Raw genomic sequence first — 144179 nt, 5'->3', positions numbered from 1 at the left:
ATTATAGTACTTATTTCACGAGCGTAACTATTCACTCGTATATATAGTATATTTTTTGTATAGATATTAGTACTCCGTCTTTATGTGCTTTCATTTCTTATACATTATTTATTTTATACAACAAGCTGAGTTGCATTAAACTATACTGCCTCAGGTCCACAATCCCCATCGGTTCATTTATTTGCACCTTCTGTTGTCTTGCCGATACATAGGTTCCCAATCTCCTTATTTTCGTGAACATATTTACGGTTTTGGGGAAATTTTCGGTTTTCCCCAATATTTCCCCAGAATTTTATAATACTTAGGGGTTTCTCCCCAAAGTTTGGGGAAAACTACCAAACATTTCACGACTTTGTGGAAAATCCCAAAATTTACCTAAAATTCCCCAAAGTTTTGCCAATATAGGGAAACTAGGTTTCCATGAAATATAATCTTACTGTTACATTTCGTGCTTTATATTTGAAATCAACGATCTAAGTGAGACTAATTGAAGTATCATACACAAAATTAAATAGAGGATCAGTATGCTTTATTAAGAATTGAGGTGCCACCCCACTCTTCTTATTGTGGGGAAATTTTGAGGATTTTTTTTAGTAAATTTTGTTGTTTTCCCCAGAGTTTATTGAATCCCAACAGGGTTTTTTAAATCTATTGTTATGACAATATATTATTGTGAGTAATTTCCTAGAGTCAAACGATCCTGATCCCAAAATCAGACACGCACATGATTTGAAGAAACTCGGAGAGCACATCCGTAGCATATTACCAGATAACTCTAAAGGGGTTCAGGTCAAAAAATTGATTAGGTTAAGTAAGAGGACCGACGATAGTGTTGAACCCCGACCATATAGACTCCTTAAGGTAATACTACGGTCGGAGAAGCAAAGTGATCTTCTGTTAAGTAGTGCCCGTGGTCACGACAATACCGACATTCGAATAAGACCTGATATGTCTGTTAAAGATAGAATAAAGAGGAAGACGGCACTAGCTGAACTAGAAACCCGTCGACAAAACGGTGAGGAAAATCTCTGATCAGTGGGTTTTCGAACAGTCAGGCCTTGGAAGCGAATGCCACCAGGGACTGTGTGGATAGGCCGCTCTCCCTAGGATTTTTATATGCAAACGCTCATAGTCTAAGAAATTAATCCTAAGAACCAGTAGCATTAGTGGAAAAATTAAGGTCATTCATCGTAGCTTTGATTGAAGCTTGGTTAGTCCATGACTTCGACATTACTCCAGAATCATCCGGATATCACTACCTAAGAAGTGATAGACATAGATGTAGGAAAGTAGGTGGCGTTATTCTCTACATAGCCAATAATATAAATATCCGCTCCTCTGTTTGCGAATCCCATGAAAGTGGAACGTGTGAAGTCATTAGCTGTGAGCTCACTATCGGAGGTTGTACATCTATACTTACTGTCATCTATCGCAGCCCAATCTACTTTGCTGATGACTTTATTTTAGAGCAGATTCAGCTATGGAGTGCAAATGACAAATGACTGATAATAGGAAACTTTAATACACCTGATATTAGTTGGACTGAGATGACCACGGAAGGATCTATAAACCCCTTTGATAGTAGGTTCCTGATAACAATAATGGAGCATGCATTAGTGCAGCATGTATCCAAACCCACACGTTTTGGTGCAAACAAAGGCTTTTCTCTGTTGGACTTGGTAATCACTCATGGTACCTGGTACCACGTAGACCAAATAACAGTCCACCACGGATAACTAAACAAGTCAAAACACTTCTCAGACGTAAGAAAAATCACTGGAATACGTTCATCTCTACTGACTTAGAACAGTACAGATCCAGTTATTGTAAGATTATGAATGCCTGTAAAGCGTTAATAAGTAAGACTAGACGATAATATGAAAAACAATTGGTTAAGGATTGTAAATATAGTCCGAAACGGTTGTTCTTGTATATAAAAAGGTGAACTCAGAGAAGTGATGGGATTCTCTCACTTTTGGCACAAGAAAATCATATATTAGAAGGAAGCAATACCGAAAAGGCTGAAGCTTTGTAGGAATATTTCAGCAAAGTGTTTTCTATCAATAAGGAGGAACGACCAACGATTCATTATGATTGTGGCGGCTTGTTGATGGGCCATGTAGTTATTAAGAAAGGTACTGTCTTAAGACTACCTCAGTGTCTCATACCTGATAAGTCGAGTGGACCTGATGATATTCATCCTAGGATTATGAAAGCCATATCAGATGTAGTTGCTGAACCTTTAGCGATACTATTTGATATATCTTTGTGGCGGTCCAGACTGCCCTGAGACTGGAAAGACACTATAATTGGTCCAGTGTATAAGGCTGAGAGTTGGGATTTAGTTAGTAATTATAGACCCGTTAGCTTAACTAGTGCAGTTGTAAAACTGATGGGAAAAATCATTCGGATAGTTGTAATAAACTATGTGGAAATGCACAGTCTTTTATCCGGGGAATAATACGGTTTTCGGAAGGGCTTATCACGTTTGACAATTTTCTTCACTTCAAGAGAAGATTGGGCTGCTGCAAAATATCAAAATATTCCTGTAGATGTGATTTTCATGGATCTAAGTAAGGCGTTCGATATGGTCTCCCATTCTGGTCTTAAATTCAAACTGGAAAGTTTTGGAGTTCATCATACGGTCATAGACTGGATAAGAGACATTTTCCATATAGAAGGCAGAGGATAAGGGTAAATGAAGCTCTTTCATCGTGGGTACCTGTAAAAAGTGGAGTTCCTCAAGGCACGATCCTTGGTTATCTTCTCTTTTTACTTTATGTAAGTAAATTACCAACTGTAGCTAAATCATCCGTTCTACTCTTCGTCGATGACATAAAGATTTAGAGATCCATACACAGCATGTCAAATAGAATGGTATTACAGAACGATCTCAACTCATTGGTGGCATGGTTGGACAGGTGGTCACTAGAAGTAAATCATAATAATAGTGTGGTGATGCAATTAAATAACTATGATGAATCGTATCACTACACAATATCTGGATTCGTGCTACCCAAAGTAAGAAACTATAAAGATTTAGGAGTCATATTAAGCAGTGATCTCAGAACCACTAGTCACTGTAAGGCTGCTGCTGCGAAAGACTATGAGGTATTATGGTCAATTCGTAGGTCTTTCCAGTATTTAGATGATGAAACCCAGGCTCCCAACTTTGGGGAAATGAGAAAAAAACCCAAAATTTCCCCAAAGCTGGCAGCTTGTGAATGTTTAGATTACTATACCCGATTTAGGTGCGACCACATTTAGAATACGGGATTCAAGCAGCGTGTCCTTGTTTCAAATATGAAGCAGATATGCTAGAAAGAGTCCAACGACGAGCTACTAAGATGGTACAAGGTCTATCTGGCCTATCCTATGAAAACAGACTGAGACACCTCAACTTATTTCCGTTATCTTACCATAGAATACGGGGTTATCTAATATTGGCTTATCGTATACTGAACGATGACCTTGGTATTAACATGCTTTATCTTTTACTTCCTTCTAGGACTGATCATTTGAGAGGAGATTCGAAGAAAGTTCAAAAACCGAGATCAACTCGTTTACGTCTGAATTTTTTTCTCGCACCGAGTAGTGAATTACTGGAATTCTCTACCGGAACAAGTATATTCAGCACCATCTGTTGATATATTCATAAACGAGATTGGACTACGACAGTATTACAAAAGAGGGGGAGTAGCTCTATTCATTAGGACTGCTATCCCATTTACCATTATCGATAGTGTATCCCATGAGAGTGGGACGTGTGAATTAGTTAGTCTTCGCTTAAAATGCAAGGGACAAGAGCTGCTGATTGGTTTGGTCTATCGCAGTCCAAGCTGTGAGGCAAATGAGATCCTGTTAAGCAGTCTCAATACTTGGTCCCAAAGTGGTCGATGTCTAATCCTAGGGGACTTTAATGCACCTATGGTAGACTGGGAAAATCTGCGAACTAAATCGTCGGAGAATTCTTTCGAGCAGGAACTAGTTGATGGTGTTATCACATGTGCTCTAGTTCAACATGTGAAAGAAGCGACAAGGTACGATCCGGACACTGAATCATCCTTATTAGATCTTATACTGACTCACTATGAGGATGATGTTGCGAACCTCCATTATATGCCACCCTTAGGTAAAAGTGACCACGCAGTTTTAACTTTCGACTTCCATATAACTGCCAGTCATGAGGACGCGTCAGTCCAGTCCAGACCCAACGTCTGGAAAGCAAACATACCAGACATCATGCACTCAGCATCGTTAATAGATTGGACAATAGACCCAGAGTCCTCCATTGAAACGGCCTGGGACGCATTTCGAAATTCATACTTAAAAGTTACCACACTTCACATCCCTTGGACTATACCAAAGGGGCCGAAAAACTCACCACCATGGTTCAGTAGGGAGGTCCGTATCCTTCTCCGTAAGAAAAGGAAAACGTGGGATATATTTAGGTTACTGGGGACTGATGAGTCAAAATCTCAGTATCGAAAGGCTCGGAACACTTGTGCCTCGACCCTCCGTAAGTCTAGAAAATTGTACGAAGAAAAACTTGTTAAGGAATCCATAGAATGTCCTAAACGCTTGTATTCCTATATAAACCAAAGGACAAGGAGAAAAGGAAATATTCCTGCTCTATGGGGAGACAGTACTGCTTCATCATTAGTGGAGGACGACTTTGGTAAGGCTCAAGCGTTCTCGAACTACTTTAGCAACGTGTATACCATAGAAGCGCCCTTCTCGTCAGCGTATACAGATCCCCCCCATACATACACTGGATAGCGTGACCATTAAAGAACTCGATGTCTTTGGTCTGCTAAATAAGCTTGACATAGGTAAATCCACGGGGCCCGATGAATTACATCCTAGGCTACTGAAGGAATTATCTAACTTCGTTGCAAGCCCTCTAAGTACATGCTTTAACCTATCCGTTACGCAGGGTCGCTTACCGAAAGATTGGAAAAATGCCATAGTAAGTCCTGTCTTCAAAACAGGCACGAAACACAAACCTGAGAACTACCGCCCTGTTAGCCTAACTAGTGTGGTTGTTAAAATATTAGAAAAGATTATTCGGAAGGAGCTGTTTAAGTATCTCGATAAAAACCGGATCCTCTCGGAGAAGCAGCACGGCTTCAGAATAGGTTATTCTTGTCTCACTAACTTATTAGTGGCTCGTGAAAGCTGGTGTGCTCTTAAGGACCAAAAGCTACCTGTAGACGTCGCCTTCATTGATTTCAGCAAAGCTTTTGATAAAGTTCCGCACAACCGGCTGTTATATAAGCTAAGAAAAGTCGGGATTGGAGGCAATTTATTGATGTGGATAAAAGACTTCTTAGTTGGGCGTCAACAAAGAGTTCGGGTGAACTCAAAGTTATCTAGCTGGGAAACTGTGCTTAGTGAAGTGCCCCAGGGTACAGTTTTGGGGCCAGTGCTATTCCTCTTGTATGTAAATGACCTTCCTTGTATCCTATCATCATCGGTCTTGCTATATGCTCACGATGTCAAGATATGGAGAACGATACGATGTGAGGGTGATAGCTTAGAACTTCAAAATGACCTGAAGAAGTTATCTGAATGGTCTCAAACATGGCAGTTGCCGATAAATACTTCCAAGTGTGTTGTGATGCATATCGGTCATCAAGGCACAGATACATACACGATGAATAACACTGAGCTACCTGTCGTCCAGACATATAATGACTTAGGAGTTATCGTTAGTCAAGACTTAAAGACTACTGCACACTGCCGTGCAATAGCCGCCAAAAGTTTTAGAACGTTATGGTCAATACGTAGGGCTTTTAGTCACGTCGACGCTAAGACGTTTTTGACTTTGTATACAGTGTTCGTTCGTCCTAAACTTGAGTACTGCATACAAGCGTCTAGCCCCTGCTTAAAAAAAGACAGTGAGCTTCTGGAAAAGGTTCAGAGAACGGCGACTAAGCTGGTTCCCGGAATAGCGAAGCTTCCGTATGAATCTCGACTGGCCAAGCTGAACCTTTTCCCGTTGTCATATCGCAGAACTAGAGGCGACTTGATTACAGTCTACAAATTGCTTAGTGATAAATTTGCACCTAACATGCCCTCATTTTTCTTGTCTTCCAAAACAGAGAATTTACGAGGACACTCCAAAAAAGTTCACAAGCCGAGAACAAATTACTTGTCAGCTGACTATCGACTTTCCCATCGGATCATCAACGAGTGGAATTCACTACCTCAGCACGTGGTTGAGGCTCCATCCGTCGACTCTTTCAAAAGAAAGTTGGATCAACTGAGAGACCACCATTGCCAGGACTAACATAGGCCATCGAGCCTCCTGTCCTTCCCAAACTGAAACTGAAACTGAAACTTCAAGGATTAATATAGGTCGACAGACCTCCTATAGGAGATGATAAGTAAATGTAAGTCTGCAGATAATCACACATGTCACTCTTCACACTCTCAAAACACGTAATGTACACAACGTACATTATGTACATTAAGGTATGTACATTAAAATTGGGCGCAAACTCAAGTTAAGCTTCTCTTGGATCAGCTAATCTACTCACTGAGTCAAGTTGTTACCCCGAACAATTGATAACATGTAAATATACTATTTGAGTGTATAATATATTAGAATTTACAGAGAAAACGACAAAACTACATACATTTACTTTCAAATGCCCTCCGTTTCGTTACTATGTCAAACCAGTAACTCAAACTTTATCTGGAACAATCAACAAACAACTTCAAATGGTTCAAATGGTTCAAATGGTTGTGGACGGAATAGAAGAAGCTTTCGCTTAACAGGCTTCCGTGTCTAGTAGCAGGGGATCACCAAATCCTCCAGGCAGGAACCTAGGTATGTTAACAATAAAAAAGGAAAAGAAATTGGTAAATCATAATGTGATGCTGTCCTTGGTCCTTAAGAATAGGTCAAGTTGCCTCTTGAAGGACTCCTGAGAAGTCGCTTGGACTAGCTCGGCCGGCAGCGAATTCCAGCTTTTGACAACTCTTAAGGAGTAGAAGTTGTGTCTACATCCCGTCTTGCTATGTTGTGTCTCCAGTTTCTGGGTGTTACCCCTTAGGTTATTATTCGAACTAAGCTTAAGTAGGTGTTTAAGAGGATGTCCAGAAGTGTTAAGGATGCTATGAGCTATCAGAAGATCACCTCTAAGACGCCTATACTCTAATGGGTAGAGGTCTAGCGAATGGAGGCGCTCTTCCTAAGGTTTAGATTTGAGTCCTCGAACTGATTTCGTGGCTCGCCGCTGGATACGCTCCAAAGTGACCTTGTCCTTTTGGAGTGAGGGTGGAGTACTATGTTTCCGTACTCTAAATGGGGACGGATGAAACTATTGAAGATTGTATGGAAAGTTCGTCCGTCAAACTGTCCAAAAATGCGCTTCAACGTTACCAGTGCAAGGTTTGCTCGGAAGGCATTTTTGTCACAGTTAGCGTAAGACCTTAAATCATGAGGCACCAGCACTCCCAAATCTTTTTCGACTTGGGATACTACTAGAGAAGAGTTTCCTACGTTGTAACTGCAGTTTGCGACATGTTGCAGATGTTGTGGAAGTTCATTTATGTAGATCAAGAAGAAAAGAGGTTCTAGTACTGAGCCCTGGGGGACCTCACTAGGACATTCCATAGCCTGAGATAAAGTGAAATTAACCCTAACCTTAAAGTGTCGATTCTTTGGGTATGAAGTAAGCCAATCGATTAGAGGTGGTTTGATACCTAGTCGTTTGAGCTTATTCGTAAGACACAAGTGGTTAACCTTATCAAAAGCTTTTGAGAAATCAAAATAAATGATATCAACCTTTCCCTTGCGATCGAGGATGTTTGTCCATCTGTCCACCGCAGTCAGCAGGTTGGTTATACAAGAGTAACCCTTCTTGAAACCATGCTATTGGGGTGAGAAGAAATTCAAGGACAGTAGATAGTCGTTTAAACCGTCGCATATCAGGGACTCCATGAGTTTTGAAGGTAGTGACAGAAGAGCCATCGGCCGATAACTAGAAGGTTCATTGCGTCGACCACCTTTGAAAATTGGTGTGATGTGAGCCAACTTCCAATTTTCCGGTAATTTGCCTCGGCTTGGCGAGTGTGAGAACATCACGCTAAGCGGCGTTGCCAGGATTGAGGCTGCCTCCCTCAGCATGGCAGGATGAACCATATCCGGGCCAGAAGAAGTATATAGTCTTAAGTGCTGCAATTTCCGGAACACCAAGTCAGCGCTTAGGTCCACTTCGGAAATTCCTGTGGAATTGCAGATGAAACTGTCGTCAGTAAAGTTGATGTCGGCCGGTTGAAATGTCTGAGAGTAATGTGCCGCCAGAAGGTTAGCGGCGTCGCCATCGTTGTTGGTCGGGCCGTTAAGACCTACCAGTTGAGAAACTCCTGTTTTGGCTTGACGAAGAGAGGCTGCATAACGGAATAGGCTTCTAGGGTTACAGGCAAATTTTTCCATAAGCTTTGTCTGGTACTGAAGCCTGTCTTCTCTTACGGCCTTCGTGCATATGTTCCTTATATGTTTATATTGCCTATACGCTCCGTCGTTATCAGTTTGTTTGTATTCCGCCCAACAGTGACTTTTGCGGCTTAGCAGGCGAAGGGTACGGTTCTTGATTACTGTAGGTGGCTTGCAGCTTTTGGGAACCGTTTGAGGAACTGAATGGTTTGTAGCACATAAGAGCGTTTGCAGTAAGAAGTCTTAATGACCGTCCACATCGATTTGAGGGTGAACATCCCAAACCACCTGTTGTAGATAGTCGTGTAGAGCTGGCACATTCAACCGTTTAAAATTCCAACGCGAATTATTGGTGCTGACAAAACTGAAGGCTATGACTGCATGATCGCTTTTTCCCAGAGGAGCCAGGATTGAGAGAGTGTCAACTAGGAATTCTTCGTTTGTGAATACACAGTCTAAGCGCGATGGCGTCTGACTGTTTCTCCGACGAGTTGGTTATTGAGACCTTCTCAATGGAAGAAGAATTTTCTTCACAATGGGAGGGTATCATTGCGTTATGTAGCTGTGATATATGAAGACTTACAAATCGCCCTCTAAATATTAAACTAATTTTCAAAGAGGTAAGTTCCAGAAACTAGGGTACTGGGTAGGTCGTCAGTAAACCGAATTGAAAGTCTTTCAAGCATGGGATTCTGATTTCGTGTATAATCCTCAATCTACAATAGCTTCATATTGTTTACTGGTGAATGCACAAATGCAGTTTTAACAGTAGTAAATTTTTGTTGATTGTTTGAATTATGAACCGCTGTGTATACTCTTTAATTGTCGGTTTCCTTGTATTCTTTATTCTTACGGGAGCACGAAACACAATCCCTGACTGGAAAACGTGACAACTTTCTGTTCTTGAGGATTCTATACTGTTGGTTTATCGTTAGCCAGCTAAATATATCGAGGCGTTGAATAAATCCCAAAATAAATAGCTCTGTAAGTCTTCGACATTGGATGCTGACCACATTAGTTTTAATCGACTCACCTAGCTGAAGACGCTCGGTCATGCATCCGCATCAGATCACAAGTGGGAACGTCGTGCTCAACATCCTCTTCGGTCGCTAGTTAGTTTAGATCAGTCTATCCTCGATATATTGATAGCCTATCAAATATATCTTCGGACCTACTAGCTTCTGTCTTTTGATTTCACTCGGTGCGTACGATTCTTAGTAGAAGGCGTTACTAGTTAAGGCGTTGTCAAACTCCGAATACCTGTGGCATCTTCAATATAAATGTTGTGAAGGATTATATGCTGTGTATCAACCCTCAAAATAATTCGCATCTTAGTTCTCTGATATTGATTCCGTCTTTATCAGTTCTACTCTACACACCCTTAGCTAACGACATACAGTCAAGCATCCTCATGTTTAAAGAAGCTGTGATTCTCAGCTCTTACTAGTCGTTAGTTTTTTTATTATATACACACTGATCATTAATCTAATGTAACTTCTTACACTCCCCCTCTTAACTTCCTTGTTTGATTGGCTTTGGGATCATTGGATAAAAATGAATTTAAGATCATATTGTTGACAAAGCTACCTATGACACTTTCAGAATATTGTATTAAATTCGGAAACGAATCTAGTCTGTATCCATCCAACGATAACCTCTCTATCAGTCACCCACAATCTTCATTTTCCGACAAGGATCTGAATGGTGAATCCTACCAAACGCTGTAGAGAAATCTAGAAGTCAAGTTTTGGGATGGATGATTGTGTTTTTGTGGGAGCCAAGCTATTCCGGGTAGTCCACTTGACTGTAGCACAAAGTTTACTGAATGGATTAACCAAGTAAGTCTGTTGAAAATTGTTTTCAAGACTGCATACAACAAGCAAGTATCCACTTCCTAACTTTTTTCATGTTTGTACAACTACTTTTTTTCAGTCGAACAGTAATAGTTGTCATTCGCGTAGATTCTCAAGAGTGAAAATAAAACAAACTCAGGTTAATACTTAAGTTGTATCATACTCACGTAACGCGTTGATTTCTAAACAGTGTATCGTACACGGCATTTAATCTGGTACAGGTATACCAAAATGTAACTTGCAGAATTTCATGACTATCGATTATGTAATTAAAGTCTGACAATTTTGTTCTTTACATCCTGATCAATTAAAACCAATAAAAAATTCCAGGACGGTCGCCACTTTGCTTTTCACTGGATGGACGCCTTTAGCATCACTAATATGTTGTACAAAATCCCGACGGTCGGTTCTAATATAAAATTTCTAGATGTTTACGGTGATACCGCGTTTCTGGATGCATTTGAAAACAAGGTCTAGATGCTGAATATGCGCATCTTTATCAGAAATACGATCAACCTATCTTCAGCGAACGTATGCATGACATTCAAACCACTGAATGTGTCATAGGCCAGTCTTTGCAGGTTGTGTACCATTTCACAAACGGAAAGACGCGGGCAAAGACCCATGAAGTTCGTAAGAAATGATGAAAGCTGCTTAAGGAATGTTACCTTAAGTAATAAAACTTTTTATATTCTCTGAAGTGATGGACTTTTAAAAAAAGCAGCTTCCCTTCCTGGGGTATCTGTAGGCTCGTGGATATCTAACAAAAAGAGCTATAGGGATTAGTAATAGGTCACCTACAGTTACCAGTCGGATGCCATTCATTGCAGTCAGATTGAAGGACCATGTCCAAGGCAAATGCCGATGAGCCTTAAAGTTTCTAGATAATTCCTAGGTTCATCATGTCCACAAGTTTGCTTTTGGCCAGCACACACTTTTGCAGTTGGCCGATGCCTTTTTGGTAGTGCAGGTGTTCCTGTTGCCACGATTCGTCGTGCTATAGGATTATCATCCAATCCGACATTAGTTAACTTATCCATTCTGCTATAACATCAGACCTACTTAATCTAAATGACGTAAGTGGATGGCACAACATTGTTTGTGCTGGCTTGTACTATCATGATAATCAAGAACATGGCGTCCAACACTTCCAAAGAACACATTTGACACAATGAGCATGACATTTTCATTGATTGCCGCGTCTATCATAATTACTAACATTCACTTTGCGTTAGGTGTGAATCTTCACAACTGTCTCAACTTGGCGGACCACTTTAACCCAAGGCGATAACCCAGTTAAATAATAAGTCGGAGATAAATGAGTCCGAAAATACATTTAGGTCACCAGAAAGTTGAGAAGAATCGTATTTAAAGGGACTAGTAGATGCAAGGTATGTGTAACATGCCGTTACGACTCGTAATCTAATGCGGATATGTGGCCGAGCGCCTCCAAGTAGTGTCAAGTAAAATTAATGAATTCAGCACAAAATATTTTGTAAATTTACGCATCGCCACATGCCCTCCTCTTTCATTTTGATGCTTTTAAAGTTTGGGTAGGTTCAGAATCGACAAAGCCATACACGCTGAATCCTTGATTCTCGAGATAATGACCAATGTTTACACCCAATATGACATTTGAGGCGTTTAGAACTGGTAAAACATTGATTTTCTTGTTCAGTGTAACTATTCAGACAGCTTATTTTATTATTAATAACGAACTCCTGTTGGTCAACATTTACCACTTTCTCAACATGGATTTCCGATACATCTGAAGCTTATGCAACCATTACATACTGATAACTAACAAGCTCTACAATTGTTCACAGTTCACCAAAGAAACATAACTACTTCGTTCAACTCAGCATATATTATGCCGTAGTAAGTTATTACATATAATCTTTGATGGCTGACAAATTATAAGCAACAGTCTTATTCCATTTGATAGAACACAAGGATTCCTGGGACTCGAAGTGACCAAACTTTTGAGCAATCGCTAATCAGTCATATAGAGCAGCCTTTATGCCATCTTGGATTCGAAAAATACACACTACGCCGGGACTACTTACTAAGCATCGGCTGAACTTAGTATTTGGACAACAAACTGTAAGCTGAACGCGAATGCACCAAGTACTTCGACTAGCTTGAAAATATCGATATTTGATGTGTTAAGCTAACCACTTTCCAAACCATCGATTTCAACTGGTAATGCGAATTAGATTGTGAGACTGATGTTCCGAACGAGACCATTTTTCTGACTGAATAATCACTTATTTGTAATTAACCCTCACCGCGAAACCACATTGCTAAGGACAGATTTGATGATGTCTTTACATGTAACTAAGAGCAAAATGAGGCGACGCCCTCCATGTTGAAAACTGCCAAATGGAAACCAAGAAATATCGACTCCAGCGTAAATCGCTTGCGTTCATGGTTGGAATGACTCCTGTGTAGTCAACTAGTTGAAAATTTTTTCAACGGAAGACTGACGATATTGAGAGAAATAGCGATGTGACAACAGCACTAATGCGGGGATTTACACAACTTGCATCAAGGTAATTTTGTAGAACCCCTCAACTAGGACCTAAATTTCAGCTTCCTTACACACATGAACTAAAGCTTTCCAGAATGTGAGCTTGATGGCTATAAATATTGCTTCTATTGTTTCAGAAAAATGAAGTAATTGACAAGTATTCATCCTCAAGAAGTAATCCTCACTTCCAAATTCGAAAGTGCTTCAACTGGTTAAATTTGATCTTAACGTTGGGACAGTAGTTTATCATTTCGAGACGGAACTGGTATGCTTGCGAGTCAACAACCCGGAAGAACCCCCCCAAAATGATTAATAATACTTCGAAATCTAGAAAAAATATGGGAGCACAATGAGTCTATATTTATGAACAAGCATGTTGTTACGGAAACACAAACAGCCTTACATATCGGAGAAATGAGGACTCTTGACTACACACTAGAAAAGAAGTGACAAAACGAATGACCGCTCAAATAATGAACTTTGATTAAAACACTGTGCTACTTGCTTAACTTAGCACCTCTATACATATAGCCACCAATTTTGTTCGATCTCAAGCGACTGACTCGAAATTTGCATTTATCGGCGAAGAAATCCGTCTATTGCGCAATTATCATATATTAGGTTTGTATGTTAATAGTTGGTGGAATAGATATGTGAAACAATATTGAATGATCTAAATGACTCACAAATCATAAAAAGAAATAACCAGTTGAAGAAAGTCCGGGGTTATTGCACATTTGTATAAAAACAGGTAAGAAAGTACTACAGTTACTACGATACGTGAACAACATTATGTAGAAATTTATGTCCACTGTCACAAGTTACTAAGTTTCCAAGAACAATATAATGAGCGAAACATGTGTGTAACAACTGACCATTTACAAGAGGAAAACAAATTTTAGGAGTATTCATAGTAAGTCAAATTTTGAATTTTAAAGTTGACTATGGTTAACTAAGCTTGAAAGGAAGCACAATTGAAAATAATCACGAAATTAGAAGTATCAACTTTGTTAAGTATAGAAATGTAAGTGAAATATGATGTATAGATTGTTCACAGAATGAACGAATCGGAAGATTTTGATACAAATATAAAGTGCTTACTAAACATTAGATAAATCAACATCCGACCAGCCACTGGGCATCAGGAGCCATACGAATTTCTGTGTCAAATTATCAAGATTTAAGTAGTCAACTAAAGTGACTTATAGGATTTGAGTTATAAACAGTCATTTATTAACTATCTAAGCAGCAGAAACAACTTCACAAATATATCTGCAAATCATATACGCAGCAAACAGAACAAAATCAAAATTTAAACAGACGAACGAAAGTGTAAGGACTTGAACCAATGCATTCGTCAACTAATCAACCATAAAAAGGGACCAGGCAATCCAGTCAGTTCAATGACTAAGTTAGCAGTCATTATCAGTAACCGTAACTTACTTCTTCAATCACTAAGTATCTACTCCATAACTTTTTGATTTATGGCAACCCACTATTTGTTACCCTTAATGATTATCGTTGGAAGTTAGAGATATTACTCTTAGACAGTATTTACAAAAATACTATTACCTACACAGGAAGTTTTCAGGATTACCTCCGTCTTATTGAGTGAACTCTGATAGCCTGTTTTAGAAACACCAAAATGTACCAACATATTTTCTGATGCTTTCATTACACAGCACAGCTTTCTGAAACGTGGCAGCACCAGAATTCACATGTCAAACAGTCTGATCACTCATATCTCAACATTATGTACCATAACTTTCATACAGAGTACACGAATAACATCGCACGATTGACACCAATATGCAAAGAAACACGCAAGCTTTTGACTCACTACTAACAGTCGTACAATAGAAGTACATCTACCCTGGAGTAATCACTGATTTACAACACACTGACCCAAACAAATACACAGTTGCTTGAATAATGAAAAACCAATTCTTTTACCAACAAATTGACATAACCCATTTAGTTGGGGCAAGTGATACAAAACAAAGACTCAATGGAGCCAAAATTAAGGAGGAAGTAAGAAATGCAGGAGTTGAGTATTGAATACCTTGAATCCATTCATCGTGTTAAAGTGCCTAAAAAGAAATCCAAACAGGAAATACAGGTTGTCAGAAAAGAATAAATGTGGAATACTCATGAAGTAAAAGTTAGATACTTCATTGAGTGTGATAGCATTCACTTAATGATTAATCATGATTTATTTCAGACATAATTTGTAACTCTCGATTTAATAAAAAAACAGACATGATAATCAGAGGCGAGCGACAATGAAAAGAAACATATTATCCAATCAGCATCAGTGGAGGTTTTTTAAAAAGCATTACCAATCGTAATGTGTTTAGATGGGTTCCAGAACTTTCCAGCAGCTCAAAGTTATCTAACATTCTATAGATACCCTAGATTTTCTGTACATAAACTAAACTTGGAATAAAGCGTTCTTTCCATATTTCATGACTTTTGTCTTATGTTCAAGTTGACGTGTCGATCTACCCTAGGGGTTACTAGAAGAGCCTAGGGAACATTAGAAGATTTATCAGTAATATTTGCTGGATCAACTTGATTTAGCAGTAAATAGAGCTTAAAATTTCTAGACACTGAAATTCCATTCGGTGACGATCTGAGAACGCGGATTTTGGGAGGGATCGATTAAGATCCGAACATAAGTCTGCACAACTCTGCCTGTAGCTGTTATAAGACTACTGACGGTCTCGAGTCTGCGTAGAGCAGGACGGCGAATTATGAGGGGGGGGACATTTGCTTATTTGAACGCATAAATATTGGTACAAAGGGGTACCAAATATGTGTGGGGCCAACATCCCTATCCTGTAGGAAACAACCCTTCTAAAAAACGCCAACCAGAACAAATTAAATTCTGCCCTGTGAGTTGAAAAAAATGATGAAAACTGAAATTCTTTGGAAGTCACGAGGCCGATGCTCCTTCTCGGTCTGGTCCCTAGATGGTTGCTAGACATTTGTGTCAGTTTATTATATGATTAGCTACTTAATGTTTAGTAGATAGGCAAAACCCAACGTTACAAAACAGTTATAAGTTTATTCTTTTTACAATGTACTTATCGATGCTGCTACTTTCCTGATTAGTGAGATTTAGCATAAAATATGATTACATCAATGTACACTATTCCCTGCTAGGAGATCAAACGAGTATTTTACAATAAAAGCGATGGGCCGGCAAACCCTTGAAAAATTCAAGACGTTTCACAATCGCTCTTCATTACATTTCGAAATGATAATAAGGAGTAAACTAAATAAAAGTGTACTAATTAGGAACCACGTGAATAGCTAACTATAAATATGAGGCCCATTAAAATTAAAACCATTATAATGAGTTACACAGTTTGATGTACGGCAATACAAGAAGAACTGAGTCGATACTTGGTTAATAAATGTTTTTGCAATTTGTAGGAATTAATATTAAGAGGAAATTTTAGGTTGAGTAAATTTGCAAACTTTCTTCAAAAAAAGACATCAACTGAGTGATTAAAGCGCTTTATTCTTAATTTCGGGTCAGTGGGGTTAGAATTCATCTACTTGGGTCTAAATACTTAAACAGTATCATATCAGCATTACAGAAACGTGAAAATGAGAAATCAACCTAATTTAATATGGATTTTAATATTTGGAAATATATACGGTGGCAAAATGATGAGACCACAAAAAGCGAGGCCTTTATATTAATGAAAGATATGGACTAAATGTGGTAATTGGAGGGTGTGAAGTAAAAACAAACTTTCGAAAAAACTAATGTTACAATTTAACGATTAGTAAAATCTGAATTCTAATTAGATTTTTCTGCACACGCAGGTTTAATCTGTTGATATTTTTTTCTTTTCAGATACTATTAATACAAATGTCCCCGTCTATGAGCACTAGAGTACTTAGGACTAAAAAACTTCAGTAACTTGAATGTTCTGGTATTTTATTTATTTTACAAAAATCTGCGTACTTAATTTTCACCTACTTATACGATAATCTGTGTTACAATTAGTAATGATTATTATGTTAAATTTAAGTATTCATTTGCTGAAAACAGAAAAGAATGAGGAAACTTCATATTACACCTACTGTATGATGAACAAACGAATACTGATGGTAAGTAAAATCTGTTTTATGAATGAATGATTTTCAAAAGCGTAGGTCTATGGCCAAAAACGATTTCCTCAAATGGTAGCTGAGTAATGACTTACGGTTTTAGTACTCAGCTTTCGACCAACAGGTTTCAGCTTAAGACTTTGGTTTAGTATCATCAGTACACACATACAAAGTGTAATTTAAAGCTAATTACCTAAAATTCAGCTTGGTAACTGAGTCACATCTCTGATTAAAACAGAAAAAAGATATTATCGCCTAAGTAAAATTTTAACAATGTGAAATGTACTTGCATGAGAATTATGCAGTCCAATATTGGCGAAAGTATATCTAGGTTGGTGTGTTGTCAATTTGTTAGAATGATCTGCAAACAAACTTACACCAGAATTGCCAAGCATAGAAGTATTGCCAGCTCCAGTGGCAGCGCTAACAATGGCGGCTACTACATTCGGATTACTTAAGATATTCATCGTAGCAAGTGCAGCAGAATTTGAAGAATCCACAGATACTCCATTGTATTCTGGTTGCCCATTTGCTGGGGTACCTGAGTTTCGAGTCTATATGGAGATTAGGTATGCAAAAAGTATATATATAAGATATAGTATATTTGATTGAAATATAAATCTTACAGCCAATGTGTTTAATTCACTAGGTAACTCAACAAAATCTATATTAAAATCAACAATAAAAATGCCCAACCTAAAACAGAGCGTATGAAACAAACTCAGAACTGACTTGGTGACAGTGATGAAACAATAGATTCTCCAAAGACAATAACAGTGTCTATTATCTGTACATAACAAAATATAAGTGAATGTAGTGCTTAGCAATTACATTAGGATGTCATAACCTTCAACTCCATAATATGTCATTAAAATAGGATCATTGACTAACTACAAGTTTTCTTATTATGGACTGACCGATAACTTTCTCTAAACAATAACACAATCAACCTTTATCCTCAATAGTCAGCCAGAAGACAACACAAGCCGATATACCTTCCGTTCTTCAGACTCAAAACTTCATAGGATTGCATAATTATACAACCACAAATAAGAAATCATAATTGGTGTACACCGAAGTCACACGTGATACAAACTGGGCATTAGGTATATAACTGATCAACAATAATTCCGGGACAGTAAAACAACATTGACAGTAAGTTAAGTGGAAGCTTATAATTATGACAATAAGAAAATACACGATAACTACACAATAGCAATAGATATAATTCACCACATAGGAGTTTTACGTCTGCTAAATATTTTTTTGACAGAATAAACAGGAGATATGAACTAGGCACACAACAAGGACATAAACATAATTTGTGCAGTATTTAAAAGTATGTTTCACAATCAAACTATCGCTGGATAGATTTGGTCTGAAAATTTTGAAAACTGAGATCAGTTTTTGGATACGTAAATAAAGATTGCTGCTATCCAACAAGAGCCTCCGAAGTCGGACCAAGCCCTATCAGTGAGCAAAGATCACTCACTATAACTACCACGGTGACGCTTTAGTTGTATTTAAGATATTTGTTGTTAGAAAATAATCTTAATATTTGTCAAACTGTTGACTTCCATTCACCCGGCCGTGATTACAAGGAAGCATGGAATTCTACTATTATTTCGTTGCATACAAAAAGATACTTGAATCACTCACTTCGTATGGTCATATGTACTAATTGTGCAACAAATGTGTTACTTAGAGATAAACCGGCTTTTAAGACTTAAAAGACTTATATACCTAGATCACACAGTCAAGTGCAAAGTTTTACACAGTAGTAAATTCTAATACTGAAAGTACTCACATGATGGACACGAGTATATTCTGCTGCTAAAACAGCAGCAGCTGCTGCAGCTGCTGGATTCATTCCCCCCATTGATCCGTTTCGACTTCCACCTTTACCGGAAGAATGTTGCCCTCCATATCGGTTATTTTGAACCATACCTCCATAAGCTGGTGGCCAAGCTATAAAGTAAAAGTGAGTAATTTACAAATGAATTTAACAAATAGTAACTGATTACAAACGCTGAGTGATGATCAACACACAAATTAATAATTACATGTGTGATAAAGTTTATTGGTAAAGTTTTGTCATTAAGTACTAGTGTACATAAAAATCAGAAAATCTACCAACTGACGTATAGAAAGATAGAACCACTCCATGTGATTACTGGCAACTGATTTTAATCATGCATACCATAAGGCTAACGTCCCACATTTTAGAGTTCGGACATCATATCAAAGCCCAACTGATAACAGTAAAGCTAAACAATAATACTGCAAATCCTTTATCGAAAATAGCTTCATACGTGATAGCTAGTTAAGCTACCCGTCTGATCAAAGCAAAGCACATGAAACTAGGTTTGGATCTAAGATAAAATAGCTGAAATTCGAGTGACTCAACCACAAAGCTACTGTTAATCTGGGCTTATTAAGTGAGATACAAGACACACTTTGATAAATACTTGTCTAATTTTTGGGGTGTTGTAAAATTAAGCAGAGAAACATCACATGAAAAAAGCAAATGTTTCACAAACTCCGTAACACATGAATACTGGCTACGTTTCCTACAGAAATTTATAAGGTGATAAACGAAATCTGAAAAAACAGTAAATGCTTACCACCCCATTGTTGAGTTCCCATCATTGTTGACTGAAGAGCAGCTTGCATCGAGGTAACTGGAATTCGTTGATTATTAGTGTTACTTTGACGGGCAGAGGGAGGGAGTTTGGGGACTGCAGAACCAACGCTTATACGAATACCTTGAATTTCTTGGTCCTTGCCTAACAAAGAAGCTGCAACCTCAGGATCATCGAACGTAATGAAGGCGAACGATCGAAAGGGTTTGGGTATGAAGACATCAGAAACCTAAAATAAATTTTTTAGAAAGATTCGTATATTACGTCAAAACGCAAACAATTTATACTAGTGTAAGATAGACGGCGACAATGTTTAGACCAACTACTTTTGGTGTGGCAACTCGAACTGATGTACGTACGTACGAAGTTCTACGTTGTTACTGATGACTTGACATCACAACTACTCTCCTAAGTAGTGAGCCAAGACACAAGGTTTAACTCGGCCAGATACCCTTCACTGTCAGCTGAATTATGGAGTTTAGAGAAATAAGTATACTTGTGTAAAGTTCTAGGTTTTTGCATTTAACAGATGGAACCAGATATATATATATATATATATATATATATATATATATATATATATATATATATATATCAGTCACAATCTTCAATACGAACGTCAAGACAGTTCTACTGTACGGAGCTGGAACTTCGAGAACTACTACAACCCCATCAAGAAGGTACAATTATTTATAAATTGTTGTCTACGCACGATACGCAACATCCATTGGCCGGATACCATCAGCAACAGCCTTCTCTGGGAGAGAACAAACCAGCTTCCAGCTGAAGAAGAAATTAGGAAAAGACGATGGAAATGGATAGGACATACATTACGCAAATCATTAAACTGCATCACGAGGCAAGCTCTAACTTGGAATGCTGGAGGGAGTCGGAATACAGGAAGAACAAGGAACACACTGAGTTGGGAACTGGAAGCAGACATCAAAAGAATGAATATATATATATATATATATATATATATATATATATATATATACGTACATCAGTTCGAGTTGCCATACCACATTAGCACAGAGATGCAGTTGTCGATTCAAATCCCGTAGAGCTAGATGTAGTAAAATTATAAGCTGTAATCAGAAAAATTAGGGTTTGAAGATGTTATTCAAGGAGTATAATCCAGTGAAATAAATTTGGAAAGAGAAAAAAGAAAGGGACATGAAGAATTCAGATCAGAATTTGGGAGAACACAAAGAGTGGATCGTTTTAGGAAAATAACTGGAACAATCAATAATACTTTATGTTCATGAAACGAAAAGTTAGGAAGATTTTTCGGAAATATGTACTTACTCTTCCATATTGGGAGAAATGCTGGCGCAGCGTTTCGGGACTAATATCTTCTGTTAATCTTCCAATGTGAACTTTTCGGGAAACTTCTTGACGGTCACCCTCCATCTAAATCACCATTAAGAAAGCATTGATCTTTTATTAAATTATATGTCAAATTAATGAAAAACATCACAACCCACTACATTATACAACCAATCTATGGAAAATAAGATATAACTGAAACCTAGTCAGGAAATTATCAAGATTGTATGGTTTAAGTGTTGGCAGATCAAACACCAGGCAAAAATTAAGGCACGACAATTAGGCTTGATGGGTTAAGATCATCAAGAAACACATTTGGTTAATCAACAAAAAAAATGACTAAGAATAGTAAACTAAAATGAAGAACAGATATACAAAAAGACACCGGTAACAATTATTTTCAGTCAGCTACAACGTAGGACCAGGCACATATGTGCATCGGTCCAGGTTGCCATACCGCATCAGCACAACAAGATGAACACCGGATTCATAGCAGTGGTTAGGTCAAAGGTAGTAATATGTAAGAGAAAGATTACATATAGAGATATAGTACAAGAAGAAAGAATTGGTTCGTAGAAAGAAAGATATGAAGCGATTTTAATCTCTTAGTTTAAGGGAAGACAGGGAGTGTATACACCGACGCCATTGTGATCGATTCTGAGCCATGTCACCAAGAGTCTCCAACCATTGGTTACGATAGTCACGCGGACCCCAACCAAGTAGTCTGCATCTACCAACATGGCTCAGACTAGAAGTTAGTGACTTTGTGGACTGATGCCACGTTTTAGTTTGGCCGCCCCTAACTTTCTTCCAACCATCTCCAACACCGGTTAGCCTTGCACGTCGTGGTAATCGGTATTCAGGCATACGTAACACGTGGCCCAACTATCTCAGTCGATGAAGATTCACAACCTCATCAACTGGTTTGCCATCATTCCCTAATACCATGCGTCTAACCTCACTATTACTTACCCGGTGATCCCAGCAGACGCCAGCAATATTTCTAAGGCATCTGTGGTCAAATACTAATAGCTTACAAGTGTCTTCTACTCTTAATGGCCATGTTTCGCTGCCGTAAATTAAAACAGAACGGACTGCCGCGCGGTATACTCGTCCTTTTATTGATAGACGGATATCTCGCCTTCGCCATAGGTGGCGCAAGTTGGCAAAAGCCAATCGAGCTTTTCGAATCCGTGCTGAGATTTCGTCCGATACCAACCCATTAGGGCTGATCAGACTTCCAAGATAAGTGAAGTTGTCAACGCGTTCGACTACTTCACTCCCTATCCTTAGTTCAGGTGTTAACGCAGACCAGTCCTGAAGCAACAACTTGCATTTAGAGGGAGAGAAGCGCATTCCAAACATCCTGGCATTGTTGCTCAGTGCTACCAGAAGACTCTGCATTTTGTCAGCGTCTTCACCAAACAGGACTATGTCATCTGCGTATTCTAAGTCGATAAGTGGACCTCCTGGTAGGAGATCAATACCCGAGAACTCAGTCGACGAGAAAGTTATTTCCATCAGTAGATCTATAATGAAGTTAAACAAAAATGGGGAAAGTGAACAGCCTTGACGGACACCACTTGAGGTTGCAAAAGTAGATGACAGTTCGCCATAAGCTCTGACTCGACTAGTAGTGTTCGAGTAAAGAGCCTTTACAAGGTTTATGTACTTCTGGGGTACGCCTTTCAATGACAGACACTGCCACAGAATCTCGCGGTCTACCGAGTCAAATGCTGCTTTTAAGTCGAGAAAGACCACCATTGTCGGACGCCGATAAGTATGCCTGTGTTCTAGAATCTGACGAATGGTGAATATGTGGTCGATGCAGCCACGACCAGGTCTAAAGCCAGCTTGGTTCTCTCGTGTTTGCAGTTCACGAGTCTTAGTTAGGCGTCTGATAATTATCGAGGCTAGTATTTTAGATATTATATTAGTTAGACTAATCCCTCTGTGGTTGTCACAGGATGATTTTGACCCTTTCTTATATATTGGGACGATAAGTGATTGTGACCAGTTAGATGGAATAACGTCTAACTCCCAGATTTTAGCTAAAATATTAGTCAACCTAATCGCTAAAATTGGACCACCATCCTTAAAGACCTCTGGAACCAATCCATCTGGACCAGCTGCCCTTCCTCGTTTCAGATTAACTATAGCCTTCTCAACTTCAGCAAGAGTTGGGGGACCTACTTCAATGTTCCATTCACACTGTCTGGGAATGGAGGGTAGTTGTAGAGTAGCTGAAGGCCAGCTGAATTGTTCTCTGAAATGTTCCGCCCATCGTTCTAAACGCCTGGACTGGGAGCAGATGAGTGTATCGTCTTTTTCCGATATAATCTCACTTACACTTGACTTATTAATTCCAGTTTCTTTTATTAGTCTGTAAAGCTGTCTTGTGTTCCCTATAGTAGCCGCCTTTTCCATCTCTTTTGCTTTCGTTGCCCACCACTGCTCACGGTCGTTTCTTAGACTTTTTCTTAACCTAGATCTGATTTGTTGTCGCTCTTCCTCATGTTCGGAACCTGATGGGACGAGTTTGCGAGAATCCATCAGTGCAATAGACTTTGAAGAAATCCACTGGTTCTTTGAAACTCTGTGGTTTAAGTCGCTAATAGATGTCACTGCTGCTTCCACAGCTGCTTGTATATCTTTCCAAGCAACATCTGGGTCAGCCTCGTCTTCAGAACTACCTAATCGTGACCTCAGTTGTTCCTGGAACCTACTTTTGGTTTTCTCGCTACTCAATCCAGTTCTAATGAGTCTTTTTACTGAGGCCTTTTTGCGTCCAGTGAGACGCAAGCAGATGCGTGACCGTATTAGGGCATGGTTGGAGTCCAAGTAGGTACTCTAGAGTGAATGACAATCTTCTATTGACCCTCTCCAACGATGACTGATGGCAATATGGTCTATTTGAGTCCATCGTTGGTTTGGTGCAGGCGGTCGCCACGTTAGACGATGTCTCTCCTTATGCTTAAAATTTGTGTTTGCTAAAAATAAGCGATTGTCTGAGCACAGTTGCAGCAGACGGTCACCATTATCTGTTCGCTGTGCCGGAATGCTAAAATATCCACCTAAATGCCTTTCTGTCTGGTTTAAGCTGCCTATCTGAGCATTAAAGTCACCCCCTACGAGTACTATGTCTGAGCGTTTAGCCTTCTGAAGAAGTTCGGACAGCTTTCTGTAAAATTCATCTTTCACATCATCTGAGCTGCAGTCAGTGGGAGCGTAGGCAGAAACGACGAAAAGGGAACGACGTGTGTCCCTATCCTTCCGAGTTTTTACGGAGCCGTTTAGCCGAACAGCACATAGGCGACTGTTGACGGGGATCCACTCTAGCAGTGCTTGTTCCGCCCTCATGCTTAGTGCTATGCCTACACTTGCCAGTCCACGAGAACTGGCCATCGGGTCACCAGATACACGTTGGGTGTATCTCGTTGGCTCTCCGTTTTGCCGAGGTGAGGTCAAGTGAATGACCACACTGGAATCCTGTATGCGTGTTTCGGAGACACAGCATACATCAATGGAAAGAGACTCTAGGGTTTTAGCCAAGGAAGCCTGCTGACCGATTTGACATAGAGTGCGTACGTTGAAAGCTCCAATGTGTAGTTTGGAGCGAGGTTTCAGTAGACCTGGGACAGAGTTTTGAGCACTAGAATCGTTGGCTATGGTGACACTTGAGGAGGAAGCCGGAGGAAGTTTAGGGTTGAAAGTCGATGTAGGAGGAATAATAGGAATTGAAGAGGAAGGTTGATTATGAATACAGTGGTCTTGGGTGCTGTTAGAGGTATGAGGGCGGTTATCACTTCCCGGTTGCCCACACCGTGGAAGGGTTCTTCTGGAGGTACCTGAAAAGGGAATTGGATTAGAGGCGGTCTCAGTGACCTGAGAGCGTGACCGCAGTGCCCAAGGGACAACTGCTTGAGGCCGGTCGCGCACGGCCTTTTTGTGGAAGGTTTTTGACGTGTTAGCTCCGTTCTTCAAAGGGCCTTACCGCCGGAGACGGAAATCCGTGAGGTAAGGTGAGGTGCGCATTTTTAGGGTCGACCTTTTCTAACCCCACCCCTCCTTGTGGGAAGGCAGCATCGCTGTTATGCTGGTTGTCCGAGGGAAACACCTTACTGCTGTCACACCTCTGTACAGTCAGCAGTACGACTTCGCCTTCGGACCTTGGGTTTGTTGCTTTTAGTCTTACCGCTCTTCAACCGACCTGTCTGACATGGTAGGACCTTGAGGAACGGTTGTTCCAGCCAGTATAACTCGGTTGCTTCATCACGATAGGCAAGCCCGACCACCACGTCAAGGTAGCAACAACGGTAACAATTATTTTAAAAACCAGTGTCTATAGTGACAATACTGATGCGAAAAGTGATGTCTTTACTACGTTTAGATACCAGGATAAAACAGTTCACATCTTCCCTGACCACAGTTACTTCGAAACACATCTTGTGAGGAAAAATTATTTGCTAGAGGTCAAGGAAGACTAACCGACATTCGAACTTATTCAATTACATACCGATTACATTTAATGATTATAAACAAGAGAATATTAAACCAAACGAATGCCACATGAACGAAAAATCACACTGATTTAATTGATACAATTAAAGTGCACTAAAAGTCAACTGGACGAAAATCACCTCAAATCAATCTGAATTTTTATTGTGTTAGGATATTAAATGCCCGAACACAACATATTAAGTTAATGAGTGAATTCCGTGCGCTCAGTGGACACCAAGTAAATAAAAGTACAAGTAAAAAAGCCTGGTGATTGTAGGAATTAGCTTTCATTCCCAGGCGTTTTAACAACTTATAGCATCAAATGTGCACATGAAAACAAATCATTGTTCCATGAAAGCCCGAGGTACTTGATTTTAAAGAAACATTTTTCTATTGAAGTCGTAACTTATTACAAGTTCATGTACCTGGATTTGGGTCACGATTTGTGTAGAAAGTAGTGGGAACACCAAGGTCTCCAAACCGTAATAGGCAACCACTTAGCCACCGACCTACTTTTCTACACTAAATATCACAATTCAAAAAAGCTTTGAGGGATGAAAAAATCGTTACCTTTGATATAGGAATGCGAACATCGCATTGTCGATTTTCAATGGTATGTCGTTCAGCTAAACACATAACTTGTGCTGTATAATCAGCGAAGCGGATAAACCCATATCCTTTGCTTTGTTGGGTTACGGGGTCTCGCTTGATCTGTAAAAAATAATAAAGTTTATGGTGCACATGAAAGCCTACAAAAATAATAAATAATCGTCCCATCAATGACTAACATTTCTTAAACATTGACCAGTGAATGTTCTTTGGTTAGAACAGTCTTTCAATTCGTAGCTTCTAATTTTAAAGCAACTAAGAAATATGAAAGATGTCGTCTATACTCAGCTCTACTACGAATTTTACTGCCTTTTGTCGTTAGACGACAAGTGGAGGTGGGCAATGTTGTAATGGATAACAGCTGAATTTAGGACCTTAAATCGCAACTTACTGCTAGTCGTTAGTCTCAGTGTTAATACCTCATGTTACAGGCTACCGAAATTGTAACTGTCCAAGATTAGAGAACAGAACTTGGTGGAACCAAAACTTTTAAGGAAGAAAAGTCTCACTCGACTTTCAAAAAATATGGTCATTAGCAAAAAGGCGGAATTTATTTGGTTCATGCGGTTATATGACATCACCAAGTTTGTGGTCAAGTTACATGTGCCATTAATTTTTCCTTATCTGCACGTCCTCCTCGTCTATAAGTCAAATACGGAACTAATCACGAAAACGTGATTGTACCAATGAAACGCAAAGTTATCTGACGCTGGGGTTGTATGAGTAGTAGAAAAAGAAGAATCAAATACCACAAAGATGGTAAAATTATCATACAAGGGAAAATCAAATCACTGTCAACCATATCACAGTGACAAACAACTTTCAGTAGGGAATCACCACAACGTAATAGTACAATTTGATAAGTACACAGACTGAGAGTGCGTCTACTCTTTCTTGTTCTTCCAAATTCTAATCTTCCGAATTTTTCATGTCCCTTCTCTTCCTAAATTTATTTCACTAAATTATACTCTTTGAATAACATCTTCAAACCCTAATCTTTCTGATTACTACTTATACTTTTACTACATCTACCACTATGAGATTTTAATCAACGATTGTATCTCTGAGCTAATGCGGTATGGCAACTCGAACTGATATATGTACGTACGAAGTTCTACGTTGTTGATGACTGACTAACCCAGACTGAAGGTGCAGGGGGGTTCTAACATGCGATTTAGTTGTTAATTCTTAAGCACTATCAAAGTAACGGTACATACAGAAACCACTTCTAAACAGTTTAACTCATGAGACAAAATGGCACACGAAATTGATACATTTCCTAACTTGGTAGGTTGGTGCTTGTGTATGTTTGATTATGATACGCAGACCAACAAACTACAAGTTGAAGAGACAATATGCAGCGTACCAATACAGAAATATCGATACCCAACATCTTTAATTCATAATTCTCGAGGGTTTTGATGCTTTTGTAATTTCAAGTGAAGAAATGGTACGCTTTTAGAACTAAGCATTACATTAAAATTAAATTTGGCACCATAAGTGTAATTTTCGCTGAACTGACTCAGATGCTCAGGATGATATTATTAGGGATGCACTACTTAACTAGCTGCTTACATTTTTGGTCAGGGCTAATAACGTTCTGTTAGCTCTAAACGTTGTTAAGAGCTACAGTAACTTTAACATTAAAAGCTTCATGTTTCTGAGCCTGTTTGTGGGTTTAAGCTTTAACCAACACTTTAGGAATGCAATTTAAGAAGAAACTTAAAACCCACCTGGATCATCACAAGGTCACCATACTGGCTAAAGTAGTCACGTAAAGTCTCTTCATCGGCCCGCCAAGGCAAGTTTAACACTATCAAGTCCGTACATGTTTTTTTATCAAAACGTTTTTGCTTCATTTTGGAATCTAATGAATCTTCATCTGCTTTTCTCTTAGAACCTTGAAAAAAAAAGCATTGGGAATCACGTACAATGTTATTGCACCTCCAGAAACAAAATAATTTAACATAAATAGGTTTTCTTATTTATGCCGATTGAAGTCCCAACGTTGGTCTTAAGGCTCTTGTACCATTATTATATGCACATATTGATAACCAAATGACCAGTCCTGAAGTTTGCTTTACACATTTAGTCGAAAAGGCCAGATCACTTGTGTTGAAGGCACAAAAGATACCAAATAAAGAAACGTTAGCGATATCTATTTCTGCAATGAAATTATTTTAGACCATTTAGGACATTAATGAACATTACGAACAAATGAATAACAGAATTATATCGAGGTTATCTAACACCTCCATAAGTTCAGACTTTAAACAATTATTTAAGAGTATCTGAAATTTACCGCATTGTTTTTAATGAATAAAACCAACCCTGCCAACTACCAGTTAGTATAATCACTACTTATATTTTCACTTGGACCTCCCATAACAGTATATGGACTAATCGGTATCCAGGGTAACGCTTTAACTGACGACAAAACTGTCGAACAAACGTGGTGTATAGCAGTTTCATATTACTCTAGCAGCTTCACTGTAGCATGAGACCAATACAAATCACTTAAAAGACTAAAGCAGTACTTCAATTATTTAATGATTTATTTGTAAGAATCTTTAAAATCTTTCCAGGAATAACAGACGTACGTTAATGAATAAATATTAGAGGTTCTCGCCGTTAGATCTTAAAGAAAACGGAAACGCAGTACAGTAGTACCTGACACGTACTACGTCAGAAGGCTAGTGCTTTATATGAAACATCCAAGATATTTAAATGAACGATGAGTCGAGTTTGGCAAGCCCATCACGATAAGCTGAGTTAAACGGAATATTTTGAGGTTTTCGACATATTCGGTTCTTAATAATTTTTAGATAAAGACGTGAGGATGTGTGGTTCTGATGGATACTCCCGGGTTTCAGAGTACAAGAAACTGTGTAAACGGTTGACAATTCTCTTTCACAGCATCTTAACAACAATGTCGGCTGGAAGTGTCCACGAAATCCAGACCACTCGTAAGACGCTAAAGGAAGGGACTTCAACACATTATCAACCAAATGTCAGCGGAGATACACAGCAAACAGGAAAGCAACAGGACCACGACTTACTATCTAGGATGTCAAATAGAGGTTTCTACACGGAATTCGACGACAATAGAGAGCATTCAAGGTATCTCCCGGCCAGTAGCTCTTGGAGAACAACCGTTAGACGGATTGCCTTACTTAGTGTTGTAATAATCAAAAACCACACGATGTATGAGAGCGTTCTTAATATCTTTGATCATAAGGAGCCTACGGAAGGAATAAGACAAAGATGCCGGTAACTTGGTATGCCAGTTTAAAACCCAGTCATTTTTCCAAACCAAGTCCCATTGTTTGCCAGATATCGAGAGCTTGAACAACAGAGGTTTGAGAATACATAGGACATTTCGCCACGAACTATAAAACTTGCAGTAAGTACAATTTAGTTGACGTACATAGCTTAACCTATGTGAGCAACGAGAGAGCTGATTGTTATGTTATCTTAAACAGCGCATCCAGTGACTTGAAGAAGGTAAACTAACACAATAGCTCGAACCAACTGATGCAATCCCTAGACCACACCCAATCTCCGGGCTATGGGGAAATTGTGATTTCGTGGTATTCCAAAAAATCGAACAAGAACCCGTAGTCTTACCCAAAGCATAGGGAAATTTAGGGGAAAAACCACAGACCAATCGGAATGTAGGTGATCCCCTCATAACCACTGGGAAATCAAGGAAAGATATATTTCCCCACAATAATTTGAGACTTAAGGGTTTTTTCTCATTTTAACAAACATTTAAGTGCAGCCTCCTCAAAAATTTTCCCCAGAATGAGGAGGTTGGTGACCTATAGTGGTTATGTCAGTGATAAGTAGCCTCACACTGGGATTCATGGTAAACTATTATTAAAGCAACTTACATTTTGGAAAGACACAACAAAAAGTGTTTTCATGCCATTGTCCATCAGCGGGAGGAAATAAACGGTCATCCAAAAGACGAACACCACGATAGCATCCTGAGTCGCCAGACCTGTACTTTAGTCCCGTGCAGTCTGGGAACTGAGCGGTTAATGTTGATAGTAAAAGAGTATCATCATCTTCCAGAGGCACTTCGATTGGTTGGTCATCCTCGGTTTCACAAATCTTAACATATCTTGTTAGCTGCATCCTCACCGTAACCGAAACTGAAACGCGCGTAGAACGATAGAACGACGGGATATCCAATGATCAATATCTTGTTGGTGAATTTTATAAACCGGTTGATTTTTTGCTTGCCTCTTTGGTAATGAAACAGCAAAGTTCATTTGATAATCAGTTTTGTCTTTCATCTTTGTTAACTAATGTTCCGTACTCAACACCGCTTAGAGCGATCTTCTTACATTCGCTAAGCCAAGGTAGACCACCATACAACTAGAAATCGGGTCATATTGTGCCAGTTTTCGAAGGAGGTCAACGCAGTCAAACTTCAAGCTACGAGCCGGTAGAACTTCTCTCAATATCCTCAAAAATTATGGAGTTCCTGATATACGAAGTTGTGAGCGACTACGTACCTTCTATTTATTTCTTTTCAACCCAACAGCACGGTTTCAGAAAAGGTCACTCTTGTATAACCAACCTGCTGACGGCGGTGGGCAGATACACAACCATTCTTGATCGCAAGAGGAAGGTCGATGTCATATACCTTGACTTCTCAAAATCTTTTGATAGGGTCAATCATGTATAGAGCAATCAGTCCTTTTGATAAGTTTCGATGGCGTAATAAGAAGACAAAGATTATCAATACATTTCGAACAATCCGATCACAGATATGCTTGGTAAGAACATATATATAAAAATAAAAGGTCAACTAGACTAGAAATGTAGGGTAAGAGGAGACGAGGATAATAAAGAAATAATGAGAAAACAATTTGAAACCTCATCATCTTGGATAATAGGCTCATATTACCGAGTAATGTTTAAGGTGAGCACAAACTGTTTTTGAATACACAGAAGAGCTTTGAATTTTCGTATGGATAAGGCTTCAATAAACCTTAGTATATGTTCTTTTACACTTTTGTACAAAGCCACAAAAGCCGAAATAAGATCAATCTTATTGCCCGTTTTAATTATGTGTTTGGCAATAGGAGATAATGGATGTTTATCCCCTACCTTTATTGGGTTGATGATGTCACAGGTATTCAGTGTTTGACAACGCTTCTACCAGTAACACCTTCTAATATGATTTGTACCTACCGAGGGAAATCAAAAGACAGAGTCGAGATCGTAAGAGTGTATTTGGTGATAACCAAAATATCGGAATTCTCTGATCTAATCTGGCTAGCGATTGCGGTTGATGTTGAGCACGGCGTTACCACACGTGATCTGGTGCGGATGCATAACCGAGTGCCTTCAGCTAGATGAGTCCACTAAAACATATGGTCAGCATCCAATGTCGAAAACTTAGAGCTATTTATTTAAGGGATTTATTTACCGCTACAGATCACTCCCTCCTAGTGGGGCAGTGACGACCCTATGACGTGGCCAGCCAGAAGTTTAAACCCAACGAGTCTGTCGTTGGTAAACACTCTTCTGATAGCTTACTAAGTTTAGCAGCGTCTGGTCGTCTTTCCTTACTATATGGGACCGAGGTACAACATAGTAAAAAAAGAAAAAGTTACAACGAAAATTTTGACTCCTCGTAAACTGCATCGTTCTTTTCCAGCCATCCTGGAAAAGAAAAACGAAAATGTAGGTGAATGTCGCAATACACTCGTATGTGCGTAAAAAACACAACGTCGGCGAAAAAATGGAAAATAAACTCAAGCACATGTAATAGCGTTCAAAAAAAATTTTTGTTTTTTGTTCGTTTTTTTAAATAAAAATAAAAATATATAAGCATAGTAAAATTTTTTTTTTAAAATATTATACATCGTAGAAAGAAAGATCGAGATAATATAAAATATCGAGTAGTGCCTTACGTGCAGTAGTCGTTTAAATGTTCTGGAAATCTTACTCTTCTTCCAGAACGCGTCGTTTTAGGTTTACTTTCAGATACATTCGGAGTATCATCGCTAGTGTTGGTTGTCGGTTGAGGAATTATGAGTGTAGGAGTCGTGTTGTGCGATTGTACCGAAGAAAAGTCGACGTGAATAGGATTTCCTTCTAAATACGCTGCTTCTAAGCGATCGATGCTGATGCTATCGTTTGTTCCGTTCTTATCGACTATATAGTACTTAGATTCACGTTGAAGAACTTTGAAAGGTCCTTCGTACGCTGATTCGAATGGTCGTCGATGCGAGTCTCGACAAACGAAAACGTGTGTACAATATCGTAAGTCAGGTTGAACGAAAACATCGGTTGATTGTGGTCGAGTGGAAACAGGTTTAACTGAACGCATTGCGTTTGTAAACCTGTTCGTGTAGGAGGTTAGATCCATGTTGATTGAAGAGGATGAAGGATCCACGAATTCTCCTGGAAGTCGAAGTGTTGTTCCATAAACGAGTTGAGCTGCAGTGTATCCAATGTCAGCTTTTACTGCATTGCGGATACCTAGTAAGACGAGTGGAAGAGCGTCGGTCCACTGTGAAACGTTTGCAGCTGATAGTGAAGCTTTTAGTTGTCGGTGAAAACGTTCTACCAACCCGTTTGCTTGTGGATGGTAGACGGTCGTTCGGAAGCGAGTGATTCCTAAAAGTGTGGTCAGACGACGGAAAAGTTCAGATTCAAACTGACGTCCGCGGTCTGTGGTGATGGTTGAAGGGCAACCGAAGTTTGCTACCCATCGTTCGACGAAGGTGCGGGCCACTGTTTCAGCAGTGATGTCCTTGATAGGTACTGCTTCTGGCCATCGAGTGAAACGGTCTACGCAGGTTAAGAGGTAAGAGTATCCATTTGAATCTGGTAGTGATCCTACCAGATCCAGATGAACATGTTCGAAGCGAGCATCGGGAGTTTTAAATGAGCCTAAGGGACATTTATTGTGTCTGATAACCTTAGATTTTTGGCAGCTTACACAGGAGCGGCCCACTCCCTCACGTCTTTATTCATGCCAGGCCAGCAAAAACGTTCTGCTATAAGCTTGATGGTTGCACGAACACCTGGATGAGAAAGCTTGTGCAATGTGTTGAAGACATTGCGTCGATAATGTTTCGGCACGATTGGGCGATCCCTACCTGTAGATGTGTCACAAAGTAAGGTTTCCTTACCTGTTCCCATCTGTTTGATGCGTAGTTTAAAGGTTGTAGACGATAACTCGTGCTGAAGATCACTGTCTTCTTTTTGAAGCTCGGCGAGTTTAAGAAGGTCGATTCCTTGGGAACTGTTCAAGGAAGTTATGCGAGATAAGGCGTCTGCAACTACATTGTTTTCTCCAGAAATATGTTGAATATCTGAAGTAAACTGCGAAATGTAGTCCAGTTGTCGAGACTCACGGGGAGAGTACTTGTCTGAAGGAGAGCTTAGAGAGAAGTTGAGGGGTTTATGGTCCGTGAAAAGAGTGAATTCACGGCCTTCGATGTAGTGTTGAAAATGTCATACAGCACAATGCATAGCTAGGAGTTCCCTATCGAATGTGCCGTACCTCGATTCGGTGTCTAGCAACCGTCTAGAGAAAAATGCTAACGGTTTCCAGGAGTTGTTAACCCATTGTTGTAAGACTCCTCCGATTGCTGAGTCGGATGCGTCTACTGCGATACTAATGGGTGCTCGGGTGTCCTGATGTGCAAGCATTGTTGCATTAGCGATGAGTTCCTTAATTGTGGAGAATGCTTTACGTGCGGTGTCGTCCAAATTAATGGATTTCGCGTTTCCACGAAGTTGATCGGTAAGAGGCTTCATAAGTAAAGCGCATTTCGGTATGAAGCGTCTATGAAAACTTACCAGGCCGTTAAACGTGCGTAATTGCTTGACGGTGGTCGGTTCTGGGTAATCCAGAATGGCCGCCACTTTGGTCCTAAGGAGTAGAATGCCTTGAGCATCTATAGTGTGTCCCAGAAAGTCTAACGAGTCGGTTCCGAATTGGCATTTCTGAACGTTTACAGTAATGCCATGTTTTTGTAGTCGTTCGAAAACAAGATCCAGATGCTTGAGATGTGTTTCTCTGTCCGGACTTGCGATTAGACAGTCGTCAACACACGCGTGTACGAAGTTGAGACCTCGAAAAACGTCGTCTATGAATCTTTGGAATGTTTGAGCAGCGTTCCTTAGACCGAAAGGCATTCGCAAAAATTCATAGAGTCCGAAGGGAGTTATGATAGCTGTTTTCTGTATGTCGTCAGTAGCCATAGGTATTTGGTTATACGCTTTAACCAAGTCGATTTTCGAAAAGACAGTTGTACCTTTCAAGGTAGCTGTCAAATCGTGAATGTGAGGAAACGGGTAACGATCGGGAATGGTTTTTGCATTCAATCGCCGATAGTCACCAGTTGGACGCCAATCATTTCTGTCCTTTTTAGGGACCATGTGCAACGGAGATGCATATGGGCTATTTGACGGTCGTATGATCCCTAAGTCTATCATGTGATCGAATTCGTTTTTCGCTAACCTTAGTTTTTCAGGAGCTAGTCGTCCTGTTTTAGAGAATACAGGTGGTCCTGTAGTCGTGATGTGATGTGTAACATTGCTGGTTACACACGGTAGTTTCGGTTGAGTTTGTTGTATCCCAGGGTACTTGTCGAGTAGTGGTTGATAGAGTGGGTCTATCATATGCTTAATTGTGACTGGAGATAATCTGCAAACAGTAAAAGAAGTTACGCAAACGGACAAATTAGTGTTTCCGTCTACTAGCCTCCGTTTGCGCGTGTCGATGATCAGATTATGGTGTTGTAGAAGATCCATACCAATGATTGGCATAGAAACATCTGCAACAACGAAGATCCAGTGAATGGGTTTGTGTAAACCCACGTTAAGGTAAACGTACCTTTTGCCATACGTAGCGATCGGTTTTCCGTTTGCCGCCTGTACGTTTAGAGCCGATTCGTTGGGATTCGCTGGGAGAACGCTAACTTCTGCGCCAGTGTCCACGAGGTAGCGAACTCTCGTTGTAACATCTGTGACGAATAACAGACGGCTAAGTTCGCCGGCTACGGTTGCCGTTAACGCGTGCCGGCTTGGAAGTTTCCTGAGTTGTTTTTCGAGTCAGTTGGTTTCGTGTTGGGAAAATTGCAGGGTTTTCTGCAATTTCTGGAAGACTTTCCATACTGGTTATGATACCGGCACCAGTCGGGGTTATCTGTCTCTCGTGGTCTAGAGACGGATCGCTTACGTGAAATGCTTCTACGTGGAGTGCGCGACATAACTCGGTTATGTCATTCTGAGTCGTTTGAGGCTTTTCTTTGACTGAAAATACCTTGGTAGTAGATTTCGTAATTTCTAAAATGCGGTCAGCAGATGCAGCTAGCTCGTCTAAGGCATTGTTCTGAAACGAGACCAGAACTGCTTGCACCTGTTGGGGAAGTTTTGACAAGAAGAGTTGTTTGAATAGACCTTCGTCGAAAGTTCTTGGGCCTATAACCTCTCTCATCCGTTGCAACATGTCCGTCGCAGAACCGTGTTGCAGGTCGATGTTATTGAAGAGTTGATCTAACCTTTGTCGATCGGTTAGGTCTCCTCGTTTAAGAATCAAACGTTTCAAGATTTCGTAAGGTTCGGAAACATCACTAGTAAACATACTAGGTGTTACGTACCTGTTGACTTCCCGCGGTAGTGCCTTGACTACTGCGAGGAATTGTGCACGTGTGTCGATCATGCCGTGCTCGTGGAAGTCAGCTTCTGCGTAGCAGAACCAGGCTTCGATGTTGTCGGGCCAGAAAGGCATCAGTTGAAACGAAGGCGGGGACAAAGTCTTAAGCTTGAGTACTTTGGGTGTCTGTTCAGTTATGATGAAATATGAAGTACGATAATGAACGAGGGGAAAATATATATATATCCAAGAAAAAACACGAAAAAAATCACAATGTTTAAAAAATAAAAAATAAGGCAATGATATATAAAAATCCCAAAAGGGAACAGACTCACATTTGCAATTAGGTGTACCAGATCACGTCGGTCTCATCAATGATGATGTCACAGGTATTCAGTGTTTGACAACGCTTCTACCAGTAACACCTTCTAATATGATTTGTACCTACCGAGGGAAATCAAAAGACAGAGTCGAGATCGTAAGAGTGTATTTGGTGATAACCAAAATATCGGAATTCTCTGATCTAATCTGGCTAGCGATTGCGGTTGATGTTGAGCACGGCGTTACCACACGTGATCTGGTGCGGATGCATAACCGAGTGCCTTCAGCTAGATGAGTCCACTAAAACATATGGTCAGCATCCAATGTCGAAAACTTAGAGCTATTTATTTAAGGGATTTATTTACCGCTACAGGGTAATTTGAAGAAGATATATAACGAAAAAAGAAAAGATCAAAAATAAAAATAATAACTTATTATTGCGGTGAGATCTGAAGGTAGGATAAGTTTCTGCGCAGTAATAGTTCAGAGTGATGCTATGAAAGTCACAAATAATTCCAGGGTATAATCGTATATCGATTTTTGTGTTTTGTGTATATGTAGTGAAGGTAAAATTAATCTGAAAAGTTCATTTTAGTGTAACGTAAGACAATTTGTTTTTATTTATAGACTTTGGATGTTTAGAAATATAATATTTTTAGGAAGAAAAGCAGGGATGAAAAGAATATATAACGTATCGAGGAACCAATAATAATAATAATAACAATAATAGTCATGATTATGAACATAAGTGGACTTTAAATATTAAGATTAACAGAAAGAAAGCAAAATAAAATCAACGAGGAACGTTTCCAAGGTTCTACTTTGCTTTTCAGTCAAGTAGATAGATGATGGACTTTGTTTGTATAAGTCATTAATAAACACATTGATGTTCAGTAGATGACACAATCCACTCTATTAAAAAAATCATCAAGGAAACTTCTAAGCCGGGTTGTGGTGTCACTGCAATGGAGGATTGTAGAATTATGGTCTGCTTCGTTATGAGTACTGCTCTAATAATAGACCTAATCCTAAAATTGCAGATTTTTCATGATATGACTGCCTAATCTATAATATCTTACGTGGAAGTCATATCATCGTCTACACCAATTTATTGCATCGTAACAATCGCCAATACATAATGGAGAACAAGTTTAGGCTAGAGATAAGACAATATATTTATTATGAGTAAAAGGTATAAGGTAACATTCAACAGGGACCACGCCCACGAGCCATGCCGTCCGATCAACTCGACTTAATTCATTGTTCCCGCCTTTCCCATCGTTAGGTATTTCTCAGCGTTAAATATTGAATATCTATTTTCGCAGTTGTCCCGTGTTCAGCCTTGAGGATCGTGTGGTTATGGCCCAATGCCACTACAGGTTCACTGGTAGTCTGTCCCACATGGTTGAGTAGCGAATAACGAAATAATTCTGGCGTAGGTTTGTGTAGGTTGTGCGATATCATGGCCTACAAAGGGGTGGATGCCGCAGAATAAGAAATAACGTTTATAAGCCGGTAGATAAAGACACGGTTTAATTTGATACGCCTGATCCAGAGAGGTTCTAACTTGAGTTTTTGACATCTTTGTTGATAATTCTTGTTGTTGGAATACATCAAACAGCTTTAGTGAACCTCCTTTGAACAAATTCAGTTTTAATCAGTTCACTATGCCTGCAATTACCGTAAACCAAAATACAATATTCAAGAGTGGTTAGTAGACATTTTTTATATAGTAATAATCTCGATTCGATATTATTGAAGTTTATCATTATGATTCCAATGAGCTTTCTAGCTTTAGATACTTGACGTGCAATGTGCTCAGAAGAGTTTAGACTGTTACTACATCTCGAACCCAAGTAACGAGCAATGTTGAGAGGTTCCAGTATATGTTTGTGTGTAGCCAGATTTAGGTTAGGGCATCGGCGGATGTGAATAAATTCACTTATGTCAACATTCAGTGACAGATTCCATGAAAGTCCGTTCCTACAACTTATTATTTCTTCTTGAATTACTGCTGAAATATAACTTATTTTGGTGGGCGAAGAAAATGAATAGACCACTTTCGGGTCATCGGCAAAAATGAAAGGTTTACGGTATCAAAAGAGGGAACCTACGTCATTTATGAAAAGGAGAAAGAGAAATGGGTCAATCACACATCCTTGCATAACCCCATTGGTTACATTCACAGGGTTAGAGTAACAGGATCCAAAGCAGACGATTTGGCTACGTTCTGCTAAAAGTGATTTGAGCCAAGATGGGATTCCGTATGTTAACTGAAGAAAGTTTTAGAAAAAGAAGTCTGTGTGAGTACAGACTTATCACTGACTGACCAATATCTCTTCTCCGGGTAATTTGATCAAAAAATTTCGGGTGCGATGTGAAGAGTTAGCGTTTATCGTAAACCCGTTTTGGGATGGGTCAATCAGACTAGCCGAAAGTAAAAATGATAGTAGCTGTTTGTGGATGAATTTTTCCGTAGTTCTTAATAGCATGGATGTTAAATTGATGGATCCATAGTTAGCGACATTACTAAGTGATCTAGGGGTAATAAGAGATATTTTCCATGCAGATGGATAAGTCCGATGTTCCACAGATAGGTTGAAAAGTTTTAAACGAAACAACGGAAATTCTCTGCTACCATATTTCAAAAATGATGAAGGGATCCCGTCAGGTCCACTGTCATAAGACTTTTTCAGGGCAGCTGTGGCCTGCCTGAGGTTGGAGGGTATGAAATCAATTTTGGACAGGTGTCTGGATGTCAACATTGGAAACGCATTGATGGAGGTTTCGGCTCCAGTGTTGTAGCATTGTGAGAAATGCTAGCCGAATTGTTCACAAATAGTATCAGGGTCGTCGACAATGCTTCTGCTAACTATGAAGAATTTGGTTGTGCGAAGAGAATTTGATTTCACACGGGATTTGAAAAGCCGAAGATTTTATAACTCTGGGCTTTTACTACCTGGGGCTTTATTCTCCATGGTCATCAGATACTTGCTTCTAGATCAATCATTTTCGTCGATCAAGTTAAGTATGCTACAAAGTGCATACACGTAATAATGCTCGTGGTAGCGGTGTTTCAATTTTCTCATTTTTCTCCTAAAGGTTTCAAAAGTATTCTTGCCCCTATTAGCGTCATAAGTTACATGGCCGATAATCGGAGTAGTGCAATCAAGGTAATATATCAGGTTGTGGTATAAGTTGGAAAACACAGTGTCAATATTATTTGTGGTGGAATAAGATCCCTATAGTGAGCAGCGAATAAGACTTTCAGTGAACTTCCAGGTTTGTTAATCAAACTGCCTGCTCTGGTACATCGTTGCAGCTTTAGGGTTCAATTTTATGATGTTTAAATAATGAAGAATTCGACTCTATGATCACTCATAAAAATCTAATGACTGACGTGCACTGAGATAAAGTATATGGTGATTGTATATAATAAGCCAAGTATATTATTCCTTCCAGTTGGTTTTCGGACCTGGTGCATCCATCCACAAAGTTCTAAAGTTTCAACTAACTTCTTATATAGGCCTGGTACCCAAACCGAACTTCATGTAATGTTTGGCTGATTAAAATCATCGGAGATGATTTTAAAAGAATGTGGTCGGCTCGAGGCAATGAAAAATATGTTTGTTGGTAATTAATCAAAGTTAGTATTCGCAAACAAACACATTATTTTTATTACTTGCAGAAAAAGGAACTTGACTTTTCGAAGCTTGTACAACTGAAATTATCCCGAAGTCTTCCCATATGACTGAGAGGTTTCCGAACATCGTGTGTTATTAGGTCTACGCGATGTTAGGCGTGGCACATATGAAGACTTACCTGAGTTAAGTATGCCTTTGAATGTAGATGATGCTTCTCCATTTCGCGATCAATTTTTAACTGACTAGTCTATTGGTACAGAGGATTGCTTAGTGGGGAATATATTTGCTAATCAAATATATGGGAAAGGTCGAACTTGATCAGAGGTTGTCACAAGCTCGGAACCCGAATGATAAAACAGAAAAATCATTAACAGCAAACGGAGAGAATATCTAGACTGTCAGTGTCTTTACTTTCATGAGAGAATAATGAACCTAATGAAGATGATATTGGTTTGAATCGAAACGTAGGGATTCGGATACACTCTTAACTAGAGAATGTTCTACAGTTGCAAAAGACCTACTACTCTACGAACAAAACCCCTTTTAGACTTTTACTAAGCTCGTTGAAGCCTATTGTATCATGGACTCGTTACTTTTATTCCATAACTTGATGCTATCTGAAGTGAAATTATCAAGTGAACAAACTGAATCACGGCAGATGACACTAAGTATGTATCTAAAACATTTAAAAGTGAGTTCTTAGCTGATGAATATACAAGTCTCACTTTCCTGATACTCATGAACATCGGAATACATGCACATATCATTATGAATTTATAAAAGAACCTCAATTTCTTTTGGTATCCGTTCCTATTGATTGGTTAGATGTATACCAGTTCTTCTAAAGCAGCATTGTAGTGATGGACTGATTAGGTTCCATCGGAATGAGTGTATTTAGCTTGTCATCCTACAACTCTAGTCCATGAACTTTGTATTGATCGATGGCGAGCGTTCGTGTATAAGGCCCCCAGGAAAAATGATTTATCCGTACAGGTCTTGATAGCATTCTCCTTCAAGACCTACATAGCCAAAACCAGATGAAGTTTTTTCCTCTTATATCGTAAAATGCTAACCGGTTTAGATAGAAACCTCACTCTTCTGATTCCATCTTCTCATGGCATATCAGGTTCTTCTCTGATATCGATGTTATCTTGCTTCTGAGTGCAAGCTGACGAGATGTCTCTTTGTGCCTTCGACCCTGGAATCATATTAAGGACCCTACGTGGAAAAAATTCAACGTTTCCTTTAGTCCTCTTGCCTTTTTCCCCCAATGTTCTTGACATGAACCTCTGTTGAGTATGGTTCTTCTACACTCGCACTGTTTCAACAATAAATTATTGATACTCAGCACTATTGTTAATAGTCCGGAAATTATGTATCCGAATGGTTGGAAATGATATGGTGATCAACCGATAAATTTATTTAAGTACTGGTGACGTTTAAAACTGATATTTTTACCAGTCGTCTGTGACATGTAATCATATCAATGAAAGGAATAATTATACAACTTATTCAACTTGTATTTGTCAGTTATAGATGCTTAATTGTACGATATGGTAAATATATGTTTAATGTGACCAACTAATCTATAAGATCATGCGCGAAAGTCACGCCACTATGAAACGTAATAATATGATGAATTTCTACCAGAGCAGGTAAATGACATTTTTACAGGCATGATCTACAATTTACAACATTGGTTTACTTACAGTATGCTTTTCATATAGGGTCGTTAAACGAATGAAATCAATAAAAATAAAAGACAGTACATTCGTGCAGATATTACAGAGCGTCAACGGATAGGTTTATGTTTTAGCACTGAACTGTGTTTAGTTTTTAAAATATTTTTCTATGTCTACGTTGTACACCAGGTTCAAACTCGGCATTATTGTATCAGAATTCTGGTCGTGCTAAGTATTTATGCAATACGACATTTTAAATTCATAGTTGTTATAAAGTAAATTTATAGAGCGTGTGACATTAGCCGTGACCCTGAGAAACCGCGTACGTCGAGTTTGTTCCATAGCTGTGCCTTGAGAGCTTTATGCTGAAAAATAGAAACAAGGCACTTGGACATAGACACTAGACAATGCTCAATATTTTGTAATGGAACAGACATAGACATATAATACAGGATAAATGTTTACTAAAGTGGGCGAGAAAGTGTAGGAATATAATAGTTATAGATAAGGCGATGGGTACTGAAATAAAACTAATGGTAAGTCAACATTGTATACGTGAGAGTAAAATGCTGTTGAAAAATAGACGTAAATGAAACTCGGGTTAACTTGGTGAGGATGGGATTTTGTGCTATCCTAACCAGTCGATGGGTTACAGGCTCCACAGATGCAAGACCACTGGTAGTAGGTAGGAAATTGTGAGGGCTAATTGGGAAAAAAGCAATTTGTTTCCAGGCATTTTTAACCAGTTGGTTAAGGGTACCGCCTACTGCATTATCTGAAGGATCCACCATGAAAACAAGTGGGAAAAGAGAATTCAGCTACATCAACGTAGTTGCATGATCCAGTTTGTCTTTAAGCTGTTTAATATCTTCGACAGCGTCAGAAGACATTTTGAATTCTTTTGGTTTTCCTTTAAGTGAATCTGTCAAATGTTGCATTGATTGTGCGCAACTGAGTGTGAATCTGCGATAAAAGCCAATTAGACCTAGAAAACTTCTCAGTTGTGTTAGAGGACTAGGTATGGGGTATTGTTTGATGGTGTCCACTTCTTCGTTGATAGGTGTAGTCCCCTCTGGGCTTATTGTGTGACCGAGAAATTCTACAGTTCGAACACCGAAAACACACTTACTTTGATGTATGTTCGTTCCGTGTTCATCCAGTATTTTTAACATTGCTCGTACATGCTGTTCGTGTGATTGTAAATCCGGGCTGGCAATTAACAAGTCGACTACATACCCTTGTGCAAATGGTATATCTCGAAGTAGGTTATCCATGAATCTTTGAAATGCTTGTGCCGCATTTCTCGGACCGAATGGCATGCGTGCAAACTTGAACAAGCCAAAAGGTGCAGTAATAACTGTCTTGAGGATATCTTCATCAGCCACCGGGATATTGTGACATGCCCTGACTAAGTCAATTTGAGTAAATATGTTCATACCCTGTAAGCCGTTTGTGAGATCTTGGATATGCGATACTGGGTACGGTTTGACGGTTGAGGGCTCTGTAATCCCCTCACGGCCGTCAATCGCGTTCATTCTTCTTTGGGACCATATGCAAAGGGGATGCCCATCGACTACTAGAGGGACGGATAATACCCAGTTGTAGTATATAGTCAAATTCGGCCCTGGCGATTTTGAGCTTATCTGGTGCTAGTCTCCTGGGCTTTGCAAAAACAGGTGCAACTTCGGTTTTGATAGTATGATTTACTTTTAGCTTGTCTTTGGAAGGCTGTGGGTTTGGTCTAGTTAAGTTTGAAAATTCCGCGAATATATCTTGGAATTTCGCTGTTGTTACTGGAGGAGTTTGAATGAAGTTAAGAGATGTGATGTAACTTTCTTTGCCGTTTGTGTAATTCGAGGTTTCTTTCAGTGTTAAGCGTCGTTTCTTAGTGTCAACTAAAAATTCGTATCTCTCCAGAAAGTACATCCCCAGTATTGCTAGATCTAAATCGGCTACAGTGAAAACCCAGGGGAATTGCCTCCTGAACCCCAAATCCAGTGTTAAGGCTTTCTGCCCAAATTTCGCGATTTTAGTTTTATTGGCAACTTGAAGTGTAATTGGGGATGTTTCTCGACTCAGCTCAGTTTTATTTTGAGGGATGATACTAAGAGCAAAGCCGACATCTATCAAGAAATTCAAGCCAGAGTTTCTGTCTCTAACATAAAACAAGCGACTGTTTAGCCGCCCCTCCTCAGTCGTCGCGACGACTGAGGAGGGGTTGCTCGTTTCCCGCTTTCTTGGAATTATGCTTAGGCCGGGCGCATGGTTGCATGCACTTGGTTGAGTTGACACCAAACTTCCAGTGGTACCAACAAAACTGCACAGATTGTCTGGCAATTTGTGACCTGTTTTGTGACTCGGTCGCTGTGGTGACCTGCTCCTGCTTCTATGACCCATCTTCATTCTGGCGACAGCATCAGTGAGACTTCTAACACTCGCAACGAGTCCTTCTATGACTGGTTCTTTTGCTGGTTCTTCTTTTTGTGTGTGATTTATCGTGCGTGATCCAGTTGGAGGACCTCTTCCCATTATTCTACCGGCTATATGCGCTAAATGAGATAATGAGGTTTCAGGATCTTGTGCATCCAAACAGTGTTGGGCGTAGCATGGGAGAGCTTGTATCCATCCTTGTTTTAGGACTACTTCACCCACCGTGTCATCACCCACTAAGACTTGAAGGTGACGTAGAAACTGTGACGACGACCTATCACCCAGTGTTTCTCCTTGGATTCCTTGACTGTCTTAAGATGGTGTATGGTTGTGGTGATGGTGGATCTAAAATCAAGTCACAGACTTCTTTGGCGACTGAAGGAGGAAGGATAGAACACAAATCTCTATGGCGAAGTCCTCCAGATTTGATAATGTGTCTCGTGAAATAATGCTCTAGTTAAGCAAACCACAACGCAGGATCACTACGATCAAATTCTGAAAGTCGGGATTTTGTAGTCATGACATTGTCTATCTCCACTGATGACAAATCCTCCAGGTTTTGAGTTTGTATTGAGTCTGACATGAGGTATGTGACCAATATAGTAACGAAATTAGCAAGAAAAATGGTTACTACAACACGAATACCTCAAGATAAAAAATAAATTATGTATATACCGAATTTAGTTTAAGGATAATCAGAAGGTCTGCTTTTACGACCAAGTAAAAAGAAATAATATAAATAACAAAAATGAGGTTAAATTTGTGTTCAATAGGGCTCACCAGTTTCGTGCCTCTTGGTAACCCCCGTGCTATTGATAGAAGGAACCAGACAAGTAGTGAATAGGTCTTTATTTCGATCTTCGCGTGGTAACAGTGGAGCGTTGGATTATTTGTTCAGATAAACAAAGCCGCTCAACATTCAACGTAAGACAATAGGAAATATAACGCCTATACATAATAAGAAAGTGAATGAATACTTGAACTGTACTGTTTTGATATATGCTTAGTTTTTTGAGGTGAACTCTTAACCAACCATCCTAAGCTGTAACACCCTCAAGTACAGAGTACATTTGGTTGAGGTCACTGAATTATTTTGATATATAATACATCCTTTTTTATTTTTCTCAACCTAGACCTAATCTTGTGGTTGATATAAAGAAGAATTGTCTTAAAAAGTAATTTTAAAGGAGATAGTAGTATCTAGTGAGGATTTAGTGATATTACTGACTGTTTCCAACGTTTTTAAGTTTATCACTGGTAAAAACTGCCCTAGTTAGAGTACTTTATTAGAAATCGAAAGTTCCCCCAGTTAGCGTGTGCATAGTCTCTATACTGAAAATGTGTATTTACCGTCTTGGATTTGTTGCACTTGGGAAGAATCGATTGAGTGCAGATGACTATTTAATGATCGCTGTTGTGAAACTTTTCACCAACCGCCACAAATTTCGGTGTGACGTGACAGAATACCAAGCCGAGAATGTTGTGAATTAGTGTAGGCAGGTGTATATGTTGCTGCCAACCATACATGTATAAGGAACTAGGTATGCTTTCGAAGTACAGCGGGCCAGAGCGTAGCTTCCAATTGGTGGTGGGAAGGTTGAAATCACCACAAGCAACTTCGCAGGTGAAATCAAGGAATGCAGTCTTAGCAAATAACCCTCCTATAACACTGTCAGTTGAGCTATGAATGCTAGGAGCTCGATATATACACCCACTTAGTATTTTACATTCATGAGCTTGTAAAGTAAATCATAACGAATCATGCAGTTTCCTGAGGACAGCTATATATTTCAGCTTCCATATTTTTAGATGCATATACAAGACAACCATCACCCTTCTTAGTGACTCGATTACAGAGGAAAAGCTCATAAAAGTTTATTTGAAGGTATGAGTCCGTGACATCAAATGACAAGTAACTGTCCGTTATCGAAACAAGTGAAGCATTGTTTGAAAGTAACAGGGTGTTCAGGTGAATCATCTTATTTTACACAGATTGAGCACTGATTTGCGTTAGTGTCAGGTACAGTGGTATTTTTCTAGTATAAGGGTGCGATATAAACTTAGTGAGTTATTTGATTTGTCCTGAGGAGAAGAGAAAGACGTAGGGTTACTGGCTCCATATTCCTGTTTGTTCGCTTGTTTGTCAATACGACTAATGGGAGAAAGGTAGTCGGAGGGTAGCTTGGCGAAAGAAGTATGTTTAAGAATGACAGGTAGGGTAGAGCGGGCTGAGTGGATAAGTAATGTAATTGAGGAGTCGTCAGAAGGTTCAGTGAAGGAACTTTTGAGACTAGAGAAAGTTATTGGCTGAGAGAAAGATGTGCCACTCCTCACTAGGTCGGAGTACATTTAACATGGTCCCAAAATAGTGAGGTGATTGCCTTCAGCATTTGGAGACCCCATAACAGCACTGTCAAGGGAGGAGAGATAAAAATTATGAGGTAGTGTATACGTCAAATTAGGGGGGATCAAACAGTTGTGTAGGGTAGCTTAATTTTGATAGTATCTAGAATCACTAGGTGGGTGTCCATGCAGGCCAACGTTAAGGCTTCCTTGTGTGAGGTGGCAATTTTATTCCTGTTATGAGCAGTTGCGGACGTTGTATGTTTCGGGTTAGAAATGGGGAATCGCCTGAGATTATTGCCAGAAAAGGTGTCTGTGTTGTGTATGGTTGTGTACTAGTTCCTAGAACTTTTAATGTTCACTCTAAAAAGCTTACCGGTGTGGTCTTAGGCAGGTGTAGCCTTACGTCAGGATGAATAGATTCTGTCATTCTACTGTGTTTGTTTTGGGGTCCTCTATTTCTGTGGGCAGGTGCATTTTGTGGGCTAAGGGTTCTGGAGTGTTTGTAAGTTTCTGCAGAGGGCTTAGCATCACTTCATATTTTGGTGACTGAGCGGCTATAGCTTTCAGAGAGGTTATCAGGAGTAACATTTTTAAGCATCATTGGGATTTTATCGGAGCCCCTAGGGCAATACTGGGGTACTATAGAGGTATAAGTGTTTTGGGATTCGGGAGTAGTTTAGCCTTTAGGCTTAGGATAAATGACTGCTACTGATTTATATGCAGTCTTGATATTCAGACATATAGCAGCAAGCGACGTGCCTTCATTTTTGAGAGAGTTATTGAACGGGGTTTTAGGGTTTGTTAATTGGTTGTATCTGTTGCTAGTACTTAGACAGGGTCGATTGATTTGTAGTTCGTTGAAGGTAAGATATCGAGTATTAGTCCTGTCATAGATAACTCTAGTCTTGTCTGAATTCTAGCCTGTTCGTTTGCAAGCTCATCTACGGGTTAGGCGTGCCGAAATACATGTACCAGATTTTTCAGTGATAAGAGAGAGCAACCATGCGTCGCTCCAGTTTGGGAATTATCCAGATCATTTTGCATTATACGGCTGACATATGAACAGGGACGTGGGCGGAATAAGTATGATATTTTAAGTCCATCAGCAAATAGAAAGGTTCTCCAAGTGAAAAGCAACTGCGTATATCGTTAACATACATCATGAACAATAGGCGTCCAATGATTGAGCCCTGGAGGACAGCACTGGTAATGTTTTGTGGGTCGAAGAAGTGTTGTCCGATTTTCACTACCTGGGTTCTATCCTTTAACAAGGATGAAATCTAACTATGCATTTTACTTCCTATACCGAAAGTCTTTGATTTAAATGGGAGAGGAGTGCCGTACCTTAACAAACCATATAGTAAAGTCACTGAATAACAACTAAACTCCCCTCATCCCTACTGTTCATCATATAATCAAAGTGTTCTAACTGACGGGTTACGCGTAACGTTTTGGAAATAAATCCATCCTGTGAACATATCGATTTTTGTTTATCTAGATGACTTCCATTTGCCTTCTCAATAATCTTCTCCATAGTTCTAGGTAAGATTTAGTTGTAGTTAATCGAGCGACAACTGTCTATATCCAATCTAGATCACTTTTTAAAGTAAAGGGTGATATATGTAGTTTTCCACTGGTGAGGGAAAGTTCCCGAATCGAAGGATAGGTTAAATATTTTACTAAGCAGTATATGAATTTCAGAATCCTAAAAGCTAATTGCATTAGAAGGTATTCCATCATAACCACTCCCGAGAGAAGGTCTTGGTGGTCTTATTGCATCCCTTACAATACTTAGAGTGAAGTCCAGGTCTGTCAATATGTATGAGTGGAAAATGCTGGCTATGAGTTCAGCCTGACTACATTTAGTGAGTGCCTCAGAAAATGTGTTGCTCACCAGCTGAAATAGATCTACTGAGTATTTTAGAAGTACTTCATTGACTTTTAGGACAGTGGGAATATTAAATTAAATGCAACGTTTCTTCATTAGAGGAGCTGTTAATAAGCCATGTGTGTTTGATAAATTGGAAGGCCGTCGTTCAGCTTCAAATTCTTATGTTTGTCGAAAGATTTTATATTGCTAAATACTGACTGGATGTTGCGAATAGCTGAAAAGTCATGTCAAACAAATAACATTTCTTATGTACCAATCATGATACTCATAATGAATCATGTGTAAAGATGAGACCATTGTGTTATCGAATTGGCAATTGATACATACCTAAATCACGTGTTCTAATTTCGCATAGGGGATCTTTCGCCATTCGGGTGGCATATCACGAACAAGTCGAATCGCCATAGCTTTCCCGTTGTTTGTGTAACGCTTCTCATATTGCGCTTGATAATTTAGCAGTTATTATAACTGTGTAGTACATTCGTGAAAACAGTTGTCTAGTGGTGGCAGCAAATTAACTGTTTTTAATAACTGATAACCAAATCAAACAATACAGCTGTCATCGAGAACGGTCACACTATGTTTGAAAAATGGAAAAATATAATTGACGGGACAATCACTCTGATGTGAGAAACTCATAAAATGCCTTATTTCTTAAACAAAATGAGTATGCAAGTATCAACGAAGAGTCCGCTTACAAGAGTGAACTCAAACCCAAATGCATACGATAACTAAAAGTTACTCGATATAGCTAAACACACACAAGCGATTCCAGTAAGGCATCTTCCTTGAAACTTAGGCACTGGCTTTTGGTATTCGAAGTCAGAATATTCCGAATACTTACTTACTTACTTATGCCTGTTGCTCCTAATGAAACATAGGCCGCCGACCAGCATTCTCCAACCCACTCTGTCCTACGCCTTCTTTTCTAATTCCATCCAATTCTTGTTCATTTTTCTCATGTCTATCTCCATTTCTCAGCGTAATGTGTTCTTTGGTCTTCCTCTTTTCCTTTCACATTGAGGATTCCATGTGAGGGCTTGTCTTGTGTCACAGTTGGGTGCTTTCCTCAATGTGTGTACCATCCACTTCCAGCGCTTCTTCCTGATTTCTTCCTCCACTGGGATCTGGTTTGTTCTCTCCCACAGTAGGTTGTTGCTGATAGTGTCCGGCCAACGGATCCGAAGTATTTTGCGTAGACAACTGTTAATAAACACCTGTATTTTCTGGATGATGGGTTTTGTAATTCTCCAGGTTTCCGCCCAATGCAATAGAACTGTCTTGACATCTGTATTGAAAATCCTCACTTTGATGCTAGTTGACAGTTGCTTTGAGTTCCAGATGTTCCTCAGTCGAAAATATGCTGCTCTTGCTTTCCCGATCCGCGCCTTCGCATCTGCACCAGATCCACCCTGTTCATCAATGATGCTGCCCAGATATGTAACGGTTTTTACATCTTCCAAATCTTCTCCGTCAATTTTGATTGGATTGGTGCATGCTGTGTTGTATCGGAGAACCTTGCTTTTTCTTTTGTGTATATTGAGACCTACTGCTGCTGAGGCTGCTGCCACACTCTTCGTCTTCTCCTGCATCTGTTGTTGCGTTTGCGATAGAAGAGCCAGGTCATCTGCGAAGTCTAGATCGTCCAACTACATTCTAGATGTCCATTGTATCCCGCGCTTCCCTTCAGACGTTGACGTCTTCATGATCCATTCGATCGCCAGGAGAAAGAGAAAGGGTGAGAGTAAGCAACCTTGCCTAACACCGGTCTTCACTTTGAACGACTTTGTCAACTGTCCTCTATGCACGATTTTGCAGTGTAATCCATCATATGAACTCTGTATGATATTGACTATCTTCTGAGGCACGCCGTAGTGTTGAAGAAGCTTCCATAATGTTGTTCTGTCCACGCTATCAAATGCTTTCTCATAGTCAATGAAGTTGATGTAGAGTGATGAATTCCATTCAATTGATTGTTCCACAATGATCCGTAGAGTTGCGATTTGGTCTGTACACGATCTATCCTCACGGAATCCTGCCTGTTGGTCACGAAGTTGGACGTCTACGCAGTCCTTCATTCTGTTTAACAATACCCTGTTGAAGACTTTTCCCGGTATTGAGAGAAGAGTGATGCCCCTGTAGTTATCACACTTGCTGAGATCGCCTTTCTTCGGTATTTTGATCAGAAGTCCTTCTTTCCAGTCTGTTGGTACTTGTTCCTCATCCCAAATCTTATTGAAGAGAATGTAGAGTATCCTTGCAGTTGCCGCCACGTCTGCTTTTAGTGCCTCTGCTGGGATGTTGTCCGGTCCTGCTGCTTTGCCACTCTTGATTTGTCTGATGGCCATGCTGATTTCTTCAATTGTTGGTGGGCCAACATTGATTGGGAGGTCTGTGAGTGCTGCTTCGATGTCGGGTGGGTTCAGTGGAGCTGGTCGATTCAAGAGTTCTTTGAATTGTTCTACACACCTGTTTTGTTGCTCTTCAATGTTGGTGATTACCTCGCCTTCCTTGCTTTCCACTGGTCGTTATGGTTTGCGGCGATTTCCAGAGAGTTTCTTTGTCGTGTCATACAATTGTCTCACATTTCCTTCTCTTGCAGCCTTTTCCGCCGTCGTTGCTAAATCTTCCACATATTTACGTTTGTCGGTTCTGATACTCGTCTTTATTTGTTTGTTTACTTCTGTGTATTCAACTTGTGCCTTGGCTTTCTCTGCTCTTGTTCGACTGGTATTGATTGCTGCCTTCCTGTTCCTCCTTTCTTGAATCTTATACAGTATATCAACAGTGATCCATTCCTTGTGGTGGTGCTTCTTGTGACCCAGGACCTCATGACATGTTGAAGTGTTTGCCTCTTTGATCCCCTTCCAGTTGCTTTCCACAGTAGTTCCTTCCCCACTGAGTGGATCATGAAAGGTCTGAAACTTATTGCTGAGGACTATCTTGAATTTGCTGAGTTTGTTAGTATCCTGGAGAAAGGCCGTATTGAACTTTTGTGATACTGTCTGCCCCGTTGTCCAGTGCTTCTTGAGTTTCAATTTCATCTTGGCGACCAGTAAGTGATGATCTGATGCTATATCAGCTCCTCTCTTGGTTCTCACGTCCTCTATAGTCCTCCTGAACGTTTTGTTGATGCAAATATGGTCGATTTGGTTTTGTGTAGAGTGATCCAGTGAAGTCCATGTGGTTTTGTGTATGCGTTTATGTGGGAATATGGTGCCGCCTATGACCAGCTTATTGAAGGCACATAGATTTGCAAATCTCTCACCATTTTCGTTTCTTTCTCCCAGTCCGTGTCGTCCCATGATGTCTTCATATCCAGTGTTGTCCGTTCCAACCTTGGCATTGAAATCTCCCATCAGAATGGTCAGGTTCTTTGTTGGGCACTTCTCGACTATTGACTGCAGCCTATTGTAGAATTGATCTTTAGCGTCTTCATTGTAGTCGTTGGTAGGCGCATAGCATTGGATGATGTTCATTGAAATGCCCTCTTTCTTTGTTTTAAACGAGGCTTTGATGATCCTTGGTCCATGAGATTCCCATCCTATAAGCGCATTTTGCGCTTGTTTGGACAGCATCAATGCAACTCCTTGTGTATGTGGAGCATTTTCTTCTTCATGACCGGGGTATAACAGGAGTTCTCCTGAAGTTAGTCGTTGTTGTCCAACTTGTGTCCAATGTGTTTCACTGATCCCAAGTACCTCTAGTTTGTATCTTCTCATTTCTGCAGCAATCTGGAAGGCTCTTCCGGTGTCCCACATTGTACGAACATTCCATGTACCTAAATAAATGGTCGCTCTGGTTGTCAGAAGGGGCATCGGCCTCGTAACTTCCGAAGGGATTCGGCTTTCATCATGAGGCGTCATAATTCTTCTAAATGAAGATCTTCTGACTCCCAGGGCAGAGTTTAAAAGTTTTGGATAATCTTTTCTGGTTAGCGTTTTTTAGCGAGCTAGTTTTCTACGGGATGGGGACGCTAACACCATGCCCAACCCCCCTCCTTTATCCGGGCTTGGGACCGGCAGTAGCCCCCGGAGGGACTCCAGGCGGAGTTAATATTCCGAATAACCTATGAGGAAAGCAATGCAGTGTGCCATACATGGATACTGGATATCGTAGACTTAAAAGACAAAACAAAGGGTGAGGTCTCTGAGATATTACCGGAGCAACTCTAAATGATTAGTTGCATTTATGGGTACATATGTAATGTTGAACTGATTATTACCGTGGTTTACCTCCATTATTTTGTTATCTATGAATGCTAGATCATCAAGAGAGACGGTCACCTCAGACACATAAGATATTTTGACATATTATATTGTGGAGATTTTAGTCACATTTGCGTATAGACTTCATCCATTTTAAATGTCCCCATTAATTACTTCATATACCTAAGTAGTTACAAATCTTTTCCACCATCTCATTTATTACGGTCCTGTAGCACTCAGGTATCAATCAACTAATAACTGTTTTGATCTCGTATTCCATATCGGAATACTCTGAAGCACCGCTGTTTTTAGTTTTTCATGAACTGTCACTTTAAACATTCGGTTTACGAGGTCTTAGTGGCATTGGTTCCTAAACATATGGTCCTTAAAACGTTAGATACAATAACTGAGATGAACTACATTGAGAGTTGAACACTTCGATAAGGTCAGAAGATCTGAAAGAAGGAACACTTAAAAATGATGGGATGTCTCGGAGATGGAAGAATGGTCATCCTTTGTGACTTCTTCCTTTTTATTACAAATATTTTATTTTGTCCCTGACCAAAATGTGTTCTTCAAAGGTTCATAAATAGTATGCTATTGACTACAGTGATAGAAAGATCCAGTATAGACAATGATGTGACTTCTGAGTAAGATCTTCTAGATAGGTTTTCATATCACGAGAAGTTCGCAGCATTATATTAGGCCTATCATTCTAGTAGTATGGATAAATATATCGATAGTGACCTAGACCTAAATCCAACAAGGTTCATGATCTCAACAGCTCTGTAACAAGTGAACCAACTTTGTGATCGTAACATATAGTTTGAGAAGATATTTTGAATACAAGGAAATGTTTTTTAACCTGAGAAGGCATATCGCCGAGTTAGTAAGCACCCAATTACCCAGCGTGAACCCTGGAATCCCGTTTACCGCAATTATTGTTCGGTCGTTACATGGATGTAGGTTAGGGGGGAGTCGTCTTGAACTGTGTTAAATATCCTAAGCTAACGGAAGCATTTGATAAAAGGCTGATAATAAAAACAAAAATGCATGCATATGTACTAAAAATTAAAAATCTGTAGTTTTATAGCCATAACAAAACCTTTCAACTTATATTAGCAGAGAGAAAAGGTAGATCTATCGAAAAATTATGATAGACTCAAAATCAATGACACAAAAGATATGCAGGCTTTTGTGAAAAGGTATTTGTAGACAGACTAAGAACAATTTCACAAATCTTCTTTTGCGAGTATCTTCCTGCTGAGTGTTTACAATGATCCATGATTAAGCATAGTTAATGTTTGAAAGATAATCCATGCCAAAGGTGTATCTGTATATGCTGACAATTGAATAAATATTAGTGTAGAAAAATGTTCCAAATGACAACTGTAATTTTATATTAGCAGGTGCGTCAGAAGCTAGAAAAATGAAAGAATATATTACGAGGAACCCAAAGTACAATAAGTAGCTTGCGTACATGATGAGCAAAAATCCATCTAAATCGAAATGTACTAGGAAATTTAGGCAACGACGTTAGGAATATTTATAATCAATGAAGATAGTTACACAAATTAAGTGGAACAATACGATGTGTTTCCCTATTTTTCAGATTCCTTAGGAAAACAGAAGGTGATTCATTCCTGTTGGTAACCATGATGCCCGACTTGCAACCCACAGAAAAATCTCAAACAACAAATGGTGATATATTACTTCAAAGCAAGTTCTGTTTATATCTGGAGATATTAATTGATCATAATATATTCCAAAATAGCCAATCTTTTCACAACTTTCATTCCGTAAAAATACAGAAGTCTCAAGGTTTGTCTGCAGAGTTAGTTATTGTGAAGTGAACATTGACCCTGAGAACGGTGACAATTTCGAACGAAGCGTCGTCATGTAGTTATGGCAATTTCTACGGAAGACTCTCAGTACCACTCTTCTGAATTGATAAAAGACCTGAGAACATATAGACCAAAATACCCTATACCCAAAGAGCTGATAGATGTTCGTACCGAAGAGACATTTTGTGCATATTGTGGTGTCAGTTATCTTATACTGAACGAAATAAAGTTTCTTGAAGATAAATCCGAAAATTTGAGAAAAGAATTGGAACTTGTCAGACACGAACAAAGCTCCCATTCATCGACTCCTGGGGGCAATGTTGGCTTGCCATCAAATGGTGAACGACAAGTATCTGAAGAGTGAGTTAAACTGTTACCAAATTTGGATTTTAAGACCTATTTTATATGAATTGTAAAGTTATTTTACATTGTTACCTTAAACTTCTGACAGTAGTTTAATTGCGATCGTTCTAATGTTTGGTGGTTGAATTATGAATAATTACTGTTAGTATTTGTAAATAGAGATATTTTTAGCAAGACTGGAATTTGTGGACAAACCGAACGGATTTTATTCAGTAGGTCTTGGATTTTGGCGCAAAACTCACTCATCTGTGTGGTTAAATAGCATTTCTAGATTATAACTGGTGACAGTTCATGGTAAAAATTTTACTCTTATTTCTAGCCATAATGTCTAACTCTAAATCTTAATACTAATTCATCACATCAATTTAAAACCCTCCTTTGATTCTAGTAAGTATGCGAAAAATTTCAGATTTACTTAGGCCTCTCTCAAAAGTCATTCATAAATTATAGTCTCACCGAAATTTTGAACAAACTACAAAGACCATTATACATTATGAGTTCTTTTGCTTTATCTTTGTAAAATTTACACAAACCTTTCAGATAGCTTCATTCAAAATTCAACTAATTTAGTCACTTCCTACTCAAAGTTGAGTGTTTGAGAGTTTTTTCTACAGACTACACGTTGATCTTCAAACATATTCAAGTGCATTTGATGTTTATACATTTTTGTATGGTTCTGCTGGTTTTCAATCTAGCAAATTAAATAACTGCTCAGAAACCTATTCAGACCTCAGTCTCTTTGCAAATTTAATGAGGAAGTTTGTACCCGATCAGCTTGAAGATGCCACAGGTATTCGGAGTTTGACAACGCCTTAACTAGTAACGCCTTCTACTAAGAATCGTACGCACCGAGTGAAATCAAAAGACAGAAGCTAGTAGGTCCGAAGATATATTTGATAGGCTATCAATATATCGAGGATAGACTGATCTAAACTAACTAGCGACCGAAGAGGATGTTGAGCACGACGTTCCCATTTGTGATCTGATGCGGATGCATGACCGAGCGTCTTCAGCTAGGTGAGTCGATTAAAACTAATGTGGTCAGCATCCAATGTCGAAGACTTACAGAGCTATTTATTTCGGGGATCTTTTTAGCGCTAAAAGCTTTATTATTATTTGTTAAGAAACTAAAACTGAATTGATTTAATTAAACTGGACGTTAGTGATACCAATCAATTGTAAACGTTGTATTTAAAAGAATCACTTTGATTCCATGGTTAATAACTTAGAAAATGTCTAGTAAAATGATTTTCTTTGATCTTACAGAATTGTAGACATACATAAAACTATTAAGATGACCATTACGAAGGAAGGAAAAGAGAATTATATAGGTGGTGATGAAAAGCGGCTGATATGCCTGATTATCCAAGCGCAAGTAGTTGAATCAGTTAAAGTTAGTAAGATCAGTATCGTCATCTGATACCTATAAGGTCATTTATTCTAGATTATTATCTACCACTACACAACCAGAATATAGGATACTACACAATCTAAAACGTTTGTAGCAGATAAAAATACTAGTATTACTTCAAAAAACATTATTCTGAAAAGTTGAATAGTTCTATGAAAATGTAGTCTTTGTTGATGGGAAGTGTGTTGGTTACTAATTAATAACGTTATAGTTTTGTAAGAGGTTTTATGTGACCATGTCTATCATTTTAGTTGTGAATAAATCCCAAAACGTCCATAAATATGATTGAAAAGTGTTTATAAGCCCAGAGACATAAATGAGCAATGTAATTGATTTTATAGAAACATCAACCATAACGAGGTAAAAACATATAGATAAACGCATTTTCAAGCTCTTAAATACATGATACTACTTTGTCCTTTTTCTGGTGGTAAATTTCTCATAATAGTAAAACTGAAATGATTGTCCATCAATAACGAAGAGATCTGAAATTCAACTAGAATAAAAGAATGTGTAACTATAAAAAAATTTGTAAATTCATAAAAGTTCCTCTTTGAATTTGAAAAAATGTTTTAATAAGTAGTTAGGCACTAAAATAAATCTTTGTTAAACGCGGTGTAATCTTGGAATCACTAAGCAGCACTAATCAAATAATGGATGGATAATGCTGTATCTGGTCAAAAGATTTTGGTATATCAATTTGGAATGGTTAAACAAGGTTTATTATCATTATATATAGATAGATGAGTTGACAAGGATGGATAAAGAGAATATAAGTTGTTTCCCAAGGTTCAAGTGTAAATGTAAACTAAAGTGTGCGAAAGCAATTTAAGGACTAATCAACTCACCAAATAGTGAAATTATATGACGCCAAACACTACTTATTCAGTATTCTGTAGTAAAAATGTTAAATCACTTTCATAAATAACCAGATAAAACTGTAAAGTATAGTTGACTAAAGTTGTTTTCCCCTATGCTTCCCGCTATTTGTAATCATTTTTGTTAAGATATCATGTTTTTTGACGTAAAATTGAAGTGATAGGAGCTAAAGGTTAACAAATCTAAGATTTGAAACTAATCGATATATTCATTTACTGTTGGTACAACTAATGTAAGATGATGGCGTTCATTCCGTGAAAAAAACAAGATGAAATATATTCACCGATTATTCAGTTTTATGAGTTAAATATGCTAAGAAATTAGTATTTTTTATTTACTTGTCGTCTTTTTTGTTCTTTGTCTAAAGTGCTTTTTATCGATCCTGTTTTATTTAATAATGTTAAATTAGTAATTTATATTAAATATGATAACTTGAACCAACATTTTACTGAATAAGACATTAAGTTACTATGGTCTCAACAGAATCACATCAACACGGACTGCCTGATGACATATTAACAACGTAGATGAATAACGGCTATATTATAAAATTCCAACAGTTATCATTTTATAAATGTTCATCATGATTCCATTTAGATGAATGGAATTCCTTTCATCAGATTAGTAATATTGAAGCATGAAATATACGTCCAGTCAATATTTGAAGTCAAGTACTTGAATATTTTTAAAAAATGAGATCATGAATCAATTGTTTTTAGACCACCATTAAACCTGGAAGCACTAGGAGGCCGTTTCGTCTTATTGTGGGACTCCTCAGCAGTGCGCATCCACGATCTCTCTCTCTCTCGGGATTCGAACCCAGGGTCTCCAGTCTCACGCGCGAACGCTTAACCTAATGGACTATTGAGTCGGTATCCAATGGTGTTCATGTTTAACTTCAACTAATCCACGAAATTGCGCAACCACCTTCCACTGTACTGAGGTAGATACCTTTCTCGTGGATTGGTCGAGTTTCTGGGTTCGAATCCCACGAGCGAGATCGTGGATGCGCGCTTCTGAGGAGACCCGCAATAAACGAAACGGCCGTCCAATGCTTCCAGATTTTCGATGGTGGTCTAACATCAGTCAGTTCATGATCTCAACTAAACAAAGCTTAATAATCTCGAGAACCCTTATACTGATACTTGGATATTTATCTGAATTCTGACAGTTAACATATTTTGTGATGTTTCAATGAGAAGAAAACTGTATTTTTGACATTTCATAACTTAATGTAAGCCACTTCTGAAGAAGTCATCAAACGTTCGAAATATAATTTTCTACTCATTGAGATATCCTAAAATATATTTATTGTTAACTTCCTACCCAATGGTTTATTTATTTTAAACTAAATTTTGATGTTTTTGTAGTTTTCTTGGTCTGGTTTTACTGATTACACTGTTTTTGGTAATATTTTCTACATAATTCATCTGATAATCCCTGTTCCTGTTACTATTATCGCTATTATTAATATTACAGTATTGAACGTCTATTAAATGAAAAAGCTGAAATCATCCAACAATTAGATGATGCGAATACAAAATTAATTTGTTACGAAGCTACTGAAAAACAATTTATCAAAGAACTTGCCAGAAGTCAGTAAGTCAGTTTGATTTATAGTAATATCAAACAATTTAACTGTTTGTTATTTGAAAAGTGATGACATATATTGTATGAAGGCATAAATTTAGACAAACGATAAAAAGTCCCGAGCTTGTCGAAATATCTCTGTTTGAAGGCGTTTTGTACTTACTCACTTATTCACGCCTGTTACTCCTCGTGAAGGAGCGTAGGCCGCTCACCAGCATTCTTCATCCAACCCTGTTCTGGGTAATCCTTTCCAGTCGGTATTCATTCTTTTTCATATCTGCTTCTATTTCCCGACGTAATATGTTCTTTGGCCTTCCTCTTTTCCACTTCCCTTCAGGATTCCAAGTTAGGGCTTGCCTCATAATGCAGTTTGATGATTTACGTAATGTATGTCCTATCCAATTCCATTGTCATTTCCTAATTTCCTCTTCAGCAAAGGTGTTTTGTACTGATCGAATATTGACTGATATATTACGATCGACTGAGCATATTTCTAGAGATAATAAATTCATTTACTCGAAATGTTTCTAAAATGAAACTTGTAATAGAAGGTAATTAAGACTATATTGTTTGTTTGTTTTTCATAAGCATAGCAGGATAAACGCCATACATTCCCATGATAATTATTCTACATAAATTTGTCGTTATTCATTTTTAAATTACTATGAAGCAATTAATCATTAACAAAATTTCTGGAACGTGATATTTGGTTACAAAACTGAATTGATGTTTTTAAAATTGTGCGATAATCATCTCATGCGTTTGTTGTGCCCTTTTACACTTTGGACTTAGATGGATACCTCAGAAATTCCATTCCAAACTTAGTTATCCGAATTTAATTGATATTGTTCCAAATCGGTTGATGTGTCACTAACTCTTTCCTATTTTATATCACTTTAATTCTCTAAAAAAATGTTATATCCTAAATCTTTTATTTCTGGATTTATTATATCTTTTATCTCTTCATTATCGTTGATGTCATTTCGGTTTTGTCGATTAATTTCCCTTCCTTTTGTTGATGTTTTATTATCCTAACACAGTTATCAAAGGTTTTATGTTGTCAAAAAATACAAATATGACATTAAGGACCAATCCTTCAAAAATGTAGAATTAACAATTGTTAGATATACTAACAAACTGAACTGTGAATATTTACTCGATTTCCGGCAATTCTTTCACGTATACCTTTTCATCCTACCTTTCCAAATCATATTCTCTATGTTTAGTCTTTCTCATTACTATTGTTGTTATATGATTTTGGTTCACTTGCTATTGATCTTTCCTAAACTTATATCTTTGTGTTATCTGTGTTATAACAACTTGGGCCGATGCATATGTGTGTCAAGATCCACTCTGACTATGACTTGATATTGAAGTTTAAACTATTTAATTTGATAATCTATTTTTGGGATGATCTACTATCAGATAGAGTTTTTATATCGAAAGCATTTTTTTAAAATATAGAGCTGAGGTTTCATATACTCAAGAACAACTGATCGAGCTGTTTGATTATTCAAAGAGAGTACGAAATAAATTAAAAGAGAAACTATGCACTGACAGTCTACTTCGTCCAATATTTGATAGAATCAACAGTTTAAGAGATCATATTTCTACACTTAATCAGTTATGTAAGTCGTCAATCTTTTGTGTTGCTTATCTCTTACAAAGTAAAAGATTTACGATTTAATAACTGTGATTTTGAACGATAAACTAAAGAGTTTAACTCATATTTCAGCAATTTCCGTTAAACGTCGTAGTCAAAACAGTCCCCAGGAGTTAAAAAGTTTGGATGCATACAACAACCCAGAAATTTGATTGGTATTATGTTAGATTGTGTGTTGGAGTGCTACAGAGAGCGTCACTTCCATCAAGATTGCATCTACGCCTTGTTAGTAAATGGTAATACGTACAAAACATATATCTAAGGCTTCCTTCAAACTTATGACTTATATCCAAACATTAGTGAATATGATGGTAAATTACTTATTACTTATTATTCAATTCCACACCCCAATTGACAGAGTTCAATTCACACTATGAACTAAACAACCACAATACTGGTACATGTATATAAATTTTAGTAAACAAAAGTAATTATTTATCTAAACAGTGTTTAACAAAACTATTAATTTTATGAGTGATTTTTTAAATAATAAATGAACAGTCATTCGTAGAAAAAGTCTAAACAACCAATGATCCTTCATCATTCCCTATTGTGATATACATCACTATGTATGGGGTTACATTTAAATATAATTGCTCCATTACGAAGTTTCTTTCAAATTTGTTTATTATTTACATTAAAAACACGAAGGGATCTCTTCTCAACAAATTTATGATCAAGCTGTACAATCGTATATATATGAAAATGTTTTTTTTTCGCACTAATTCTTTGAGGAAATGTGATCACGAATAACTAAGATGACGTAATTATTTATTATTTATTTATTTGAACACATAAATATTGGTATAACAGGGCACCAAATATGTATGCGCCACACAAAGATCGAAGCGAGAATAGAGTTTTCAGTAAATACTATCACTTTCATTATCATTATATTTGTGTGTGGGCTGTGATACTGCCCGGGTGCCCAAACCGAAGCAGGTGGTTTCCTTAGGGGGCCACACCCCGAGCCCTTGACCTAAAGGTCTGACCCACAAGGTAGTGGAGCATCGTGAGGAGATGCAGTCCGATGGTAGCCGGTGACCAACGATTGATTCGTACGCCATTTGTTCTCTCAAGATAGTGGAGCCCATGTGCACCATTGGTTTGAGATCCGGTTAAAGCACCGGACATTCGCTTTGTCCTCTCATTTTCGTAGACAATACCCCCGCCACGAGAAGGCAGTGGGTAGGACTTCCCTGGCAGAGGCTGTATAGGCGTGGCCGTGTGAGAGCATTTCGAGAGAGAGAGAGCGGACTCTCCCAACTCTCGGCCGTACCAGGGCATTTGGGGGGCGTAATAGAAAGATTATAATACTAGATTACGTAATACGAATAATAACAATAGATTTAGTGAATGTAATAAGATGATTAAAAATACTAGGACGAAACGGCCAGCTGTCCAGTGCTTCCAGGTTTTTCATGGTGATCTAGCTTCAATTGACTCATGATTTCAACCATTGAAAGTACTATAATATCCACAAAACTCCTGATAAAATGTTTTTGTTCTAATAATTAAAGGTCATATAGGTGTAAAAATAAATAAGGTGATACGATGAGTATTCATGAGTAAAATAATGAGAATATAAGACATAAGTAGAGGGGAGTGCAGTAATAATAATAATTATTATTATAATAAAGGCCAAGGTAACGATAAAGATAAGACAATTTTGTACGCATAGTTCTGGTTTGAGCTCATGGATGGTAAGAGCTTCGGCTATTTTTAGGAGTTGGATACGAAGAAATCTAGGTAGATTTGAACGGATCATATAAACAACCGTAAAATCAAACTGTGGATGATTAGGTATTTAAGTACAGATCTTCTAACTACTTTCCTCTCACCCTTGTAGAATCAAACTGGGACATGTTCTCGTATCCGAGTTCAAATATTCAAATATTGAAAATCGCACCAAATGGTACAAGCGATCTTAACGAACACGAGTGACTTAAAGTGATAAATTTATGGGGGGGGGAATTGGAATAAACAAATTAAATTAATTCTGTTTGAATGTTTATTATACTAATAATACATATCTATTTTAGATAATACTTCGCTTACACAATTGAATAGTCAATATAACGAGATAACTAATAAACTTGATTTAGTTACCTTGGAAAAAGATTCAGCGATTAATAAGTTCAATGAATTAGAGTTAAAGTATAAAGAAGAACGTAATAATTGGTCAGAAAAACAAGGGGAACAATTGGGTGATATATTAGGTAATATTTTTTTAAAAAATATTTTCATTAAAACAGGTCTGTGATTGGGCAGTGATTATAGATAGAGATATTCACTTACACTGACGTATATTGTAAGGTATATTTGATTTTGATTTCACTTATTGACTTCTTTGTAATTGTTCCTTTCTAATGTAAGCGTCAATTACTCGGTAGAATAATTGAATGACTATGTTTATCACGTAAGTGTCATGATCGAGTATCTAATGCTAATAACAAAGTTAACGATCGATGTCATTTAGTTGAAATCTAGTTATAACAGAAGCACTCATTAAAGTCTGATTAGAATTGGTATGATAGTTAAATTAATTACACTGAGTTTATGAAGAGCTCATCAGTACCAGTTGGCCATCTGATTTGGTGTTTTAATCTTTGCAACTTCTGTAGTCTCATCCTACACTAACAGAACCTTTCATTACTGTAATAAATTCGAAAAATCTATTATCTAAACAATTTTTAAACCAAAACATATCAAACAATCTAATACCGCATATGTCCCCAACATTCAATAATACTATCTAAATAAAGCTAATCATACCTGTGAACTGAAATGAATTCTGTAGTTATTATTTTCAGAATATATGAATATTATTATCTTTTCTTGCTGTAGATCAATGAGTGATATTTATGGAGTGAATGCTTAGGGATTTTACTATTTCAATTCTATATTTAATGCATAAATATTATCATAAGCTTGAGATGTAAATTGTATTATCAAAATCTTACAACAAACGTGTTATTGAGTGCTGAATTGATGTTCAATGCTAGACATTTCTAAGCGTTTCATAGCTCGTTTTTCCGATGTGATTAAAAAATATTTTCATTTAATAGTTGAGTTCATGAGCCAATTAAAGCTAGACCACCATGGAAAACCTGGAAGAACTGGACAGCCATCTCGTTCGACTATGGGACTCTTCAGCAGCTTTAATTGAACCATGAACTCAATGACTAAATTACTACAATCTCCACAAAAAGTAATTTTTGATAATAATCATCACGTGCTCACTAGTGACTGGAGTTCTAGTAAGAAGCCGTGGTCAGTGGAGTTCAACCGCTTCTGTTGTGAGATTGTAACTCACTGAAGACAATGGTAGATGGTGGCGGAATTTCGTGGATTGATTGAAGTTAGATAATAACACCGTTGGATGCCGGTTGGCTCAGTGGTCTAGAGGTTAAGCGCTCGCGCGCCAGACCGTAGGTTTTAATCCCGAGAGCGGGATTGTGAATGTACTCTGCCGAAGAGTCTCGTGCTGGGATGAAATAACCGTCCAGTGCTTCCAGGTCTTCCATGACGGTCTAACTTTCATTGACCATGAACTCGATGATTAAATTACAACAGTCTCCACAAAAACCTCTTTCTGGAAATATTTATTATTATTGGGTTCATTAGCTTGAATATTAATTTACAAAAATTTAGTTAAGGATCATTATTAGATATTTGATCATTTATTTCATTGGTGATCCTACTCGTTATTGATTGATTTACTCTCAAAAATAGTTGGGAAAGTGAAAGTATATACTCCGCAATGAATTTTAGATCGATTAAAACTTATGAACGAAACTTCTTATTTGGTTTTCTCTATTCGTGGTTCACCTGAAATTTGTATATGTGTATGTAATAACATTTATTCAGAGTGCTCTCAATTCTGCTAGACAACTACAGAGGGTATTTTCAACTCAATCTTTCTTCATTTCTGAATATTAATTATAAACGTAGAAACTGGGACATATGTCCATTTGTTAAAGTTGGCTCATCATATCAGTTCAGCGATTTGAAACCTTCAAGGTGAATTCCAGAACAGTTTAAGTAGTGACAGTGTCAGTGGTACTAAAAAATATTGAGCATAGATAATATGAGTCAGGAAAAAAATATTGATTGCACGGCATTAAATGTACACTATAATTTTTAGACTCAACATCCCAGAAGAAATGAAGCGCAAATGCTTAATTTGCAACCGTATTCTCACTGTAAGACTTCAGATTTTGATCTATATTACTACGTGGTTTGATAGTTTTGATACTCGGTCATCCTTCTATTTGTTGAACAGAGTTACAGTCTGAGGTTATCTGTTGATGAGAAGTGTATCTGAGAAGTTTATTAATATCTTGAAGGCCCCATATACAAACATCTCGGGTAGAGTGAGGGCATAAACCATCTCTCTATTGTTTCATTTAAGCAGTGGGTTAGGCAGGGTTGCCCAATCTCACCATTCCTATTCAACTTAGCCATTGATGACTCTCTTAAAACAGCTCCGATGAAAGTAGGTGATGGTGTTGTGGATCTGCTACCTGGAGAAATGCTTCTCAACCTTAAGCATGTGGATGATATTTTCTTACTGTAGAATAATACTCATATTATGCAATCCGCACTTAGTCACTTGACAACCAGTGTCCGTTGGTACAGCATATGTTTTGCGCTTCCTAAGTACAAAGTACTTTTACAAGACTGGCAGAACCCTGAACTTGCACTCACCCTGGGTAGTGAGCAGATAGGAGAATTTGAAAAGTTCTTTTATCTGGGTAGCTGCGTAAGTGCTGGCGGTTGCATGAGAGATGAAACCAATTCACTTATAGTGAAAGCCAGAGCAGCTTATGTCAATTTGGACCATCTTTAGCGCTTTCATGACGTTAATCTGGCTGCAAAGTTCGGGTTCACAACGCGTTAGTGAACACAGTTTTGTCCCATTCTTGTGGAACCTGACCTCTGAGTTAAGGATGTTAGACAACTCACTGTGTTTGATCACCGTTGTCTCCGAATGATTGATGACATCTAGTGGCGTCATCATTTTACTAATGTAGAAGTTTAGCAACGTGTTTTCTTATGTGACTCCTCAGCAGTGCACATCCACAATTCTGCACATGGGACTCGGACCCAGGACCTTCGGTCTCACTTATATCGACTCGTGAATTCAACTGCGAAAATACTACAGCCTCTACAAATCCCCATACAAATATTTTTGTGTTTAAGTAAATAAAATAAATGAAATTAGACCAATCCCCATTGTCGTTATTAAATTGGGTGGATTATAGAGAGTAGTTCAATGCAATGATGGTTTTGTCACAAGCTGATATTGTTTTAGCACCATTGTATTTCTTGAAACGTGTATAATATGTTTATCTTTTTTCATAATCCATTTAGACGATATGATCATATTCATTTGTATCTTCATGTTAATGTTTTAGTCGCTTTAGTAATTATGGTCCTAAGCCATTTCTTAGATTGCATCAACTTTAGATGATTTAGGAAGCTATAAGACATTTCCGAATTCATTTTCAAGTTAATTTCTGTGTTTATCTGTCCTTATTTTGGATGAATTGATTGAAGGCATAGACATTGTTTATTTCAATAGAAAGTTCCGAAGATTTAAAACTTATTAAAGGAAAATATACTCTGTGAAAATATAATTCATTTGTGCCTATGAAACTGTCCTGATGTTCACCACCAATTTTTCTAATCTACCTGGAACAATGAAAGAATGCTTCACATTCACAATTAGACTTGCTGATTGCACAGTAGAAAAATTGATTCCGGAAGCTTATGTGCTAAGATCTCATTTGTCATTAAAATAAGTTTCTTGAGAGTTTTTTTCCTATCATAGTTCTCATTAATACAGTGTAAAGATTGGTTAACAAGTTCTTTACTTACTCTGACAAAAGCTTTGTGTAACTCTCATACTGTTCTAAAATCTTTAACGTCGTTGAATGTCAGTGAATTAGGATACTGAAGTCACAATTCATCATAAAATTATTTGCCATTTTGAAAAGTAACCAAGGTGAGATATATTTCATAAACTTTGAAGTTATTATCACTTGCTTATCTGATTTTCACAAACTTTTAAGCATCTTTTAGACCAGTGAAACAGTATTTGGATCAGTTTAAAGGCTATGCCCATCTTGTCTTATGTATGAAGTCATCGAATAATTAAGCATAGAGCTATTAATGATTTTCAATACCTCATCGACATGTCAAATAGATTGTTATGGATTTGGTAATCGTCCATCTGGTAAACCGCTTTATACTTGTTCCTAAAATGAATTTTCAGATTTGATCATTACTCTTTTTTACACTGATAAACAAAGTAATCATTAATTCACTTGAACGAATTCTTGATGATCTTCATACTCTATAGTCTAAACATCGTTCGAACATGAGACATTTTAATCTGATCTCAAAAGATGATTAATTAAAGAATTTAATATCAGATTGGGTTTTTGTGGATATTATAGTAATTTCAATAGTTGAAATTATGAGTCAGTGAAAGCTAGAACACCATGGAAAACCTGGAAGCACTGGACGGCCGTTTCGTTCTATTACTGGACTCCTCAGCAGTGCGCATCCACGATCCCGACTCATGAGATTCGAACCATAGGACTTGTCGGTCTCGCGCGCGAGCTCTTAACCTCTAGACCACTGAGCCATCCGGCATCCAACGGTGTTCATGTTTAACTTCACCTGATCCACGAAATTGAGCGACACATCCATCATTGTTTTCAATGAATGACTGCCTCACAACAGACCCGGTTGAACTCCACTGGTTACGGCTTGTCACTAGAATGAAAGAATTCTCTAGAATGTCTTGAAATTTTTCTTTTTCTTCCAGTAATCGTTATTCTTATTTTTTCTTAAAACATTTCAGTATTAAAAACAAAATTAAAAGAAGAAACTAAACGTTTGGATACTTTACATGATGAGAAAAGACAATTAATATTGAATTTTGAGTGAGTGTTTCAAAACAATCTATGAATGTTACCTTTTTCACATTGATTTCTTATATTTATCAGTTGAAAATTGATTATGCCTTGGTGAACTAAATAATTATTGATTAAATTACTTATTGAATATTTTTGTATTCACAATACTGATAGAAACTATCTACTAAATTTACTACTGGTCTGTATTAGTGCACAAAATCTCTTTTGAAATTAAATCAATATTTTTATAAGCAAAGATGGATGGTGGTTAGCAATGAAATCCAGGGTGCGCGTTTCGTCCTATTTGAGACTCGTCATCTAGATGTACCTGAATCGCACAGTTGATGTTCACTCCTGGACTCAAACCTAGTACCGTCCTGGATTCCACTGTTAGCCACTATCCATCTTTGCTTAAAAAGCTTGTGACTTCAGGCAATATTGAGGCAGTTCGCACAGGATACACATATGCTAACAAGAGGCTGATCAATTGTAATCCTAAATGACGATGGGAGGATGCAAGTAAGCAACACCAGATGAATAAATCAATACCTGATTATATGCAAACTACCTAATTCTTTGATGTTTCATAGACTACTTATTCTACTCAGTAGTATATATTATGCTTCATGAATATTTTTAAACAGACAAAGAATAAATTATCTAAAAGAAGAAAATCAATCATATGCTCATGAAAATATAAGTTTAAAAGAAAAAATTTCAAGGTAAGTGTTTTGAAAAAACCGATTGGGTTTTTGATTTTTTTTTTGGTTACCGGTTATATTTCTATTCTGTGCTAGAACTAGATTTAAACCAAGGATAAGATATTCATTTTTCAAAAAAACAATGTTTTGTATTGATGACTAAATCTTGAGTAACATTAACCAAGAATAGTAAAACTTGGAGTGCCGTGTGGATTGATTACTTGGTATTAAAAAGGAAGATAATATCGAGTCAATTTATTCTTTATTTTCCACTTTGGTTCAGCTTTTACAAAGTATTTATTAACAGTTTAGGGAAACTATGGTGAAACTGTACGACACTTCCAAGTTGTGGCTGCTTCGAAAATTACCTTGAAATTTTTTTTACTTTTGAGCACCGAAATTATTCATATTTAAGATTTAATCAATCCTAAACAAATTTGGGCCTAAATTCACAGTCCAAAAATGGAAGACCGATAAGGACTAGTAAATCACTGTCTAAGCATACAACTACTATACGCAGTTCGACAGTTAGTGACTTCATGTATATGTGCAAAACATTAATCTAATAACCGATGTCTTCTACTATTCCGCTCATACCTCAATCACTGTGAAATAATGAAACAAATAAAAGTCACGTTGTTTTCCATCTAATGACTCATTTTTTTTAATGTTACTATACTTCTAACACCACATTCTTTTTCACTTGGTGATCTCATCATATGTGAACAACATTTCAGAGGTATGTACATCATCATGTCATCTTTATATCAGTAGTCAGCTGATTTACAGCAGATTTAAGTTGGTGAAAGTTAAATGGGATCAAATTCATTTGAACCCAAATTTGCAAACCACTTTATATCTAATAATTATCTAAATATTAATTCCTAATTGAATATGCTTAAAGTCCAATGATGTTAACAAAGTAAAAAATCTGACTATTCGAAATCGCTGATTGTACTGTTTGGTACAATAAATTGATCATTTATGTCGTTCAGTTTTAAAGAAATATTCTCATGAACGAGAACACAATTGGGGATAATCGAATGTATTTAAATGCATCATAGTAAAATCTGAGAACCATACAGTAAATAGTTAATTTGCAAAATATTAGTCAATTGTCTCAAACTTGCAAATGTCAATCAATCGTCTCAAACTTCATTGTTCTCATTCTCTCTTCTTCAATCTTCTTAACTTTCTGCTGCCAGTTATTTCAATTGATGCCACATACTACTTATATCTATTGACACCAGTAGTATACACCACAATATCATCAAACGGGGAAAATCGTATTAGATTAAACTGTAACTATTGTGAATCGCGAGGTGGCTACTCTAAATTCTACCGATTGACCAGCTTCAGATATCCCAGTACGACCCCATTACTGTACCCAATCTCCAATATATCAGAACACAAACCGTAGATGAGAAATTGTTTATGGGGTCAGGAGCAGAATAATGATTTACAAACAAATGCATATTTATACAGTTAGGATTACTATAAATATTAACCAACCGAAAAATGACACGTGAAATAGTATTGACCAATGGGAAAATGACACGCGGAATAAATATTGATCAGTAGGGGAACGACCAATAGGAAAATGACACCATTTAACGTTCAAGGGTAGCATTAGACTTAACCGGATAATTGTTTTTGGGATATTTTTCTGAATATCCCAACAGTAACATGGAGTGATCTACATAGTTTTCAAGCCTACCGTTTATCAATTGTTTTAATATTGTTTTATATTTATGATATATAATTTCAAATTACAGTTTAGCTGAACAATTAGATAATCAGTTACAAAAACATGATCTTACTGAAAGAAACTATAAAGAAAGAGAACAATGTTTACTAAACAAGATGACCAATATTTCTGAAGAATTAACTAGGATCAAAAGTAAATCATTTATAATAAAATGAATTTATAATATAATTCAGTGGCAAGATTATAATTTATGAACGAACCAATCAGGCATAAGATAACAGGTCTTGGGTTTTGGCGCGAAATTCATTCATTCATTTGGTTAAATAGAGTTTTGACATTATAACTGATGTCAGTTCATGATAAAAACCATAAATTTAATTTCTAACCCTAACCATCAACTGTAAATCATAATGATAGTTCCTCACATAGGTTTATAATCCACATTTGGCTTTAGTTATTAAGTGGACACTCCCAAGGTCAGTCTAGCATTGCTCAAAGATCGTCCATAAATTATAGTCTCACCAATTCAGTTACTTGGTAAAGTTACACTTGATTGTAAGTGATGGAGTTTGAGTCAACATTCCGTTGGTCGTATGTTGAATATCTAATATATTAAGTCAATTGCATTAGAAAAATTGATTACACATGATAAACAGTTTAAAAGGTTAAATAAACTTGTTTAGTTTGTTAAATATCTTCATCATAACCGTAAATCAATTTAAAATAATTTTTGAGAAATCACTTAGAAACGGAGAGTTTCTTTAAGCACTATTTAATGGACGACATTTGAGAGAAACTAAAGGAACCTCAAGGGTGTATTTCTAATTACTAGGGCTAAATGACAGTTATAAATCAGTGTGAGCAATTCGAATTACGATTTACAGTTGGTGGTTAAAGTTAGGAATTAGATTTAATGTTTTCATCACGAACTGGTATAAGCTATAAGGCCAGAACTCTACATATCCAAATGGATGAATATATTTCGCGCCAAAATTCAAGACCTGTTTTCGTATACCTGGTCGGTTCGTCCATGAATTATAATCCAGCCGACTTTCTAGTTTTTGGCAGTTCTTTGGTTGATGTGCGTTTGAAAGCATACCACTTTGCTAGAAAGAACTTATTGAGCCTATTTCTGTTTAGCTTCTGTGGACGCGCACTGCTGAGGAGTCCCATACTAGGACGAAACGGCCGTCCAATGCTTCCAGGTTTTCCATGGTGGTCTAGCTTCATTCGGCTCACGATTTCAACTAGTGAAGTTTATAAAATCTCCACAAAACCCTTTCTCATAATAATCATCTGCTCACTAGTGACTAACCTCAAGAGACACTCCTGGAGTTTTAGTGTGGAGCCATGACCAGTGGAGTTCAACCAGGTCTGCTGTGAGATATCAGCTCACTGAGGACAGTGGTGAATTTGCTGCTCAATTTCGTGGATTAGTTGAAGTTAGACATTAACACCGTTGGATGCCGGCCGGATCAGTGATCTAGTGGTTAAGTGCTCGCGCGCGAGACTGACAGTTTCTGGGTTCGAACCCCATGAAGCGGGACCCTGGATGCTCATTGCTGAGGAGTCACACAATAGGACGAAATGGCCATCCAGGTTTTCCATGGTGGTCTAGCTTCATTCGGCTCACGATTTCAACTGGTGAATTTTATTTGTCTATATGCATGATAGACGTAATACAACAGTGTATGAACATGCACCTAGTTTACTCTTAATTTTAATTGTGTATTATTTGAATAATGCTTAACGTTTGAATTTTATCTAGAAATGAATGATCAGTTGAATTCAGCATTGGAGACTAGTAAACAAGAGATATTTGAGTTGAAGACCATCAAGTAAGTTACTCTATTTTTTGCAACAAGGATTTTCAATTTTTTTTACAATTAATTATTATACTTTTTAAAGTTGACTTTTACCCAAAACTAATATCAGCTGACAAAACACCATGAAGAATTAGATCAACATTTCGCCTTTGTTTAGTACTGAAGAGTGTGCACTTATATATGTACATGGAGCTGAAATCAGCTCTAAACTTTCAGTCTTACAGTAACTGAAAAAACGGAGACGTTTATGACTAACTCAAAAGTAGATATATGTAAACTGTTTTAACTTCAAGTTTACTAGCTGATAATTCCTCAATATTTACGGTTTGTTTCTACAATTAAACGAACTTTGTTGATGATACTCATCACAGGAAAGTTATGACAAGTTCAACTTTCTGTATGTCGTCATAGTGTAACTTAAACAATATTTCGATTGTTCTATTGTGATACACTGCCACCAAACTCTGATCAAAACATCATCTACTTTTACTTACTGCTCTTACCCCTTGTGGAGGGGCATAGGTCGCCCACCAATACTCTGCATCCAACCCTGTTCTGGGCTGTACTTTCCAGTTGCTATTTATGCTTTTCATATCTGCTTCTATTTCCCGACATAATGTGTTCCTTGGTCTTCCTCTTTTTCATTTCCCTTCACGATTCCAAGTTAGCGCCTGCTTCGTGATGCAGTTTGATTATTTCCGTAATGTATATTTTACCAACCTCCAACAAATTTTCCTAATTTCCTCAGCTGGAAGCTGATTTATTCTCTCCCACGGTAGGTTGTTGCTGATGGCATCCGGTCAACGGAAATTGAGTATTTTACGTATACAACTGTTTATAAATCCTTTTTTTCTTTTTTGATGTTGGTTGTAGTATTTCTCCAAGTTTCATCTCCATACAGTAGAACTGTCTATACATTCTTATTGAAGATTGTGACTTCGATATTGTTTGACAGTTGCTTTGAATTCCAGTTGTTCTTCCAATCCTTACCTTTACATCTGCATCAGATCCTCTTTGTTCATCGATGATGCGGCTGACCAGGTACGTGAAAGTTTCCACCTCTTCCAGAGTTTCTCAATCAAGTGTGACCGGGATGGTGTTCTCTGTGTTGTATTTAGGGATGTACATGTTGAAGCCTACTGACGCAGAGTCTGCTGTTGCTACACTAGTTGTCTTCATCTGCATTTAATCGTGTGTATGGGATAGAGAGAACAGGTCATCTGTGAAGTCCGAATCGTCTAGTTATCGTCTACCTGTCCGCTGTATTCCGAGCTTGCTGTCAAATGTCAGAGTTTTTATCATCCAGTCAACCACCAGAAGAAAATGAAAGGGAGAGAGTAAACAGCCTTGTTTGACTCCGGTCTTCACTTGGAATGCATCTGTTAACTGTCCTATATTCACAACTTTACAGTCTATTCCGTCGTATGAATTCCATATGATATTGACGATTTTCTCAGGTACACCATAGTTTCTAAAACGGTTCCATAAGGTTCTCTTATCCACATTATCAAACACCTCATTATCAAGGAAGTCGATGTATAGTGACGAATTCTATTCAACTGCTTGTTCAACAGTGATCCATAGTGTTATGATTTGGTCAGTGCACGACCGGTACATACGGAATCTGACCTGTCAACTATCCAAATTTACACAAGTAATATTCTAGAAAGAAAGTGTTTGCAAAATGACATCTGTTCACAGGAATTTCAAACAGTTAGTGGAAAATTCAATTTCACTAGATTAACCAAGTTTGTCCACATGAAATCTGTTTTTATTTACTTTGTTTATTAATATGATGATCAGTTCAACACTTAATACTTTGTAAGTTAAAACTTTTAATTAGAGGTTAAGTCTGTCATTTTGTTGAAAATAGAAATTAGTCAGAGCCTTAAATGTTCAATTTCAATTTCTTAGGGTTACTAAGTTATAATTTTAAATTTCCCAGCGAAATATTGATTCTCTTAAAATAGTGCAACAAAATGGGTATGTATAAGACTTTCTGCTAATCACCTTCAATTATCTAACTCTAAACAGTTATTTTATTCATGTTATTTATTTGAACACATAAATACTGGTACACGGGGGCACCAGATACATATTTGGTTTGTGTGAGGGCTGTGATATTGCCCGGGTGCCCAAACCGAAGCAGGTGGTTTTCTTAGGAGGCCACACTCGGAGCCTTCGACCTACAGGTCTGATCCACAAGACAGTGGAGCATCGTAAGGAGATGCAGTCTCATGGTAGCCGGTGACCAACGACTGATTCATACACCATTTATTCCCTCAGGATACTGGAGCCCATGTGCACCATTGGTTTGAAATCAGGCTTTTTCAACTCTCCTAGGTGAACTTTCCATGTCCACCAACCCGGTTAAGGCGTCAGATATTCGTTTTTCATCCTCTCAATTTTGTAAACAACACCCTCGCCACGAGAAGGCAGTGAGTAGGACTTCCCTGACAGAGGCTATATACGCGTGGCCATGTGAGAGCATTTTGAAAAACAGTGAGCGGACTCTCTCCACTTACGGTCGTACAAGGGCATTTTTCTGTATAATATGATTCCATATAATTTTATCAAAGCACTCTGTTTGTTTTGTGTTTGAGGATATAGTCGCTAACATTCAATCTTTGAAAATCAACTATTCAGATTCATATTTATAAATAACCTAATGATTAAGAATCAGTTGTGACTCTCTTTTGATTCTAATTTCAATCTCACAATCACCTAGATGAATATGTATTTTTGTCAATTTCTTTGTTATTTATAATTCAATTAAACAGTTATTTCTCCTACAAAATAATAACGTTTTCTTTTTTACAGATTTTAATGATAATTATTCCTTGTCTTTTTTTGTATTTTGTACATCAAGAGATTCACAGAATGAAATACACCGGCAATTGGAAATTAAACTTCAAGAAATGGAAAAAGAACTCAATGCTCAACAGTATAATAGAGTAAACTAATATATTTATTAGTATAGTGAGATTTATAGAAGTTGTAGTCTCTCTCTAGCCTAAATAGCGAACTGATCATTGTCGGACTATCATTGGAAACCAAGAACTACTGGAAAGCTGATTCATTCCAGTATGAGACTCTTCAACATCGGGATCTATGATCCCACTACAAAGGATCGAATATATGATCTCCGTTATTGGCTGCGAATGTTTAACCTTTAGGCCACTGAACCGGCATATGTTTGCTTATATAATTTTATTTTAATATTCAGTATTGACTTAATATTTATCCTTATATTTGAGGTTTACCAGTACGAGAAAAGCAGTGTGATGATACTGATAAGTCTTGCTAATTGAACGCTATATTCGTTTCCTAAGCTATTCTGTAACCCCCAAGCTAGAACTATACAGCGACCTGAACACGAAAGAAAAGGACCAAAATATGCGAGAAGTACTTTACTCCAGGGTCCATTTTAACACAGAAAATATAGGGTTTTTATAACATTTTTAAAAGTCCTTGGGTTGCTTGTAGACTCTGGTATGCTACTAAACATAGTAGCAGTATAGCAATCAGCCAATCAGAGCCTCTACACGTGATGTTTCACTTTGATATTTTTGGCTAAAACTTCAAGCGAGCGCTGATTGGATGAAACACCTCTTAGTGTTTCCTGATCCTTGCTTGTCTTTTGCAAGAAATTTTCTGGATCACTCCAACAGATACTTATAAAATTTGAGTAGAACATAGCTATTTTATTTATATTTTAGCGAATTCATAAATAGTTATCCTTTGAGAAAAAATATAAGTGACGTGTGTGCAATAGATTTCAAGGCGTTTGTTGAGATTTGTTAAACGCATCTTAATAATATTGACTTTGATTACTTCTAATTTTTCGAAGATCCAACTATAGACTTGAAGTAGGTGAAGCAAAACTCCATTCTGATAATACTTAAAATCTTCTGGAAATCTCAAATACAAACAAGAAACTTTGAGACTTACTTATTATCTGGCAAATACAGGTTAAATTTTTCGGAACCAACCTATTTTGATATTCACTTTAATGAATAGTTGTCAATGTAGTTAACTGTATTGACCAATTAGTTTGTTTAAATAACTCCTGGCACTATTTTAGGCAACGAAACATCAGCAAAGATACAAACAACCTCGATCTGTATTTGTCATCTCATACCGTCTATAGTAGGGGTTAGAAATTCAAATCAAATATCGATTATACCACCGAATAGTTTGTTGTATTCGGTTGCACGACTGAACATCGTATGTTTGCTTTTGAATTATGCTCATCTGCAATAAAACTATCTAGACATGAAGTTCCTCAGTAAATAATTAAGTCCTTTGACAAATTTATAAACACGGGTCAAATAACGAAGTGACCTAGATATTTACACTTCGTAATCTCTTTAGGCCGTTGGGTTGAAATTTCCCCAGTTTTCACTTCCTAGTTCCTTGTGATAAAACGCAATCCAATGTTTGACATAATCGTTTAGTCATTCTCATGTTTCCTATTTGGTTGATATCACTGGTAACGATTTTTTACTGGAAATATATCTGGGAGATAATCGCTGTTTGATGCATTGGGTGGTGTCTAGTGTTTCATTTAATTTATAATTCTGATAATGGAATGAGAAGATGGAGTTTATCAAGTTACGATGACTGACCATGTGCCAAAATAGCTTCAAAAAACAAATGAGGTTAAAAGACCCAATAAGAGCAGTTAAAAAATAACCATTTTCAATTATCAATCCCAGTTAAAAGCAGTAATTGGAGTGATCTAAATCCCACCAGTGATTTTATCTATCGATAGGTAGAATTCGATCAGTAGCTTGAATAACCCAATGGTACATATAACTTCAGACTTTGAAACTAGGTGACTTAAGTTTGTATCCACAAGGGACAACCCATTTCCACAAAATTACGTCTACGCCATGCTGACAAGTTCTAACTACCAAGAAATTTATGTCAAGAAGATTTTCTGATGAGTTCCTTCAGCTACTTAACATCAATCCAAACGTTTTAGAAAGATTATCCAACTGAATTGTTTCTTTGTTTTGGAATTGTTATAGGAGTTGACATTAGAGAAAGAATTCAAATTATCATTGGAGAAAAAAGAACTGGAATTGCAACAAATTAAAAGTCAAACAAATCGAAAAATTGAACAACTGACATCAGAACTTAAACAAAAAGGTTGGTGGTTTTATTTAATTTTTTGAACAATATTTGCAGTTTAATGAGTTACAATAAAACGGTTATTTTCAGAGAGATATAATTCCTAATTATAAATTTTCATGTTTGCAATAGTATGACCAACATTTTGCCAGTTATATTCAATCCAACAAAAGATCGAGTTCGTATGGATCACTTTATACTTGTTTTGATAATAATTATGTGTTAAGATTTATAACTGAGGTGGATGCGTTTCATTGTATTGAGAATGTAGTTTGAGCTAAGTAGTTTAACTACAAAGTATTCATTATCATTCTTCTGCATGATGATGTCGTTCAGAATAAAATAGAAGCTTCTTAATTAAACTAACGAACTCAGGCAACACAATACAGTCAATGATGATATGTATTTTGTAGTGGACAACTGTCTATTTAAACACATAAATTTAGGTAAAAATGAAGACCAAAATAAGTATACGCCAAACAAAAAAGAAAATGAGATTATGAAGAAATAGAGAAAGGAGAAGAGGCATTATCAAGTAAATAAATGAGTAGAAATAAGTGAACGAGAATATATTATAATCCTAAACAAATACAACCAGGAATTCTTTTAGCTAAAGAACTTCGTTTCACTTTTATAATGAATATAAATACAGACTACAACAGGATTCTCATTGGTTTCTATAATGAGCCATGTCTGATAATATTTAGTCGTAAATAATAACTTCTACTATTTATGAAACTATGATTTCCACATAACTTTCAATAGTGTTGCGAATTAACTTTGTCGTATAGGTGCTAAATGATTGTAAAGGCCTAAAGTAGAAGAGGAACAGTATTATTCTAGTGTTTAGATTGTTTCGGATCAAGTCGTGTTTAAATTCACAAGAAAACCATAGCCAAACAAGGGGTTGACAACTTTGAACCTCACTCTACCTATTTCAATCTGAACAATATCTCTAGCCGTTGCACAGTAAAATTGACTCTATTGATTCGCTACAAATTTCTTTTAGGTAGTTTGAACAAATAGTAATGGTATATTTACGTATATAAATCATTAGCAACCTAAAATTCCGGTAATCATCTAACAGACTGTCATTTGTTAATACGATTAAAAAAAGTATTTCTGGATGTTCCTAAATTTTCAAAACTACTTTGTGTTTGAGATTGATTATATCAAGGAATATACAGAATTGATGATAACCTAGTTTTTATATGATGTAGGCAGAGTAAAAGCCATCTTGAGATTATTCCATGTTTAAAAGATTGGGTTTATTACTGAACACTGAAAAATAGAAAGCTATGTATCGTTGCTTATTGCTAACTAAAAAACTCTTCAACAATTAATATTGTGTAAACTAGATATTTATAACCATCAAAGTGTGAAACACAAATAGGCGTGATTATAATTTATGCATAGGTCTTGGATTTTGGCGCGAAATTCATCCATCTTTTTGGTTAATTAGGACTTTGGCATTTTAGCTGATGCGAACCTTAAATCTAATTCCTAATCTTAACCATCAACAGTAAATCATAATCCTAATTCCTCACATTGGTTTATAACTCTCATTTAGTCCTAGTAAGTAAGTGTACATCCCCAAGTTCATTTTAGCATCACTCGAAGGTAGTCCATAAATTGGTCTGATCCAAAAATCTAACTAGTTTCAAGTTATGTATGGCCAATCATGCTGTAATTAGGAATGAATTGCTTTGCTTTTTAGTGAACATTCGTAGGGTCAGTTCCAGTCCACAGTGAGATCTTATTAGTTGACAATTCAAACGCTTAACTTTACGCAGGAAATATTTGCTTGTTTCAAATAACTACTCTTATTGCTACTAAGAATACTAATAGTAATAACACGTACGAGTGTTTTTCCCTTATCAAAATTCATTTTATTTTTTTTAATCCTTAAGAAAGAGAAAACATTGTTTTGCAAGAAGAACATCGCCGTATTATGGAAACGATGAAAGAGGAAATTAACCAATTGACTAATAGCGTGAACAATTCGGATTCCGTTCGAGGAGAACTTGAAAATCAAATCCAAAAATATCAACAAGAAGTTAGGAACCTCGTCTTTAGTGTTTTTTTATTAATTAAGATAATCGCAGGTGAAGTTTCACAGTCAGGAATTTATTCTAAAGGTTGTTTCGTACCGCATATTATTTAAGAACTAAAACGAAAAATTAGTAAGTGGATCTAATTTGATTTCCGGACATAGTCAGCAGGAATCTCTGAAGCTAGATTTTACGCTAGATAGCAGTCATTAACAAGATGTAATTGAAATCTTGACGAAACTTAGGTTGGTCGCTGCACAAATATATCAGTAGTAACGTCTCAAACGGTGAAGCTGGGTAGTGTAGATCTGAATCCTATAGGGAAAACCACTTCTATTAGCACTGCATACAACGACTGTTGACGAGTCCAAAGCAGCACGAAGCCTACTCCTAAAGTTTCCCACCGACCTAATATATTAACAAGGAGCATGCGAATTTCAACAACCAACCAGTGGACACACTGTAGCTTGATCGATAACATTTGCTCAGCATTAAAAGACTAGGAAAACATTTTATTGGTCACCACTGTGATTATAAATGCTTGAAGTTTATCCTCAGATTCCTCACTATAAACAACGAACGAGTTATGGGTGAATGATTCTGAAGAGTACTACAGTCAAAAGATAAACTATCTTATTTTAAGTATGAATAAATGTCCTTTGTGTAGTTTACGATTCTTCCATTGTTAGAGAAATATTACTCAAAGAATTATTTATTTTTATGTACATTTGACATAAAACATCGTAGTTTGCAGACACTTGGTAATTCACATGAGAATAGTCAGTCTCATCAACTAGTTTCAGTTACACCATTTAATCAGTCTCACTGAATATCACTCAAAATTGACTGTTGTGAAATGTAATCAAGACACATACAGCATTGATCATGTAGTCTCACTAATGTCTTTTTCATCTTCATTTAATTAAAACAAAAAATAATCTCCAAAATTTACACTTGATTCGAATTACTTTCAGCGTTTGATTGTCTAAGGAGTTAGCTAGGATATTAGACTCATATGTTCTTCAGAACCTATCTAATCTTTGTTATCGTGTTGAATTATAAGGTCTAGTACATCTGAATGTGATACTGAGGGTATGTTGGAACTAGAGTTTGATGAGTAATAGTGTACGTTGCCAATGTCGTCTCGTTCCACCACAATAATTGATTTTATTGACAATTTATAATATTAGGACTAGCAAGCAAGATGATTTAGTTTAACAGTGCACTGCGAAGTGTAAAACCTTAGTAAGGAAGTTTGAAGACTTTCGCCAAGCCCTCAGTCCAATTCTTCTTAGTGAACAAGTACAGATCCGTGTATACGACCTACGTTACACACTAAAGTAGTGTGATAAAACCCAGCTGGGCGGGCCGGAGTTAGTTGAATGAGTATCCCATTTAAAAACCAGTGTTTAGAGCTTAGGTCTTTCCGACATCAGTCAAATATACTCTGACACCAACGTGTATTACTCAGCTTGACGGCTATGCTGGATAAATTCTCGTCAGTAGAGTTATATCAATTGTGGCTATTTTGATTATCTAGACATTTATCAGTTAGACTATCTGTAGAATGTTAATAACTGATCACCGTGTTTCTAGGTTAAACAACTTTACGCTACAGTTGAAAAAGAATGTTGGGAGAGAGATGAATTAAACTCTGTATTGGCTGAAACAAGGGATCAGTTAATGAAACTAAGTAATTCCTCAAAGGAATCTGAATCAGATCAGAGACAATCTAATTTGCATGAAAACCAAGAAGATAGCCATTTATTACCACCAATATCTTCATCGTCGGTAAAGTCTGAACAGTTTACCAAACGTACTCTTCCAAAAAGTTCGAAGACTTCTAATTCTAATAATGGTATTGCAAGGCGTTCTTTCCAAAACTTTAAGTAAGAATTTACAGACGAAATTACTCAGTAACAATTTATATTGGACAGACTGTTGGATGAATCACATAAAAACTGCTCTTTGTATCTGTAAACCATGGGTTACTCATTTATCGTCAATATCAAAACCATATGCTCTACTTAGTTAATACTGGTTATAATTTGAATCATGAACAAATATCATATCAATACTTAGCTTGAGACTTTGGTAGTATACTCTACAGTTGGTATATGTGTGTGTGAGTTCGAATTCTCCCTGTAAGATAAACGGATCGTTATCAAGAAAGATGGTTCATCTAAGGTTATTAGTTTGTTAGATAATTTACACTATAGATTTTTACTCATGGGTCGCTACAATTGTTTTACTTCAAAAATCATAACATGGGAATGGTAGTTTAGTATTTTTGTAGCGTTAAATCAATAGGCAGCAAACTGTTTCACATGTCCTATTTTGAACGAATGTGCAGTACCACAAATCGACTGAAATCGTAACATCAAGAATATTTATGTGGCACGTTAGCAAACAGTTCATCGAGAGTATTAGCTTCTCTGTATTTGACTATAAATACATACAAGAATGAAGGATTGGTGCTTCGTGAAGGATTTTCTTTTAGATGTACCAGGCTTGAAATTATTATGACTAACGATACTACCAAACTACGCAAGATAAAACATTAAAGGTTATACTCAGACAGAAGTCATTAATTTTCTCATCTTTTACTGTGAATTTAAGATTAACATTCTACTTCACAGACCACAGCAAAAATCCCAGAAAATCTAACTTGGAGCTGGGCCCTAGTAAGAGTAAGATCACTGATGAGTTAGATAGTTTAATATGAACTAAAGTGCATATTACTAAACTTTCAAACATCCTCTAATTATAAATTCCTCTTCAAATGGTATCAATTTATATTTTAATTGATCGCCTATAATCAGTTTGAGAAACGTATTATCTAGATATTTCGTTTGTTGTATCTGTATTTAAAAGGAATATAAAAGATACTTCTGGATTGGCTGCTACACGAAGACAAATTGCTGCCATTATCTCCGCAACAAAGTTCCGAAGTCAATGACTAAAAAGTAAACTAAGCTGTAGATGAGATTTTTAAAATAGCGTTATTACTTACATATTTTTTTCTTTTAATCTAAAAGTTTAATGTACTCCTAGTCTTCACTACAATGACATCTTACATAAATAGGTGGTTACAAGCAAGGTAGGGAATTTTCAAATAAATGAAGTTGCTTTAAGACATTCCACACTTCGTCGAAAACCGATTGTAGTTCAAGTATGTGTCTTATGGAGGTGTCAACGTAGGGTAGATACAGTGAAAATACGTGGTTGTTAGTTGGAGCCAAATAAAGGACATGTGACTTAATCACTGTGATTACATTTGTTCGATATTAAGACCAAAGATTTATATTTACATTACAAATGTACTTAATAAGTTGCTGATAAAAAGGGGTGACTAAACAAAACGATAACTTACTAAGATCAAATGTACTGTTTGAACAGGGTGTACTTTGACAATAATTGTCCAACCTGTATTCTAGCAAAGGAACCATTTCCACGCTGCTGTACGGGGATGTAACTCACATGCATTGTCAGAAATATTGATACATGACTGACACAAACACTTAGTGACGCTAGTTTTGGACCAATGACCTAGTGGTTTGATGTGTTGCGAAAAATACATTTCCCATCGGGACCACGAAGCGATTCAACATAGAGATGCTCTACTATCGAGTGCTGTATATAACCTCATCAGTCGTGTGCTTCACAGTGCTTATTTTATTTAAATAGCATTACTACTGGTAGATTGAAGGCGACCACGGAGCTAACCGATGAGTCACACACTTAGGCTAAAGCAAGAGCGAACATTCCTGAGATTCACAACCGCGTGTTATCCACGAATAGATGGAATCGCTAGTACAATAGCTATCCGTTTTCAAAATCAAAACAGTCTGAAATTACACTGGGATATTTGAACAAGCTTCTGTTTCCTGTAGGATTTGATTACAACTGTATGGACGTTCAAAGATTCGACGTGATCACATGCTGCAGATAGACGACCGTGAACATCTGAAGTTCAAGTAACGGATTTACTAGGATCCTATCGGAAGTATTTTAAGGAAAAAAGAATTCCTGTAGCGAGGAATGTGACTCAGACGTCCCATGCTGTGGAGAGTTGTAATTTGACACACTTGATTCTAAATCGAGTTTTACCGTCTTTAATTTCTAACTAGTGACGTACCATATTAATACAACACTTTCAAGTATATCTAATGATTAGCAAGATCGGAAACTATGTACGATCACCTTGATCTAAAGCCGTAGCTAAAATGTTTATCACAGCATTATTTTTGTATCGTATGACATGTGATTGGCACGGGTCCAAAAATGACCATTTGAGACACATCTATTCAAGGGTAGGTAGAATGTTACACAAGGGCCAATGTTTCATTACTCCGTGAAATCGAACAGATGCATTTCATAGGAAAAAGTGGACATTCATGTGCTTCCCTATCGAATTCGTTTCTAAGAGAAAAAACTTTTTCTTTTAACGCTTTGTCATCATCGCGTACTTCGCTCTCAATAAATTTTAAGCAATCACCGCTTTGTTCTGGTGTTGAAAAAGCAACTCTTGGCATTATGCTTAAAACACCATTATCCCCAACAAACTTTCAGTTAACTATGTACATTAATATATGGTTAGGATTGCGACGAACTCGTGCTACGCAATTTAGTGAACAGTTAATAAATAAACCCATTAGGTGAAGCTGAAAAGCCTTTCATACCACATGATTATTTTATTTTATTCCTTGTCGGATTTTGAAGTAATTGTGCGGGTACCACGAATACGTCCAGTTCGTCTAGCAGCTATTAGACCAACCTTGCGACCATGTGATGCATCACGGCGAATCGTAGATGGTTTACCTATATGTTGATGATTACCACCACCGTGAGGATGCTCGACAGGCTGTCAACAGTAAGAAAGTGCAGATATTTGACACACTTGTATAACAAACTGAGATTATGAAAATGTTAAACACGTGGAAGTACACATGAAAGATTCATAGCAAAATTGAGTATGATCAATTTGCCAATGTATTTAACACCTTGTTCACCTAAACGAGTCGACTGATGATTGCGTGTCACTTAAAAACAGCCTTCCAATAGTTGTAAAAATAATAGATCATTGCATTTTAACACGTTAGATTCGCATATGACAAGTAGGGCATGACAGTACGTTAGTATTATTTACGTATCAGTCAGCTAGATATCGAGTATTTCGAAAATGAAGGCTGAGCTAATTGGGATATTTTAGTAATATTTTAACCCCTACTTGTTACACTTTAAATTTTTGTACATAAATGGTATGCTAGCTACTTGCCGCTGCCATATCTTCTTATTATGTTGACGGCAAAATCTTAGATCACGCTTTTTATACAAAACCAAATGAAAACGTCTGCAGTAAAATGAGTGAGATATTTTATGAAGTGACGTGAATAACAACGATGTATTAGCAGTTATTAACTGTTCATGACCATATTAAAGGTTCTGAGTTCGTTGAGACTTTAAACAAGATTACTTACAATAGGCTACCTAAAACTTCGGAACTCAGTTACTCGAAGTTAATGGGGACTTATGTCGTTACTTAGATCTTGCAAGCTTTTCACAAACAAATCTTGAGATTTACTAATGTTTCTAATGCGATTACAGAAAACTGCTCCTTGGATGATGAAATGTTATGGATTGTATTCTTAATTTACGTAGGATAGCTCAGTCACTCACGTAGAACCTAATAAATTTGCACTAGAGTTAAGGTTGTTACACCCAATTAACATGAAAATGTTAGGCCAAACCTCAGACTATTAGAGGTAGTGACAGTATCAGTGATGATAAGAAAGATTTGGGGTCAGAAATTCAAATATATAGAAACACCAAAGTGGGATAATTGTACGTAGATATCAAGATTATTGACTAGTGTCCGAGTTTGTCCACAAGTTTATCAAACAGAATAATTCATCGGCATGCACCAACACTAATTAGAGGCACAATATAGACGCTCAGTTTCTACTGTTAAACAAAGTTGTGGAAAAAGCTAACCAAGCGAGAATTGACATTTATGGCGACTGTACTTTAAGCATGTCGATCTTAATTGCCCGGACTTGAAATCTGACGTCAATGTAGCGTCACAAAATCTAGGAGCAAAACCTGAGGATGTTTCGAGCATAAACACAATTATCAAGGTTGCGATATTACTAAAGAAACTTACGTTCATGGCAACACCTCTGACTGTGGGCCAACAATGCCTTTTAGCTTTATACTTATGATAGGCTCGACCTGCTTTTAAAATGGGCTTGTCTACCCGACCACCGCCAGCAACAAGACCTACCATGGCACGGCAAGTCGATGGCAAAACTTTTTTTGCACCTGATGGTAGTTTGACACGAGTTCGTTTAGTGTCGGGATTGTGAGCGACAACAGTGGCATAATTCCCACTTGCACGAGCTAACCTCCCACGATCACCACACTTCTCCTCCAGATTGCAAACCACGGTTCCTTCAGGCATTGCACCTATTGGGAGGATGTTGCCAATCTGATGTTAATAGTAAAATACAACAACCCTACCTGAAGTTTGGCTTTTTTACCACAGTACACGAACTGTCCAGTATGCAAGCCTTCCGCCGCGATAAATGTTTGCTTGATCAACTTGTATGAATATACATCTCTGAAGGACACTTTGGCTAACGGAGCGCCACGACCCGGATCATGAATTATTTCTTTAACGACACCGCGAATATAACCATGTCGTTCAGCGAAATCATTTGGACGCAACCTAGCAGCTCCTTTACGATGTTTGGTATGCGCTTTGAAAACACCTCCGGCACCCTTACGCTGGCTTCGAATAACCCTACCCATCTAGAGCGTTCAGTAACTTACAAGGACAGAGAACCTACCTCCACGCCAAAATCAAACTAACCGCGTACAGAAGTACGCAAAGCTAACAATGCTATTAATTGTGTCCAATATCAAGCTAAACAGAGTTCGAGCTATTCATACAGTAGTCATACATGATATATAGACTAGACATTTCTTTCTTAGAATCGGTTTTGTTCTTAAAGGAAGACAATTGCAACAGTAATGAGACCAATGGTAAACTGGCTCTCCCAAGAACATCAATTCGTATGTCATAATAATATTCGTGAATGATACGAGTTTTTCAGTACTTCCCTGCGGTAGAAACTAGTTTCAGAAATGATGTAATGTGTTACTTGATGGTGTTAACGTTGGACAAATATCATAATGTTTGTAGTGTACTTTTTTGAGCTTCATCTTTGACCGGTAGTTCCAGCCAAATGATTTTACTTTGGTGTATGATGCTGAAATAAGTGAGGTAATTCACAGAAATTGAGTCTTTTGTTTGATCATTCAAATACAGGGAAAAAGAAGGCGTCCAGATATGCTCCTCCATGTTTTTTCAATAAAAGTCTAAGTTGAGGCTTCCTAATAACATTCAAGTGGACTATTTAGTGGTAACTAAAATGAGTGGCTATTTGATTCACTCACCATAGCTCGAGGTTGCATCATCAGCGTACTCTAGTTAATCATGCAAGCAAATTTATCAGTAATTTTATGCTTGAGTTGGTACACAGTCACTTAACAAGTAAACTGTGTCTCAGGATGAGTTGGTTTCTTGCTATGTAAGAAGGAATAACAACACAGTCTAAATGTTTTTCCCACTGTCCCTAAAGTCAGAGTCACTCTCAGATTGGTGTAATTCAAAGTTCTTATAGGAAATCTCTCATTAACCTTATAAAATACTGGCAAGTTATCTGCATTTCATACAGCATGTGTCTAGACATACTAAAGTTATGTATGTAGCGATAAGTAAACCTCAAAAAAAATCCCATAAGTCTTGGGGATTAATCCTGAGCTTATTATTTTTGCTAAGTACATCCTGTCTGATGGTGTCCTTACCAAATCACTATCATGTACGTTGTTCCAATCATCTCATACAACAAATTAAAGTGATTGTTAAAATTGACTTAATTTGTAACTAGTTTTTGCTATTATTTACATTTTTCATTAATTCTCATAACTTGTAGTTCAACATCTACTTACTAACAGTCTCATCTTGACCTTCTAGCATGGGTTTCTTGGGCCCAGATTATGCCATACATACCTAGTAGACTACCTGGATGATATAACCCTGAAACGGAACAATGAACTCTCTGTATAAGTCCTATCCTTAGACTTTAAGAAAGCCTTTGATTACGTCATACACGAAAGGCTTCTCGTTCGAATAAAGTCCTACTATAATCATGATTTGCTCCGTTCTTAACAGAACTTAAACAAATGGTAAAGATAACTGTTTCTCATCAACCAAACCAATAATCAGAGGTCATCCATGGAAGTATATTAGGTCTACTCTTGTTTCTTATGTATATAAGCGATATATGTAAACTATATATGTAACACGATAACATTTTGGAAACCATACGTATACGCTGATGATCTCAAAATATTATACAGCTTTAAGCCTAGGGCTCTAAGTGGAAGTGTATCCCAGATTCTAAGTGGCCTCAATAACTAAACTATCTGGGGCGAAAAATGGTAATTGCCACTTTACCTCAACAAGTGTAGGGTCGCGTATTTTTGAAGACACTCCCCTGATTTAAAATTTACTTAAATAAAAGTAGAGTTCAAACAGTCGAATCAGTGCACGATCTACACATAAAGCTCAAACTTTGACGAACATGCCTCCTCTATTATTTCTATATATAGATGGATGATTGGTTTCATCATAAAGGCGTTCTTTAGAACAGAGGCTAAGCTTACTCTTGACGAAATGTGTGTACGACCCCCCCCCTTGAATACTGCTCTTTTATCTTCCCAGATACGAATACCACATACAAGATAAGAGTAGATGTTCAAAGACGCTTCGCACTCCAACTGCTAGGATGTGTCTCCACTCTCGATTACACAGATATATGTAAGCACCTCACTTTAGGACCTTTATGACACCGTAGGCTAAGGAACAATCTAATATTTCCCTACAAAGCAATATATGGACTCACATTATTAACCTCCTACCCAACCATGATCCATGACCCAGTCTACATACTCAGAAACAACTCATATACACCGCTTACAGTAAAACACCGGAAATCTTGCGTTGTAAGTTCTTTACAGTACGGTATAGTTTTTATGGAATAGATTGCTAATACCTATCCGTAACTGTGACACTACCACCAAGTTCAAAAGACAAATAACACTATTACTTGACACTAAAGAGCTTCATCAACAATTTCCTGAACTTCCACCAGCTAACGAGGCACCTGATTATGAACCGCCTAATATCTAAGACGATCATGAACAAAACGGCCTCCAATTGTCATCAATGTAAATATGACTAAAATGATAGAACACATGGCTTGCCCCTTCCCATTATTAATTGATTATTCGTTATGCCCTTCTATTCTCACCCCTCACTTTCAGATTCCAAATCTCTCCAATGGTTAAAATTAAATTATACTTCCTAAGTGTCATGTCCTTTTTTCTGCTACAAGTAAACATATAACTCACTAATCTCATGGATGATGATCACCTATGGCTAATCATAAGGAGCTCATAATGTCCTAAATACTTGTGAGTCGCTCAATGTTTGTTTTATTACTCCAACATTTCTACAATTCTAGACTCCTATATATTCTTTGACTTGCTATCTATCCTTATCATCTGTAAAAAACATATTATCTGACCTGTGTTTTCTTAACTTTTGCCATTTTTTATTTTCATAGCAGTGTATATGTAGTGGCCCAAACCACACAATCCTTAAAGCTGAACACGAGACAACTGGGAAATAGATATTAAATATTTAACGCGGTGAAAAACACAATGATGGGGAACGCGGGACGAAGGAATGGTGTGAATTCGAAATGATCGTACGGCATGGCTCGGCGTTGCATGCATGGTCAACTTTAAGTGTTGTAACGTAATCTTTTATTCATATTAAATATATTGTTCTATCTCTAGCCCAAGTACTTTCTAAACCATATATTGGTGATTGTTACGATGCAGTGCGTTGGTGTAGACGATGATATGACTTCCACGTAAGATCTTATAGATTAGGCATTTATATCATGACAGATCCACAAGTTTAGGATTAGGTCTATTATCAGGGCAGTCCTAACATCATAGTAGACTATAATTCCACATATATACTAACTGGATATCTAACCCGTAAAACAAAAGCTTCAGCTATCTGATTTGCTTGTGCAACGGAACTAGTAGAAATAGTTTATTCCAATAAGGTGCGCAACATGGTGCTTAGATCGAAGTAATATTCATGCATACCACAAACGTAAGACAGCTTAACATCACAAGAGGAGGGAATGGGGCGTTACCGACCACCAAACATGATAATCGGGAGATAACTTCAATTTATCCATGTTTGTGGGACAGGACATTTCTTTTAATTACGCTCCTTATGGTCTAGCGGGATGTAACTAAACGATGGTAATGATGCTAATTTATTATGCAAAATACCTTTTAGATACATGTTCGTAACCTTGAAGTAGTTTTACTTCCTACCGAGGAATCTCATTACACATGAAGCTACACAAATGAAGTTCACTCATGACCCTACCAAATTTACAATAAGGAACATGAACAGAAATATCGTCGATGAGAGAAAACAGAAAGAAAAACAAGGGGAGAGAGAATTGTTTGCGTATCGGAATACTGCTTTAAGTACTATATTTCAAAACTGCACAAAATCCTATACTTTGGGTTCATTTTCGAACCACCTCCATTTATACAGTTCTTGTCCATTCATAACATATCTATGCTTGTTTTCTTTAACCTACTAGGATGCTCTTGCTTAAAAATTACCTTGATAAATAAAAATTAGATTAAGTAGCCATTTCAACACAAATGATTTAATTTCAATATGCATGAATATTGTCTGCTTTACTTCTTGCCCTTTTTCCTATTCTATTTTTCAGCCCTTTCAAGATTTGCCATCGACAACGCAAATGGAGCTGGTGACTTCGTCATCATTAGTGCCTCAGATGTTCCAGAGGAATATAAGGTCATGGTTTATAGGCCGATTGCTTCGAGTAGCCTATTTGCTGTAGGTAATTGTCTTTCTCTGTGGACAGTTACCGCTCGAGGTTGTTGATAGCAGAATAACCTCATGCACACTGCTTAGTTTCCTATGGCTACAGTAATTGAAGAATAAGCTTATAGACAAGTACTGAGAAACTAGTAATTTGCCATCCATATATCATTCACAGTAGCTGTTATCATCACTTTTAATTTTGTCTCATGTGTTTGTTGACATATTTCGTAGGATAATAATTTTTTGAGGAAGGTTAAGATATTACTCGACCCATCTTAAATGTTGTCATCCGAAAGTCATTTTACCGTGATGGGCGACGAATTTCACAGGGGGTCTTTCATACTAAACTTGTAAAGAACTGCAGAAACGAGTATACTAGCCACTCCCAGATTTTTTGAAATTATTTATTTTCGAATTGTCATTTGTTCTTTTCGTTGTTCAGGCATGCAGAAATGAAGCGAAATAAATAATTGTTGCCTTGTATACATACTTCTACTAGTCATGTCTTAAGTGATTATATTCATATACGCTCTTGGATGTTTTACGTGCTCCCATGCATGTTTATAGCTTATTTTGTCGATTATGTTCTTAAATGTTATATTCGAGGCCAGATAAAATACGCATGGAGAGTTGATGTGTTAGAAACTATATAGCATAATCCGTTTAGCTTATTATGTCGTATTGTGTTGGCTTTCCACAGTCACGCTTCTGTAAACGGGATATTCGGAAAAGAATTATGGAATTGGACACAGGATATATATGTACATCATTTGTGTTAGATGCCGTAAGTCCCACACTACCAGTTATATAATCCTCACCATTTGTTTATGTCCGGGAGACTGAACAACACTTCGAGAATAAATTATTGCCCGTGACAAACATTCCACTAAAAAGGAAGAGCTAACCAAAGTCGCTACATAACAGTATGTGCAGAAAAAATCTAAATTGCTTCGAAAAGTTCCGATAAATGGGCTTCCGTCGAAGTTGATTAGTTCGGGACTCTCTGTTTAAGCGATTTGAACAATTTCCAGCTGGCCACGGATAAAACTTACAAAAAGTTCTAAAATTTTTTACAGGAAACCAGCACTTGATGGAGTACCGCAGACTTTATACTAGGTTAATTGTCGTTAATTCTATATGCACTGCACTTCAGTTTAGTATGAAATACCATGTGATTTTACACTGACGAGTATCCTAACAGATGACCCTTCTGACAACCAGAGAAACCATTTATTTAGGTACATGGAATGTTCGTGCAATATGGGACACAGGAAGAGCCTTCCAAATTGCTGCAGAAATGAAAAGATACAACCTAGAGGTGCTTGGGATCAGTGAAACACATTGCACACAAGTTGGACAACAACGACTAACTTCAGGAGAACTCCTGTTATACTCCGGCCATAGTGAAGATAATGCAGCACATACACAAGGAGTTGCATTAATTCTGTCAAAACGAGCACGAAACGCACTTATAGGATGAGAATCTCATAGACCAAGGATCATCAAAACCACCTTCAAAACAAAGAAAGAGGGAATTTCAATGAGCATCATCCAATGCTATGCGCCTAACAACGACTACAATGAAGACGCTAAAGATCAGTTCTACGATGCGGACAATATCACAGAAGTTCAATACGGCCTTTCTTCAGGATACTAACAAACTCAACAAATTCAAGATAGTCCTCAGCGACAAGTTCCAGGCCTTTCATGATCTACTCAATGGAGAAGGAACTACTGTGGAGAGCAACTGGAAGGGGATCAAAGAGGCAATCACTTCAACATGTCATGAGGTCCTGGGTCACAAGAAGCACCACCACAAGGAATGGATCACTGTTGGTACACTGGATAAGATTCAAGAAAGGAGGAACAAGAAAGCAGCAATCAATACCAGTCGAACAAGAGCGGAAAAAGCCAAGGCACAAGTTGAATACACAGAAGTAAACAAACAAGTGAAGAGGAGCATCAGAACTGACGAACGTGAATATGTAGAAGATTTAGCAACGACGGCGGAAAAGGCTGCAAGAGAAGGAAACATGAGACAATTGTATGACACGACAAAGAAACTCTCTGGAAATCGCCGCAAACCAGAACGACCAGTGAAAAGCAAGGAAGGCGAGGTAATCACCAACATTGAAGAGCAACAAAACAGGTGTGTAGAACACTTCAAAGAACTCTTGAATCGACCAGCTCCACTGAACCCACCCAACATCGAAGCAGCACTCACAAACCTCCCAATCAATGTTGGCCCACCAACAATTGAAGAAATCAGCATGGCCATCAGACAAATCAGGAGTGGCAAAGCAGCAGGACCGGACAACATCCCAGCAGAGGCACTAAAAGCAGACGTGGCGGCAACTGCAAGGATACTCTACATTCTCTTCAATAAGATTTGGGATGAGGAACAAGTACCAACAGACTGGAAAGAAGGACTTCTGATCAAAATACCGAAGAAAGGCGATCTCAGCAAGTGTGATAACTACAGGGGCATCACTCTTCTCTCAATACCGGGAAAAGTCTTCAACAGGGTATTGTTAAACAGAATGAAGGACTGCGTAGACGTCCAACTTCGTGACCAACAGGCAGGATTCCGTGAGGATAGATCGTGTACAGACCGAATCGCAACTCTACGGATCATTGTGGAACAATCAATTGAATGGAATTCATCACTCTACATCAACTTCATTGACTATGAGAAAGCATTTGATAGCGTGGACAGAACAACATTATGGAAGCTTCTTCAACACTACGGCGTGCCTCAGAAGATAGTCAATATCATACAGAGTTCATATGATGGATTACACTGCAAAATCGTGCATGGAGGACAGTTGACAAAGTCGTTCAAAGTGAAGACCGGTGTTAGGCAAGGTTGCTTACTCTCACCCTTTCTCTTTCTCCTGGCGATCGAATGGATCATGAAGACGTCAACGTCTGAAGGGAAGCGCGGGATACAATGGACATCTAGAATGTAGTTGGACGATCTAGACTTCGCAGATGACCTGGCTCTTCTATCGCAAACGCAACAACAAATGCAGGAGAAGACGAAGAGTGTGGCAGCAGCCTCAGCAGCAGTAGGTCTCAATATACACAAAAGAAAAAGCAAGGTTCTCCGATACAACACAGCATGCACCAATCCAATCAAAATTGACGGAGAAGATTTGGAAGATGTAAAAACCGTTACATATCTGGGCAGCATCATTGATGAACAGGGTGGATCTGGTGCAGATGCGAAGGCGCGGATCGGGAAAGCAAGAGCAGCATATTTTCAACTGAGGAACATCTGGAACTCAAAGCAACTGTCAACTAGCATCAAAGTGAGGATTTTCAATACAGATGTCAAGACAGTTCTATTGCATTGGGCGGAAACCTGGAGAATTACAAAACCCATCATCCAGAAAATACAGGTGTTTATTACAGTTGTCTACGCAAAATACTTCGGATCCGTTGGCCGGACACTATCAGCAACAACCTACTGTGGGAGAGAACAAACCAGATCCCAGTGGAGGAAGAAATCAGGAAGAAGCGCTGGAAGTGGATGGTACACACATTGAGGAAAGCACCCAACTGTGACACAAGACAAGCCCTCACATGGAATCCTCAATGTGAAAGGAAAAGAGGAAGACCAAAGAACACATTACGCTGAGAAATGGAGATAGACATGAGAAAAATGAACAAGAATTGGATGGAACTAGAAAAGAAGGCGTAGGACAGAGTGGGTTGGAGAATGCCGGTCGGCGGCCTATGCTCCATTAGGAGTAGCAGGCGTAAGTATGGTATCCCACATAGTTTATTTATATAGACATGCCTTATTTGTAGCTTCATACGCGAATGAAACTCTGAAGATCAGATGATCATTTTCACTAATAGTCTTGTAGATCACCAACGTAGATGATCTATGTCGAAATGATTGGAGGCCTACTCGCGTTAGACGTGAATGGTGTGACGAACCAACTAACGTCGAAGTCACACCTCGTCGTCAGCACCTTACGTGGACTACCCCCATTGACGTAACAAGGTACTATAGATGCTTTGAAGACTGTACAACACAAAGGACGTTATTACAGAAATATATTAGTTTAAGTAGATACAAGCAAAAGTAAGACCACTGCCGCATGGGCCAGTCCATGGCATACCATTAACTAATGCGCGTTGGTTGTACATGACCTTGGCAGGGAGCGACGATCTGTTCGACATTCATTGATCCAACTGCCGGATGATTTCGCTAGGGCTCAGTGACATTTCACTGGCCCTACAGTCTTAAAGATGTAAAGTCTGGAATTTGAGGAAGTATAACATACTTATGCTGCTGATATTTTTAGTAACTCTCTCCGGATTTCAAACAGAACACGAAGAGCTCATTGTTTAATATTCTTTCGAGAAAACACGGTGAAACAGATAAGACAGTACTATCAGAAATTAGTAAGCATAAAATATACCCAACAGACCAAAATAATAATTTTTCAAACTATGACCGACAAGAGTATTTTTTTAAAGTGCAATGACAGGTTAGTTCAATCCATTCCAAAAGTGAGCAATCAACTGTAGTATAAAAATTATCCAAGACATTCATGAAAAATTTAATTAGTCATGGGTCATCAGCGCCGAAGTTTCCTAAAAAACAAAGGAAGTAATTTAATATATATTTGTAATATCCCAATGAGTAGATAATTTGTTCCCTGAAGACGTGGCCTACACTAAGTCACGAAACGTCAGAAAATCTAATTTTTCTACTTATTGTGATATTAAAAATATATTGTTTGTTTGCAACAATCTACTCAATGCTCAATTTATTCGAAATTATCAAGTCAAACCTTGGTACCTACAAAAAATAAGGGAATTGTTTTGGCATCAGTTAGATAAAACAAAACAAATCAATGTAGTCAGAAACGTCTAATGTAGAGTAATCCAATGCAATGGTAAGTAAAATGGCCAAAAAAATTCTAAGAACTCAACATAGCGGACATAATTAATTTTAGAATCCATAGCATTATGCTTCAGACAAATGGAAAATATGAACGTGATGTAATTACAAGGAGAAATAGAAAAGGCAATAAACTTTACAAGAAACGAAGAAACGATGCTGTATGGACTGGGTACATGGGATATTTTCGTATATATTTAAGCACATCTATACAAGAAAACACTTGTACTATAAAATTTTGGTGAAACTGAGTCTCTGCCTTATGATCAATACTGATGATAGTTCTGTAGTGGCCGAACATTTTAGAAGAGTTTTGGGATCTAGATGAACATACCTTTTGGAACAAGTGCAAAATGCACTTTAGATCACCAATGCAGGTTATGTGTCGACGATCGGAGGCCTACTTGAGTTAGATGGGAATGGTGTAACCAACCAGTTAACGTCGAAATCCAACCTTGGATTAATACTGACATGGTCTACACTTTCGTCGTATCCAAGTACCGTGGCTACTTTGTTGGCTTTATAGTACGAACAGCGCTATCACACAAATGTATTGGTAAGAAAAGTACAGGAACACGAGTGCGTCCACTGCTGTATATACCTGTCCATAGTGTACAGTTGATTGTTGCGCTCAAATCACAAATGACCTTGGAAAGGATCGGTTGACTGCTTGATATTCAGTGATCTGGCTGCCAAACGGTTTGACTACAATACAATGATATATTTCTGCAAGCAGTAGGGTCTCGATCAAACTTATCTAGATAACCCTTCGTTAGTTTAGAGAGTAAGAGAGGGAATTTGTTCCCACTCATTACCTGAGAACTAATCCCAATATCTTATACGTATCATGAAATTCAGAGTTTGGTTAGATTGAGTCAAATCTGAAGGTATTTTGTGTGCCGGGGAAGTGAAAAGAATAATGTTTGCGAGAGAAAACAGAAAACGAAGGGAAATGAGACGTCCGCTAACTAATCACATAGAATTCACTTTCATGAAATAAAGAAAGCACTATACGACAATCCATTTCGGGATAAGCATAGCATCAAGACAGTCTGGTAGTCAAACTAGAAGTTGATAAAGCAAGATTTCGAATATTCTACAATAGTTATCAAGGTCATAAATGATGAACCAGATACCGGTCATTTGAAACTGACCAATCGTAATGAGCCGTAAGTTTCAACACATACTCAACGTTATCATTTAAAGCTCATTCGGATGATGATGATTTTCCTGCTAAAGAAGAGGATGAAGTGTCCATTCCTCGCGCTTCGCTTAATAAGTTTGTCAAGGAGGTACTACCAGATGCACGGTTAACTACAGAAACACGTGATCTTCTCCTAAATTGCTGTCATTGTTTTATTCACAAATTGGCTACGGAAGCTAATATCGCATGTTCTAAAGCTAATAAAAAGACTATAAGTCCACAGCATATACTTGAGGGTGAGGGATATGTAACCAGACTTCATCGTACATTTCAGGTCTGGATGCCATGAACTTATCTTCCTATAAAGAACATGCTGAAGTGGCTTGTCAGGAAGCTAAAGAAGAAATCAAAGGTCGAAAAATGCTTAGTGCTAGTTATCGGTTTAAACACCAAGACAGCGAAGAGTTGGAAAGACTAGCTAAAGAACAACAAGAAATTTTCGAACAGGTATGGGATTCTGGTGTCTTGTTTTTTTCGTTCACAAATATTGTTTAGTAAAAAGTCTGGTCAAAATGTTTGTCTTGTACTTAATGTGATATTTTCTGTTTGACACAACAATATTGTCAAGTTTTTAGGATCACTAGTATATTCTATTGCTTTTTGTCACACAACAGAACCTGACAAAAATATGCGTCAGCTTAGCTTTCTACCAAACTAGTACTGTAGTTCATACCTCCACAAAACAGTTCTCGTACAAGAGTTGATGAATTTAACTCAAGACAGGTCGTATTTGTCGAGTCCATGTTTTTTACTAATTTACTTTAATGTTATCAAGCTTTGAAAAATAGGACGTTCAAACCAAGAGGATCTCAAGTTATTTCTTGGTCCTCTTATCTTCTTTTCACACTTTCTCAACCTAAGCGTAAGAAAAAAAGGCGGATATTATCAGGTCTAGATTCGCATCCTAGTTACCTGGGTCTTAAGGTATTTGAGTCGTCCACACATCGCATCCATTCTAGTCTTTATACACTCTGTAAATATAGTAGAATGGCTTTTTTAAGCTTGATAAATTCCAGTTTACCATCGACACTATTCCAAAATCTTAAGACACAATCAGATAAAAGTAAGCCTTGATCTTCATACTGTGACGTTTATGTCCTTTTCACAGAAAACTGACGGCGGAAATGTCTTGAGAAATCGCACTTATACCATTTATGCGTCCGATATACGTGGGGATATATTTGGTTGCATTAGACACTTGATATTGTCTGGTATTTCGTTCACATAGAGAACAAATGAATTTACTCTGATATTTGAATCAACAGTTAGGCTGGGGATCTTTTAATCTACATCAGTTTATATCAAAATGGAAATCGCACACAGTAATTGTCCTTAAGTCATTTAGCCTTGTTAATTGCACATATCTTTGATTGTTCTTATACGGAACTTATGTTCCACGACATTCGATACCTGACATGGCATAGATTTGTAGCTCAAGTGGATGATCATATGTGAAAAATGTCGAACACTTCACTTTTACCTGAAGTTTATGCTGATGGTGTTCAGAAAAACGATGAAATCTCCACGACCAAACCATCCAGCTCAGAGGGCAAAATAATACCTTTAAAAGGGATATTAGAGTCTACTTAACCAAATAATATGAAATCAACGGAAAAGCAGATGACAATTTGGTACAAAGTAGTAGGAAGTTAACTATTCTTTTAGCCTACATCACCTAACAAGTCTTTCGCTTGAGAGGAGTATTTTTATATCAAGACCATTCATTTGTGCGGTCTGTCAGGTTCCCTTTTATAAAACTAGATCATGGGATAAGTGTTCTCAAGTGTTATTTAGGGGCCAGGTTCCAATTAAATTAAGGATCTCAGAAAGTGTCACTCAAAATGATCTCTTTTTGATTGCCACAGAAAGATTGTGGTCTCCATAAACTGAAGTAATTGAGACTAATCAGACGGAATCATGATGGATTAGTGAATTTTTTAATATATCTGTCACTGACTAACCAATCCAGATCAGCAGTACATATATTCGTTAGGATTTATTGGTAATACTAGTGGAACCTCCAACCAACTGTGCTGGATCATTAAAATTATTTGCATATTCGCATTTCGACAGATTTGGGAATGCTCTTATTTTTGGAGTTTGGATGCTACGTTAGATACCAAGTTACTGATGAATCTGCAGGACTTGATAGCCAATTTAATTTCCACTTAAAAATTAGTTCGTTGTATCCGGTAACTGATCATAACTCATGGTTGTCCATTTGCATGTTTAACGATTAATTTTTACTTCTTTTAAAGGCTAGGGCTGATTTCATTGGGGAACGGTTAGACAGAGAAGACTTGTTGGCAGCTTCAAATTGTGCTGCATCAGACCTTAGTAACTACATGATCGGACATGGATTATCACAGTCTTGTAATTATCCAAATGTTAACTCTGGAGATATTAATTCAGCAACCGAGTCATCTACTTTACCTACAGCTACTGGATCCGGACGAATTTTAGGCTCTTCAGTCATTGGAGATGATGATAATTATGACGAGTAACTATCCTACTGATATGTTTTCACCGTGTCTGTAAATTAAAGTGATAACATTACTTAATGTATAGATTACTGTTATAACATATTTTGTTTTATGCGAATTGGAATGCTGGTTAAGTTGTCAACTTGTATTAAACAGGGTTAAAAACCGACTTCATAGATCAGTGTACTGATATTTTTATAAACATACGAAATTAAACTACTTGACTCAGTTACAGATTTAATTTCGAGGCAACCAACTCCGCCTGTTACTCTTCTACGACTGCTGTTGGTCACAAGCTCACAAAAAGGAGCAGGGTTTGGCGTGGCGTCAGCTTACCTAACCCGTAGAAAACAACCTTGCTAAACAAACGCTAACCAAAACAAACAAATTAAACCATTTAAAGTCTGCCCTGGGAGTTGAAGGAAAAATGATGAATACCGAAATTCTTCGGAAGTAACGAAGCTGATGCCCCTTCTAACAACCAGAGCAACAACTTATATGGGTACATGAAATGTTCGGACAATGTGGGAGATCGGGAAGACAAACCAAATAACTGCGGAAATAATGAGATACAACTTGACAATGTTCGGAATCAGTGAAACTCATTGAACCCAATCTGGACAGAATAGGATATATTCGGGAGAGATATTGCTGTACTCTGATCACGAAGAAGAGAATGCTCCACACAACTAGAGAGTCGCTCTGATGCTGTCCGAAGAACCACGGAAAGTCCATATAGGATGGGAATGTCATGGACCCAGGATAATCAAAGCATCTTTCAAAACAAAAAAGGGAATCACAATGAATGTTATCCAATGTTATGCGCCCACCAATGACAGCAACGAAGATGATAAAGATCAGTATTATGAGAGGTTGCAGTCATCATAGAGAAGTGCTAAGGAAAGCAATTGACCATCATGATGAAAGAACTAACCGGCCGTTGGAATGGGCAACAAACGGTATGAAGATATCATGGGACGATATGGACTGACTAGGAGAAAGGAACGAGAATGGTGAGAGATTTGCAAATCTATGTGCATTCTTGAAATAGTTATAGGCAGCACAGTATTCCCACACAAACGCATACAACAAACTATATGGGTCTCACCGGATCATAATACACAGAACCAGATAGATCATATTTGTGTCAATAAATAATTCAGGAGGTCAATGGAAGACTTGAGAACCAGGAAAGGAGCTGACGTTGCTTCAGAACACCACTAGCTAGTGATTGCCAAGGTGAAATCGAAGCTGAAAAAAATACTGGGCATCTGGGGAGACGGCAGTACAAAGGTTCAACAAAGCCTTTCTTCGACATGTTGACAAACTCAACCAATTCAAGATAGCTCTCAACAACAGGTCCCAGCACTACAAAATCTCACAAAGGAAGAAACTATGATGGAAGACAAGTAGAAAGGGATCAAAGAAGCACTACCTTCAGCGTATCGGGAGGTGCTGGACCACAACAAGCATCATCGTAAGGAAGGGATTTCAATAGAAGCACAGGACAAGATTCAAGAAAGGAATAACAAGAAGACAGCAATTAACAGCAGTCAAAAAGGGACACAGAAAGAGATAGTCAGGGCACAAGCTGAATACACAGAAACAAACAAACAAGTAAAGAAGAGCGTTAGAGCTGAGAAGCAGAAGTACGTGGAAGAGCTAGCAGCGACAGCGGAAAAAGCTGCAGGACAAGGAAATGTGAGACAACTATATGACACAACGAAAAAAATGGAAAGGAAATATTGTAGGCCAGAGTGAGCGGTCAAGGACAAAGAAGACAAGCCAGTCACTGAGATTCAAGAACAGAGGAAGGATGGGTAGAACATTTCAAGGAACTCTTGAATAGTCCAGCTCCACTGAGTCAAACGGACATCGAAGCAACACACACACACACACACCTTACTATAGATGTCACTCCACCAACGACGGGAGAAATCAGGATGGCTATCAGACAAGTCAAGAGTGGGAAAGCGGTAGGATCTGACAATACAACAGCCGAAGCACTGAAGTCACATATAGAAACAACTGCAAACATGCTTCATATGCTATTCAGGAAGATTTTGAACTAGGAACAATGCCACCGACAGACTGGAAAGAAAAGTAACTCATCGAGATACCAAAGAAAGATCTGAGGAAGTGTGAGAATTACAAAGACCTCACACTACTGTCGGTACCAGAAGAAGTTTCAACGGTGCTGCTGAGTCGGATGAAAGATTTAATAAACGTCCAGCTTCGAGATCAACAGATTGGATTCCGTAAGGATCGGTCGTACACAGACCAAATCACCATACTACGGATCGTCGTTGAACAATTAACTGAATGGAACTCGTCACTATACATCAATTTCCTTGGTTATGAGGTGTTTGACAGCGTGAATAGGAGGATCTTACGAAACCTTCTTCGACACTATGGTGTACCTGAGATCTATATATATCATACGGGATTCATACGACGGACTACACTGCGAAGTTGTGGATGGAGGACAGCTGACAGACGTATTCCAAGTGAGAACTGGGATAAGAAACGACTAATTACTCTCTCCCTTTCTGTTTCTTCTGGTAGTTGACGGAATTATAAGGACCTCGAGATCTGAGTGGAAGCACGGAATACAATGAACAGCTTGGAATCAATCAGAAGATTTGACCTTTCTATCACATACACACACACAAATGCATACACAACACGGAGAACACCAACCCAGTCAAACTTGTTGGAGAAACTCTGGAAGTGGTGGGAACTTTCACGTACCTTGACAGCATTACCGATAAACAAGGAGGATCAGATGCAGACGTAAATGCAAGGATTGGCGAAGTTAGGGCAGCATTCCTACAATTGAAGAACATATGAAACTCAACTGTTAACGAATATCAAATTCAGAATCTTCAATACGAACGTCGAGACAGTTCTACTGTATGAAGCTGGAACTTGGAGAACCACTACAACCATAATCAAACATGTATAAGTATTTATAAAAAAATTTCTACGTTAGACACTCAATGTCCGTTGGTCGGATACCACCAACAACAACCTATTGTGGCAGAGAACAAGCCAGATTTCAGCTGGAGGAAATTAGGGAAAGACGCTGGAGGTGGACAATACTTGCAATGAGGAAATCATCAAACTGCATCACGAAGCAGGCGCCAACTCGGAATCCTGAAAGGAAATGGAAAGGAGGAAGACCAAAGACCACACTGCGTCAGGAATCAGACGCAGACATCATAGGGATGAATATCAACTGGGATGGATTACCCAGGACAGAGTTGGATGGAAAATGTTAGCGAGCAGCCTATGCTCCTTCACGAGGGGTAACAGGTGTAGATAAGTAATCAGGTAACTGTTCCTTCTGAAACTGCTATCCCCTCCAATGAAAAAATAGTTCGTCCCTCAGATTTTCGAGTTAATTCTCAATGTGATCCATTTTTTAATTTGTAAGTACCGTAGAATAGGGATAAATATGGCTAAAAGCTTGTTCTAAGCTGTTGCTATGATCATGAGAAAATACCTTATTTCTAATCAGGGTTTGAGACTTAAAATATAGGGGAGGACCAGTCATTCGCATTACTATTGGATCATGGGAAGTAAACTAGCGTACAACCGTGTTCGCAAAGTCGATCCATACTTCGGTTACCATCAGAAAATATTTTCTCCCAACCTTTTAAATAAAGTATGCCTGTTAGCCTTAACACATATTAGTTCTACTATAGTGAACGAAAACACCAGTGGGAATAACCGGAAGTATTTGTACACAAAATTACAGAATCTCTTAGTAAAATTTGAGAACCATACAATAAATACTTCATTTGCAAAATGTCTATCAATCGTCCCAGACTTCGTTGTTCTTTCGTTTCCACACCAATCATTCTCTGTTCTCGTTCTCTTTCCTTCGATCTTCTCAATCTTTTGCCGCCAGGCATTTCACTTTCGATTGATGATACATACTACTTATATCTGTCGATGTCAGTGGCACACACACCAGACTAACAGGTATATATGACGAATAACTTGGAGTATTTGAATTTAACTGGCTAGTCTTCGTAATTTCGAACCAGTCATTTATTTAAGTCCGGATATCTCACTGTTAACTCTAATTCGGACACGTGCAATATTTATGAAACCCTAATAGTCTATTTGAACCGGAAAGCGGTTTATAATCTTGAATAATAACTTGAGACTAACTACTTATGGGCATCTATTTCATGATAATACTCATTCGGTTAGTAAATCTACATGATAAGCCCGAAACTTTTAGTAAGTTTCACAAAATATTATACCCATTTAAAAGGTTAATTTAAAAAAATGTTTAGACGTCTAAAACAAACGTAAGTTTTACTGTTGGAAGTGATAATCAGATTTGCGCCTAATATATGATGAATTATTCTCAATCTGTCGTCGTGTTTTGAGGTTAATAAATATTCACTTATACCAGTTTTTGTGTTTTTACTTTCGCGTCGTGGGAATTTCGGAGGTCCCTCGTTCCAAGTGTAAGTGATAAGCGTTTTCGACACAACAATCAGCGACGACCACATATAACAAGTAGCATTCAAACAAGTTATAACACTTCTAACCCAATTTAGCGGGTTAGTTATCTCGCCAAACTTCAAATGTATGTTAATCGAGTTGTCTGTTCTACATAGATTTTATACGGTGATTAATAAGTTATTATAAAAAGCGCCTCATTATTTAGGTAGTTGGTTTTCCTACATTTGTATGGTTTTCTCCACAGGAACGTCTCTATCTGGAGAAGTATTACGCATGTCTTGTACTGTCACATTCACATACGAAATCAAACTCCAGAGCTTCAGACTACATAACAAGCAAGATATTATTGACCCACTAAATCGAAATCTATTGCTTTATTTAGTATGTAATACATCAAAACTATCATTCAGCGTTAGATTTGGACATTTATTCTTATCTAGGATATGACTGACTTTTCGCGAGTTACGAGAGTTGTAATAAATCTCTGTGAAATTCACCTTCAGGCTATTAGTGGACAGTGTGCAGTTTTTAAAATTTGCCTAAAATAGTATCTAAATATCTTGAAATTTACTTTATAGACCATACCTCTATTTTATGATTTGTGTACGTACGTAAACAGGCTACACAAATCACATGACACAACTAATGTTCTATAATTCTTTCTGTAATAGAACAAAAACACTTGAGTTGCGTTTATCTCAATGGAATTACTAGTCACAACATTTATTACCACCTAAATAAGCCTTTCGTCTTGGCTGTCGTCGCTTATACTCACTCATGAGTTATATGTATACCTTTATCTGAAAAACAGTTTTACATTCACAATCCCAATTAATTCTTTTTTACAAATTTCAACAAGATGTGAAATAAATCTCATTATTCTAAAAAATACAGTACAAAATAACAAAACAGGAAACAAGCAATTCTATCTTAACTTATTACAATATACAGTTTAGTATTTAATTGTTTTCTAAAACGACAAAACATACGAATCAACAAACTTATACAATGGCATTGAACTAGTTTTTTTTTGAGAATAGTGCAGAATAATAATATCTCAGGATTGTTGATGTTGAAGACATTCCAAATAAATTCATTGGAATTTTCTGTTCCTCTTACTACCACTACTATTTCTTTTTCTTCAATAAGATCTTGGTGTTAATGTTGTCATTGTCATTTACTTAATTTTCTCTTCTTAATTCATGGAATTAATTTAAAACCATTGAGGCCGTTGTTGAATATGCTGTTCATGAAGATGCTGTAGTACAACTGGGTTTACATCAGATGATGATAATAAACAAATAAGGTCTGTGGGTGCTTCCGATTCTTTACGTGCTAAAGGAGCAGGTTTATCAAGTGGCAGTAGGGATGAGCTTAACTAAAACAGTTGAAAAAAATCGAAAAAAAAAAGATTTCAGTAGTTTATATTTGATATGCACAGACTACTACTACTACTACAAAGGAGAATAGTTTGAAAACACTTGTTTATACATTGTTTTCTGATAAAGGGGAGCGAAAGTTATCCCTTTCCGCCCCTCTCCCCCCCTAGATTACGTCTCATGATGAAGGTTTACCGCATAACTATGGTTACCACATACCACTGTGCTAAAGAACCTCGTACTAGGAGATTGCAGTATGAGTCCAGAGTAAAACTGGGTAAAATGGATGTGAATTTCTACTATACCAGATGAAAACCCAATATTTAGAACATATCATAGCATACAGATCAAGAAATTGAATGTTGCCACTAAACTGACTGAAAAAACAGTATCTATTAACGGAGGGAAATCTTAGCGATTGAATTTTAAGTAAATCCATTTCGTCTGACAATCTGGTTCGAGCTTTTTTAAGGAAATATAATCATTGCTACTAATTTATAATAATTGAAGGTAATCCGGAAGCGATTTAAACCGGAACTTCTGGTAATCATCAACTACTTCGTTGAAGTCAATGGGTGGGGAAATATAATCACAACCCAGCTCACATCTTCATAGAACCACTGTCGTTAGTTTGAAAAGCAGGTACTAGAATGCTAACCAATATCATATTGTCTGGTCAAAAGTATTGATCGACTCTAATGATAAAATTGTAGCAAATCTATATTTAGAAATTTCTGTCAACTGTCTAGGTTCATCTAACACCAACCAGAAGTGTAGCATGTTTTTGAGAGGTAAAATTCTTGAATTCAACACTTGGCTATCACAGTTTTAAATCTCACAGAGTCGCCTCAAAACTGTTAACGTATCCTGTTGGTGAGCACTGACCGATAGAAAACATAGATTTAGTGTATCCTTTGTTAATTGTCTCAAACTGCCTATTACTAATTCATCAAGTGATATTTACAGTTATTTTATGTACACAAAACGATACCTCTTTCTGCGTTTGGTGACCGTATCGACTTTTTAAAGCCTCTTTTTCTTGTAATTCTTTTGCTTGTAATAATTTAGCATATCTTGGTGGCAGATTTCGTTTGAATGTTGCGCTTAAGCTTAGTCTTGATAAAGATGTTTCTACTCCTCCTACTCCTGGCATAGGTAAATTTCCTCTTAGAGAACCAACATCTGAATTTCCACAAACAGTAGTGGGTATGGATGCTCCGGTGGAATCCAGTTGTTGCTGGTCGTCATTAATAATGGAATTAGTAGGCATATTGAATCGTTGTTGTCTAGCTGCAACCTACAATATAATGTTAGGTGAAAATTAACACACGACGTTATTCAACATTATTTGATTTTACGTAAAATGATTCAGTCTGAAAAAACGTACACTTGGTCAAAATCTCTGATTTTCATGTGGAATAATTATGAATTTGAAGAGAATTATCAATGGGAGGAATATAAGCATGAATCACGTTCGGTAGATGAAGATTTACGGTTGTATCAACCGGTTTGCTATACTTCTCTAATACCCTTACCCTCCTAACGTTAACACATTGTTTCCGAAATACGCGAGAAATGTTTTTGAAGACACTTATAATCAAAAACTAGTAATCTACGTATGGTATGTAGCTTTAAGGACTACGTTTTACTGCTACTGTAAAATAAATCAAAGAGAACTGATGCTAGGTATACCCACCCCTTTAGTTGGGAGACAGATATGTTTGCTATACCAAGTATGATGCAAGTTGGCAAAAGCTAGGCGAGCTTTTTGAATCCACGCTGAGATTCGTAATAAGTGGTCAGTAATCGAAAAAATGTATACATTATTTTACAGAAGACACATTTGATTTCTGATTGTTAAGAAGCATGGTAACTGTTACTTGGGATGTAGGGTGTTGATTATAATCTGTTCAAGTAGGGTCAACTGCTTAAAACCCATCTTTTTTCAAAATCTCAACAACTACAGAAAAATATATTTCTTACTGTTCAGGCTCAATATAAAGTACAAAATCATGTTCTGTTTAGCAGATAATCCTGCTTTCATATTTCTTGATTTAATTCGCATATCAGTGTCTGGAGTCTACTGCAAATACATTTAAGTATTATTCCTACTACCAAACATCGATAGGTTTTCGGAGACAAGCTTTCATGTATTATATTTTCTAGTAATTGGACATTTTTCACTCAAGTCAATTGATCAATTTGTATACCCTAGTATTCTATGTTTTCGTTATGTGAAAACGAAGCTTTTTGACTAAGATGCACACAATTCCATGGTGATAGAAGTAAATAAATATAAAGGATTGGTAAATAAAATAAACACAAAAGCTTGGAATATAGATTCAATCAGTGTCGTAAATCTGATATATTACAGTCATCAAAACACTCCAAAAGGTGCTGTGTAGATAGCTCTAGATAAGCATATCTCTGCAACCTTTTATACATGGTAACATTTAGTTAAATTTAGTGTAGGAAAAACAAACATACACACCTGGCTGGCTTGTTCTTGAATAAATTTAGCTAACTCTGCATTCATGATAAGTCCACCAGAGGTCCCAACATGAGATAGTAATGAGGAAGGTAGTGATGATGCAGTTGACGATACTACAAAATCGTTTGATGTAGTTACTTCGGGAGATGATGATTCTGTGGTTTGATTACTTATTGAATTAGTTCTTATTGTTTTATGATGGATAGTTACAGGGATATTAGATAATTGTTCATTGCCGTTACCACAAGGAGGAGCCGATTCAGGCAAATTAGGCTTCATATTTATTAAAAAAAAGAGAAATGGCAAATAATTAATATCAGATTCAGTTTTTTTACTTCTCATTAAAATATGAACACAGTAGTGAAATGTAATTTCTAGAAATGCTTATAAATATTTGAAGGTTTGATAAGACTAAACAATGTTAGACAATAAGAGTATCCGGTATATACTTGATATAGAACGGTATTGCTGTTAAGCGAAAAAACACATGAAGTGCATACATTGAACAGTCTATTAAAAAAATGAGTTGCGCTAAATGAACAAACTATCTAATTCTACCTATGGTGAAAAAATCTTTATGTCATCGGTGAAAAATTCAGGGAATTATTCCAAGTAATAAAGGTTGATAACCTTAAAGTTGAACTTTTAATTAACATTGTCCTAGTAATTGGTATATTTCGTATGTGGCTGGCATCGGGTGTTCACAATGAGCTTTTCATTTTATTTGGGACTAGTCAGCTAAGTGAACCTTAATCTCAGTGTCGATGTTTACATTGAGACTCAGACGTAGTAATGTTCACTTCGAACAGTCAAAATATTATCTACTGCGGAGGTATATTCACCTAACAAGTTCTAAATAGAATGGAATGTATCTTTTTTGTTCTGCATATCAAATATATTGAGATTTAAAAAATGACGACATATTGATGTAATCCATTTAGAATGCATATATGACAGCAGAGACCGATCGATTACAGTCTTGAATATCAACAAACGGAGGTTTCGAACTCTCACTAATAGTTGTTTTGATAAGCTTATTGTATTTGTAGTATTTTCGGCTGTAAGGTTCTTGACTTTAATTTTTTGCAAAGTATAGAAGAAAGTTTGGATTAGGAGTATCGTTGGTGAATACCTAAATTGCCGAGGAGTCCCATACTAGAACAAAACGGTAGTCTAACGCTCCCAGGTTTTCAGTGGTGGTCTAACATAGGTCGGTTCACGATTTCAATGAAGCTCAACAATCTCCGCAACTCTATACTGACGAATATCTATACGGTTAAACCAAAAGAGATAAACGAAGAAAAGCAGAATCGTAGAGGTCATTTCTTTGTAGATTGATTTATGGATGGGAGTTTCGTTTATTTTTTTACGATTAATTACAGAGTTTAAACTTGAGCATTTCTTTTCGACTAGTTATACCTAATGTATTTATATATCTGATGATCACCTATCCATTTTCTCCATAAATACACTTGATATTTTTTAAAATCCCTGATCTAAACAAAACATAACCTTGTAGATAGGCAAAGATGGATGCTAGCTAGCATGGGAATCCAGGATGTGCGTTTCGTCATACTTGGGACTCGTCTGCTGGACGCATCTGGATCACAGTGTTGCTGTTTATTTCGGGTCCTAAAACCGGTGCTTTTCACTTCGAACACCCAAATTTTGTAGGTGTTTCTCTTAGAAATTGCATATCAAGTACAGGTCTGTGTCCAACTACTCAGGCAGAAGTAAAAGAGGGTTCATACCTGTGATCTGGTTCTTAAAATCGGAGTGTTGTAACTGTTAAGTCATAGTTCCATCAACACAGAGTAATAGGAAATACAATAATAAAGGAATTATTAATTTTTAGAATAATGTTTAATCAACTGTTTTACTTACATTCAACATATCAAAGTTTATCGGTTTTTGTATGTCAGACTCTTCAAGATTAACTTGTTCATTATTGTTAAGCACAGCGTTAAAATGCACAGGATTAGTGTCGGTGTAACGTAGCTCTTCAAAGCTATTTAAAGTTGTTTTATTTGACTGAGTCTCTTTAATATTACTATTAATAGCTGTAATAGTTGTAGGTTTGTTAAGTACACTGAACATGTCTTTTAAATTGCTTGAGGAATGAGTTTTGTAACAGAATGAACCAAACCAGACAGTTGTTTCTGTGGAATCTGGATTTTTATCTCTAGAGTTCGGAATCCAATTTACTAGGGATGGGAACATTAGAGCTACATATCTATTTTCAGCAAAACGTAATAATATCAGATTAGAAAAAAACAACAGACAAAACACTTAGTGATAATAATGTTATTATGAATGAGCAAATTAGATCTCTAGCAACTTGAACGGATAATAAATATTTGTCCGGTCCTAGGTTGCTTGCAGACTAATTGATTGGATGAATCGCACATAAGTGCATAAGACCAAATTGCAAAACTAAATTAGTACAACGACATGAATGTATTGTAGGAAATATTTGTATCTCAGGACGAAGATGTTGAAGGTGTCTCTGAGCTGAACCAGCTCATATATATATATATATATATATATATATATATATATATATATGCAAGTTTGTACATGGTCGAACGAGTTGAGCTTGTGAATTAACTTGTGACTGACATAAAAATCGAGTTATTTTAAGCCTTAAGTCTGTGTGTAATTAATAAGTGGATCCATGATTAAGTATGGATAGTTGTATGTATTATATGCGCCATTTCGTTTGCGTACTTAAACGTTAATTGCTGAAATCATCTAGATACATATTTAGTTGAGTATGACTCATCAGCTTACATATTTGTTTGGATACACTCGCTTCTCTCTTACTGTTTGCTGGTTGCATATTTTGAGTTGTGCGCTAAAATAAAGTGTTCTGCCTCCAAGAAACTAGACAATGCTGAGAATCCTGGTAGTAACAGTCGCTGGGTTGATTGATATACAAAGTATGAGAATAATTGAAAAAACACATCCGCAACAGAAATCGGTGAGCTGAACTCAACAGACCCACAACTGTGGTTCTGAGACCCTTACAGGGGGATTGGAGAGGCTAATGGCACCCGCGGACGAAGTATAACAAAAATGTAAAGAGTTGTTACTCAGAGGTATGATTGAAAGTAGTGAATAGTACACGAAAAAAAAACACATATATGAACGAGGAAACATACACGTAGTAATGATAAGAACGACAAGTGATACGATGATATAAAATAAAACAGATTGACTAAAACAGCATCGATATGTTTATTGCAGTAATTTTATGCAAGTGTTATGATTCTTAATACTGACAAATAATATCTAACAATATCTATGAATCAATATAATAATAATAGTAACAACCTAATAATAAGATATAATTTACAAACAGAATTGGTTCAGCGTGTGCCGACTTTTAGATTTCAATAGTATTGTAAAGAGTTGCGTTTGGTTTGGACGCTTAACAAACCAATTTCTATTGGGACTGTCTTTGCAATTATTACTATACTTTGTATATCAATCGGTCAGACGATCATTTCAATAACTGTAAAGTAATTACTAACTTACAATTGTCTTTTGAGTAAACACATATGCGAAGATGCATTTTATGTGTACTGGTAATCAAGAAAAATGGAACATATATATTGCTTTTTTCCTACCATAGTGGTAATTTAAAATCCAAGAAACAAAAATTTGCAGAACATTGTTTACATTAAACATTTAGTGAAACGTTTTTAGAAGAATGCACATAAACCAACCGAGCGGATGTTAACAGGCACAGGACACGTTCCAATCCAACTTCTTTGGGCTTTGGAACACTAGTTTCGTGCATATTTTCGTTGTTTGGAATTATTAATTCATCTAGTTTATCATTGGAGAAATCAAGAAGGAATGGATGTACAGGATTGTAATCTGTTGATGAACTACATAATGAACGTTGTGTTGGTATATGAAGTGGTTGAAAACCCTGTGAATATTAGCAAAAAGAAACATTAAGACTTCTTTGCTGAAAAAAATCAGGAACTGAGCACAAGTTCTTGTATTCAAATTTAGATTATTATTTTTTGTCCAGGCCTAGCTACATTACCCAAATATTGACACACTAAAATAGGTACGTGAGGAATATACCTTAAACTTGTAAATTAGGAATTAATATATGGACATTTTGGACACTAAACCACTTCTACACAATTCAAATGACTTGATCAATAAATAGAAAAAGTATTTGTAACAATCCAAAAACAATAGATCTTTATTACTCGAGTGAAACCTTTCTACTTCTATACTTCTCAGCCGTGACGGCTCAGTCAGTCAGTAACAACGTAGAACTTGGTACGTACGTACATCAGTTTGAGTTGCCATACCACATTAGCACAGAGATGCAGTTGTCAATTCAAATCCCGTAGTGATAGAGTATAAGCAGTAATCGGGAAGATTAGGGTTTGGAGATGTTGTTTAAAGAGTATAATCCAGTGAAATAAATTTGGAAAGAGGAATAAAGGGATATGAAGAATTTAGAAGATTAGAATTTTGGAGAACACAAAGAGTGGATTCACCTGCGCCATTGCAAACGATTTTGAGCCATGTCATTCAGGGTCTCTAACCATCGGTTTCTATCATCTCGCGGTCCCCAACCAGGTAGTCTACACCTACCAACATGACTCAGTCTACTTGTCAGTGACTTCATGGACTTGTGCCATGTTTTGGTCTGGCCACCCCTAGCTTTCTTCCAGCCTATTCCTATACCGCTGAACATCGCACGTCGAGGAAGTCGGTCGTTGGGCATACGTAACACGTGTCCCAGCCATCTCAACTGATGAAGTTTCACTACTTCATCAATCGATTTGCCATCCTTACCTAGTACCCGTTTCCTAACAACTGAGTTACTTACTCGATGGTCTCAGGATATACGAGCAATGTTTTGAAGACATCTATGATCAAATACTAATAACCTACGGATATCCTCTACTCTTACCGGCCACGTTTCACTGCCATAAAGTAGGATGGAACGCCTACCCTGACAAATATGTGAATCAGTTTCAGTTAGAACATCAAATAAAAAAAACAAAAAATCAGAGTATTAGAAGTAGTGATGGCAATAATGGTAACAAGGAAGACTAGGGACAGACAATATGATTTGAGAGAAAAATATATGTGAGATAAAACTCAGGATCTAATGAAAGACAAATGTGAGTTCATCTGCGAAGATTAATTTAATGACGCATATTCCAGTTTACATTAAATGTAAAGCATGAAATTGTTGACAAAATTTTAAAGATTAGTTATCAAATCAATTCCGAATTTCGGACCATTTCATTTAAGATGAATAATCACATAAGCTTATCAATCAGAATCCACTGAAGAAGTTTGCATCTCCTTACATGGGTTAGATAAATATTCAGTGACTTCATGGACTGTAATAATGTGATTGATGCCAAAATATATGCTAAGGGATAAAACAATTTGTAAATATCTAATTTAAACTTAACAACATAAGGTGAACACTAAAAGAATAACTGTTAATAAAAACAATTGACTGACTAGTGACTAATTTTATATTTATCTAGCCTATTATACTGATCGAACGCTATCAATCAAGTTGTAGCGTGGTCACTAATTTAAGCGACTTAACATCTCATGCACAATGTTTTGATCTTAGGAGGTTGGAGGTAGTCTGGAAAGAATTACGTTTGATTTAGGTTTCATGCTAGTTGTCATTCGTCACCAACGCGTACCTGCAATCTTGTGGGGGCTGGTGCTCCGGCGTGGATTTTAAACCTGGGTTACCCAGTTTCATAGTCTAAGTTGTCACCATTGAGCAATTCGGATTGCTACTAACCTGTAGGGATGAGATATTTACATTGATTGATCACTGAGCAAAGAACAATATCATGCATAGTCTAAGTGTATTAATAAATAATCAAAATTAAGTTACTTGTAATACGATCATTTCAGGCAGCTTCATCAAACGAATCCAATCTATGGGAGTGATGTTATGGACTTCACTCTCACGGTTGCTATCATCATCACAAGGATCGACATGTTTTTCAATGAGAAAAGAATTTTCACGTTCTCCTTCAACAATATCAGCATCGATTATTTTGCTATTAACATTATCACTTGTGTTTTCATTGTTGTTGTTTACTTGTACAGGTATATCAGTAGGTTGTTTTTGCCCACCATTATGATTATCGACATCACGTAATAACGGCTTATAGTATTTAAGTAAATTGTTTAAAAAGTACACTGTATTTTCAGTGAATGTAGGAGTTAATAATTGAAATAATTTATCCGTCAGTTGATAAGATGATTTATTCCCTAAATAAAACATAGAAAGAGAAATGTTTGTGAGAATGAAATCTGATTTATTAGAAAAGAACACTTAAATTTTATCCGTTTTTCCTAATGATAAGGTGATTTTAAGAACTCCTTAACATGTAGTATGGTGATTAGTATGTGAAGGGATATTTGTTTTCAATGTCTACCTGGTATATGAGTTCTACATTATTTCTCTATAATGATCATTTGTAATTACAATTTAATTATTACTGTTGAAAAGCGAACTGACTAGAATGTTTGTAATTCATAACGATTAAAGCGATAAATAGGATGATAAAGTTACTTAATGTTAGCAATAATATCTTAAGTAACACTGAAACATTCATCAATCATAATACCTGATATAGTGCGCCAATGAAAAATCCTTTAATGACAAGCGCATGTGATTAATGAAAACATGGTTTTATTTCTCTTTCTCGCTTTATATATATGCTTGTGATTGTGAATGGGTTTAACCCAATGAACTAAATTCTCTACTCTTAGTCTTCACAATGAGTAGCAGGTTGGGGGCTTGAATTGCGTATAAGGAGTTTATGTATCTGTATCAGACTCGGATACCATACGTCATAACAACACTAGTAAAGAAAAGTTTTTTTTGGATACTTTAGGAAATTCTTGAAGACGGGTTTCTTGTAGAAAGAAATAAACAGATAAGTCTCTGTATTTTTTAAACGTGAGTTTAATATAAATGTACAGTTTTAATATACCCATGGGGTTCTGTAATAACGATATATTACAACGGATTCATTATAAATTAATCAATTCTTCAAAATATCCAACAGCTTAGATTTATAACAAAAATATTGACACCGATATCTGTGCAAACACTTATAACAGGTACGAAGATTTCATCTTAAAATGATTATAATACTAACTATTTGATTTAATGATGGATATTTTGTCGCTACTCACTACTTAAACTAATACTATATAAGCGAATAAATTTTTTAAATGTGATTACCTGCATTAATCTCAGTGAAGCGATTTGACCGAAACCAGAGGAATAATAAATTCAATGCAATTAATAATTCCAGTTTACATGCTGCTATGTCAATTTTATTATTATCATTAGAAGTAGGATGAATGTTTGCAGTCGAAGAAACAAGTAAGGTGGAATTATCATCCTTATTGATCGAATTATTACTATTATCATTGTTGACATCGTCGTTGTTACTAACATTGGTGATTGTTTCATCATTTGGTATGGTACTTGAAATCTGTTTATTTAATGATACTGTTTCTGATGTAATACCAACTATACTTGAAGTAATCCAATTAATTAAATAAATCGTTAAACATAAGAGTAGAGCGGTGCCCGTTTGATATTCATTCAGCATAAAAGATTTTCCATCTATTGTTTGAAATGATGATAGATTTGATTTCGTGTCCTAGAATTGAGAAATATATATAATAGTATTATTGTAGTGAACAAGAACTCAGTGGGGAAACGGATTTATTTTTTAATGAAAAATTACACAATGGCTTAGTAAAATATGAAAATCCTATATTAAATACATCATTTGCACATCTTCTTTGCGTTATCCTTGACATACCTCATTATTCCTCCAATTCTGTTGTTCTTTTGATTCCTCTCCTATTTGCTTTATGTTCTCTTCAATTCACTCTTCTGCTGCCAGAAATTCTAATTCAGATTGCGGCCACATACTGCTTATGTCTGTCAGTATAAGTAGCATACACCACATAATCATAGATGTGTTCGAGACATTACCCGGGTGAGTAATGTTGAGATTAGATGCAGAGTAATAAATAAGAAATGGTAAGTCAGTTTATGAGGTTTTGAGTCTTTGTTGAGTGAGGTCGTTGAGATATGTATCATCTATGCCCAACCACCTACATAGACGCACGATGTTTGGTGGTGTGGAAGTTGGTTGGAAGAAAGCTTAGAGAAATTAAATCAAGATGTGGAATTAGTTCATGAAGTCGTTGGACTGAGCCGTGTATGTAGATACGGACTGTTTAGTCAGAGTCCTTTCGATTATCGCAACTAATGGTTGGAAACACTAAATGACATTGTTCTGGGTCGGTAGAAATGTCTCAGATGAATTTCCTGTTCGTTTTAAGATGCTCATGCTTTTTACCCTGCCAACTCATAGTTTATTTTAGAACCAAATTACCTACTTCTAATCTTTACTAATACTACTTCTACTACTATGGTATTTGTGTTGATAAACTAATCTAGCTGTGTTGATGTGATGTAACGACTTAAACCAATACATACGTGTCTGAGCCTCTACACTGCTTATAATAACCAAATGTTATCAAAACAAACGCACACATTGAAAGTGCTATTGTAGTGAAGTAGAACGTAGGTGACGACAACCGATTATCTTTAGCACAAAGTTACAGTTACTTGATAAAACAGAAAAACCATACGCCAATACTTCACTTGCAAAATGTTCATTAATTGTCTCAAACTTCATTGTTCCTACATTTCCATACCAATTACTTTCTGTTCCCATTCTCTTCCTGACTAGCGTTATATACTACTTACGTCGACATAAGTAGCACACACCACACTATGATATAAATCGGATGAAATACAACGAAATAGAAATATAAAAAAATGAGTCAGCTGTAGAACTTCGGTTCCGAGGACCCTCATAGAGGTTTGGAACAATGGAAACAGAAAAGGGGAAGTATTGCAACCGATAAGTATTCTTGTACGATAAATTTTGTGAAACGAAGTTTTTACTACCTCAGCTCGTATATACATTGGAGAGATTGCGTATATGAAATTCAGTTAACGGAGTCAACACATTATTACTATGAAAGCAGAGAACGAAATCACCGTAAAAACAGATAAAATAAAACAACTTACTGATAAGTATTGGTCAGTTAAATAGAAATGAATACACAATATACGTATCAACTGATTTTTGTTCAATTCTACTCTATTCCAGTTGTTCATATTTTCGAAAAGATCATCAGCCATTTTTATCAGTTTGACAGGATCTAATATGGTGCGAGTAAAAGAAATAAATTCTGAAAAAAAGTATTGCCTCCAATTGTGAGGTCATATGCATAGAAGAACATTGAGAATTAAAATGCTGAACAACAAAACTATATGTAGTAAGAAAACGATTGAATTATTGTCTGTCCTATCCATAAAACACTTTTTAGGGTATCTGTCATTACACTTTGTAATTAGGGCGGCCAAACCAAAACGTGGCATCAGTGCTTGAAGTCACTAACTTCTAGTCTGAGCCATGTTGGTAGATGCAGACTACTTGGTTGGGGTCCGCGTGACTATCGTAACCAATGGTTGGAGACTCTTGGTGACATGGCTCAGAATCGATCACAATGGCGTCGGTGTATACACTCCCTGTCTTCCCTTAAACTAAGAGATTAAAATCGCTTCATATCTTTCTTTCTACGAACCAATTCTTTCTTCTTGTACTATATCTCTATATGCAGTCTTTCTCTTATATATTACCATCTTTGACCTAATCACTGCTATGAATCCGGTGTTCATCTTGTTGTGCTGATGCGGTATGGCAACCTGGACCGATGCACATATGTGCCTGGTCCTACGTTGTAGCTGACTGACTGACTTTGTAATTAAAAATAATTACTGTATCGAAAGGACGATGTAGGGACATACTGATGGTCAAAATATTTTAAACTGTTTTACACACCAGAAAGTCGATATTTCACGGGTGGCAAAACTTAATCAGTAGTTTAAACATCTGATAACATTAGCAGTGCAATTTGTGTGATTTATTACGTAATAAAAATAATAAGTTATACTATGTACCTGTATGCAAATGGAGTGCTGCATAAAACTGTATAAGTGTTCGTATTCGTTGATTGGTAAATTTTGGCCAGCGTTTTGCACTTAATATTACATCTTTCATTGAATCAGTATGTAGTTTCTCATGATTATTATTATCATTAAAACATATAGAAGATAAATCAAATGACTTATAATAGTCCAACAATACATTCGATAAATTATTCATAGAAGCAGGAAATGAATGTAGACATGCTAGTGCACGTATATAGTAATAAAATAAAGCATCCATACATCTTCTAGGTAAAGGCTAGAATTTAAAAAAATATATATATACGGAAACAAGTTTATAAATAATATTAAGAAATACTGACAGTTTATGTCATTAAATTGTATTGTTATTCCTTAAACTTATATAACAGTTTGTAAGGTACCTTATTGTTTCATACAAACTAGAACAAACCAGCAATCATGATCGATTTAACAGATGCAGATGCATCCATTCGTTATATTAATTTAGATCTTGAGTTCCAGTATCTCTTTATATATACCTTTTGTTATATCCTAGTGAAGATTAAATTACGAGTAACTGCTGAAAACTATTTATGAACTAAAATTATACATATATTCTAATCGTATAACTTAAGAAACTAAACTATATATTTATATTCCTCTTATTATAAGCTTTTATTTGACCTATTGGTTACTGTTATATGATTTACTATTCTCAAGTTATTCTCAATCCATTAGTCACAGTTTCTCACAATCACAACCACTATTTGGCTTGATATTGTACAAATATTACTTTTTCTTTTATGGTGTGATGTGGTCTGATTTTGCTTGTATATAAACCAAATTTGTTTGAAATATACGATTCCATATAACGGAGACTTATATTTGCGTTCTGGACTGAATCGACTGGGTTAGGCGAAAAGCTGCTATCTCAAGGGACCAATAAGGAGTCTAGGCTGTTCGTATTGGTCCGGTCAATAAGTCGATGACTCTAATTGGCGATATCATCTCGTGATCTATTAACAAGGGCCACAGCGTTATAACACATTTCCACTTTATCCTTTCGAATAATATTCATAATGCTCAGTCTCTCTCATTGATATTAGTGATGCAATACTTTCAGGATTTATCATGTTAATTTCATCTAGTGCTAATATTGTATGGGGACTTGAGCCAAAGCACATATGTACCAGGCTGTTTGTTGATCATGACTGATCGACTGACTAAAAGCCTCATTCTTGATGGTGTACTTGTGATTTGTCTTATTAATACTGGCCATTTTATTGTTTACATATATGACTTAGATAATGATAAACTTTGATTTGTTGTGGGATGACTATGAAGAACACTTCTTACAGATATGTTATTTGTTAAGATTTAATTGCTTGTTTGTCTACTAATCACCGTTCCTTGTTGGTTCTTTTGAACTATCCTAAATTCTTATTCTATATTTGGTATATTTCACAGTAAGATGTATCATAAAACTGGACATTTAGGGAAATTCCAATTACATCTGTATTTACAGTAGTACATCTTTGTAGATAATTTATTTTACTTTTACTTACAATTCTGGAGTTTTAGAAGGTCACTTATATTTTATCTTGGAATTATCCGATAAATCTGACTAAATATGCAAACCCTCATTTTAGTCGTGCCATCAACTTACATGTAACATTGTTTCTTAATAAATAGTGAGAAATAAGTTTTCCAAGTCTTAACTTTGATATATTCTGCAAAAACTCTTCGGATGATAGAAAACAAACGATTGAATGGTATGCCTATGTTCATATTCCGATTTCAAACTTAATATACAATTAACTCTTTAGTTGAAAGTCAATCACAAATAGATAGTTTTGGAACTCATTCTGAAGTTCAAATGAACAACCATGCCTAATGGGAACTGTGTCAAGAGTAAGACTGTTCTTCCACACTACAGACATTGAATGATTGTTGGTCTACGCTGTGACTCGATTGAAGCAAACAATATACACCACTAGATTTCAATTCAGTGTTCCAGAAGTAGAACTTGGCAATCATACGTATGGACTGCTTAGGAGTCTGAAAATAAGACGAAATTTTCACCTAGTGCTCCAATGTTTTAAAACTGCGACGAAAATTAATTACAAATTAAATATTTATTTAACAGTTTGCAAATTCTACACAAATATGTAAAAGAAGATGATTAACTACCTTAGTTGCTTCTAAAATAGCTAACTGGTTGAAAGAATGACCAGAATCAGGGTGTACAACCCAAGACCAAAGGTAATAACCAGCGGCAACATTTGGCTGTTGACGGTACCTGAAAAAATATACATCTTGAGAGATTAGATTACAAAAATAAAATATAGCGCCAGAAAGATCTGTTTCACGCAAATTAATAACTCCCAAACCCGTACAATTGTAAACATATACTTTTTTCGTAATGTTGATTGACGATATGTTTGTTGATGATAATAATTAGTGAACATGGAACTAGGAGCAATCTAGGAATAATAACAGTAGTGGTTAAATATTCATCAAGAATTTCATAGAATTTACATAAATATGAATAACCATGAAAGTGGGTTGTGAATAAGATGAACCCTAGGATTGAAGTGAAATGAACTCGAAAATATATGAGAAAAGAAGCAAACTAATTATGACTAAAAAGCGTCAAGATAACAGGAGAGGTAGATGAAGAGATTGCTTTGAAAAACTGAAGGTGAAGACTATGGCAGAAGAATCAGCTGAATTAATTTGCTTTGAACTCATAAATCTGGCTTTTCCAAATGGACAGGGGGAAGCTTCAACAATTCGGAAAAGACGAAAACTCACTGCCGTTGGTAACCTTACATCTACCTTGTATATGACTTTGAATAATGTGTTTCTGATCGAATGAGCCGTGTTTATGAGGTATTCGACTAATGAGCTTCCTACGAATGCACTTCAGCCTCTTTTCAAACGTAATAGATAATGTTAATGAACAACTTTAGAAAGAATGCACATCGAAATACCAATGTACCTAGCTCCCCAATATATTTTTCAGATGTGACAGCTTATCGGTTGGGTTAATAGTGAACATAGACCGGGTAAAAATAAACTAACATCAGATTTGATGCAAGAAATTTATTTCGAGGGCGTTTGAAGATGCATTTCTGTGAATCCTCTAAGGGTCACCTTTGAATTCGTGGATTTTAAAATTCCAGCTTGAATGTGAATTTCTTAGAATAAACTAATCGTTATTTATTGTAAAACCATTCTTTATTTGCATACAATTATACATAAATATTCTGGAAATTTGGGACAGTCTTCTGACTGTAATCGACCTCGGGTGGGTTATCCCGGTGAATATAACACTCATCACTATATATATTATAAGCTAAACAAGAACTAGTTCAAAACAAGTCACTAGATGTAGTAGCTAGGAATTCCTGTTCTAAACACCAACTATCGGGAATAGACCTAAGAAAAAAGAATACAGGATAAGTTTGGTACTTACTGCTGCCGGTCATGATTGCAAGGGACATTAAATTTGTATGAATATGATTATCGGATATGACGTTTTAGATGGGCTACTGGGTATGTGGACTTAATGAACATTAATTTAAAAATGTGATGCTCAGTTTAAAAACTGTGAAAATGACAGCATTCGAGTAGTAAACGGAATATACCCATTAAGACATAAAATAAGAAAAAATCGGTTTAGCGAAGGGTTCTCTTTTCCACTAACTTGAAAGCCACACAATCGGAAATATATAATTATTTCTCAAAAAGATAATAATTATAATAATAGTAGTTTTAATACAATTTCGCCAGACACATTAACAGTGATGTGATAGAAATAAGGACAAAAATGTTATTTTTATTAAGGGAATTAATAATAATAAGAAGCAGTGACCATTCAGATTAAAATACCGAAGCTATATGTATCTTCAACTGCCTCTATTACAGTAGCCAACCTCAATGCCAATCACTCAATAGTAATCTTAACTATTGGATGACCTACTTTGACTTACAATTATTATTAGTCAAATATAATTCTCTTTTTTTATCTTTATGAACATATCTTTGTATTATTACTATTATTAATATTATTATTGGTTTAACATCGCTATTAATCTCCTGAATATACGATTCATCTAATTAACATTTACCGCACATTATTTTTTAATAATTTCATATAAATTTTTACACAATAGTCTTCCACTAAACATTTGAACTGATTTGAAATTGAACTAATATCCCTCTTAACCTATCTGATCCATATTTATTCTGATCATAAATCTCATAATTCCATTTAACGTATAAGCCTATTCAAGTTAACATTATAAATTCGTTATTTCAACATTAACAGTTTTATTGTATTCAACAATCTTAAATTCACATTCTATAATTCCAAACACTGTACTTTACCTTAAATCTGACCACTTTTTAGATCATTAATTTAGATATATAATTTTAAAACTCGAAGAGAATTTATTGAAAAGAATATTCTTCGTTCATATATCTGTGTTTTAAATTGATGGGGATTTTTAAACAACAATAATATTGTTTAATTCATTTTTGTATTGGTTATTTGATACTTCTTATTGATGTTAAGGACTACAATTGATCAGTTTTTGCTTATAGTAATAGTGCTATTGAGAGCTTAAATATTCATCATGAAGATAAATAAATAAATTATAACTGGAAAGGGAAGATTTAGTGTGATGATGAGATAAATTGTTGAAACTGAAATGAATACTCAAGCCTATTTTATCTTATCACAATGAACCTTCCTTTTCTAACGATAATTTCTTTAATGAATATTATTATTTATTTATTTTAACACATAGATATTGGTACAAATAGGCACCAAATACATATGCGCCACACAGATCTCATTTGATATGTGTGAGGGCTGTGATACTGCCCGGGTGCCCAAACCGAAGCAGGATAATGAATATTCAAGCTTTTAAAAACAATATTATTATTGGTTTTCTTAATAAAAATAACATTTTTATGCTTTTATTGGTTTTACCTGATTGTAATCGAGTTTAACTAAATTTTATCATAACTGTCATTGTAATTATTATCATTATGATTATATCTTCACCCTCCACCAAATGTCAGGACACCGCCATACTTATCAAAGGCCAACAATCGTAGTGTTTCTTGACATCAGGGCTGCCTTCGATTCGTTGGATAGGGCTGTTCTCTGGGATTGTCTATTGAAGAAGGGTGTGCCTGAGAAGTTTATTAACATCCTAAAAGCCCTATATACAAACACCTCAGGCAGAGTGAGGGCATACAACCACCTCTCTCCATTGTTCCATTCGAGCAGTGGGGTTAGGCAGGGTTGCCCAATCTCACCATTCCTCTTTAACTTTGCCATCGATGACATTCTGGAAACAGCTCTGATGCATGTAAGTAATGGTGGTGTGGATCTGTTGCCTGGAGAAAGACTTCTCGACTTTGAGTATGCGGATGATATTGTCTTACTGTGCGATAATGCCCAAGGCATGCAATTCGCACTTAATCAGTTGGCAATCAGTGTCCGTAGGTATGGTATGTGCTTTGCACATTCGAAGTGCAAAGTACTTCTACAAGACTGGCAGGATTCTAATCCTGTACTCACCCTGGATGGTGAGCAGATAGAAGTAGTCGAGAAGTTCGTGTATCTGGGTAGTTGCATAGGTGCTGGTGGGGGTGTGAGTGATGAGATCAATGCACATATAGTGAAAGCCAGAGCGACTTATGCCAATCTGGGCCACCTTTGGCGCCTTCGTGATGTTAGTCTGGCTGTAAAAGGTCGGATCTACAACGCGTCGGTGAGAGCAGTCTTGCTCTATGCTTGTGAAACCTGGCCTCTCCGAGTTGAGGACGTTAGACGACTCTCTGTGTTCGATCATCGCTGTCTCCGAAGGATTGCTGACATCCAGTGGCAACACTATGTCAGTAATGCAGAGGTTCGGCATCGTGTGTTCAGGCACAGAGATGATAATGCGATCGATGTCACCATCTTGAAACACCGACGTCGGTGGCTTGGACATGTCCTACGAATGTCGTCCCAGAGAATTCCACGTCGTGCATTATTTGCCGACTCTGGGACTGGTTGGAAGAAGCGGAGAGGTGGTCAGTGCATGAGATGGTGTCGTGGTATGAAAGAAAGCTGCAAAGGACTGGCTTCTGTCGGTCCTTCATGACTCCCTGGTTGGGCTCAGAGAGATGGTGCTACACAGTGGCTAGAGACGTAATCAGATATGGCTCAGAATAGAAGCCAGTGGCGATGCTGCTGTAACCTTCTTTTACTTTCTTCATAAAAAGTGGTTGTGTCTCCCTTAACTGAAAGATTTCTTCTGATTGTACCTTTCCGTTCCCTCATTGTTACTATTATTATTACTACACTACCTTACACCAAACTCCGCCTGGAGTCCCTCCGGGGGCTACTGCCGGTCCCAAGCCCGGATAAAGGAGGAGGGTTGGGCATGGGGTTAGCGTCCCCATCCCGTAGAAAACTAACTCGCTAAAAAAACGCTAACCAGAAAAAATTATTCAAACCTTTTAAACTCTGCCCTGGGAGTCAGAAGATCTTCATTTAGAAGAATTATGACGCCTCATGATGAAAGCCAAATCCCTTCGGAAGTTACGAGGCCGATGCCCCTTCTGACAACCAGAGCGACCATTTATTTAGGTACATGGAATGTTCGTACAATGTGGGACACCGGAAGAGCCTTCCAGATTGCTGCAGAAATGAAAAGATACAACCTAGAGGTACTTGGGATCAGTGAAACACATTGGATACAAGTTGGACAACAACGACTAACTACGGGAGAGCTCCTGTTATACTCCGGCCATGAAGAAGAAAATGCACCACATACACAAGGAGTTGCATTGATGCTGTCCAAACAAGCGCAAAATGCGCTTATAGGATGGGAATCTCATGGACCAAGGATCATCAAAGCCTCGTTTAAAACAAAGAAAGAGGGCATTTCAATGAACATCATCCAATGCTATGCGCCTACCAACGACTACAATGAAGACGCTAAAGATCAATTCTACAATAGGCTGCAGTCAATAGTCGAGAAGTGCCCAACAAAGAACCTGACCATTCTGATGGGAGATTTCAATGCCAAGGTTGGAACGGACAACACTGGATATGAAGACATCATGGGACGACACGGACTGGGAGAAAGAAACGAAAATGGTGAGAGATTTGCAAATCTATGTGCCTTCAATAAGCTGGTCATAGGCGGCACCATATTCCCACATAAACGCATACACAAAACCACATGGACTTCACTGGATCACTCTACACAAAACCAAATCGACCATATTTGCATCAACAAAACGTTCAGGAGGACTATAGAGGACGTGAGAACCAAGAGAGGAGCTGATATAGCATCAGATCATCACTTACTGGTCGCCAAGATGAAATTGAAACTCAAGAAGCACTGGACAACGGGGCAGACAGTATCACAAAAGTTCAATACGGCCTTTCTCCAGGATACTAACAAACTCAACAAATTCAAGATAGTCCTCAGCGACAAGTTCCAGGCCTTTCATGATCTACTCAATGGAGAAGGAACTACTGTGGAGAGCAACTGGAAGGGGATCAAAGAGGCAATCACTTCAACATGTCATGAGGTTCTGGGTCACAAGAAGCACCACCACAAGGAATGGATCAATGTTGGTACACTGGATAAGATTCAAGAAAGGAGGAACAAGAAGGCAGCGATCAATACCAGCCGAACAAGAGCAGAAAAAGCCAAGGCACAAGCTGAATACACGGAAATAAACAAACAAGTGAAGAGGAGCATCAGAACCGACAAACGTAAATATGTGGAAGATTTAGCAACGACGGCGGAAAAGGCTGCAAGAGAAGGAAACATGAGAAAACTGTATGACACGACAAAGAAACTCTCTGGAAATCGCCGCAAACTAGAACGACCAGTGGAAAGCAAGGAAGGCCAGGTAATCACCAACATTGAAGAGCAACAAAACAGGTGGGTAGAACACTTCAAGGAACTCTTGAATCGACTAGCCCCACTGAACCCACCCAACATCGAAGCAGCACTCACAAACCTCCCAATCAATGTTGGCCCACCAACAATTGAAGAAATCAGCATGGCCATCAGACAAATCAGGAGTGGCAAAGCAGCAGGACCGGACAACATCCCAGCAGAGGCACTAAAAGCAGACGTAGCGGCAACTGCAAGGATACTCCACATTCTCTTCAATAAGATTTGGGATGAGGAACAAGTACCAACAGACTGGAAAGAAGGACTTCTGATCAAAATACCGAAGAAAGGCGATCTCAGCAAGTGTGATAACTACAGGGGCATCACTCTTCTCTCAATACCGGGAAAAGTCTTCAACAGGGTATTGTTAAACAGGATGAAGGACTGCGTAGACGCCCAACTTCGTGACCAACAGGCAGGATTCCGTAAGGATAGATCGTGTACAGACCAAATCGCAACTCTACGGATCATTGTGGAACAATCAATTGAATGGAATTCATCACTCTACATCAACTTCATTGACTACGAAAAGGCATTTGATAGCGTGGACAGAACAACACTATGGAAACTTCTTCGACACTACGACGTGCCTCAGAAGATAGTCAATATCATACAGAACTCATATGATGGATTACACTGCGAAATCGTACATGGAGGACGGTTGACAAAGTCGTTCAAAGTGAAGACCGGTGTTAGGCAAGGTTGCTTACTCTCACCCTTTCTCTTTCTCCTGGTGATCGACTGGATCATGAAGACGTCAACGTCTGAAGGGAAGCGCGGGATACAATGGACATCTAAGATGCAGTTGGATGATCTAGACTTCGCAGACGATCTGGCCATTCTATCCCAAACGCAACAACAAATGCAGGAGAAAACGACTAGTGTAGCAGCAGCCTCAGCAGCAGTAGGTCTCAATACACACAAAGGGGAAAGCAAGATTCTCCGATACAACACAGCATGTACCAATCCAGTCACAATTGACGGAGAAGATTTGGAAGATGTAAAAACCTTTACATATCTGGGCAGCATCATTGATGAACACGGTGGATCTGATGCAGATGCGAAGGCGCTGATCGGGAAAGCAAGAGCAGCATATTTTCAACTGAGGAACATCTGGAACTCAAAACAACTGTCTGTCAACAAACCAATACCAAGTTCAGAATTTTAAATGCAAATGTTAAGACAGTTTTACTGTATGTAGTGGAAATCTGGAGAACTACGAAAGTCATCATCCAGACGATACCGGTATATATTAACAGTTGTCTACACAAAATACTTCGAATCCGTTGACCAGACACTATCAGCAACAACCTACTGTGGGAGAGAACAAACCAGATCCCAGTGGAGGAAGAAATCAGGAAGAAGCGCTGGAAGTGGATGGTACACACATTGAGGAAAGCACCCAACTGTGACACAAGACAAGCCCTCACATGGAATCCTCAGTGTGAAAGGAAAAGAGGAAGACCAAAGAACACATTACGCCGAGAAATGGAGATAGACATGAGAAAAATGAACAAGAATTGGATGGAACTAGAAAAGAAGGCGTAGGACAGAGTGGGTTGGAGAATGCTGGTCAGCGGCCTATGCTCCATTGGGAGTAACAGGCGTAAGTAAGTAACCTTACACCAACCTCTTCGTTATTGTTCTCTTTTTTTCACGCTCCTTACCTTTTTTCCTTCTCTTCGAATTCTCATTGTTTTGTGTGGCGCATATATATTGGCGCTCTCTTGTACCAATATTTATGTGTTCAAATAAAATAAAATAAAATAGAATCAGAACTCTCTCTTATTTTAACATTCGAATAAACTCAATTTTTAGCAAATTACTGTTTAATGTTTGTACAAAAACATTATTTTTCAATGAAGGGATTAAACTCTACTAGGTAAAACAAACAAGTATGTAATCAAGTTTGATTAAATTATCAAACTCAAAACTGTCAGTATAAATACTAACAACGACATCCGAAGGACTTGTATAAATCAGGGGAAGATAGAGTGGGATAATTGAAAAAGAAAGACAAATTGAATGAACTAATAGGGAAAACTGTTAAGGATATAAAGCTGAATACCAGTGATTTTATGAGTAATATTGTTGAATATTTATTTTATTGTGTTTTTGATTCACGCACAACAGGTTGTGCATATTGTCACGAAGTAAAAAAGTGCCTAACAAATCATAAAAGCACTACGTCAAATGTAATCAAGTTGTTGGACCTATCTAGTTAATGTTATGCATATAAATAGAAAGAATAATGAGCATTTCATTTACCAAACTTTTGTTAACTAATCCTAAGATTAAAGTAAATATTGAGAAAGCTTTTCAAACCACTTCTTCATACTACAAATGTAGGCAAAATGCGAATAATCTCCGTCAACTACGTTTAAAATAGATTTACTATGTGAAAAGTTTACAAACTGTTTAGTCGCTTAAATGAAGTTAAGATAGTTGTTAGATATATGGTTACTGAAAAAGCACAATTAGAAAGCATGACATATAGACTAACCGTGCAATATCTCCAAGATGAACTAAACAGTGATGTACTAGGTAAATAACAGCTGCTTCTTGATCCAAACAGTGAATATTAGAATTTTGGTTAGTAATCACATTAATTTTTTCTTTTTCGTTTTCTATTTCGTCGGGGTATTTTATATCTTGGCCGCTGATTTTACTGTTTTCTACACTTGAGGAAACTGTCACAATCTCTGACGGAAGTCGATCACCTCTAGATAGTATACGTGGTACAATAACATTTGTGTCTGATTCTTGTGTGATTGATAAAAATTTGTTTGATTCAGTATCTTTCATTCTTTTACTGCATGTTTTGTTGGCAGAAAAAGTTGCCAGATCTAGATCAAGGTAATCGGAAACATGTTTCCCCTTCTTATTATTCTCTGAGTCTAACATGCCGTCGACGCTCGCAAGGATACCCAGTATCTGTGTCGACAGAAAACAGAACAAAAAGAGGAAACAAATAGCAGTGATGGGTTGACAAGATGGTACCGTATGACGAACGAAATGAGCATAATAACAATTAATATTAGTGATAACTCCGCCCGGGGATCCTGCCGGTCCCAAGCCCGCATGAAGGAGGATGATTAGGCATGGGGTTAGCGATCCCATAACATAGGAAACTAACTCGCTAAAAAACCATTAACCAAAAGAAAATAGTTGAAACCGATATGGATAATAGGCGTTTTGGGAAAATTAAACCATATTTAAATTAATCTGCTGTGTCATCGAATAAAAAAGTAAATAGGATCCAGCGAAAAAATTTCCTTACCTAAAAGTTCACTTATAAAATCAGTACACTCGTAATTATAGTTATTTGACCAAGCATACTTACTTTAAATGTGCTGTTATTAGGGACAGAAATTAATTACATGAACGATAGGTGTATGAGTTTTAAAAAAAGATGACAAGATCTGGAATAAATTTAACACTATTCATAACTCCGCTTGCAGCCCTTCTAGGGCTACCGACAGTCCTAAGCCCGGATAAGGTAGGAAAGTTGGGCATGTGATCAGCAAACTCATCCCGTAGTAAGAAATCTTGTTAAAGAAGCGCTAACCAGAAAAAAATGTAAACCATTTAAACTCTGTCCTTGGAGTTGAACAATCTTCATTTTGAAGAATGGTGACGCCTTATAGTGAAACTCGAGATTCTTCGGAAATTACGAGGTCGATATTCCTTCTGACAATCAGAGAAACAAGTAACATAGACATAAGAATGTTCGGACAGTGTAGGAGATTGAGGGGACCAGTTAAATAGCTGCGGAAATGAGGAGATAAAACTTGACAGTGCTAATTATAAACGAAACCCATTGGACACAAGCTGGACAGAAAAGATTACATTTGAGAGAGAGGCTGTTTTACCCTGGTCGTGAAAAAGAAGCTTCGCGCACCGATGATACTCAAAGCACCTACAGAATGGGAATATCATGAACCCAGGATCATCAAAACATCTTTCAAAACAAAAAAGGGAATCACAATGAATGTTATCCAATGTTATGCGCCCACCAATGACAGCAACGAAGATGATAAAGATCAGTATTATGAGAGGTTGCAGTCATCATAGAGAAGTGCTAAGGAAAGCAATTGACCATCATGATGAAAGAACTAACCGGCCGTTGGAATGGGCAACAAACGGTATGAAGATATCATGGGACGATATGGACTGACTAGGAGAAAGGAACGAGAATGGTGAGAGATTTGCAAATCTATGTGCATTCTTGAAATAGTTATAGGCAGCACAGTATTCCCACACAAACGCATACAACAAACTATATGGGTCTCACCGGATCATAATACACAGAACCAGATAGATCATATTTGTGTCAATAAATAATTCAGGAGGTCAATGGAAGACTTGAGAACCAGGAAAGGAGCTGACGTTGCTTCAGAACACCACTAGCTAGTGATTGCCAAGGTGAAATCGAAGCTGAAAAAAATACTGGGCATCTGGGGAGACGGCAGTACAAAGGTTCAACAAAGCCTTTCTTCGACATGTTGACAAACTCAACTAATTCAAGATAGCTCTCAACAACAGGTCCCAGCACTACAAAATCTCACAAAGGAAGAAACTATGATGGAAGACAAGTAGAAAGGGATCAAAGAAGCACTACCTTCAGCGTATCGGGAGGTGCTGGACCACAACAAGCATCATCGTAAGGAAGGGATTTCAATAGAAGCACAGGACAAGATTCAAGAAAGGAATAACAAGAAGACAGCAATTAACAGCAGTCAAAAAGGGACACAGAAAGAGATAGTCAGGGCACAAGCTGAATACACAGAAACAAACAAACAAGTAAAGAAGAGCGTTAGAGCTGAGAAGCAGAAGTACGTGGAAGAGCTAGCAGCGACAGCGGAAAAAGCTGCAGGACAAGGAAATGTGAGACAACTATATGACACAACGAGGATACTGGAAAGGAAATATGGTAAGAGTGTGAAAGCAGTAAGACCTAACAATATAACAGCCGAAACACTGAAGTCACACATAGAAACAACTGCAAACGTGCTTCACATGCTATTCAGACCAAATCGCCATACTACGGATCGTTGTTGAGCAATTTGTGGTTAGACGAAGAAAAGAAGTTGGTAATGAGCTTTCTGCTAACATATCTAGTTGGTACGGTACATGTAGTTCTCGTGAACAAGATGTTAAAATTTCCGATTAAATAACACCAAATCTGGATTTCTGTTAGTCCTCAAATAAATGATTTACAACATAAATCACAAAGGTATAAAGTACGATACACTGCACAGTATCAAATGCCCTGGTACGGCTGAGAGTGGGGAGTCCGCTCTCTCCCTAAATGCTCTCACGTGGCCACGCATATACAGCCTCTGCCAGAGAAGTCCTACTCACTGCCTTCTCGTGGCAATATTGTTGTTTACGAAATTGAGAGGACGAAAGACGAATGTCCGGCGCTTTAACCGGGTTGGTGGACATGGAGAAACCTCCTAGGGGAGTTGGAAAAGCCTGATTCCAAACCAATGGTGTATATGGGCTCCAGTATTCTGAAGGAACAAATGGCGTATGAACCAATCGTTGGTCACGGGCTACCATGGGACTGCATCTACTTATGATGCTCCACTGCCTTGTGGATCAGACCTGTAAGTTGAAGGCTCCGGGCGTGGCCCCCTAAGGAAACCACCTGTTTCGGTTTGGGCACCCAGGCAGTATCACAGCCCTCACACAAATCAAATGAGATTTGTGTGGCACATATGTATTTGGTGTCTCCTTGTACCAATATCTATGTGTTCAAATAATTACTTTTTTATTTTTATTTATTTTAATACGTCACAATCTCGTTCGACGAGTAGCAAGAATTTTCACTAGGACATCAAAGGGAAACTCAAATCCATGTTGTGACATTAAATTTTTTAGTTCTACCGCCTTCAAACGGCATTGCTGCTACGACAGAACTCCAAAGAGATCTTGTTCTTTAGTGTCGTTCAAATGGGTCGCTGCGATAACCAAAACCTGCCAATATGTCACGATAACTGCTCTTGGTCGGTTACGTTTCAATTACTGACAATAAATAGAGATAAAACGTGGATTTACGAATAGTCGAAATCGGCAAGTAACCATCCAACACCCCTGATCTTCATAAAAATTAGTGACAACCTTTTAGTTATAAATGATACAATATCCAGGACATTCTTACCACTTTAGGCCATGGAAGTTCAGAAATTGGTTGAAGTAATTGGTAGATAAGATTGAAATAGATGCCTGAAGCACGATCTAACAATAAAACCAATCGAAGTTTGAGCTCCATAGTAGAACATTTAAGAGATCCACTGTTTCCGGTACCGGATAAACGTTGGTTTAACTAGAAAAGAAAATTTCGGACGATTCATTTCAAGATAAAATAGATACTAGAATCAATCAGCTAACGACTTAAGTGCTCAGGTATTATATTAATGGAAAATAATAAATAGACGAAGTTAGGGAAATACTGGCAGAACCTTGAAATCCCAGTCGAGAGAATGAAATGGACAGGATGTATTACGTACGCTTGAATACTCCTGAGTTGATGCAGAATGTTGGCTAACATGACAGTTGGTTGGAAAATAACCAGAACTAGGTAAATCAAGGTATGGTACAGTTCTATGAGGATCAATAATTTGGTCCTTAAGGTGTAACACTAACGAAATACTTTTAATCAGCCCCCAAATGCCCTGGTACGGCCGAGAGTGGGGAGAGTCCGCTCTACCTCTCGAAATGCTCTCACATGGCCACGCGTATATAGCCTCTGCCAGGGAAGTTCTACTCACTGCCTTCTCGTGGCGGGGGTAATGTTTACAAAAATGAGAGGACGAAAAGCGAATGTCCGGCGCTTTAACCGGCTTCCAAACCAATGGTGCACATGGGCTCCAGTATCCTAAGGGAACAAATGGCATATGAACCAATTGTTGGTCACCGTTTTCCATGGGACTGCATCTCCTTACGACGCTCCACTGCCTTGTGGATCAGACCTTCAGGTCGAAAACTCAGGGAGTGGCCCCCTAAGAAAACCACCTGCTTCGGTTTGGGCACCCAGGCAGTATCACAGACCTCACGCATATCGAATGAGATTTGTGTGGCATATATGTATTTGGTGCCTCCTTGTACCAATATCTATGTGTTAAAATAAATAATAAATCAGTGTTTAGAGACTATGGGTGATATAGTTTAAAATAAATCCCGACGGCGTAGTTGCATACTTTCTCTGTCATTGTTCAGCCTTACTTATTCATCAGGAACTGTATTTAACGTGCCTTCATATGCACAGATGTTTGAATCAACTCTCATTCTATCCTCCTAACAGCGTCAACTTCTACTGTGTCGTAAAGTATGATACATATCTGTGCAACCTTTTACGGATGCTATCTATGCGTCACTTGTGGGAAACTCAAAGCGGACTGTCACGTGCACTAAGAACTGTCGACGCATAACTGTCAGTGAATTCCTTAAGACAATATCTACGATACTAAGATATTCTACAGTACCCGGAGCCTGATGATCTACAACCCAAACAAACAAGAATGGGGAGATAAAAGGGAACTTAGCAAAAGTATGGGCAACATAGCTTGAGAAAATTTGAAGTCAATACAGATGACATTGCAACTAAAAGTTACTTTCCTGACCAAAAATGAAATAAGCAAGTTTATTTGAATATTTAAGTCATCTACATGCACCTGGTCAATTTAAATGCCTATTTACACAAAATGATGAAAGATATTTGAAAGCTTACCAACGACTGTAGTGAGTTAATTTGAGTTTTATACAGAACATTCCACATTTCTAGCTCTATTTTATGTTCAACGGTGAAGAGAGGGAAACGTGTGATTAACTGAACAAAGCTACTCTGGATTCCTACAAAATACTCATCCTGTGTTGCAGCAGAACAGGTATCTGGTGGCTTTTTATCTATATAGGCTTTAAGGTCACACCACATTCGGTGAGGGTCAGGTTCGTTAGTCATAATTATGAGCTTATTGTAACGCAACCACACAAATATTGCACCACGTAGTTCATGTCCAATAGACAATAGCATTTGGAATGTAACGGGTAGCTGAAATATTATTTGTGTGAACAACAGGTAGATGGATTTATTCGAAAGCGCTAGTATCTGCTATGAGTTACTTTTGTTTTTGATGAGTCTGCAATGAAGGTGCGTACGGGAGATTATGTGTGGTGTTTTGCTGAAAACGTAGACCGCTCGAGGATGGACTTCGATTAAAAACCCTGAGGCACTTAAGTGACACTTTGTCCTAGTATGCAACCAGTTAGCAGTGTGCATCCATGTTCCCTCTCGCGAACTTTGGACTCAGGAGCTTCGGTGCTTACCAGTGACTAACTTCATGGGGAAATATCCAGAGTTCTGGTCATTATCTGTGACCCATGTCGAGTGTGGGGCAGCTATCTACGAAGAGCGATGGAAAACAGTCGCACAGTGTCGCGAATCGGTTGACGTTTGGTACACACACCTATGGGTGCCGGCTTGGTAGTCTAGAGATTAAACGTTCAGATGAAGGTTGAGAAACATGAGGCCATACTATCAGATGATCTAATCTTCTTTTAAAAACGCCGACCGATGGAGGTTTAATTACGTTCTAAGGTAATCAACCCCATTCGTTGGTGGTTTGATATGAAAATCAATAGTTAGCTGACAAGTAATTTATACTGGGCTTGTGAACGTTTCTAGAGTGTTCTCGTAAATCCTGTGTTTTGTAAAACAAGAAAAGTATGGGCATATCATATGCAACTTTATCCCTAAGTAATATAAAAACTGTGATCAAGTCGCCTATTGTTTTTCCAAATGACAAGGGAGATAGACCTGGTCTAGCCAGTCGAGCATCATACGGGAGCTTTGCGATTCTGGTAATCAGCTTTTCCAACAGCTCACTGTTTCTCGTTAGGCAGTAGCTAGCTGCTTGCATGCAATACCAGAGTTTAGGGCGAATGGATATTGCACACAAAGTCGAAAAAGTTTTAGCATCGACATAGCTAAAAGCTTTACGTATTGACCACAAGGTTCTAAAACCTTTTGGGGTTATCGCACGACAGTGAGTAGTAGTTTTGAAGTCTTGGCTAATGATGACTCCTAAGCCTGGACAACAAGTGGCTCAATGATATTTATCATGTATCTCTGTGTACCTTGATGACCAATATGCATCACAACACATTTGGAAGTATTTATCGGCAGCTGCCAAAGTTTGAAAACATTCAGGTAATTTCTGTGGGGCATTTCGAAGTTCCAGGCTATCACCTTTACTTCTTATCAATTTCCATAACTAGACATCGCCAGGATATAACAAGACCGACGACTATAGTAGACAAGGAGGGTCATTTTTATACAGGAAAAACAACAGGCCCTAAAGGTGTACCCTGAGGCACTCCGCTGAGTTTTGTCTCTCAGCTAGACAACTTTGAGTTAACCGATTTTCCTCGTTGACGCCTAGTTGAGAGTCCTTAATCTACATAAATAGGTTACTTTTTATCTCGATATTACTTAACTTATATAACAGTCCGTTGTGAGGAATTTCGTCAGTTTGTCAGTGTATGTCACACCCATAGATAACTTTTGATCCTTAGGAGCGCATCAACTTACACAGGCTACTAGCAGGTTTGTGAAACATGAGTAGCCCGTTTAAGGTCATGCTCCTCTTTAAAAAGAATCTGGTTTTCGTCGAGATACATAAACAACTCTTTCTCAATGATCTTTTCTAAAATTTTAACAACCAGGCTGTTGAGGTTTACGGACTGGTAGGTTTGTGTCTTGTACCTGTTATAAGGATAGGACTGAGCATGGTGTTCTTACAGTCTTCAGTTAATCGACCTCAAACTAAAGAGGAATTGAAACACATGCTTAAATGATTTGTGACAGGATTTTCCCCTTCCTTTAGTAATCTCGATAAATTCCATCCATAGATTTACTTTTATTTAGTTAGTTAACAGATCAGAGACATACCATTTTTTAATAGGCACAGTGTCCAGTGTGTGAAAGGATTTGTATGAATAGAAGTGAAAGACATCTCTACGGTATATATATTGCTAAAGTAACTTAAGAATACTTAAGAATATTTTGTGTATTCTGATCCTTATAGAAGATGAACTTTTACATTCATATTCTAATATATTCGGAGTTCACTCATCAGGAAGTTTGTCTTTCTTTTGAAGATTCGTTGTTCTATTGGAAAATGTCAAGTGTAACGACCGAACTGCCAGTATTCGGTTTGAACGCAGGACTGGCGAACCAAAATTTATTCGAATAGGTCAGACTAAGTTCTTTTGTGTAGCGTACCAAGCGTTTTCGAGATACTCGTATTAAATTACATCAAAACACAAGCTCCCTGCTTAATTTAAACTGTTATAATTTAGGGAATAGAACAAATTATATAAAAAATACAAAATACCTCGAACGGTGCAGCCTGTACTGTTTTCTTTAATGCAAAGTAGCGCGAAACAATAAAAGAAACAGTTAACACCAAAGTATTCGATACCTGAGGACCAATAAAAATGTTCCCAACAAGATGGGATCAAATATCTATCTGCAGGGATTATTATTCCTATTCACAAACATCTTATGGGTACATAATTGTTGTGAACGAACCATTTCGGGCTTCTTCGAAAATGCAACGATACACAAGTTTCAATGATGTTAGCATTATATTTCCCATATTTTAAAAAAGAGAGTAATAATAATAGAACGATAATAATAAATCAGTTTCTGTGTAATTCAGAATATTGAACTGATTTTAAAGAAGGAAAGGAAAAAAATTATTGAATAGAAATAAAGGGAACGTGAAATACGCAAATAGTTCAATAGGCGTGTTTATGAACACAGAACAAGAATAAACGACTATGTATGTATCAAAAACAAAATGGAAAATAATTAAGAAAAGATAAGTTATTATTGCCGTAAGATATGACGCTGGAATAAATTTTTGTGCGGTCATAGTTTGGAGTGGTGCTATGAAAGTCTAAATTAAGTAAAAAGGATGATGAAATATCAGTATTTATGAGTCATATATGCATAATGAAGATAAAACGAGTCTGAGAAGTTAATTTAAACGTAACACAAGTTATTGTCTTGATTACAAACTTCGTAATCTTAAGAATAATATTTATTTAGAAGGAAAAAGAGAGAGAAAAGAAGTGGACACCTAGTGAAAAGGTTCAACCATGATAATAACAATTGTGTAATAAATGTCGACCTCTAGAGCAAACCAACAATTTAGAAAAATAATATAAATCCTTTAGTATGTGGTGGACCAGAGGTTAAATACATTTAGATTTATGTAATAATATACAGAGTGAAACCAGTTATTAGTATAAACATTTGTGGAATAATAATTGGGAATGATGCTTCGAAAGTCACAATTGATTTCAAAGGACAATCAGAAATTAAATATGTTTAGAATGGTAAGAAGAGATAAAAAGAATATCTAATGTGTCGAGAGACCAATAATGATACTAATAACGGTAATAATGATAAATACGAACATAAGCAGACTTCATATATTAAGATGAATAGAAATAAAATAAAATAGACGTGAAAAGTTTCAAAGGTTACATTTTGCTTCTCAGTCAATCAGATGGATGACGGACCTTGCTCGTATAAATCATTATTAAAAACATTGATATTCAGTAGGTGACACGATCCACTTTCGGTAAGAAAATCATCAAGGAGACCTCTGAACCGGGTTGTTGTTTCACTGCAACGGAGGTTCACTCTCAATCTGTTCCACATGGTTGAGCAGCGAATAACGAAAAAATTCTGGCGCAAGTTCGTGTGGGTTCTTGGAATCGCTAGCATATTCTCTTTGTTGCGTAGGTTGTGGGATGATATCATAGAGTATGAAGGGGTGGATACCGAAGATTAGAAAATACCTTTAATAAGCCGGTAGATAAAGACAAGATTTAATTTGATACGTCTGATCCGACGAGGTTCTAATTTGAGTTGTTGACATCTTTGGTAATAGTCTTTGTTATCGGAATACCCCAGAACAGCTTTGGTGAACATTCTTTGAACACCTTCAATTTTAATCAGGTCATTATGTCTGCAACTACTGCAAACTAAAATACCATATTCAAGAATGGCTAAGATACATTTTCTGCATAATAATAATTATCTCGATTCGATATTATTGAAATTTATCATTATGAATCCGATGAGCTTTTTAGTTTGGGATACTGGATATGCAATGTGCTTAGAAAAGTTCGGACTGTTGATATATCTTAAACCCAGGTCACGAACAGTGTTGAGAGGTTTGAGTATATGTTTGTTTATAGTTTGATTTAAGTTAAGGCAGCGGCCAATGTGAGTAAATCCACTTCTTTCAACATTAAGTGGCGAATTCCACGAAACAGTCCATTCGTATAACTTGTTTATTTCTTCTTGGATTACCGCTGAAATATAGCTTTCTTTCGTGGGAGAAGAAAATGAATAAACTACTTTCAGGTCATCGGCAAAAAGGAAAGGCTTACCATACTGAAAGAGGGAACACACGTCATTGATAAAAAGGAGAAAGAGTAATGAACCAACCACACTTCCTTGTATAACCCCACTGGTTACATTCACAGGTTTAGAGTAGGAAGATCCAAAGCGAACGATTTGGCTACGCTCTTCCAAAAAAGATTTGAGCCAAGATAAAAGGGGATTCTGTACGCCAAATGAAGAGTTTTAAAAGAAGAAGTTTGTGTGAGACACTGTCGAAAGCCTTAATAAAATCGAAGTAAAGAATTATTACTGACTGATCAACATCTCTTTTCTGGGTAATTTGATCAAAAAACTCCAGGTGCGACGTGAAACATGAGCGTTTAGTCATAAACCTGTGTCGGGACTAGCCGAAAGTAAAAACGATAATAGCTGTTTGTGGATGACTTTTTCCATGGCTCTTGAGAGCACGGATGTCAAATTACTTGGCCTATAGTTAGTAATATCACTACGTGGTCCTGTTTTGAATCTAGGGGTGATAAGGGATGCTTTCCATACAGATGGATAGGTCCCATATTCCATAGATAGATTGAAAAGTTTCAAACAAAATAATGGAAATTCTCTACTTCCATATTTCACAAATGATGAAGGTATCCCGTCAGGTCCACCATCACAAGACTTTTTCAGGGCAGCTATGGTCTGCTTGATGTTGGAGGGTGTAAAATCAATTTTCGATAGATGTCTGGATGTCAGCATTGGAAATGTGTTGATGGAGTGTTCAGTTCCAGTTTTGTAGCACTGCTTGCTGAATTGTTCACACATAGTATTCGGGTCGTTACCAATGCTTCCGTTAACTATGAAGAATTTAGTCGTGGCAAGGGAATTTGACTTCCTGCGGGATTTAAAAGTCGAAGTATTGATAATTCTGGGCTTTTACTATGTAGAGCTTTGTTTTCTATATTCATAAAATACTTACGTTTAGATGAAGCATTTCTGTCGATTAATTTAAGTATACTCTGAAGTGCATGCACATCGTTCTGCTCGTAGTAGAGGCATTTTGATTTCCTCAGCTTTCTTTTGAAAGTATTTTGGCCCCTATTGGCATTATAAGCCACACGGCCAATAACTGGAGCAGTGCAGTCAAGGCAATATATCAAGTTGTGGTATAGATTGGAAAGCGCAATGTCAACATTATTCGTGGTAAAATAAGTTTCCCATGGTAAACATCGAATGAGAGTTTCAGTCCGTTTCCATGTTTGTTGATCAAAATATCTGCTCTGGTACGTCATTGAAGCTTTAGAGTTCAATTGTATGGCGTTTAAAGAGTGAATAATGCTCAATACAACTCTATGGTCACTCATAAAAAACTCGTGACTGGTATGCACTGAGATAGAGTCTATGTTGATTGTGAACATTAAATCAAGTGTATTATTCCCCCTGGTTGGTTTTCGGACCTGTTGAACCCATCCACAAATTTCTAATGTTTCAACTAGCTTGTTATATCGACCTGGTACCGGAGTCAAGCCCCATGTTATTTTTGGCAGATTAAAATCACCGTCGATGATTTTGAAACTATGTGGTTGGTGCGAAGCAATGGAAAAGATCTTTGTTAGTAGCCTGTCAAACCTAGTATCCGCATGAGGTGGTCTGTATATGCATACCACCAGTAGATAATTTTGAGATCCACAGTTTACAGTAACCCAAGTGGAGTCGTTTATAGCATCAAGAGATTTATCCTCAATTTTGCACGTCTGAATGTCTGAACGGACATAGATAATTGTACCGCCTCCTAATCCATAACATCTATCGGTTCCAAAGAAAACGTAGTTATTTACATTCAAGGAGTGATAGGACCAAGTTTCCGTAATAAGTACAATGGCTGGATTTACAAGGAATAAAAGGGTTGTAAGATGAATAATTTTATTGGACAGAGAGCGGGTATTGAACGAAAGAATAAGAAACTCAGAGTTATCATGGTGAAGCAGGTTAGAGCGTAAATCGCAATTGGTAGTTCCATGAATACTCGTAGGATTAGCTAAGATAAAAGTTTTGTTGCGAGGGGAAATAGATTCAACCACTTTGTCATCATGTGAAATATGTTTACCGTTGCCGGCAGGAAAGTCGGCGGAATTACGAAGAAGTCTGCTCTTTGCTATTGGATATGACATCTGATAAAGGCCTGGTGTACATATTATGAGCCGGACCGATAAGGCTATCAGGTCTATGTGTGCGACCAAGTGGCCATTTACAATTCAGATTACTATTTATACCTGACGTATGGGTAGCATGTTCCAGACGTTTATTTCCAAGGTTTGTGGTTTCTTTCGGTTCCTTCATAATTTGGGCAGAATCGAGTGTTGTTAAACATTCTTGCGATGGTTTACAAGGTTAGAATATATCGACGTCAAGTGCGTGGTCAGGTATATACATGTTATGACTAGTTTTCCCGTTATTTATTGCTTAGTTATTGTAACTGTGCGTTGCACTGACAGGGGTTTGAGTTGTGTTATCCCATTCATCATCAGCACAATTACTTCGTGTTGAATCTAAGTCAGCATTCTTAAGAGGATGGACAACACCTACATTGGGATTACTTTCTTCTGGGCTTTGAAATTTAGGAGATTCGGAAGAGTTTTTCGGTGGCGGCATACTTGTAAAGCTAGACGTCCTCTTAAAATCGTACTTAATTTTACGAATATTAGAATTATGATGCATTTGGGAGTTTGATGCTGGTGGTCTGTAGCTATCTCTTCCTGCTTTTCGCTGGCATGGCGTTCTATCTGGAAGAATCTTAAAATCCTTCAAAATCAGCTTTCGCCTCAATGAATTGGGGAAAGCTGAAACCTTACTGGCGTTTACAGATGAGCTGAATGTGAACAAGATCGTTGAGTGCATACCAGGATGACTTCTTTCTAATCTTGTGCATACACATGGTACGTGTGTCAATTGCTGGCTCTAAGCAGACTAGATTTGATATTTTTAAGGGCATTTGTGCCCTATATATATATATATATATATAATATAATATACAGTTGCATTGCCAGATCGTCTTATTCTTTCAAATACCTCTGATCTAGCGCGATCTAGGAAATTATTTATGACATTCATTTGATCTGGAGTCTCTGTGAGGTTGGGGTTGATGAGATATTTAAGCGGATTGCGAATCTCCATGTCCACTTGCAACTTTTTATATCATCTATATGGTTGCAGTTGTGATTATAATCACTGTTTACCAACAGAGTCTTCAACATGCCTGAAATGGAGACAACTGGTAAAAGCTTGTCTGCTTCCGGATGAACGGAGTAGCTCGTCTAGTTGAAACTGTCGGGAATCGTGTCAGTAGTAGTGTTAGATTGTGCCGTTTTATATATTTAGTATGAGTAAAAGCAAGTTGTACAGATCGACCATGCATGCAAGACCGAGCCATGCTGAACTACGTTGTTTAAGTTGATGTTCGGTTATGATGACTGCTATATTGATATGTTCACCTTTTTGATTATTTTGCTTGGACTGAATAGAATTGTGTATTTTTGATTGAGAACTGAAGCACTCTTTTAGAACTCTAAATACTCCGTATTATGGCAAAACTAAATATTAGCTTTCGAATAATCTCTACATGATTTATCCAGAAAGTATAGAATAACTTCCCTATATTGATAGGAACATTGGTGGGACTATAATTTATGGGCGACTTTTGAGCGACGCTAGGCTGCCCTTGAGAGTGTCCACTTAATAACCAGAACAAAATGAGGGTTATGAACCTATGTGAGGAATTGGAATTATGATTTACAGTTGATGATTAAGCTTAGAAAATAAATTTAGGGTTTTCATCACGAACTGACATCAGCCATAATGCCAAAACTCTTTTTATCTAAATTGATGAGTGAATTTCGCGCCAAAACTCGAGACCTGCTATTGTAACGGGATTAAAATCATAATGTATGATGTTGTTAATGGGATTTGTTTTCTTTCTATTGCAGGGCAACCAAGAATAAATGCTTTAGAAGAAGAAGAGCAAGCCCTGCATGCACTAAACTTACAGGATGACTCATAAGACCGTTTTGTAAACTAGCTTTCTTTTCTGTACATAACCCGCGAGTTTAAATTTTCAAATGAACAACTGATGGTCTCTGCTCCGTGTTCTCTCTGTGGTGTGAAGTGCTCAGTTAACATTGTGTGTGTTGTGGCTTTAGGTCTTCCTGCCTTCCAGTGACTGCTGATTACACGTGTCACATTATCTTATACGTGATTGATTCGTCCATAAATTATTGTCTTACTTGATTTAACTACTGATTGAACAGTTGTTGGTTCAATAACTAACTGCTTACATTTATTAAAACCATCATTTACCCAATCACATTATTTTGTTTTTGGCTGAGCTATATCTCGTATCTAAACTAACTTAAACGGTTATTCCTCATTCCAGACTGCTTTAGTTTGGAAGCTACAGTATCTGACTCTACGAATAGTGGGTGCTTTGAGTAATGATGTTCGTTTTATTGGTCCTGTTATTTTGTAAAGAATCGATGGAGTGTCATGTGCACCACAAGTTGTATTCAGCTTAAAGGGTTTGATGGAGGCGTGTGTATTAATACGACCAAAGTTAATGGCATTAGCATCATTCCAGCTGATGATTCAATATTAACATAAGTGGCATGAGATTTGTTCGCACTGAAGGAAAACCACTGACTTAGTAGTTCGTAAATAACAGATTGGCCATTATATGTCTCACCATCTTAAAGTATGGAGTGAACTTTGTAATCTGACTCTTTTCGATGCGCTTTTCAGGCAGATGACATAGGTTTTTGGATTCAGATGCAGAGTAGAGGTGCAGTACGTTCTATTGCTTGTTTATGCTTTTCATCCCGACTTTGTACAGCCTTAAGTACAGAGTATATTTGGTGAAGAAAACCGGGTTTTTTATATAAGATGCATCCTTTTTAGCTTAGCTATGGTGTTTTAGATGACATAAGGAGTTTGTTAGGATGTTCGGAAAAATATACCAATAATTATCGTGTTAAGTCTAATGGTGTCCTTGGACGTTAAATAGACATTCCCTACTGGTCGATTTTTATTCAGTTGTTAAATATTGTACAAATGTTGTTTTCTATTTTATGGTACGATGTGGTTTGTTTGTTTGGTATATAAATAGAGTATGTCTGAAATATAATGATTCATAACTCAGAGGCTGAGATTTGTGTTCTGGACTCAACTGGCTGGGCTAGACAGGGAAGCGGGACCAATCGAGACTCTAGGCCGTCCGTACGTGTTTTCCGTGTCACTGAAGCGATCGATAAAAACGCTGCTCTCTAATCTTCCAGACAAGGACACAACAGTTGGCACGGGGTAAAAATCGATCCAAGTTTAAAGTCACAACAGAGTTATTATTTCAAAAGCCGTTTCGGCGGGATCAGTAATGTCTGATACGGACTAAGTGGTGCTATTGATGTTGCGTATATCAAGAGTGAGGCATTATTCCAAACCCTAACGATATACACAATTGACCACACTTCAGAAATTGTAAACAATGTAGTAATAATAATGCAAGTAAACCTCTACTTTTGAAATTAAACTCAGCAGTATCACAATTTCAGTCAGTAATAGTAAACCATAAAGTGTCGGGGTGATTCGGCTTTTCTGCTTACTGGCAATACAGATAGGATAGTAACCCTTGTACACTATTCCCATACGTCCAATCTTCGTTTAAAACTAATGGAGTGAATATAAGTATTCGATCTAATCTTCCTTGTTATTCTTCAATAGTTAATTTTCTACAGTTAAACGTTTTATTCGTTATCCTCATACTTGATGAACGAGGACAAATTTGCTTGAATATATATTCAGCAATTGAATTCACTAGAGTATAAAGTAGTAATAATCAATTAAAGTAGTAACAATTAAAGTATAATTCGACTGAATGGACAAAACTGGACTGGAATAAGTATTGAATTAATACCCGATTTAGACCTCTTTGTAATTAAATTGGATTTTATGTTGATACTGGCACTTAGAATCACAAGTAATTGTATTCAAATTGACGTAACACTGATAACAGAATATCAAGTAATTGTCCTGGAGAGATAAAAATTCAGAACTGCATTAGACTGATCGAATCTGCATTGTATTGAAACAAATACAAACAATCCAGTGTCAATTGGTCAGCATGTCTCAAGTATTCGTAGATCAATATAGCCATGTAATATACTTAACAAATAGATTACAGACAACCAAACAAAATAATACTTGGAAGATTAACGTATTAGACATTTTATGTGTTATATTCCGATGAGAATAATGAATGGTAACTGTCGGAATCTATTTCTGGACTAATACGACTTACCATTATCCAGTTATGTCCAGTTTAGTAATTACCGTTTCCCACATTCACAGACACTTTTGGCCAAATCTTGTACAAATGTTGTTTCCTAATTTATAGTACGATGTGGTCTGTTTGGTTTGTATGTAAACCCAGTATGTTCGAAACAAATGATTCATATCGTAGAGGTTGAGATTGGTGTTCTGGACTTAACTGGCTGAGTTAGGCGAGAAGCAGGACCGATAAGGACTCTAGACTGCTCGTACACGTTTTATGCTTATTATGGTCAGGTCGACAAATCACTGTTCTCTAATTGGCGGTATCATTACTTTATACATTAATAGGACACAAGTTATAACAATATGATTACACAATTGAGCACAAGTTAACCAACAGAATAAAAGTAATTCGTTTTATAGCCACATATCTTATTCGAAAACGAGTATACGTTTATGTTCCTTTAATGTTGTATGTAACACAATACCATATTAAAATAGCATCAAAGATGCAGAGACGATTATTTCTCTGTTTTTCAAATCAACTGAGTTTTTCGGACAACGATGTTGATATGAATATGGACTTCATTATATCCGTTATTATTTATTTGTATCTCGTACAATATTGTAAAGCTGTTATTTACAGTAGTTTAGTATGAAGATATTTATTATTCAAAAATGTTCGTTGTACGTTGAACTGAAGGTCTTACTCTTCTGCTAACTCCATTTAAAGGATGAGTCGTTTTTCAACTAGATAAGTCTGGCGTTAAAATAATTTTTTTAAAGTAGAATCGCACCACCGATACGAAGGGTGTTAAACACCTTAGCATTCTATGAAAGTCTTTCTTGGCTGTCAAACTGTGTGCAATCATTTGAAGCAAATATTTCGGTAGGGATTTATATGTAAGTTTATCATCTCTCGGTAAATAAATGACATTAAAAAAATCATTTATTAATCAAATTTATTGAGTTAAAAAAAACGAAGTTCAGTAAAGAATGACTTTTAGAAATAATTATTTTGGCAAACATTGAATATTTGGTGCCAACTCCATTTATTTTATTTGGTTTAACTTCCTGATGATGAATATCTGAGGATCTAGGCTTTATCTTAGTAGTTCACAGTTTACAAGAAA

General features: G+C 37.3%; 7 protein-coding genes across 13 annotated transcripts in view; 3 read left to right on the top strand and 4 right to left on the bottom strand.

Moving 5' to 3' along the window:
- The window catches only part of CEP20 (Centrosomal protein 20), a 10561-nt gene extending 3771 nt beyond the window's left edge, over window positions 1-6790 (bottom strand). The window contains exon 1 of the mRNA XM_035732173.2: window positions 6642-6790. The gene's annotated coding sequence lies outside the window, so the exon portion shown is untranslated. The remainder of the gene's footprint in view (window positions 1-6641) is intronic.
- Window positions 6791-14769: 7979 nt separating this feature from the next.
- Window positions 14770-30231, bottom strand: MS3_00010502 (uncharacterized protein; the record flags this gene model as incomplete). Of its 3 annotated transcripts, none has more annotated exons than XM_035732172.2 (8): window positions 14770-14919; window positions 17241-17508; window positions 18762-18922; window positions 19579-19825; window positions 20905-21009; window positions 25996-26136; window positions 27768-27934; window positions 29928-30231. In XM_035732172.2, coding segments are annotated over 8 exons (1410 nt in total), but the record flags the coding sequence as incomplete, so codon positions are not given. The 3 variants fall into 3 exon arrangements, with proteins under 3 accessions (XP_035588428.2, XP_051072602.1, XP_051072601.1); XM_051218879.1 differs by having other exon boundaries at window positions 17245-17508; XM_051218878.1 differs by having other exon boundaries at window positions 17332-17508.
- Window positions 30232-53843: 23612 nt separating this feature from the next.
- On the top strand, window positions 53844-81345 carry EEF2K_1 (Eukaryotic elongation factor 2 kinase; the record flags this gene model as incomplete). Of its 2 annotated transcripts, XM_035732171.2 has the most annotated exons (13): window positions 53844-54391; window positions 58164-58283; window positions 59739-59902; window positions 61980-62156; window positions 66812-66893; window positions 67511-67588; window positions 69343-69467; window positions 71044-71113; window positions 73971-74055; window positions 76135-76255; window positions 78148-78293; window positions 79885-80177; window positions 81163-81247. In XM_035732171.2, the coding sequence occupies exons 1-13, from the start codon at window positions 54093-54095 to the stop codon at window positions 81245-81247; spliced, it is 1845 nt and encodes a 614-aa protein (XP_035588427.1). In that variant the 5' UTR covers window positions 53844-54092. The 2 variants fall into 2 exon arrangements, with proteins under 2 accessions (XP_035588427.1, XP_051072600.1); XM_051212417.1 differs by having other exon boundaries at window positions 61980-66893; window positions 71044-80177; window positions 81163-81345.
- Window positions 81346-82967: 1622 nt separating this feature from the next.
- On the bottom strand, window positions 82968-85174 carry RPL8_1 (60S ribosomal protein L8). 3 transcript variants are annotated; one of them, XM_051212415.1, is made up of 5 exons: window positions 85137-85172; window positions 84808-85098; window positions 84572-84775; window positions 84452-84522; window positions 82968-83152 (listed from the first exon to the last, which is right to left on the bottom strand). In XM_051212415.1, exons 2-4 carry the CDS (start codon window positions 85096-85098, stop codon window positions 84454-84456), a joined length of 564 nt encoding a protein of 187 aa, XP_051072598.1. In that variant the 5' UTR covers window positions 85137-85172; the 3' UTR covers window positions 82968-83152; window positions 84452-84453. The 3 variants fall into 3 exon arrangements, with proteins under 3 accessions (XP_051072598.1, XP_035588426.2, XP_051072599.1); XM_035732170.2 differs by having other exon boundaries at window positions 84452-84775; window positions 85137-85174; XM_051212416.1 differs by lacking the exons at window positions 82968-83152; window positions 85137-85172 and having other exon boundaries at window positions 84098-85100.
- Window positions 85175-95094: 9920 nt separating this feature from the next.
- DR1 (Down-regulator of transcription 1) lies at window positions 95095-100981 on the top strand. The gene is made up of 4 exons (XM_051212414.1): window positions 95095-95389; window positions 95427-95660; window positions 95699-95871; window positions 97683-100981. Exons 1-4 carry the CDS (start codon window positions 95383-95385, stop codon window positions 97926-97928), a joined length of 660 nt encoding a protein of 219 aa, XP_051072597.1. The 5' UTR covers window positions 95095-95382; the 3' UTR covers window positions 97929-100981.
- Window positions 100982-101090: 109 nt separating this feature from the next.
- MS3_00004491 (uncharacterized protein) lies at window positions 101091-132329 on the bottom strand. Of its 2 annotated transcripts, XM_051212413.1 has the most exons (13): window positions 132046-132329; window positions 130477-130641; window positions 126814-127244; window positions 118522-118630; window positions 116344-116629; window positions 115408-115541; window positions 113530-113956; window positions 112165-112547; window positions 109988-110196; window positions 108144-108492; window positions 106260-106532; window positions 104760-105065; window positions 101091-103767 (listed from the first exon to the last, which is right to left on the bottom strand). In XM_051212413.1, the coding sequence occupies exons 2-13, from the start codon at window positions 130585-130587 to the stop codon at window positions 103603-103605; spliced, it is 3183 nt and encodes a 1060-aa protein (XP_051072596.1). In that variant the 5' UTR covers window positions 130588-130641; window positions 132046-132329; the 3' UTR covers window positions 101091-103602. The 2 variants fall into 2 exon arrangements, with proteins under 2 accessions (XP_051072596.1, XP_051072595.1); XM_051212412.1 differs by having other exon boundaries at window positions 106260-110196.
- A 7572-nt stretch (window positions 132330-139901) lies between these two features.
- LAMC1_23 (Laminin subunit gamma-1) overlaps window positions 139902-144179 on the top strand; it is a 9322-nt gene continuing 5044 nt past the window's right edge. The window contains exon 1 of the mRNA XM_051208743.1: window positions 139902-144179. This exon is cut by the window's right edge and continues 5044 nt beyond it. The gene's annotated coding sequence lies outside the window, so the exon portion shown is untranslated.

Source organism: Schistosoma haematobium, chromosome ZW, assembly GCF_000699445.3.
Source record: "Schistosoma haematobium chromosome ZW, whole genome shotgun sequence".
Taxonomy (NCBI): domain Eukaryota; kingdom Metazoa; phylum Platyhelminthes; class Trematoda; order Strigeidida; family Schistosomatidae; genus Schistosoma; species Schistosoma haematobium.
Note: the sequence above shows the minus strand (reverse complement) of the source record. Positions and strands in the feature narration are given on the sequence as shown.

Bases quoted from the DNA above. Each gene is read 5' to 3' on its own strand.
- RPL8_1 (XM_035732170.2), bottom strand. From the start codon at position 85,098: ATGGGTAGGGTTATTCGAAGCCAGCGTAAGGGTGCCGGAGGTGTTTTC. The intron at 84,776-84,807 runs GTAGGGTTGTTG...TATTAACATCAG, and splicing joins GTAAAAAAGCCAAACTTCAG to ATTGGCAACATCCTCCCAAT. The intron at 83,153-84,451 runs GTAAGTTTCTTT...TACTGTTGACAG, and splicing joins TCAGAGGTGTTGCCATGAAC to CCTGTCGAGCATCCTCACGG.
- DR1 (XM_051212414.1), top strand. The intron at 95,661-95,698 runs GTGAGGGATATG...CGTACATTTCAG, and splicing joins TCCACAGCATATACTTGAGG to GTCTGGATGCCATGAACTTA. The intron at 95,872-97,682 runs GTATGGGATTCT...CTTCTTTTAAAG, and splicing joins AACAAGAAATTTTCGAACAG to GCTAGGGCTGATTTCATTGG.
- MS3_00004491 (XM_051212413.1), bottom strand. From the start codon at position 130,587: ATGGAGCTCAAACTTCGATTGGTTTTATTGTTAGATCGTGCTTCAGGC. The intron at 118,631-126,813 runs GTTAGTCTATAT...ATATTTTTTCAG, and splicing joins CATCTTGGAGATATTGCACG to GTACCGTCAACAGCCAAATG. The intron at 110,197-112,164 runs GTAACTTAATTT...TAATATTCACAG, and splicing joins CTGAAATGATCGTATTACAA to GGTTTTCAACCACTTCATAT.